This window comes from Crinia signifera, chromosome 2 (assembly GCF_055691185.1).
Source record: "Crinia signifera chromosome 2, ASM5569118v1, whole genome shotgun sequence".
NCBI classification, from domain to species: Eukaryota; Metazoa; Chordata; class Amphibia; order Anura; family Myobatrachidae; genus Crinia; species Crinia signifera.
In genome coordinates, this window is record NC_139218.1 from 195111486 (window position 1) to 195255664 (window position 144179).

General features: G+C 43.1%; 1 protein-coding gene and 1 pseudogene across 2 annotated transcripts; both read left to right on the forward strand.

The window, feature by feature from the left end:
• Window positions 1-9231: 9231 nt before the first annotated feature.
• Window positions 9232-104912, forward strand: LOC146060368 (protein argonaute-1). Of its 2 annotated transcripts, XM_083173505.1 has the most exons (20): window positions 9240-9368; window positions 47028-47140; window positions 53904-54087; window positions 56001-56121; window positions 56231-56412; window positions 56514-56650; window positions 69504-69638; window positions 69837-69924; window positions 70019-70166; window positions 84308-84427; window positions 88373-88495; window positions 88782-88915; window positions 91699-91883; window positions 93003-93162; window positions 94863-94953; window positions 96088-96282; window positions 96377-96511; window positions 96867-96968; window positions 101700-101899; window positions 101985-104912. In XM_083173505.1, the coding sequence occupies exons 4-20, from the start codon at window positions 56017-56019 to the stop codon at window positions 102091-102093; spliced, it is 2349 nt and encodes a 782-aa protein (XP_083029631.1). In that variant the 5' UTR covers window positions 9240-9368; window positions 47028-47140; window positions 53904-54087; window positions 56001-56016; the 3' UTR covers window positions 102094-104912. The 2 variants fall into 2 exon arrangements, with proteins under 2 accessions (XP_083029630.1, XP_083029631.1); XM_083173504.1 differs by lacking the exon at window positions 47028-47140 and having other exon boundaries at window positions 9232-9368.
• Window positions 80050-80166, forward strand: LOC146061117 (5S ribosomal RNA; annotated as a pseudogene).
• Window positions 104913-144179: the final 39267 nt, after the last annotated feature.

The window sequence follows — 144179 nt, forward strand, 5'->3', positions numbered from 1 at the left end:
GCTGTGGTTAACACCATGGTAAAAGCTAGGAAGTCAGTGTCTTCAGCAAACTATTATAGGGTCTGGAAGACCTATATTAGGTGGTGTGAAAGGCAGAAGTCGCATACATCGCGGTTTCGACTTTCAAAATTGTTGGAGTTTTTGCAGGATGGTTTTTCGTCTGGGTTAAGCCTTCAATCACTCAAGGTACAGATATCGGCCTTGTCGATTTATTTCCAGAAAAGGATAGCTTTGCTACCGGAGGTGCAAACCTTCCTGCAAGGGGTTTCACTATTGAAACCTCCCTACAAGCAACCAGTGGCTCCATGGGATTTATCGCTGGTACTGGAGTGTCTTCAAAAGACGCCGTTTGAGCCGCTGAGGTCGGCTGACCTTAAGTTCCTTACATGGAAGCTTGTATTTTTGTTGGCTGTTGCGTCAGCAAAGAGAGTATTAGAGTTGGGAGCGTTGTCATGCAAGTCTCCTTTTCTTATTTTTCATGATGACAGGGCTGTTCTTCGAACAGTACCCCAATTTTTGCCAAAAGTAGTCTCTGCTTTTCATCTAAATCAGGAGATAGTTCTGCCTGTGTTTCAACCCCCAGAGGGTTCAAGGAAAAGGGACAAATTGAGGAATTTGGATGTTGTGCGCGCCTTGCGCATTTATGTGGACAGGGTGAAGGGTGTCAGGAAGACTGACACTTTGCTAGTCTTGTATGATGTGCACAAGATTGGTTGGCCTGCCTCTAAGCAGACCATTGCTAGGTGGTTGCGTTCTGTTATTGCCTTTGCATATACTAAGGTTGGTAGGCCTGTGCCGGCCAGGATTAATGCGCATACCACCAGGTCGGTCGCCACCTCTTGGGCGGTTCGACATGGGGCCACAGCTGAGCAGGTTTGCAGGGCCGCCACTTGGTCATCTGTTCACACTTTTGCCAAATTCTATAGGTTCCATGAGTTCGCGTCAGAGGACGCATCAATCGGGCGAGCAGTGATGAGAGCTGCAGACCTGAGCGTACCCACCCAAAGGACCGGCTCTGGGACGTCCCAGTGTTGAGCTGTGTCACCAGGACCATTGAAAGAGAAAAAGGAATTTTTGTAAGAACTTACCGTTCTAATCCCTTTCTCTGATATGGTCCTGGTGACACAGCGATCCCTCCCTTACGCTCAGTAAGTATGCCAGTGTTCATGATGTTTCATGTTATATATGGTTGAAAAGTTATTTTGAAATTGTGCATATAATATGTGCAGGCGTTTGTACTGAGTTAAGGTATTCCAGTGGCTTTGAAAGATTGAACTGAGGAGTCTGGGATGCAGAAGGGAGGAGCCTACCCTCCAAAAGCTTTAGGATAGGTGCCTGGCTCTTACGGACCCTTCTACATCCCAATGTTGATCTGTGTCACCAGGTCCATATCAGAGAAAGGGATTTGAACGGTAAGTTCTTACAAAAATCCCTTTATCTGCTGCATACTGGGTTGATTGCTGCACATGAGGCCTGTGAATTATATCTATGCAATTTTTCATAATCTATTATAATCCTGTTATTCTTAATTTCTCCTTCAATGTTATTCTTTGAATCGGTAGATAATCACAATACCCCTGTAGTGTTCACTCTAGGATTTTGTGTGGGGCGGGGGCTGGACCGGGCCCACTGACGTCATAAAAAGGGGCAGGCCCAGCCTCCGCCATCATTAAAGGGGGCGGGCCCGGCCACCACCGTCACTAAAGTTGCTCTGCTGCCGGGGAAGAGCCGGGCATCGCGGTCTACGGCGGCGCTGGGCTTCCCTGTGCACACCGTCGGGGCAGGCTCCAGGCTGTTTTAGCGGGGCGCTGCTAGAGGGGCAGGGCGCATTTTGCCCTTTAAAAATCGGGCAGGGCGCAGTGCCCCGCTAAAACAGCCTAGCGGGAACACTACTACTGTGTTGTAACTGTGTGATGTAATCTTTAATTGCAGATATGTAAGCTGTACATTGAATATAGCATGTCTGCACGACAATTGTTTTATTTGTTTGTATGTTATTCCTAAAAACAATAAAAAACTACTTAAGTAAAAAATTATAATAAAGTAACCCCAGTTGTGTTGAACTACTGACAATAAGAGTAATGTTGACCACATTTGCATGAGATTCCCCTTACTGTATTGGTATGCCACATCACTCCCGTTTTTTTTTTAGTCCCGGCATAGGTGTCAGATGTAAGCTACATTATGGGGGTTATTCAGGTTCACTCGGAAAGGCACAATCGCTCTCTAATGGACAATGCAGAGAGTATGAGTTGGGTGTTTTATTGTTTCTGTTTAGGGCAAATACTGGCTGCTTTATTTTTACACTGCAATATAGATATCAGTTTGAAGACCAAACCCCACTCAAATCTAATGGGCTAGAGCTGCAGAAGACATCACTGTGTTTTCTTAACTCATCTAACAGTCCATGATAACTACAATTTGCCCAGGCTCACTTAAGTTTCACACTTGAAGACTTGAAAATGTTGGCTGGTATAATAACTTGCTATTTCTACTGCACCATTCAGCTGGTAGTGCAGTCTTACCACATAATTAGTAGTTGGGGGCCAGAGGTAGACACAAATGAGGGTATACCTGATTATATAGTGATACCACCAGGTAGTCTTTCTGGGTCAGATACTCCTTTGGTATACAATACCTACAGCTGCTGCTACTTACTGTCCTATTTCAGTTATGCTGTTAATACCGCTTCCGTACAACTGTCCTATTCCACTTATGTCTTTAAAAATTTCAGAACATACTATACAACAAGGTATAAGCTATTAAAACCTAGGTTGAACTAGATGGACATAAGTCTTTATTCAGCCTTATCTACTATGTAACTATGTTGTTTAAACCGCTGCCGTACAAACCCATTTTGAAAAAAGCCCACTTGTATTTGGGCAAAATGCGTAATGTTGCCCTCTTTTTTAATATTTAATTATTTGACCTGGGGAATGGTTAACATTTTTATGTGCAATGATCCATGATTGGAGCATCATGGGAGAGAAGATACTGCTTGTGTAGCACCAATTGCAAGCCAAGTCTTGGGATGCATCTCTTGCTCATACTTGCCTACCTGCCCCTCTCCATGTGGGAGAAAATGCTCTGCTCCTGGACTTCCCTGGTAATGTATGATTGCCATCACATGTGGTGAAACACCTTTACCTAGCTCCCCACAGGTGATGGAAATCATACATTACTAGGGAAGTCCAGAAACAGCATTTTCTCCCGGAGGGTCAGGTAGTAGAGTGTGCTCTTACAGCAGCTGGGGCCCCAGCATCAGTGGGCTATAGTGTCACCAGTCTAGGATGCTAAAACAAAGCCGTAATCCCATATTGTATAAGCTACGATTGGTGCAGGCAGACTGCCTGGATCGCACACAGATAGAGTGGTAAGTAAGCTCACATTATTGTGTCTGGAATGTACCTGCACCGTTAACTGTATACATAATTTCTGGGTTGAAGAAAAATGGGATTATTGCAATATTATATACGTATATAAAATATTTGTTATGGGTATACTCGCTGAGTCCTGGTATTGTTTTACCATATTGGTGTTAATAACTAACATTAGTGTTTATCCATATTCTAGTATATTGTTTCCTCCCAATGACCACCAACAATATCCTGACAGTCCCCTGGCCATTTTCAACATGCATGCATTACCCACCCTAACAAGATGTTATGTAGGTGTCCATAGTCCTTAGCATGACCATCTATTACCCACATAAACGGCTGTCCACAAGTGACTAGGAAGCACTTTTCTGACTAAGGTGTATGCACACAATTGAGTCAGGCCATGGTGACTGTGCAATCAAATAGTTTGAGTGCAGAGCTTCAAAGATAGTGGAACGTTTAAACCACTTCATCTATTTAAGGTGCTTTCATCAGCATACATGCCATGGCACCAATGTTGCGAAGGGCTGGTACTGCATTGATAGAAAAAGATGCTTTTATCTATGGCATCTGTAATACTACTTTCGGACTGCAAATGCCGTGTCGCACACGGGATTAGGACACGGGTCCCATCCCCAGAGCAACACGGCATTGCGGTCTGAAAGTTCCGACAGCGACACGGCATATTGCCGAGTCGGTGACGTCACATGGGGCAGGAGGAGAGGAGGCAGTACTTGGAGCTGACAGTGCTGCCTCCTCCATACTGTGAATGGGACACGGGTTGCTCTACCCAGGCACCCGTTCACACTGCACTTGACACGGCTCATAGCCGTGTTCAACCCTGGTCAATACCAGGGTTGAACACCCGTGTTGCTCGACCCATGGTGCCCTTTTCAGACCGCACCTTGACCCGTGTTGGGCCGCAAGAACACGACAATAACCCGGGTCTAGAGTGCGGTCTGAAAGCGGTATAAGAGGTATCTAGTATAAGTTGTGCACATCTTAGAAATAGTGCAATGTAAATCACGCATGTAGACATACAGTTTTGTGACTAGGCCTACATATGGGCACTAGTTTCACAGCCAGCTGTAAATGTGCCTTTAGATGTTACCTATGTTCTTAACAAAACCTACTTCCATTCTATAGGCTCAGTATGTTGGCACAGTTTGCAAATAAGAGCACCTTTCATCTGACCTGGCTACAGCAAAAATCACTGTCCTCATTGCAGCAAATCACTTTTTCTGTGCCATGATGAAGTACTATATGGGGCAAAACACAACAGCACTTTTGGAGATTGGTGACTTGAAGGGTTTGATTAAACCTTTCTACCAGGCCCTCTGTTTGTGGGTGGAACCCTTCAATAACTGGCACAAATCCTTCATAAGCTTGGAAACTGGGTAACTGAGGGGTAGATTTATTAAGCTTAGTGAAGTGATAGTATCTGATTTTTATTACCGGCCAATCAGCTCCTACCTATCATTTTTCAAACCAAGCCTGTCACTTCACAGTTAGGAATGCGAAGGGGAGGGGAGTGGGGATATAGTTCTGCACAAGATTGGTTTATGATTGTAGGTGAGGTGTCCCCAATATTAAATTGCCGTGTTGTGATTGCAATTAATGCATAACTGGGGGTGCTGCCAAAGACAATAATAGTCAATACAAGGAGCAAAAAAAGAAAAGGATTGTCTTTGTTGCTGGCGCACTGAAGAGAATGAATTATTTGTATTTAAAATTTAACTTTTAATAATATCAATAAAAGAAAGCCATTCGAGGTGAAATAAGGATTACATACATGACTGACAAAAACATTGAACAATAATTAAAAAGATGCACGTGCTGTGTGTGTGTCAATTTACTGATATGTTGTATAATGTATTATACAACATATCAGTAAATTGACACACACACAGCACGTGCATCTTTTTAATTATTGTTCAATGTTTTTGTCAGTCATGTATGTAATCCTTATTTCACCTCGAATGGCTTTCTTTTATTGATATTATTAAAAGTTAAATTTTAAATACAAATAATTCATTCTCTTCAGTGCGCCAGCAACAAAGACAATCCTTTTCTTTTTTTGCTCCTCATTTCACAGTTAGGAGCTGATTGGTTGGTGATAAAAACCAGACACTTTATCACTTCACCGAGCTTAATAAATCTGCCCCTTAGTCCATTAAGACCTATTTCGGGTTTCCCAAGTGGGTGTACAGGGTTAGTAGCTCTCTGGCAATAGTGCCAGATTTCATATTACGCAGGGTTATATCCTCCAGGTATTTGGTGGCAGGTACTTATATGTTAGTTGGGCGTCCACTATCCATGTCGGCATGGAGTTTATGTTACATAGTGTGGCGAGACACCGAGCCCGAAGGGTGGCGAGTGCAAGGAGACGTGTAAAACGAAGCAAATAGCTTAGTGGGCGCCCAACTACCTGGTGGCAGCCCAACTACCTGGTGGCATTATCTACCACCACTAGTTTGTATTGGTGCTCTAAAGCAGATATTTCCAAGTGGGCATTTCTGACAATAGCTCTTCATTGAGGCATAGATGAATGGCCAAAATAACCTTAACTGTATGGGTTTGAGAATTTTCTCCTCCCCTAAATGACAACTCAACAAATGCGTATGTGCAGCTTCTACTACCAACAGCTCAAGTTTTCGGGAAACTAACTGGTCTACTTTTTTCCCTGTAAAATAAAAAATGATTTGCTATAGCATGTTACTAATACAAAAAAATGCACACCCTCTGATGGCAGAGCAGCAATCAGCCTACCATATAGTCATAATGCGATTACATGTAAATGGAGATTAAGTTGCAAGTTGTACAGAAAATTGACAACTTGATCGCCAGGGGGAGAAATGTAATACCTATTCATGGTTGATTTATGTAAAATAGAATTGTACAAATTATAATATTGTAGTACTGTGTATGGACCCTAATATTCATACAACAATGTTTATGCTTCTATGGGGACGACAGTAGATAATCCTTAGTGTATATCCCTCATAGAGGGAATAAATTATAACAAGAACTTTTCATGGAAAAAGACTAATATGTTATAATGCCTTCAGGGCAGTGGAAACTTTCATAGAAAAGGAGAATATAGCTATAGGGGAACACCCCTTCCAATCAGCGGAGTGGACTGCTCAGGCAGTCTGTCCCATGTTAAAGCAGTGTGGATTGTACCAAGTGCCCTGCACTAGAGAGGGGGAATCTTTCCTCCGATTTTGTGAACAGCCGAGCTTTTGTGAATAAAGTTGGGGGACTCGCGACCTGCGCAAACCTCGTGTTTGCCCGCTAAAACGGAGAGTATAAAAAAAAAAAGAGAGGACTGAGCGAGGCGGCGGGAAGAGCCTCAGGAAATTGTTGTCAGGCGGGTGAGCGCTGGACGGTGTGCACGGAGGCTAGTGACAGCGCGGCACCAGAATTAAACTCACCAGAAATTGTGAGCCATTCATCCCCGGCGGAGGGTCAGTGGGTGATTCTTGAGGAGCGCGGCAGTATTGGACATCCCTGAAGTCCAGACGGGCGGCCCTTGAGAGCGGAGGCGGTCCGCGGGTTTGGCTGTGACGCAGTGGTGGAGGCTGGCTTTGGGCGGAGTCGAAGACCCGGGCTGGCGTAGTAAGGGGTGGTGAGTTCAGCTCCAGACCTCCTGTCATATAGAGAGGGGGGAGAGGCATCCCTAATTAACTACACGGAGACTGCGCAGTTTAGACAATTTGGCAATACCGTGAGACGGAGATAGTAGGACTAGGAGATCAGAAGCAAAGTAGCTGCAGTTGTACTCCCTTCTACTCCAACTCAGGTCACCCTGAGTAGTACTTTAAACTTCATTCTGCATGATATATATATATATATATATATATATATATATATATCCGAGTGAAGCAATTGAAGCACACGTTACATAAAAATTGCGCTGCAGGCTTTTTCTTTAGTGAACTGTCAGAATTGAATCTAGCAATATATATTACACTGTGAATCTGCAAGCTGTGTAGAGAGAAAGTTGTCAGATATTACAATCCGATAGTGCTGCCACTGAGAGAGAGAGAAAGAAAAACAGCTAAACTATTATTTTATTGGCAGTGGTAACAGCCTTATACAGAGACTCAATTATTTCCAGGAAACATACACAGTAATACTTTGTACAGTGGAGTAATTTACAGTTTTATCTCCAGTGGGCTCAGATTATTCAGCAGAGAGACTGAGTTACCAATTAAAGCATCTGTCAAGTGGATACAAAAGTTCACTCTAGAAAAGTTACTGTATCATCTTGAACTTCACATGGTTGATTACAAATACTTCCCTGAAGTTTCAACTTGTTATTAGCTAACACCTCACCTTGCAGTACTCAGGTGGGAACGTTAGTAGTTAAGGAAGTTCAGGAGATCATCATCACCTTGGTACTCTACAAAATAAACAAAAGCGCTTATGTTTTTTTTTTTCTTTGACTAAATAGTGTACACTGGCTAAAACCCATATTATTGCACAAAAATAATTTAAGGTTTCTTACTATAAGCTTTTTATTGTTGATTAAAAAGTGTGTGCAAACGTTTAAAGTTAAATTTATCTGGTGTATGTAATACAATGTGTTATTGGTTGTAGCCAACTAAGGTAAGATTGTATTATCTTTGAATTTAAAGGATGCATCCAAAACGTCGGACTGAGATTGAATACAATTCTTCAGTTCCAGTAAAATAAAACTTTGTCTTGGTGATTTATGCTTTTATTTCACCTATTTGTGCTTAGTGAAAATAACTAATTACATCTTCATAATTTTATTGGTATGTAAATAACTTTATAAGTTATTGGATAATTCAAAAGGTGTTTCACCAAGCTCACCCTATCGAAATTGTATATATTTATATATTTCTATCTTAATACCACCAAAGCTTGGGGGGAATGGTATGACACCCAGACAGTCGGAATCCCGACTGCACAGCGGGAGTAGCGCAATGAAGCCCCTTGCGGGCTTGGTGGTGAGCTGCGCTCGCCACCTATTTTATTCTCCCTCTATGGGGGTCCTGGACCCCCACAAGGCAGTAGTCGGGATGCTGGCGTCGGAGTAATGACTGTCGGAGAGACGTCCGGCACCCAGCTTGGGGTGGAGGCACTTATAATCAGGGCTATTTTTCAGTAGGCTCCAGCAGGAACTGAGGCCCTTATTCTAGTTCACGCTTTCTGACAAAATATTTCTTAGATGGACAAAACCATGTGCACTGCAGGTGAGGCAGGTGTAAAACCCCACCCAAATCTAATTATATCTTCACAAGTAACACCCGCCTCACCTGCAGTGCACATGGTTTTGTCCATCTAAGAAATATTTTGTCAGAAAGAGTGAACTAGAATAAGGGCCTAAGTACCTGCTGGAGCCTACTGAAAAATAGCCCTGCTTATAATTACATAAACATATTCAGTGCGGAAGACATCATTACAGCTGGATGGATGAAGCAGCGAGGGGGGCCTGTTCCTTTGCAGGCCCTCTTTCATATGTTCAGGTGATACAAAATATTTTAAGTTACACGGGGGAAAGCCGCAACAATGTATTGTTAAATATGCACACTGTGGTTTTGGGGCTGACGTGCGAGCAATGTGACTGAGGGGACCCCGAAAACTGTTTGGTTCCTCTGGTTTTATGCCTCAGCATTACGTCCAGTTGCCGTTTACTGTTATCCAGGGAATTAATAAATAGCTGGTGTAGCGAGGAGGGCGGCCCGGGAGCAGGAGATGTATTACAATAACTGAGCGGCCCGTGCAATGTATGTGTACATGCGCCTTTTAAATAAAGTTGTTTGCGAACAAAATCCCTGCTAAGCCATGTGATTGGCTGGGCGGTAGGGACTCAGGTGCGCAGGCGCGGGCATGCTGGAGGCTTAGGGAAGGGAACAGAGGCAGCAGCTGCGGCGGAGCAGCGGGGGGACCGGGCTGCCACCTTGTACGCCGGGGCTGGGAGCAGCTGGGTGCATGGGATGGAAGCGGGACCTTCTGCACCAGGTGAGCCATGGCCCGGGCGCTGTGCTGGCGGCGGGGAGAACAGTCTGTGACAAGCTGCAACTAATGCTCGCAGGGTGTCCCCCTGACATCCTACCATCGGGGGGTAGTTGCGGACGCGGGACGTGGCGGATGCCCGGCAGCGCAACACCGCGGCATGTTCTGTCTGCCAGCGGCAGAAACTTGTGAGAGGCACATCAGGGAAGTTGCCGGTGTCAGTGCCGGGACGGTGCTGCGTATAACGGAGACCTGGGACCGGTGACCCAGCGGGCTGCTCTGGTAGCGTGAGCAGCAGGTGCAGGCATACAGGGTTGTTGTTGTTGGGTTTAGAAGTAGCTGTCAGAGCTCAGCTCCTGGCTGGGACTTGGGTGTCTGGGTTAATGAGGATTCTGGCTGATAATTTAATCTCAAATTAAGACCAGTGGAAAATTTGCCCACAGCTGATCAGTTTCAAAATAGCATGTATTAAGTGCATTCTGTAAAAATAAAGAGAACTGACTATTTGTTAAGGGCAAGCTGTCTACTGGTCCACTGCTTCACTTTACCCTGCCTGATGCATCAACCCTTAATACCCTATTCCTTCTACGATTACAGTAATGTTAACAAATATGCCACCAGTGTTTAATATAAGTTAACTGCCTGCTTAGGTCCGGAGGTGCTTCCCTCCTCTGCAGTGAGTGTTATAGACCAGGGACGAGGAACCTTCGGCCCTGCAACTGTTGTTGAACTACACATCCCAGCATGCCCTGCAACAGTTGTAGCATGGTCACATACCAAAACTGTAACAAGGCATACTGGGATGTATAGTTCCACAACAGCTGGAGGGTCAAAGGGTCCCCATCCCTGTTGTATACCTAATGCCCATCCGTGATGGCCATCTGCATAGTACTTGTATCCTTCTGTGGAATCAGTACAGTCTAGGGGAGTGATTTAATTATTTATGCTCCTGATCAACTGTAACATCTAAAGAAAACTAATGGGCGTCCCACTCTCCCAGCGCCTGCCTTTCCTGCGCTCCTCCTGCCCAGCACCTGCCTTACCTGCAACTTTTGTGACTCAGGATAATTTTGTAATAGAGTAGTTTGTGTTAAGTTTTGTTGGCTTCATAACCAAGCTCTCTGCAAGTGTTGCATCTGTCTGTGTGTAATGTTTATGGTATTCAATTCTAAATATTGTCATGTAGTCATCCTGCCAATGATGGCTAGCATTTAAAATAAAATATAGAAACTGGTTTCATCGTAGTTTGCAGAATTTCAAATTTTTTTTCCTCAAAAGTTGAGGTCTCCTACATCTTGAATTACAAGTGTGTCCATCAGTAGTCATGACACGATAGACACACACAGCAATGGTGTAAAATCCCCGAAATGGGGGAACTCACTACAAGACTGGTTAATGCTTCAAAGTATCATGCAACGTTTTGGGGTGCTAACCCCTATCGTCAGGTAACAGGATGCTAAAACTATGGCTGGTATCCATTATGTTGTGAACTTTTCTCCAGGGGAAAAAACAAAACTATATATATGACTGGTAATAATTATAGAGCTATTAAAACTGTCATGTTATCCCGGGATAACACATGGGATCTGGTACCATATGTTAATGTTGCAACGGTGGCATTCTATTGCGCATTATGCCCCTGATGCCTGGGGTATACAAATCACAAAACCTAATAAAGTTCCACATATTAGGGTTAATTGTTAGCCCCAGCTGAAGCAATTAGATGTAGTGAATTACTTCATTTAATTGGATACTAGCCTATGGGCCAGATTCAATTGTTCACATGCCGGCAGCCACAAGAGGGAGTCCAAATGATTGAAATGTGGCTCTGTTCGAGTGCGTTTGGCTGCCAGCGCCTTAATTTCAGCTTGAACCTCCTGGACAGGTGAGCTGAACTGAAATGCACAAGAAGTCACCCACAAATAGTTATTTTTGTGTTGAGCCCATTATGGGGCCTACACACGTAGCGATATACATTTTCTGAGCGATTTTCCTTAATTTAACTGAATCGCTCAGAAAATGGCCCTACATCACTGTGTGTGTAGGGGTGATAGCGATGTGTGGCATTATCTCCCAGCAAGTAATAGCCAGTATGGTGGCTATTAATCAGTGTGGGCCAGTGTTCTCGCCCTGGCAGATCACTCGGCACACAGCACTCTGCAATCTAGGAACGTTCATCTACATATATCGCTACATTTGTAGGCTCCATTAGTTCGGTCTGGTTTAGCCACTATGCGCGCCTAAGCACTAATGGGCACATTATGCGCAATAGAAACAGCCATTTTAATATCGCCTTGATCTCCCGTCAATTAGTATGTGAGATCAGGCGCATTAGAAATCTTGCATCTGGCCCTATATGTTCATACCTTAGCATTGATCTGTCCCCTTTAATTTCAGGAGTTAATTAGGTGGTTAGAGCCTGACATATCTTGCCTTCCATCAAGCAAACTGTGTTGATGCAGAACAGTCACTTTCCAAAGATGTTGAGTTCAGGCCAAATGCCTCTATTACTGTATAAGAGGAGCAGGATTAGGTTTGTAGTATACTGTGAATGTGTCTGATTTAGGGATGCTGTACTGAATAACATGCTTAATCCACAACACTTTACGAATAGTTGAATGTTCCTAAATACACAATGAAATTGAGGGTGGCAATCATTCTATGTAAGTAGCGATCTCTATTGTCTTTTATTCATAGATAATATAAGTTTTCTATTTGAATGAAGTTTTATTACTAGATTAAACTGTACTATAACTATAACCAAATTGAAAAGTAGCTCATGACATCAGAATAAATTCTGATTAAACTACTGCATGCTTAAATTTAATTTGCATGTTACTATCTTAGTCATAGTTGCCTATCCTCCTGCATTCTGCAGGAGACTACCTGAAATATTTATTATCTATTAACAGTTTCTTATATAGCGCACACAGGTTCCGCAGCGCTTTACAGAGAATATTTGAACATTCACATCAGTCCCTGCCCCAGTAGAGCTTACAATCTATATTCCCTACCACATGTACACACACAGATGTTATAGGGTTAATTTGTTGGAAACCAATTAGCCTATCAGTATATTTTTGGATTGTGGGAGGAAACCCACACACGTATGGGGAGAATATACAAACTCCGCACAGTTAGAGCAATGGTGGGAATCAAACCCATGACCTCAGTGCTTGTTAGGCAGTAATGGTAACTAGTGTTCATTCTAGCACCCGCCATATTTGAAAACCCATGCAGTTCCTCTTCCCTGCCTGGGGTGGCACTGTCTGCTGTAGTGCTTCTAGCACATTGTGGTCTGTATTTCAGCACTGATATGCTAACCAGACCTGTGCTAGAAACACCACAGCAGACAGCGACACCCCAGGCAGGGAAGAGGAACTGCATGGGTTTTCAAAGATGGCGGGTGCTAGAATGAACACTACTAACCATTACACCATCCGTACTAATAGCAGCAATCTCCTTCATTTCACCTAGCCCACATTACACTCTTACATTTTTGGGGAAAAAAGGAATCAGAGAAAGATACATTTACATTGAATCATCGGTGTAATCTCCCAGCACTTTACCAAGTATAGTATCTCCTACTAACTGCTTTGGGACTCATCTACATTTGGATAGAAGTCATTTTAAAAATATTCCACTCAGATATAGCAGTACACCCCCACGCTTCTAGATGCCTCGTTGACCAGCTCTTTTCACAATTTCTCCATATATGGAATTAGACACGTCCTTTGGGTGGAGCATGACACGCCCCCTCAATGTGGCGCTGTGCAAAATTCGATTACCAATTATAATCTCCCTGAAACTAATTTTCAAAAGTAGGCAAGTATGATCTTAGTAAGTCTTGGGCTGGCATTCAATTAGCCCTGAAGAAACATTGAGTGTGAAAAAAAACCTGATGTTTTTACCAACTTTTTGGAACGTTCTTTGGTCTATCGATTTTGACACCCGAAAGAGAGAATGTATTTTGCTAGAAAAATATATACACAAAGTGTATCGGGTACAAATAGATAAAAAAAAAAATTGTATGGATGTGTGTATATAGATATATAGAAAAATTAATGAAAATTAAACTATGAATTAATATAATTATAAAAAATGCCACAGTTTTAATTAATATCAAGCTGCTCCCACAAGAATTATCCAATTCAACAATGAAAACAGATTTGTAATTTAAGAGAGCACACTGAGTTGATTAAACAATTAACATGAAATAAAAACCAATTCAAATACTCAGCATCGTCCACAGTTAACCTTATAAATTGATCACTTTTTTATTTGTCTCTTACCCCCTTTAGCACAGTCTCCTTTAGATGGGGAGCCACTTAAGTCCAATTACTTTGAGCGGAGCCCAATAGAGGAGATATATATTTATTTGGGGATCCCTATGGGAAGGACAATCTCATTTAATTGAATTCCACAGTTTTAAGGGGTGTAGTGACGTGGGCGAGGCATAAAGCTGTAATGGGGGTGGTAGTTGGAAACTAGTGGTCCGCTTCAACCGGCGTGGCTCAGTTGGGATATGAGCCGGTGCCGGGAGCAGATCCTCACACCCGCACATCTCGCCGGCCTCTCCCAAGAGCAGGGAGAGGAGTCACACTCACCAGGCCTGATGTATGCACAACGAGAATTGGACATATGGGGGTGGGGGGGGGGGGTCTTGAAATGCACACCCTATTAATATACATATATCATGAGATGCCATCACGCTGGGACCTATAGTCCCAGAGAATCGGACATAAGTGGCTCCCCTTCCAAAGGAGACTGTGCTAAAGGGGGTTAGAGCCAAATAAAAAAGTGGATCAATTTATAGCCATGTACACACACATTGATTTGCTTTTGATTCGATGTTAGAATAGATTTTCTATTAGATCTGGCATTAGATCTTTCCATTCGATTTGGCATTAGATCTGTACATTTTGCATTAGATATCGAATTCGATATACATTCTATGGTGCATTTTACACATTCGATTTACTAGATGGAATTCGATATTTCCTTGGCTGCACAGTAGATTTTTCTGTTCCAATTTTGTAAAAATGGGAGCGCGCATCGAATTGAATGTAGATCAAAAGTGACACAAAAACCATTAGATTTCGTTTAGAATTCGATTCAATTTTTCTTTTATAAGCAAAATCGAATCGAAAATCGGGAAAAATCGATGCGTGTGTACAGGGCTTATAAGGTTAACTGTCGACGATGCTGAGTATTTGAATTGTTTTTATATTTATTACTATTTTATTTTTTATATTTATAATTAAATCTTTTGTGTGGTCATGCATGTGTAATGTTCTATTTACATTAAATAATTTTTTAATCAACTCAGTGCGCTCTCTTAAAATACAAATCTATTTTTGCTAGAAGACACAGGTTCAGTGAAACCTGTGCGTTTTTCACTTAAACGGCACAGTTTTCGGGATTTGGCTTCGGAGGATGCAGGTGAACAAAATCCTTGATACATCAAAGACTAGCAGAAATGATATAACATTCATAAAACAAATTGTATTTTCCTCTTTTTTTATTGGGACACATGATTTACACTGATTCTGGGTATTGTGGCTATTAGAGACATGGTGCAATGAAAATCATGACTGGGACATAGCTATACCAGGATATACATTTATTTAGGAAGGACAGAATGGGAAGAATCAGAGGAGGGGTTGCAATATATGTGAAAAAAGCATAAAGACTACCTTAATACAAAGTATTGAAGAAAAAACTGAGGCCCTTTGGGTGACCATAGAAACAGGGGAGAAGGTGATTCTTCATATAGGGGTGATCTACAGACCACCAGTTCAGGAAAAGGAACTTGACAAGAGCCTATTGCATGACATCAATAAAATGGCATTAAAAGGAGAGGTGATAATCATGGGAGACTAATCCACCTGATGTAAACTGGGAGCTGCCTGTTACAAGTTCCACCAGAAGTAGGGACATTATGAATTCCTTGCAAGGAGCATCCCTACAGGATCGAGGGAGCCCACTCGTAAGGAAGCAATATTAGACTTATTACTTATAAATGGTGACAGAATATCTTATGTAAATGTGGGTGAAAACCTGGGATCCAGTGACCATCAAGCAGTATGGTTCAAAAAGACAGAGACTGACTCATCGCACACAAAAACAAAGGTGTTAGATTTTAGGAAGGCTGATTTTGTAGAGATGGGAAACTCTGTAAGGTATTCTTTGGCAGAGTGGAGGAACTTGGAAGGAGTGCAGGAGAAGTGGGAAAAATTTAAAAGTGCAATACTGAAAGCAACAGAACTTTGTGTCAAAAGAGTTTAGGAAAAACACAAGGAAAAGGAAGCCATTGTGGTTTGCGAATAATGTAGCAAATATTGTGAAAGCAGAAAAGTTGGCCTTTAAGAAATTTAAGCAGATGCAGAATAATAAGGACAAAGAGGTGTATCTTGTTAGACAGAAGAAGGCTAAGAAGGTAATCAGATGTGCAAAAGCACAGGCTGAAGAGAAAATGGCCCAGTCAGTGGGTAAAGGGGGGGACGACCTTTTTTTTAGGTATATAAGTGAAAGGAGAAAATTAAAAAGTGGAATAATAAGACTAAAAACAGAAAGTGGAAGTCTTCTTGAGGGGGACAATGTAATAGCAGAGCATATTAATAATTATTTATTCTCAGTATTCACTGCTGAAAGAGAGGGGAAGAGGCCACAGTTAATTTGCAAGTATAGTCAGAAAACTGAGGGAGAAACAAGTACATTTACAGAGGAGAAAGTCCTCACAGAACTCTCAGAACTGAAAGTGGATAAATCAATGGGGCCAGATGGGATACATCCAAGGATACTAAAAGAGCTTAAAGGAGAGCTGGTAAATCCAATAACAGAATTATTGAACCAGTCACTAGCTACTGGAGTAATCCCAGAGGACTGGAAAACACCAAATGTAGTCCCACTGCACAAAAGTTGAAGGAAGGAAGAGGTAAGCAACTATCGACCAGTGAGCTTTACATCAGTAGTAGGGAAATTGATGGAAACACTCTTAAAACAAAGAGTTATAGAATATCTCAAAACCAGCAATTTACCGGATCCGAAACAGCATGGGTTTACTGGGGGAAGATAGTGTCAAACAAATCTTATTGAATTTTTTGACTGGGTGACTAAAGTAATAGATCAAGGTGGGGCTGTAGATGTAGCTTATCTGGACTTTAGTAAGGCTTTTGACACTGTCCCACATCGCAGACTGTTAAATAAACTTGAAAGCTTGGGATTGGATTTTAAGATAGTTGAATGGATAAGAGTGTGGTTGCAGGAGGGAAAGGTTACAAGTGGGGTACCCCAGGGATCTGTACTTGGACCACTGCTTTTTAATATCTTTATTGGTGATATTGCAAATGGAATTGAGGGTAAAATATGCCTTTTTGCAGATGACACAAAGGTATGCAACAGGGTAGACACACCAGGAGGGGTAAAACAAATGATTGATGATCTAGGTAGATTAGAGGAATGGTCAAGAGCAGGGGTAGCCAACTCCAGTCCTCGAGAGCTACCAACAGGTCACGTTTCCCAGGTCACTCAGCAGGTGCACTCATTACTCACTAACACATTTTAAAAGATCCACAGGTGGAGCTAATTACTTCACTTGTGATTCTGTGAGGAGACCTGGAAACCGTTAACTGTTGGTAGCTCTCGAGGACTGGAGTTGGCTACCCCTGGTCAAGAGCATGGCAACTACAGTTTAATGCCAAAAAATGAAAAATCATGCACTTGGGTCTCAAAAATCCAAAGACTAAATATAGTATAAATGGCACTGTAATGGAAACTACTGAGGAATAGAGGGATCTAGGTGTCACTATTTCAGGGGACTTAAAGGCAGGTAGGCAATGTAACAAAGCAATAAAGAAGTCAAGTCAGATGCTTGGTTGCATAGGGAGAGGCATCAGCAGTAGAAAGAAAGTAATAATGCCACTGTATAGGTCATTGGTATGACCTCATCTAGAATACTGTGTTAAGTTCTGGAGGCCATTTCTCCTGTAGGCTATAAATACATTAGAGACTGTACAAAGAAGGGCAACGAAAATGGTGCATGGCCTACATCACAAAACGTACCAGGAAAGACTAAAATATCTTAATATGTATACTTTTGAGCAGAGAAGGGAAAGGGGGGACATGATAGAAACTTTCAAATATATCAAGGGCTTTAACAAGGTACAGGTGGGAGACATTCTTCACAGGAAGGGGAGCACGAGGACATGCACTGAAAACTAGAGAGGAAGATTCAGGGGAAATTTGAGGAAGAATTACTTGACAGAAAGAGTAGTAGATAAGTGGAATAGCCTCCCATCAGAGGTGGTAGAGGCAAATACAGTAGTACAATTTAAACATGCTTGGAATAGGCCTATTGATATCCTTACAAAAAAATAAGGATCAAATATGGTTTAAATTAACATGTTTAAAAAGGGGACAGACTAAATGGGCCAAGTGATTCTTATCTGCCATCCAATTCTATGTTTACGTGGTTGATTAAAACCAGGGGAAATGCAGGCTTGAATTCAGCCATCCACAGAAACTGTGGTAATTGTAGGTGTCCCAAATTAAAAGGATGTTCTAACAAATCCAGCTATAATACAAATTGCTTTTGGTTACTGTACAATACACTGTTCTGATGTCTAATTCACCTCTTGCATGTTGTGAAAATGTATCTTATTTGTTTAGATGCCTAAAGTGTTCTGACTTTTTCAAAAGTCTGATGGTAAGTGTACAGCATTTTACATGATCTGACTTTGCTGTTTATTGGGCTGTTGCTCACAAACTGAAATATTTGTGCTCTAGACCAGTGGTTCCCAAACTCTGTGCCATGGCTCCCTGGGGTACCTGTGGACTCTTGCAGGGGTGCCACGGGTTGGTGGTCCAGGACCGATTCAAACTATTTATGATCAATTATTTATGGATAAAACAATTGCTGGTGGCTGCCAATCATAAAATTACACCTCCAAGGCTAAAATGCCAGCTCCAGCAGTCAGACATGCCTGAGTGGAGCTACATTTGAATAGCTTTGTTGGGTGACCTCTAGAGGCCGCGGGTGAGATTTGCATATGGCCCAAAGTAAATCAGTGCAGGGTTTCAAAATTACCATTTCAGATTTCATTTAAACTTGGTATACTTTTTGTAGCAGATGATCTCAAAATAAAACTTTGGGGATTTATTATTGTTTTTTACTAAATTTTAGAATTTATTTTTTTATTTGTATTCGGAACATATTTCTGTTTATATATCAATATCCATAAAAAGAGGTTTAAAATGAGACCAATTGCACATACTGTCTGCATGTCGCAGCAGATTCCACAAACCAGGGTTTATCTGGTTGTAGTAGGTTTGTCTAGTGTACCTAGGGGAGAACAGGCTGTGCCATCGGGAGAGGGCAGCCGTTTTTTTTTAGGCAGGGGGACGGGGCCACTGCTGAGTTGATAAAAAGGGCGGAGCTACAATAAGATGACACATTTTGGGGGCATGGCCAGTGTGAACATGTCCTCAAGGCCATGCCCCCTGCCATGCAATGTCAGTATTGCAGGCATTGAACAATGGGGGGGGGGGGGGTGGGCTACAATGACTTGAACGTGTCATTCGATCCCACCAACAGCAGGGTTACAGGAGACAGGTAGAAATCCAGAAGGCTTGCATCCCTTTCCAGGGGGGGGGGTTCTTATTTCCAGGACCCACCTGGCCATTTGGGGAGGTTAGGTAACCCTGAAAATAATGTTGCCTTCCTGTCTGCTTGAACCAGTTTGGTCATTCTCATTTGACATTTCTCATTAACAAGGCTTTTGCAGTAAAGATTGTTGCATGTGAAAACCCCAGGATGTCAGTTTGTCAGATACTCAGATTGTGCAGGCTGGCACTCATTGGTGCCATCCCATTGTCATACTCTGTATGATAATAATTTGTATCAATGCTGTGTTTGGTCTGACTAACGTTACCTCTTTACCATGTTTGTATGCACTTAAGCATTTGGTTGCTGTCACTTTATATGTACATTAGAAGGTTTTTGTGACTGACCTCTTGATTTCAACCCCTTTTCTAAGCGATCTGACATGATCGCTTAAAAAAAGAGAACGAACCGCTCTGTGTGTATGCCCTGCAGCGATGGCGATGCACTGTCCCACTCATCTCTGGCACCTGCAGAGAAAGCCAGTGCTTGCCCCAGTTTTCCCTAGATCGCAGGGCTTTGCCTATTAAAAATAGACAAAGCACTGCTCAGCACAAAGCATTGCGGATGTGTGCTGTGTGATTGTGCTTAAGCAAATGTGCCGGGTCCCCCATGGGTACAGGGCTTAACACTACATGTATAAGTGTAAGGTGTTAATACTAGTTTTATGGATGTACAGCAGGGGTGGCCAACCGGTCAGAGGTAAAGAGCCGAAAAATATCGGTAGTCAAGCTAAAGAGCCGGCATCATGCGCGCGCCGAAGGCGCATGCGCCAAAAAAAAGGGGCGTTGTTTATTTTGACCCCTTGGGTGGGTGTGATACAAATATGCCCCCAATAGTGCCAGATACACATATGCCCCCCACGGTGCCAGGTATGCACCACACAGTGCCGGGTATGCCCCTATGGTGCCAGAAAGCTGCTATGCCCCCACAGTGCCACAAACTGCTATGCCCCCACAGTGCAAATTTCCCAGCAGCAGCACTCACCGTTGTTGCTGCTGCTGCCAGGCGGGAAGAGGACAGTCTGGTGTCCCCCTGCAGTCCTCCTGTCATGTCACTGATGGGGGGAGAGCACAGCACACCACGCGTCTCCTTCCCCTTCACTTCCCTGTGACTGGGCTGTCCACCAATCAAAGCTCGCTGGACGGCTCCTGATTGGCTGCTGGCCCGAGAGCTCTGATTGGCGGACGGCCCAGTCACAAGGATGCACAGTAAGGGGTAGGAGTGATGCGTGCTCTCCTCCCCTCAGAAGGAGAAGGGATTCAGGGAACCGGCAGCAGGGGGGACTGGGACAGACAGTGGACGGCTGGCAGCAGTGGGAGCAGGAGCCTCACTTTACAAGGGGGAGAGCTGCATGAGGCTCAAGAGCCACGGGTTGGCCACCACTGATGTACAGCACTATCTTTTTTCTTTTTTTTTTCCTGCCCGCAAATTGGTCTGGCAGTTCATCAGGATTCTACCATATTTGCTCCAGTGGTCTGCTTGAAGTTTGAAAGACCCAGTGAAATGACTAAATCCTGAATGGTTTGTTGCATCTAAGAAACACTGTTCTACTGCTCCAGCACAAGGTGGTTTAAACTAAATTTGTCAAACGTTATATTTTGTGGGTGTTGCATCTATGGAGATGATGATTATATCAGGTTGAATACCAAACGGTGGATACTCATCAATAGATACATTTGAGGAACAATACCTGTGAATAGATGGGTGTGTTGCTGGACCTTTATTTAGGTCTCTGTCAACAAATATTTATTAGTGTTTACTGTATATGTCATGTTGCAATACACATAAAGCTGGCCAACTCAAAACTCTTTTTGTTCAGGCCAGTTCTACAGTAAATATTAACATGCATTCAATCTGAATTTTAACATTGCCATAACAATGTGCTTTTTTTAAAAATTCAGATTCACTATTAGCTGCACATAGCATTTAAAGGCAAGTACTCTTCAAGCAATACAGTATATAACATTTTAGACATTCAGGGGGGTATCCAAGTAAGTGTGTTGAAACACAGGTGGTTTTATTTATTTTTTTCGTTTTTTTTTTTTTTTTAAATAAAATAAATAAATGATTTTTCCCAGATGAGATAGATAGATAGATATATCTATAACACACACACACACACGTTCATTTTAATGTGTGTTTTTGCTATAGCAGCACCACCCAAAAAAAAACACTTTATTGGGATTTTTTTTATGTCTGAGGCAGGTAAAGCAAAATTCCTTTTGCAGGCTAATTGGGGCTAGTAGCATAGTCTGATAGCCCCTGGTGAAGAAATTACTACTTGTGATCAATGATTGCTGGTAATTGGATATTCCTCTTGAGCCGGGTATACATCACAATGTGACGATGGAATATTAATTTGCTAGGCCATAGAACACTGCATGAATCTATGTAGGGTTACTCTATATATTGTGTGTATTAATGGACATTTGAAAATACATTTAAAAGGGGTGTGAAGAGAGAGATGTCCACATAGTGTAAACAATATGTTCTCACTGAATACAATAATGATTTTCTAGAAATAATATATACATACTAGACGTTGGGTAGCCAACTCCAGTCCCCGAGAGCTACCAACAGTTAATGTTTTCCAGATCTCCTCACAGTATCACAAGTGACGTAATTAGCTCCACCTGTGGATCTTTTAAAATGTGTCGGTGAGTAATGAGTGCACCTGTGCAGCAGCTAGGTTGTCTGGAAAATGTGAACTGTTGGTAGCTCTCGAGGACCGGAGTTGGCTACCACTGTACTAGACTATATGGCCAAACATTTCATTTGAATGTAACACCATGTGTGTATTGAATATTCTGTTTGAAAGCCATGAGCACTAATTTGGTACTGTATTGGTTACTTATTTTGCTTAACAGTCTCCTATTATTTTGGTATGGCTTAGTAGTAGAGTTTGGAACATGGGTGAGGATTCATTTTTGTTTACTCACTATAGCATTAGTATAGGTATACGAGAGTATAATGCCTGGCTTGTAGTCAGCATTCCAAGTTGTTCCAAATGTGTTGGCTGAGATTGAAATCAGGGCTCTGTGCACACACCAGTTTGTTGTACTAGGCTAGTCAAACCGTTTTATTGTTGGACCCTGCTTTGTGTATGAGGGTTTGTATGTGCTGGTTGGCCATAAAACCCAAAGGTTGGCACACCGCTTTGGTTCAGACTTCCAGAAGCACTTTGGAACTCTAGTGTTGCAATGGAGGACAGACAGACAGATTTTATTTTTCGGCAAATTTTTTCACTTTGGGAGCCCGTTCAAATTTTTCTTATTTTTTTGCGCCCGATCTGTTGGTTGGGGGCTACAGTCATTTTTTTCATGTTATGCCCGAACTGGCTGGATGGGTTTAGCAGTATAAAGCAGCTAAACCCGACCAAACTAATGGACGTCACATGAAACGTGCTATTCAGGTGCTGTAATTGACTCCACACCCTTCAGCTCACCACTTCTGAGTGCTGTGAGCTGAAATGCTGGCACAACAGCTATATGTCCTGAACAGAGCAACAGTTGAATTGCCCCGCCGGCACCCTGAACTGACAGCCAACGGTGAAATTGAATTCTCCCTGGTTTCCATCACTTTTTTTTTTGTTGAGTGGTTTTATTTCACAATAACCACATACATAGTTGACCTTTTTACATTTAAAGTTCTAGCGGTAGGAGTTTGACAACTGAATTTGTTTGAAGGAAGGCACTGCAATTCAGGACGGCTCATCCTGTTTCTATTTGTGGTTTACAAGTCTGCATCTTACCTTGATGTTATGCATTGGTTAGCAATAGGTGTGGATGTAATGACTATACACCCCTAGAAAAATAAGTTACAAAACCATTTACTAAAGAATAAGTCTATATATGAAAATATATAATAAACTGTTTGATGGCGGATAAACCCCATTCACTTTGGAGAGATTCCGCACATTATGGCTAAGGCATCATAACTGTAATCTCTTCTATGGTGATTAAGGTAGGGAAACTTTATTTGTTTTATGGATGTCCCATCATTGAAGTTAATTTGCCCTCTTAGTTTATACCAACAGAAGCTGAAATGTTGTAACGAGGCACTTTGGGAGACTATCCCCCCCCCCCCCCCACGCACACACACGCGCACACTTTCACATCCGTGCATTCCACAGGAGAGCTTACTAAATGACCTTCTATGCAATTATAGATACATAATGGTGTGTCATTGCTCACAGTCCAAGCTGTGAGGCAATTCTCTAGTTTGGGAGGAACATCCTTAGTAGTGTCTCAATTCTTCATGCACTCAGATCTCAATTGATTGGCTGCTCCTGTAAGCATGGATATCCTGCATCCAATAGGTGTGTAAATCAGCAAAGAACAGGAGAACTCCTTAGTGCTTGTAGCCGTTAAATACAGTTTTATTAAAAATGTGTACAAAGCACGCAATTGGTCAGAGATGGTGTACCGTGACAAGCGGTTGATGTCCCCGCTAAAAAAATAGCATAAACCAATGGTGTGACCATACAGCAAACTGGCTGGAACTCAGGGGCAGATTTATTAAGCTTGGAGAAGAGATAAACTGGAGATAAGGCAAAAGGAGATAAAGCACCAGCCAATCAGCTGTGTTTGAAAATGACAGTTGGGAGTTGATTGGCTGGTGCTTTATCTCCTTTTGCCTTATCTCCACTTTATCTCCAGTTTATCTCTTCTCCAAGCTTAATAAATCTGCCCCTCTGTCTCTACACTGTCTGCTGTTCAAATGTTAGGCCACGGCTCTGCATTTCATCATGTGGACTGGGGGTACACCTTTCCCTTTAAGAACATCTTGACGGCCTCTGGAAGTTTACTTTCTTTATTTGCGACTCTTCTACACATTGTTATTTTCTAACATTCTTTCTTATGTAGCACAGAATTGTATACACATCATTGAAGTAATCTTCACAGAAAAAGAGGATGGACACATTCATCCTATCACGCACCATTAGAAGCACCAGCAACACAAAGGAGTGTATAAAAATGTTTAATACTTTCTCTTTTCACATTAACTTTTCAACTTTGTTCACATTTTTTTTTTCTCACATAGTGGATATGAGTCCTAATGCTCCATATTTCATTGTATGTATAAGCTTTGGGGTGACAGGTGATACAAATAGGAGTAATAGGGATTCCACACAAGCTGCTCTTGCACAAAGTTTAGGAATTCACCGCTCTTTTCTGTGATCTCTAAAACAATTGCATGCTTTGTTCACATTTGTAATAAAACTTTATTTAATGGATATAAGCGCTATAGATTCCACATTCGTAGAGGAAAAGACCCTAGCCTATGTGAAGAAGACCAAGAAATGAGCTGTGAACCATTGAGTTTACAACATCGATGGTGAAACAATCAATGCTTGGTAGCATGAGATTGATTGCTAACCTTCGCTATTTTCCATTCCTGTCAGTGTAAATGAACCCTAGATTGTCTGTGTATGCATGTACATGTGGTAGGGAATATAGATTGTAAGCTCCACTGGGGCAGGGACTGATGTGAATGTTCATCTATACTCTATAAAGCGCTGCGGAATATGTGTGCGCTATATAACAAACTGTTAATAAATAAATTAATAAATATATATATAATAGAAACAAAGAAGAAGAGTGCACCATAAGCAAAATATAGCATCACTTTACTGCACAAAATATGCTCACATACATCAAGGTTTTAAAACATCAGTTTGCCAGCATGGAATCCAAAGACAACACTGCAATCAAATATAGAAGGTTAGTACACATCGTCTCAATACAGGAGCCAAATTCAGAATGCCTGCCGTCCATGTCAGCCCAGCCGGATAGTAGATGACGTCACCACATCCTCTCAGGTTAGGCCACGTCCAATGTGTTTCGTCACAGTGTCAGGACTTCGTCACCGCTTGACGAAGTCCCGTCATTTTTGTGTATAATCTATATAGAGAGCCTAACAGTTTGACTATAGAGAATAGCTAGATATAGAAGCCAACATCTGTAAAGAGAGGGAATACTGCAAACCAGCATGGTTAAAATATAAGCCCCATAGTAGAGCTGAAGGAGTTATAGCCCTAAACGTGAAATTGTTGTGGCAGCAGAATAGCCCCAAAGCCTTAACTCAGTGCTGCAAGACCACAAGAAAAAACAGAGTAACGGGTGTAATACCTGCATATGAGTTGTATGCTGGTTTTCTTTAACTGTGTAGACTAGGAGGAGCCTGCTACAAAAAAGTAAGTGTTTGGTGAGATGGGCACTAGCAAGATATAAAAAGGGTTCACACTAGAGCGATGTTGGGCCGATATGCCATTTTGTAGCAACATATCACCTTTCATAGTTGCATACAATATGGTCTATAAACCTGACGAGATCACTAGCCTCCTGTTGTATGCTAATGACGGACAGAACATAATCATTATTTCCTTCATTAAATCGCTCCAGGGTGTGTACACAATCTGGGCTGACCTAGCTTAAGAGAAGTAAGATGTGCACATTTTTCTCTTCATTATTCCTCATATAATTTGTGTTATTACCAAACAATGTAATGGAGAAGCTGTGTAATGGGCCCCATACATCAGCAATCACAATTTATGGATTTCCAGATACAGGGATTTTTTGGCCAGATAAATGGATTTTACAATCTATCTGACTTTGCCCACACATTACAGATTTATTTCAGTGATCGGCAGATTTTTCCATCTAAAGATTGCATCTTCATATCTGGAAATTGCCCCAATCGATTGTCATTTCAGCTGTTCATAATGTAAATAGATGAAGAAGACAAATTGGGAATGCCCACACACATAAAAAAGATCTGCAGATAATACCAGATTATTAAGCATGTTTAAAAACCTGATTAAGCAATCGATTGGCGATTTTGATTGGGATTGCCAAAAGGGGGAGCCCACACATCTAAAATTAATTGTGGCAATTATCTCCATATCTGAAAATTGTCACAATTAATTGCTGATGTATGGGGCCCTTAAATACAAATAATATTTTTTGGAACACAGCTGGCCTGACCCAACTGTAACATCACCATGTTATTTAATTTGTGTCCACAGCAGCGAATCAAAACTTAGCTGTAAAAAACAAATGTGCAGGGTGGCCTATTGGACACGCTTGCCTGGGCAGATGAATCAGAAGAGAGGAGGGAAACTGTAGATGGTATGGAATGCCTGTGTATGCAAAGTGACTAATTACAATATACCGCTTCTCCCATGAAATTTGATGCTTACTCCCTGTTTCAATATATAGGCATATACTTGTGTTTCTTTTATATTTATATAATGATTGTAATGTTCTATATCCATAGTATGCAGGGGTTTTTGTAAGGAGGAACCATGTTTTCGCTGACATGCCCACTTTTTGCACGGCGGAACATTGAATTAGCGCTTTACAAAGCCTTTGGTACTGTAACGTGCAGTGCGACACTTTGCTGAATTAGATGCATGTGCAATAAGAAACTACGTGTACATCAGCAATCCATCTGCCTCCCTATCAGGCCCCTTTTGTGTGTTATTCTTTTTATACCACTTTATCTATGTATGCATTGCTCATCAGATAATTTTGTATGAAATATATTTTAATATTTAATAGTTTTGTGCTTTTTATTTTTATAAATGTGAAATGTAATGCTGATCTTACAATGCTGGAATCTGGGGGGTCTGTTTTTTGGTTTCAGATACCTTTCGGAATACTTTTACAGCAATGTAGATAATTTTATGTTATTTAGGTTCACTTTAAAATACAGTGCTTATAAGGATTTGCTTGAATTCCTTTAAAGCTGCATATTAGAATGTTACTTGTTTACATAAATCAATTTCTAAATATACACAATGAATTAAGTTCTTCCTGCTGCCTTGGTTTGTGTATTACGTAAAAAAAAAAAAAGTTTGCTTTATCTTTTTGTTCTTTGGCTCCATGATTATACATTGAATAGATTCTTCATCTGACCATGCAGTAGTAATAGGTGAATCAATTGTTACCAGTGCTATGATTTATATGCCAAGCTCCCTCTTGGTTCACCCCAATGACTCTTCATTTCTTTTCTGTGTCATTAACCCTCCCCCCTCAACCTAGCTGACAGATGGACAGCCTCTCCAGCAGGAGGCCATGTGGAAAAGCCCAGGCTTTGTGCTTTGTTTCACACATTTTTAAGTCCATTGCCCGCAGAGCTTACAATTACTATTTTTCTCTATCAAAATATTTTTTTTAGATGAATGTGCCTGATTGTATAGTTTGAGTTTTTCTGTATTTCCTCCCATTCCAATTGCTAATTAACTCATAAAACACCTTTTTGTATGGGTGTTTTTAGTTGAAATATGTATAACCTTTTTTAATCTCTCTTTATGACCATCATCCTGTATGCCCTGTTAGTCTTTGATTCGGTGTTTAAACAAAACACTTCCCCAGTTGAAGTTTGGTGATGTTTTAAAACCTTTAATATGGGTTTGTTTGGCAGTAATAGGGTTAACCACCAACATTAAAGGACCAGGTCTTGTTTTAACACTACATCTTTATTTTCACCCTGCCAAAAACAATGTCCCATAAAGCTAATTTGCATGATAAAGTGAAGCCTTTGAGGCCTTGCAGTTTCAAAATGAGGGGGAAATAATGTGTCTCTGCTATGGTTGATCATCTTTCTCATGGCAACAGCCCCCCTTTCTGCCTTCAATCCCCTTTACACACGCTCATTTCAGATAGTCAGCTTCTGTTTTATTCTGTCCTGCATCCAATACAGTGATGGATAAAAAGGCAGATTTGAGAATTTGGGGTTAGATCAGCGACTTTGTTGTGGCTAGTATCTTTCTATTTAGTGTCATTTTGTTTCTCTTCTCATTGTTCCCCTAGGGCTAAATGGCAATTACCAGAACAACGTATTCACATTTTGATAAAATGTTAGAGATATAAACTTTAAGCTTTAAATTACATGCATCGTAAATTGATGCATATAAAAGAAAAGTGTTATCAAAGTGTAAAAAGTCATCCACAGCATTAAAAGATCATACAGATACATACACAGGCTGATATTCAATTTGCCCTGAGGAAACATCAGCAATTTTTCCTGATTTTGTTTATTTACTGGACCTTTACATTCCAGCATATATTTGCTATGTAACCCTCAGAACTATTGTTTAACAAGTGTTTTTAATCGCCCTAATTCCAAATCTGTTCAGTCTGTTAAGTATTGCTCAAATATGGAAATATATCCCCTACATCCAGTTACTTTTACTTTTAACTGCCTCTAGTCCTAGACACTCAAGCCCTGTACACACAGGCCGGTAGCCAGAAATCGCCCATGTGCTTCCCGGCGGCTAGATCGCCCATACACACACAGCGATGTGTGAATGGATGATCTGTGCTATGGTTAGAACAGGGGGCAATCTGACTGACTAGATCTTGACTAGAGCTACACATAGTGATGAGCGTTCCGAGCTATGTTATTTCACTCTGCACACAGCGCTGCAACTTTGATGTGCTGCTCAGCGATCTGTCAGGGCCAGTGTCCTCCATGAATACACTGGCGTTGACCCAGGCGATTAACTAGATTTATCTAGTGCGCTGGATACTTATCGCTGATGCGATATCACCACACATCGCTATGCCCTTTCACACGGAGTAATGTAGGGGTATCTTCTAAGCAAGCTAGTGAGATCGCTTATAAAATACCCCTTAATCGCTACATGTGTAGGCCCCATTAGAAATCTGGCTAAAATCTACCCTTGACTAGATCTAGACAGATTGCTTACGATAACATCTCCCCTTTAAAGGTATTTCATAGATTTTCTCAGGGCGAATATGTCCTTAAAGACATAAGATGACTCAAACAATATTTTAATTAATTTGGTACTTATGTAGTATCTGGGCTGCCGATTTTGTGATTGTATGCCTTACCTTAAGGCATACAATCAGATGCGATGCGATGCGATGCGATTCAATGCGATTTTGCATAGGATTCAATGTTAAGAAGGTCCTGTTCATTTCCCCACTATCCAAGTGGGCATAGAGTTGATTTTATATAGTGTGGCGAGCGCAGCGAGCCACCGAGTCCCCGTGAGGGGACGCATATTTCTTAAAAAGTATTCTGTGTCCCCTCGCGGGGCTCGCTACGCTCGCCACGCTTTGGGCTCGGTGGCTCGCTACGCTCGCCACAGGTTTATATCCAACTCCATGCCCACTTGGATAGTGGGGAAAGGAAAAGGACCCCTTTTTTCCATTGAATTCTATGTTAAAATGGACTCAGACCATTTTAACATTGAATCCTATGGAAAAATCTTGACCATCGCATCGCATACGATTTGGTCGCATGCGATGCGATGCGATCAGATCCGATTTCTAAATCGGACGCCCAGATACTACATAAGTACCATTAATTTAAAGCCAATTTTTTTACTCATTGCATTACTTCTCGCTACAGAGATTTTAATTGTTGCAGTATAACACGGTAAATTTGCAAATTTGATAAAATTAGCTAATTTGGTGTGTAACGCATCCTTCCAGATTTAGCCACATTTTCCCACAATTTAAGGTTTAAGAAATGTATTTAAGAATCTTTTTTTGGTCCTTCTCTTATCCTTAATGACGACAGTTTCTGAGTGTCATGTGGGAAGATATAACCATCTCCGCATTTAGCCAATTGTTTCTGCAGTCAGCAGATTTTTTCTCTAAATTCTGAGAACAAACTATTAAGTGACATGGATTTCATCCTATTCCTAAGGGAAATTTAAATAACTTAAAAAGGTCATGTAGTTTGTAGTTGAGATTAGTGACAACTTGGCAGAGAAGGCTGTTCTTGCTCACAATAATTCTGAATCTGCATTGATTTCCTTAGGACAGAATGAATTTGCTACACATTGCTCTACTATAACAAATTAGTTAAAATAACCAATAGAACATTTTAAGAACATCTAAAAACGGGAGTGGTGTAGGGATCCACAAGTTATGTTCTCCCTCTATGGGGGTCGTGGACCCCCACAAGGGAGAATAGCCCCTGTGGGAGTACTGGCAGTCGGGATAACGACATTGGGATACTGACTGTCTGGATCCACATTGTCGGACCTTCATCCAGCACCCTCTAAAAATGGATATTGTTACATTAACTTGCTTAAGCATATTGCTGACGTTCATCACTAGTTTAGGAATAACTTTGATACCTGGTTCATTCACTGACTTTTAGATTTTGAACTAGGACACGTGCATAGTCTTATCATTTCCAGATCAAATTTATATATGCTGTATGGACAAAGGTATTCAGATGCCTGCCCATTACAAAAACGGAGACTGTTATGACATTGTATTCCAATATATATATATACCTTACTATTGATTCAGTCTGCAAAAGGCAGCTATAACAGCTTCCACTCTTCTTAGAAGGCTTTCCAAAAGATTTTGGAATGGTTCTACAGGAAATCATGCCCATTCATTCTTTAGAGTATTTATGAGGTCAGGCGCTGATGTTGATTGGAAAAGCCTGGCTAACAATCTCCGTTACAGTTCACCAAAAAAGTTACTTGATGGGTTAAGGTCTGATCTCTGGGGTGGACTAGTCAAGTTCTTCCACAACAAAATCAAACCATGGCTTTATAGTCCTTTTTATTTATTTTTTGTGCAGTGGGGCACATTCCTGTTGAAATAGAGAAATGCCTTCCCTAAACAGTTGCCACAAAGTTGGACTCATATAAATGTCTTGGTATGCTGAATCATTAGGATTGCCCTTCATTGGAGGTAAGGGGCCTAGCCCAAACAGAAAAACAGCCGCATATAGGGCAGTATTCAATGAGAAAAGTTCTCCGTGTTTTGTGGAGAATTTGTGCTTTGTTCGCCTTGGACGGAGCATTTTGCTCTCCAAAAGTGAACCACCCTATTCAATGTGAAATATTCTCCGTCTTTCTAAGTGATTTTCGCCGTCTCTCTCCATGTAGAAATTCTCCATCTTTTGATGGAGAGCTGGAAAGTGAACTTTTAAACTAAAAGGTTTTTTTTTTTAATTTTGGTGTAAAAAAATCAGGTTTTTTTTGTGAAGGGGCATGTTATTTTTATTCATGTGCTTATAGCACATGAATATATATTTAATTTAAAAAAAAAAAAATTTTTTTTTTTTTTTTACACAGTGCAGCCAGCAGGGGGCGCCGGAGCGCTCGAACCGCTCATTAGATATTCATATATTCGCTGCACCCGATCGTTAATATGCACGAACGGATGCAGTGAATACTGGGTCCCCCGCTGGCTATAGGGGGGTGCAGCCTGGGTCCTGGAGAGCCCCCCTCCCCTCCACAGTCCTCTGGAGCAGCCAGGGAGACTTTAATCTCTCTGGTTGCTTCCGGCTCCCTGAAAGCTCCCTGCCGCGGACGCTCGTCCGCTGCAGGGGTTAAGACTCGCCGCGAGTGGCGGCGAGTCTTAACCACATTGAATACAGGGAGCAGGAGTGGCAGCGAGCCCTCCGGAACACGGAGAGTGCATAAAGAGTGAAATAAAACGCTCTCCATGCACGGAGAACTATGACATTGAATACTGCCCATAAAGGTATCTTTTCCTGTGTTATCTTCATAAAAATACTTTTATTCCGTATGCACAGCAAAACTTTAAAAACATCCAAAAACTTTTTGAACAACATAAAAGGAAATAGATGGTGATAATGCGAAGTCAACACCCCCAACTGGTGATCCAGAAGGTGGGGACTATATTATACACTCACCAGATCCTGATTGTAGTTCTACAGCAAATGCACACTTAGGACCTTATTCTGTTTGGTACTTTGGGATGCGCGTTCTTTCGCAAATGACCGAACGCCACGCACGGCGAACATTCTAAGCACACACGCCCACAGGTCGTCCGCATCCGTTCGGACGGACTCGCTAAGAAGAGGGAGTGTCTTCAGACTGCATCTAAACGTGCGTGTGCGGTGGGAACTCTCAGCAGGGTTTTACTGCGTCCGAACGAATATATTTTTTTCTTCCACATGTGTGCTGTTTCAGATTAATGTAATAGTCAGATGTGCATTTATCTTTGGTTAACAGAGTTATGTCCATTGCTTGCGGTGTAAATGTGGGTCAGATACCAACAATCCAGTCGTGTTTGCAGCATATATTCTAGTATTTTGTAATGGGCCATTTAGCCAGCAATGCTTCCAATTGAACCTGTGAAAAGAGTGTAATTAATCACTAATGACTAGAGGAGTGGATTGTATTGTGGTCAGCTGCGAGTGTTTAAGGTGCAGCCATACTAATTGGGCAATCCGAATGCCTAGCGCATGAACCAGTGCTCTCCGAGAACTGAAACTTGCTTATGGACTCCGCAGATTTCTGCCATGTTGGTTCGCTTGCACTCGGTGTCCGGTCCGAAAGCACGCCTACCACTGTTCGTGTACGCCCAGATTTACGCCCAGTTTTGCCCACTTTGAAACCATGCCCTTGTGTACGCCCACATGATGCCCATATTTCCCGAGAGAGTTCGTTGCACATTTGTAGACGGTATTGGTGAGAACGAGTGCGAAGACACTGCGTTGCACATGCGCATTGCATTGCCTACACATGTGCAGGTAGCTAAAAAGCGCCCTCCGAAAGAATGAGGAACGGACCGCACTAAACAGAATAAGGCCCTTAGTTCTGAGTCGACATGTTTCGAGACAGGTAGTCTCTTCATCAGGGCTCAGATCACTGTGTGCAGAATCTCCCTTTATACCGGAGCCTCCTCCCACTTCCGAGTATAAAGGGAGATTCTGCACACAGTGATCTGAGCCCTGATGAAGAGACTACCTGTCCTTGCAGTGCCTGCTTTGCCTCTCCGTCCTCTGGCTCACACAAGGAGGTGGAGATACAGTGAATGGGGGACATACAGTGAAGGAGTGTCAGGCTGGGGGACATACAGTGAATGGAGGCAGTGATGACCATTCAGAGAAGGGGGGGGGGGCAGGCTGAGTCACATAGTGAATGGGAATCATACAATGAAGGAGGGTTAGGCTTGGGGACATACAGTGAATGGAGGCAGCGATGGACATTCAGAGAAGGGGGCAAGGTAGGGGACAGATTGAATTGGTGCAGAGTGGGGAACATACAGTGAATAGGGGTATAAAGTGAAGGAGGGGCAGGCTGGGGGACATACAGAGAAGGATGGTGAAACGGGAATATAATGTAAAGGGGTCAGGGTGGGGGACATACAGTGAATGGGGGCAGGCTGGAGGAAATACAGAGAAGGGGGGGCAGGCAGGGGGATATAAAGTGAAGGAGGCAGGCTGGGGGACCATTCTGATGTGATAAATGATTCAAAGAATGTCAGGCTAAATGGCAGGCCCGCACATATTTTCACCTCACCAAATCTGGCCCTCATCGCAAAAAGTTTTGACACCCCTGCCTAAATGAATCTACAACATAAGAGTGGTGTTAGCTTGTCAAGTGGAATGAGCGTTGATATGGCTAAAGGTGGCCACACACACTGTGTGTTTTGGGCTTTCGATGCACACTCCTGTGCACATTGCAAAGTACAAAAAGTCTGTACAGCAAGTAATTTTTTTGACTAGATCGCATCGCATCTAGCTCAAAACCCGTCATTCCACATCAAATCAACACCGACCATGACCATCACTGATTTCAATGAAATTTTCTGTGCTTGTTCGGTCTGAAGATTAACTAATTTACACCAACTTTCAACATCATAGGTTGGATATTTTTGGAGATGGAGCCATTTAAAAAAAATGAACAAAATAAGCAAATTTAATGACGCCTGGGGTCTTCTCATTTTCCTGTAACTTCAGTTCTAATTAAGACCGATATAAAATTAGTGTCATTCTGTAGCTTATGACTAGATCTTTTCACTTCAATTTTAATTTTGTATGGTATTACTAAAATAGTTTAATAACCTCTGACCATGACCTTTGACCTCAATCTTTTTTTTTTTTTATATAGATTTTTTTTTTATTTTTTTTAATGAGTTCTCCCACGTTTCATTTAAACATGTACCAAATTTTATTTTGGGACTTCCATGGGATAACAATAATTTACTGACCAGCAGACAGCTAAATTATACTAAATTCTCACTTGCAGACAGTGTATGCAGACAGTTTCTCTTTTTGTAATGGTGTACACACGTCCTGTTGTAGTCATTGGGCCTACCATTATTAGTATATCTAAACGATGAACTAGAAGGTCTGGTTTCCCTGGGTATTCGAGTTACACAGGGACAGTTAAACATTGTCCCCCAACAAACGGCCGCTGCTCCAGCGATTCAGCACCCCGCAAGTCAGTAGGCACTTACTCGGGCAAACGCAGTAAGTGTTTGCCCGAGTAAGTGCCTACTGACTTGCGGGGTGCTGAACTTAGGCACTCCATGCTCGAGCAAACGCAGGATTTTTAGAGTTATTTTTTTTATATATGTGACATCTGCCTGGGGGGGGGGGGGGGGGGGTGCTGAGCTGGAGGGGGATATGAGTCACTCCCCTCCAGCACAGCCCCCCTTCATAGGCAGACATGTCCCATGTGCATGTAAGTGAACCCAACCCCAAGTACCCCCCACGCAGTTGTCACAGTGAGTCTGCCCTAGTAATGCAGACATAAGTCACAAATAGAACCCCACAACACCCCTCCCCCCCCCCTTCCCTGAAAAGCATGCCAGGGACACAGGCACAGTGAACACATAGAACTGCTGTCCCCTCAGCCCCCACTCACTTTAGAAAGGCTGGCCACGGCACTGCTCCTCGGTCTCTCTCTCTCCCCTCTCAGGCTATAAGTTTCACTTTCAATATCAGCCTGAGAGGTGCTCCCCCTGCCTGCCAGCGGCTGCATCTTCAGCTCACAGCAGCCGCAGCAGCAAGGAGCAGAGAGACAGGGGACAGGGCTCTACAGTGCCACTTGAACTTTCCGGCGCCTGGAGCATAAGCGCCACTGGAACCACCCTCCCTACGCCCCTGGTCAAGAACACATGCTACCCACCACTCAGCATCATCATACACACAAGTGACAAATCCTTTAATGTCTTTAAATTCTACTTCATCCTCCAGTAAACAAGCACGTTCCACTTTCGAAGATGTAGATGTAATTTTTTTAAGGAGAAGCATCCTATCATTGCAAAGATCCTTTATTTCTCAGATGGAGCTGCCTCTCAGTATAAAAATCAAAACTATTTAACCCCTTCCTGACAGAGCTAGTTTTTGCGTTCCTGACAGAGCCATTTTTTTCAAATCTGACATGTCTCACTTAAGTGGGGATAACTTTTTTTTGCTTTTACTTATCCCAGTGATTTTGAGATTGTTTTCTCGTGACACATTGTACTTCAAGTTAGTGGTAAATTTTCGTCAATACAGTCTGTGTTTTTTTGTGAAAAATACCAAAATATCGTGAAAAAATGGAAAATTTAGCGATTTGCAAAATGTTAAATTTTCTGCTTGTGAGACAAATAATCTTACCACTCAAAATAGTGAATAACTAACATAGACCATATGTCTACTTTATGTTGACATCATTATTTCAACTTCCTTTTAATTTTTTGGGACACTAGGAGGCTTACAATATGAATAGCAAATTCTCAAATTTTCAAGAAAATTTCAAACACTGATTTTTTTAGGGACCAGTTCAGTTCTGATGTGACTTTGAGGGACTTGTATGTGAGACACCCCCATAAATGATGCCATTTCAAAAAACTGCACCCCTCACAGTATTCAAAACAGCATTTTGGAAGTTTGTTAACCCTTTAGGTGTTTCACAGGAATTAAAACAAAGTGTAGGTGAAATTTCAAAATTTCTTTTTTTTTGCAGATTTGCAATTTTAATACATTTTTCTAAGGAACACAGTACATTTTACTAGAGAAATGTGACTAAAAATTGATTCCCCCAATTCTTTTGTTTTCATAAATATCCTATATGTGGCCCTAGTGTGCACGGTGACCAAACCACAGGCTTCATAATAGGAGCACCTACTTGATTTTGGAGCCTCCTTTTTATGAGATTATTTTTTAGGCACCATGTAGGTTTCTAGGCACCATAAGATGCTAAAAGTTAGGAACCCCCCCACAAGTGACCCCATTTTGCAAACTACACCCCTCAGGGAATTCATCTAGGGGTATAGTGTACATTTCAAACCCCCAGGGGTTTCACCAATTGTGGTACAACTGGGCAGTGAAAATGAAAAATTATTTTTTTTACACAAAAATGCAGTTCTGGCTCCAAATTTGTCATTTTCAGAAGGTATGAAGGAGACAAAGCACCCCAAAATCTGTGCCCCAATTTCTCCCGAGTACGGCAATGCCTCACATGTGACCAAAAAATACCAGTTGGGTGCATGGCAGGACTCAGAAGGGAAGGAGTGATTTTTGGATTTTGCAGCTCAGATTCTGGTGGAATTTTGGTGGGTGCTATGTCGCATTAGCAAGACCCCCCAAGCACCAATACAGTGGAACCCCCCCACAAGTCACCCCATTTTGAAAACTACACCCCTCAGGGAATTCATCTAGGGGTATAGTGTACATTTCAAACCCCCAGGGGTTTCACCAATTTTGATACAAGTGGGCAGTGAAAATGAAAAATTACATTTTTTTACACAAAAATGCAGTTCTGGCTCACAATTTTTCATTTTCAGAAGGTATGAAGGAGAAAAAGCACCCCAAAATCTGTGCCCCAATTTCTCCCGAGTACGGCAATGCCTCACATGTGACCAAAAAATACCAGTTGGGTGCATGGCAGGACTCAGAAGGGAAGGAGTGATTTTTGGATTTTGCAGCTCAGATTCTGGTGGAATTTTGGTGGGTGCTATGGCGCATTAGCAAGACCCCCCAAGCACCAATACAGTTGAACCCCCCCACAAGTCACCCCATTTTGAAAACTACACCCCTCAGGGAATTCATCTAGGGGTATAGTGTACATTTCAAACCCCCAGGGGTTTCACCAATTTTGATACAAGTGGGCAGTGAAAATGAAAAATTACATTTTTTACACAAAAATGCAGTTCTGGCTCCAAATTTGTCATTTTCAGAAGGTATGAAGGAGACAAAGCACCCCAAAATCTGTGCCCCAATTTCTCCCGAGTACGGCAATGCCTCACATGTGACCAAAAAATACCAGTTGGGTGCATGGCAGGACTCAGAAGGGAAGGAGTGATTTTTGGATTTTGCAGCACAGATTCTGGTGGAATGAATGGTGGGTGCTATGTTGCACCAATACAGTGGAACCCCCCCACAAGTCACCCCATTTTGAAAACTACACCCCTCAGGGAATTCATCTAGGGGTATAGTGTACATTTCAAACCCCCAGGGGTTTCACCAATTTTGATACAAGTGGGCAGTGAAAATGAAAAATTACATTTTTTTACACAAAAATGCAGTTCTGGCTCACAATTTTTCATTTTCAGAAGGTATGAAGGAGAAAAAGCACCCCAAAATCTGTGCCCCAATTTCTCCCGAGTACGGCAATGCCTCACATGTGACCAAAAAATACCAGTTGGGTGCATGGCAGGACTCAGAAGGGAAGGAGTGATTTTTGGATTTTGCAGCTCAGATTCTGGTGGAATTTTGGTGGGTGCTATGGCGCATTAGCAAGACCCCCCAAGCACCAATACAGTGGAACCCCCCCACAAGTCACCCCATTTTGAAAACTACACCCCTCAGGGAATTCATCTAGGGGTATAGTGTACATTTCAAACCCCCAGGGGTTTCACCAATTTTGATACAAGTGGGCAGTGAACATGACAAATTACATTTTTTACACAAAAATGCAGTTCTGGCTCCAAATTTGTCATTTTCAGAAGGTATGAAGGAGACAAAGCACCCCAAAATCTGTGCCCCAATTTCTCCCGAGTACGGCAATGCCTCATGTGTGACCAAAAAATACCAGTTGGGTGCATGGCAGGACTCAGAAGGGAAGGAGTGATTTTTGGATTTTGCAGCTCAGATTCTGGTGGAATTTTGGTGGGTGCTATGTCGCATTAGCAAGACCCCCCAAGCACCAATACAGTGGAACCCCCCCACAAGTCACCCCATTTTGCAAACTACACCCCTCAGGGAATTCATCTAGGGGTATAGTGTACATTTCAAACCCCCAGGGGTTTCACCAATTTTGATACAAGTGGGCAGTGAACATGAAAAATTACATTTTTTACACAAAAATGCAGTTCTGGCTCAAAATTTTTCATTTTCAGAAGGTATGAAGGAGAAAAAGCACCCCAAAATCTGTGCCCCAATTTCTCCCGAGTACGGCAATGCCTCACATGTGACCCAAAAATACCAGTTGGGTGCATGGCAGGATTCAGAAGGGAAGGAGTGATTTTTGGATTTTGCAGCACAGATTCTGGTGGAATGAATGGTGGGTGCTATGTTGCACCAATACAGTGGAACCCCCCCACAAGTCACCTCATTTTGCAAACTACACCCCTCAGGGAATTCATCTAGGGGTATAGTGTACATTTCAAACCCCCAGGGGTTTCACCAATTTTGATACAAGTGGGCAGTGAAAATGAAAAATTACATTTTTTTACACAAAAATGCAGTTCTGGCTCAAAATTTTTCATTTTCACAAGGAATGAAGGAGACAAAGCACCCCAAAATCTGTGCCCCAATTTCTCCCGAGTACGGCAATGCCTCATGTGTGACCAAAAAGTGGCAGGACTCAGAAGGGAAGGAGTGATATTTGGATTTTGCAGCACAAATTCTGGTGGAATGATGGTGGGTGCTATGTCGCATTAGCAAGACCCCCCAAGCACCAATACAGTGGAACCCCCCACAAGTGACCCCATTTTGCAAACTACACCCCTCAGGGAATTCATCTAGGGGTATAATGTACATTTCAAACCCCCAGGGGTTTCACCAATTTTGATACAACTGGGCAAAATTACATTTTTTTACACAAAAATGCAGTTCTGGCTCAAAATTTTTCATTTTCACAAGGTTTGAAGGAGAAAAAGCACCCCAAAATATATGCCCCAATTTCTCCCGAGTATGGCAATGCCTCATATGTGACCAAAAAATACCAGTTGGGTGCATGGCAGGACTCAGAAGGGAAGGAGTGATTTTTGGATTTTGCGGCTCAGATTCAGGTGGAATGAATGGTGGGTGCTATGTGGCATTAGCAAGACCCCCGATGCACGGTGAATTGATGGACCTAATAATCCATAGATGTGTGGTATATTTTAAAACACTCCTTTATGCAAAGGCCGGGTTTGTCAGGGCAAGTTTCACAGTGGAAAATAGTTTCCTTTCTTATTCCCCTTTTATAACAAACTTTGCACCTTTTTTGTGTCCTGCCCTTTTTTGCAGTGGAGGGGATTTCGTTGGGAAAATGCTGCCCTGGTACAATACGGGGGCCAGTACTAGAAGTACTGGGGCCCTCTGCCTGCTGGTTCCCAAATATCAGGCCCTTTATGACTTCCTCTTGAAAGTGCATAAATGTCCCCCTCTGGCCGGTAGAACGGAATAGCACGTAAGCGTTATACAGTGCCATCTGGATGATATACACGGCCAGCTTCTTGTACCAGATTTTTGTTTTCCGCAGGGCACTGTACGGCTTCAGTACCTGATCTGAAAGATCCACTCCGCCCATGTACCTATTGTAATCCAGGATACAATTAGGTTTTGAGGTGTGGGTACTGGTACCTCGTACAGGGATGGAGGTGGTACTGTCTCCGTGAATTGTTGTCAGTATAAGGACATCCCTCTTGTCCTTATATTTGACCAACAACATATTTTCAGTGCATATTCCCCTGCTTTCACCCCTTCTCATTACTTGGGCAATGTGCGTTTTTGGGAGGCCTCTTTGGTTCTTGCGCACAGTACCGCAAGCTGCTGTACCTCTTGAACCAAGGGCCTTAAACAGGGGGATGCTAGTGTAAAAGTTATCCACATAGAGGTGATAACCTTTATCCAGGAAGGGGTGCACTAAATCCCAGACAATTTTTCCACTAACACCTACGAGGGAGGGGGGGCATTCTGGCGGTTCAATACTTGAATCCTTCCCTTCATATACCCTAAACCTGTGGGTGTACCCTGAGGTGCTTTCACACAGTTTATACAATTTTATGCCATACCTTGCCCTCTTATTGGGAAGGTACTGGCGGAATTTAACCCTTCCTTTAAAATGTAAAAGGGACTCGTCCACACAAATGAATTGTTGGGGGATGTACATCTCCTCAAATTTGGCGCTGAAATGATCAATGACCGGCCTGACTTTGAATAGCCGGTCAAAGGTGGGATCATCTCTGGGTGGGCACTGTGCATTATCGCTGTAATGCAGAAATTTAAGGATCATCTCAAAACGAGTCCGGGTCATGACCATACGGTAAAATGGGGTGCTGTACAGAACATCTGTACTCCAATATTGCCTAATTTCTGGCTTTTTTACTATGCCCATATGAAACACCAGACCCCAAAACGCCATCATCTCTACTGCATCTACAGGGGTCCACCTAGCAAATGATGACGTGGGGTTTTGAGCAATAAACTGCTGGGCATATAAATTAGTTTGGTCCACCATTAAATTTATAAAATCATCAGAGAAAAATAATTTGAAGAAGTCAATTTCTCTGAGACCTGTGGAATCAAATTGGATTCCTGGGATGGCCAAAAACTCAGGAACCTGGGGCTCAAAATTGGCTGGTGGTGGGATCCATACGGGATCAATCATTGGGGGGGGGGTCTCAGCTGCTCTACGGGGGCGTCTTTGAGGGGGTCCCTCATCACTAGAGGAGGAAGATGAGGTTAACACAAATCCTTCAAATTCCCCGCTTGCATCACTGTCTGTGTCACTGTCAGAGGCAAGCATGGCATATGCCTCCTCCGCTGAGTACATTCTTCTGGATGACTGGGATGACATTTGGGATGACCTTTGGGATGCCATTTTTATTTTTGTGTTTGTGGTTGTGAAATGTTTCAACACGTGTATAGTGTAGGGGGGGTACAAACTTTATTTCAACCAGGTAGTGTGTATGTAGTGCAGAAAAAAAAAAAAAAAAAAAAAAAAAGGTCCTGCACCAAAAATTGAGCACAGATGTTAGTCAGTAACGACCGTCACTGAACAGCGCTCAAAGGCAACAGGAATTTATTAAAAAAAAAAAAAAAAAAAAAAGGTCCTGCACCAAAAATTGAGCACAGATGTTAGTCAGTAACGACCGTCACTGAACAGCGCTCAAAGGCAACAGGAATTTATTAAAAAAAAAAAAAAAAAAAAAATCAACCCTGTGCCGAAAAAGCTGATCAGTGATGTACGTCACTGATCAGCGCACAGTGGCCACAGGACACCCACAAAATCACAGTGTGTGTAAAAATACCCACAGCACCCTCAAAAAAAAAAAAAAAGGTGAGGGGCAGCAGGTGCACAACCTTTGGTGCAACTGGCAGGTATATATTTCCTGCAGACACAAAATATAGCACTCTATCACTCTCTGTCACTCTCTCTCTCTATCTCTCACTATCTATCACTCTATGACACTGCAGCACTGACAGGAATTTAAAAAACAAACCCCTGCACCCCCAAAAAAGTTGCTGATCACCTCAGATATAGTGATCAGCACAAAAGGCGGGGGCAGCAGACACAAAATTTAGCACTCTCTATCACTCTCTCTCTCTATCTCTCACTATCTATCACTCTATGACACTGCAGCACTGACAGGAATTTACAAACCCCTGCACCCCCAAAAAAGTTGCTGATCACCTCAGATATAGTGATCAGCACAAAAGGCGGGGGCAGCAGACACAAAATTTAGCACTCTCTATCACTCTCTCTCTCTATCTCTCTATCTCTCACTATCTATCACTCTATGACACTGCAGCAAACCCCTGCACCCCCAAAAAAGTTGCTGATCACCTCAGATATAGTGATCAGCACAAAAGGGGGGGCAGCAGTCAGTTATATAAAAAATATATATCACAATCTGTCACTATCTCTCTATCTCTCTCTCTCTATCTCTCTCTCTATCTATAACTCTTACACTGCAGCAAAATATAGCACTCTCTGTCACTAGGCCTCTCTATCTCTCTCTATCTCTCTCTATCTCTCTCTATCTCTCTCTATCTCTCTCTCTCTAGCTAACTGCAGCAGCACAACACAGCACAACACAGCACAACACAAGTAGCAAGATCCAGGCAGTGATCAGGTAAGTATTTTGCACGGTTTGCACGGATCAGGTCAGTATACTGCGGCAGCCAGGCACGGTGACCACACTGCACGCAATTCCAGACCGGAATGGCGTCTGCAGTGCAGTCACCGTTAGTTTAAACCCCCCTCCATGGCTGTGATTGGTCCGTCGGTCCGACGAACCAATCACGGCCTTTGGGGGCGGGCGGGGTGAGGTGGGGTGACACCAGTGTCACCCTTACACCCCACGGTGATTGGTGCTGTACTTTACAGCACCAATCACCTCCGATCCCGTGTCACCGGCGAACGTTATTCGCCGGTGACACAGAAAACGCTGTAATTGGCTGTTCACACTGAACAGCCAATCACAGTGATCGGCGACGGGGGGGCGGCATCGCAGCCCCCCCCGGGCACGCAGGGACATGTCTGCTGTCAGGGACAGCAGACATTGTCCCTCTGTCACTGCGTCTCTAGACGCAGTGACAGTTTTCAGCCATGACGTATATATACGTCATGTGTCGGGAAGTACTTCCCGACCATGACGTATATATACGTCAAATGTCGGGAAGGGGTTAATTAATCTTTGCTGTCACGAGCAAGACTTCTGTAATTCCAGCCGAGTGGCACTTTTCAGCCACCTCCCATGGAAAAGGGACATATGATGGAGTAGGTGGCAGAATGCTGCAGCTGTCTTTTTCAAGTACGCCAGTTCAGCTGACCATGAGGCAGAAGAGAAGTTCATGGAAGCTCGATTTGAGCAATCCTGCACAATTGCTGGAACCCAGAAACTACATTCTTTTATTTACTCTGTAAACTAAAGTTTATTCCTACTCTACATCTTAGACTGTGGAACGGGGGACACCCACATCATTCAATGGTCGCCGTTGCTCATAGCAACCTTAGATCTGTGTGCACATTATGAGGACATAAGGGCCGGCAGCTGACATCCAGTGCTTGCCTAGCGTTCTCATGGGAATGCCCAAGAAACGCTGGTCTTCCAATATGCTAATGGGGCGCCCCATTCCTCCCCTGCTCTCCACTCGCAAGGATGGGTGCATGTACGCTGTGAATAGTTTGTTCGCTGTGGCAGCACGCACCCAGCACATGCGCTGAAATGTGCATGCGCAAACAACAAACCTCGGTCCCATGCAAATTAACGTGGCTCTGCGAATGGACCAGAATAAGGTCCTAGACGTATCAGAAGGTTGTCCGGTGAGCTATTGCAGTGTAAAAAATGCACAATAGCATATAAAATGTGCTTGCAGAAATGTAAAATGTAAATGTTTGCATATGCAAATAGGGGCAGGCACCTAGCTTCCGGGGCAGACGGCTGACATCACCGGACAACCTCAACTTTACATCAGACGGCTGCGGGAAGGCATATACTGCCCAATGTAGCCAACTTGGCACCTCAAAATATCCCATAGTACAGCCATGCTGAATAATCCGGTCTGTCCGACTGATTATTTTCATTTCGATGGCTCGCGCACATGCTACCATTATCTGGGCTATCTGTTTTATGTTGGTTGGATGGATGGGTTAAATTATTGTATGTATGCCCAGCAATAGTAATGAGCTTTAGTAAATGAACTGAACATGAGTGGCATCTGTGCCATGTTACTTTCTACCTTCTGCAGAAGTGAGGGAATACATTTTTTTGAAAAACACCCTTACACCAGGGGTATGGCGTTATTTGTCAGCTTGTGGGTTCCAAGGAAATAAGCACTTTCATATTTAAATCTCCTCCCACCACATGTTGTGAAAATAGAGCACAAGATGCATAGAACTTATTTGTTTATTTAACCCTTTAAGTGTAAAATCTCTGAGAGGTGTGCAAAATTTCCACTAACCATCCCGGCGTTGCTCATATTTGTGATCTAAATTAAAATAAATGTGTAAAAAAAAAAAAAAAAAAAGTGACCATTCTCAAGGCAGCAACATCTAGAGACAGCACATCCAACAGGTGTGGGTTAGGTAACAGGGATTGCTTGCCAATTCACACACCTATTTTGACAATTTCACTTGACACTCAAAGGGTTAAAACACAATTTACAATAACTACTAGATACGAGCTACCGACTATAGAGAAAATTGGATTTTGTTTCTACATATGGTTAACGATAATGTCAGCCTGTAAGCTAACCATAAATGCCCAACATTTACTGTAGATGCATCATGCTTCCCAGAATCTGAGCTTACAGATCATCTACCTCCAAGTGGTGGTACCTTCACCTTTTTCTTTTTTAGGTGTCACATCACAGATAACATCAGAAATATTGGACAGGGGGAGACCCAGGTACCATACCAGCAAGGTGAAGAAGAGGAAGGAGATGATGGATAATGTGTTGTCTTCATATCCAGTTTCACCTGATGAATACCTTCCAGTATTTACTCATAGTAAATGTTATTTGACAGAACACCTTCATTGTTGTGTTTTTTGGGGGAAATATGTACAACATGGTCCAACATTTTAAACTATGGCAAAATAAAAATGTTTTGATTTAAACCTTGTTAAATCTTCATGTTTGCTGAGAAGGAATTTCTGAATGTCACTCCCCATATACCTTTGGGGGGGATAGTTATTTTGTTGTTGTTTTATACTGATTAGGTAGAGACATTCAAGAACAATTTGTTCCCAATTTGTTAAAAACAACTCCCATTGATATTGCACTTACCTACTCTCCTGGATACTGTGGGGGACTCTTGATTTTTGGGGAAGTCCCCTGCACCACTCCTGCATTCTGCCAACTTCCTAGGGGCCTTATGGCACAAGTTATTTAGCTTTGCCTCTTTGCAAATGTCCCAGATAAGACTAGGCCCCAGCAAGCTTATCAGCATTAACTGGAAATCTCCCGGTGACACGAGTACAAGTGGTAATTTACCACTGATAATTAGATACCCCCTAATCTACTCATTTTAGAAATTTCAATGACTCCCTTTTAAAAAAAAATACAAGATAGATTAGCTAGCCAACTAGGATATAACACCTCATAGCATTCTAGAAAATGAAAATGAGAGCTGGAATCTGATTTATTGCTAGAAAGTTTGAATCTATCTCCACTCCATTGCCACCATCAAGATGTGCAATATTAAACACGTGTGGAATCGAATGTATTCTGTATAGGACTTCATAAGGTTAGATAGTAATTAGCACTTTGCATATACACATTTATGTCATTCGTTCATCCAGTATTCAGTAGTAGTAAGGAAGTAGATAAGCTGCACACTGCCTGTATATTCTCTAATAAAGATTTATTTTACAGCACTATACTGAGGATATTTGTACATTTACATCAGTCTGTGACCTGTTGAAGCTTAGTCCAAGTTCTTTACAAAAGCTTTGAGGCTGCCAATCGCTAATTAGGAGTCAAATTCAGGAAATAATCATGTAGCCCTCTGCCCCACATCTTAAGAGAATATGCCATAAAAAAACAGCATTATTGCAAATTCATCTAGGTTTGTGTCCGCATGCAATGCCCTAAATAGTGTTACAATATTAAGGAGGTAAAAAGTTTTGGTACTTGTGTAGTTTCACGGCGCCAGCAGATGAACAGCTTTCCTGGCGATGATGCGGGAGCTTGCACCGCTCATTGCCGGGCCATACACACTGGGCGGCTTTGAGTTGAATGCCGATCAGATTTGCTGCTCTGAGCAGCTTTCAGCTCAAAGTTGCCCAATGTATATGGGCTTTAACACTAATTAAGAATAGTTATTTCTGAATAGGCTGTATATATCTTTAACATTTCAGTCCGAGTAATACAGGTTGAGTATCCTTTATCCAAAATGCTCGAGACCAGAGGAATTTTGGATAATGGATTATTCCGTATTTCAGAATATTTTTATATTTCAATGATGTATTTTGAAGTATCTTGCATTTATGTTGTATAACAACATCAAACACATGACATAAAAAGAATATATTTTATTTGTGCATAACACAAGGTTTCAAAAAAGGACACAAACTTTGTTTCATATCTCAGGCACTCACTTTGAATGCCAAGCAATCATTTTCTTGCACATGTTTTGTGCCAGTTCTACATCATATCCTCAGTAGTGCTGTGACAGATGTTCCTAGTAGCATTTAAAAAAAAAAAAAGTTTTCTTCACTTTCTGTAATGTATGGTTTTCGGAATAATTTGGATAAGGGATAATCAACCTGTACAACTAATTTTATAATGTCCTTATTTTCCAACTAAGGGAAATATTCAATCACCGGCGAGCCTCTCTCATCAGGGAGATGCCCGCCGGGCCCTATTCAATGCTGTCTTCCCCGACAGCATTGAGCAGGGTATCTCGGCCGAATGAGCACGACATCACTAGCATTCTGCCAAGAACGGCCGGGAAGTGACGAGCTGCCGGCTGCAGCTCGCCTCTTCCCGGCCGCAACTCATGGTCTGGCCCCCTTCTCGCTCCCCGGCAGGAGGGACAATGAATCCCGCCTGCATGTTCTAGGTGGAACTGACCGAGGCCGTGACCCTCACATTGAATACCCCCCTAAAAGTAGTACAGAACAAATAATTATATGCCCTAATTTCTTTAACAAATGTATTTTAAATTGGAGTTTGGCATGTGCAGCTATATTTCTGGTAAGTCTGATTCCTTATTATGAGTAAGGTATGAAAGACAGGAAAAATCTCTCAAGAAACATTTCCTGAAATTGGATGTCAGGTAAATATTTACACGAGTAAGTAGGTCATCAGAGGGAAATATTGGGAAGGAAGTCAACTACTGGCTCAAACTTTTTAGAATAATCTATGGCAGCACTTGGAGTAGTAGGGGATGGCTTTAATTGAGGATGGGGAGATTGCAATTATTTAGCATTCTTGATCCGTAAATAGAAGGGCTAATTTAATGTTGTAATTTATCCACAGCCTGTACAAATGTAATTTTTTTTTTTTTTACATGATACTACTGTATATGTGTGAGACTTGTAATCAAGGATATCCTGTGAGAGAGCCATCTAGTAAATGGCTCTTTCATCTCTCCACAGTAATATTCAAAATTTCCGGTAGTGGGAAAGTAACAACCGCATTTCAACCGCATTTCAGAGAGCTAGTAAGATCGCAGTAGTCAAGAATCTTTTCTCCGTAGACGTGTGAGCATGTAAGTTTGTTAGATGTATCCAGTCTGTTACGTATCACAAAATGGCTGCATCATTTTACTGGACGATATTAGGTAAGCACATTAGATTTAAGTTGTTTCAACTTCAAGAGGCTAATACAGGGGCTCCCAATCTTTTTTGAATCACGGCACCCTAAAGTACAAGAGTTTTTTTTTCACGGCACCCCTAGGCCAAAAAAAATGAAGAAAAAAATATATAAAATTAAGTGGATTGTGTTTATATGTGATCCTTAGGTTCAGATATATGGTCAAGGGTTCTGTTTGTACACACATTTTATGATTGGACATCACCAGAACTGGTTTTGTCCAATAATTGACCATAAATAATTTGAGTTGGTCTTGTATCACCAACACATGGCACCCCTGCAAGTGTCCCGAGGCACCCCAGGGAGCCACGGCACACAGTTTGGGAACCACTGGGCTAATACAAGGCCATTTGCCATTCCAAATGACATTTCTGGGACCTTTTATACCACATTATTTGTGTTTAGAGAAAGATGATCATTTCAAAGTGGTTTTGTTGCCCTGGGGTGTAGATAGAGGCCACTAGTTTTGGCCATGTTATCAACAAATGCTGAAACACTACCAGATTTGTGTAACTTTTGCAAAATCTAAGCTAAAGAATCTTTTGGTTTGGAAATGTATAGTAATATATCAGTGAATGCTGAGATTTTTATTTCAGCATAGCCCACCATAATGTCCTTTTTAAAATCAGCAAAGATTACAAATTTAGGGGGGGGGGGGGGGGGGATCAAATAAGTGATGAAACAGGGCAACCCTGTACTGTAGATCTCTGCATAATAAGATTCCTTTTAATTCCATTTTTATAAAATGGTGGTTTAGGGTTAGGAATAGAAGCCATTAAACAGGCTATGCTATTAAATGCCTTATGTATGTCTCTGTAGCATTATTTTAATTCCTTCTTGTTATGAAGCAGCCATAACAGCCCTGATTGGTTTAACTGAATAAAACAAAAGTGGTGATCAGTAATAAAAATGTCTAGTTATACCCTTGATTAATTTTTATCAAATTGACTATTAAGGATATTGGGTTATATAAGTCCTTATAGCAGTCACTAAATTGAGATAAGCCTCTAGATCAGGCATGTCCAAACTGTGGCCCTCCAGCTGTTGTGAAACTACACATCCCAGTATGCCTTGCCATAGTTTTAGCATTCCCCAATAGCAAAACAGTGGCAAGGCATGATGGGACTTGTAGTTTCACAACAGCTGGAGTGCCATAGTTTGGACATGCCTGCTCTAGATGTACCAGTCAAAGTTAGTCAGTGAACGCTGACTTTTTTTTTTTTTTTTCTAAAGCCACAAACAATTACAAGGCAAAAGCATGGTGAAGATGTATTTAGCCTGGTATAGTGATAAAGTGGAAGGTGATAACGCGCCAGCCAATCAACTCTAACTGTCATTTTTAAACACAGCTGATTGGCTGCTGCGTTATCACCTTCCACTTTATCACCGCTTTATCACTTTACCAGGCTAAATAAATCTGCCCCTATGTCTTGTAAATGATTGCTGCTTTAAAAATGTAATTGTTTGTCCAGTATCCTGCACCTCCGGGAAACTGACTTTATTACATCCAACTGACTATCTTAACGTGGGAGAATAAGTTTTGTGGGAATTTTAGTTGCTGTAATGAATGAATATCACTTCCATGGCCTGACATCATTGAGCTTGGGCAGTTGCAAAAGTGTCTACTAATTGATTGCTTTTTGCTTTGCAAATAATTATGCAAGGTATAATCAGACGATTGGTCATCATGTTTGTCATCAGTATCCTGTAGAGAAAAATATAGCAACAAACATCTATATCTATATCGGAGGCACTCCTGAGGCAAAGACAATAATGCTGGTAACCAAATGTAGAGTTGCTGGTGCCTTCCGACAGTAGGGCTCTCCTACACATGTACGGTTTCTGGCGGCGGCACTCAATCACATAAATAACCACACCGTTGGCAGTGGCTTGTATCTACAAGCCACTGCCTACGGTGTGGTTATTTATGTGATTGAGTGCCGCCGCCAGGAACTATATATATATAGATATAGATAGATAGAATTCCGATACATAGTTGAAAATATAGTCCCTCATGATCACTTTGACTCCTTACAGAATATCACTAGATCATACTACTGTTCCAAGTTCTCATCCACAAGGTATCCGGATGGCTCACAGACAATGTATCGCTAAACAGTCAATAGACCGAGATGATTTTTTTTACCATTTTGGGAGGAATTTTCAATGCTATACCTTCCAGATGGGCTTTAATTGGGAACTGTGTAGGTTAAGCACAGGAATAGCAAGGCACCTAGCCTGAAGCATGGAGACCAAAAGACCTGCACTGATTAAAGGTTCAAGTGCTCAGGTTTGGCATAAAAAAAAAAAAACATTAAAAACTCATGTCAACCTTTTTGTTTGTATTGTCCTTTTTTCACTGTTGACCTATTGACTGTCTACCTAGACATTGTGAGCAAATCCACACCCCATCCACAAAATAGTCTGGGAAGCTCCAAAATCAGTCATCTGATTGCAGTGATCACCTCACCAGAGGGGACATCGGGTGCATAAATGTTGACCAGTCGGTATTACTACATTGTTCCACACATCTACAGGTCAGAATTCAAATTGAGTACTGTGTAACACTGATCTCACTGGAACAATATCACCATTCCTCTTTATTTATAAATGTAGGAGGCTATAAAGCTTTCTGCAATCCATTTCTCCTAAGGCCAGTGCTGCATGAGCTCTGCCATGTTGTTTTGTTCAGCTGACTCTGGGTTCATTCAATCAGTGAGCAGTTTCTAGGCAAGATACTGGTTTGGGCCCTCCTCCTTCAAGCAATTCATAGCACTATATTTTTGTTCCTGATGGTTTGCGGCATTGGAAGAGTACCTCGGCACATGCACAGTCTACCAATAAAAGATCAGTTTCATGAATATTGGCACTGTGTACAAATCTGAATCAAGCTCTAGGTCTTTTGGTAGTAGACTAAATACATATGTCACATTTTAAGCAAACTGACTGCCCACATACCGTGAATGAAACCATTTTGTGTATCCAAACATTTGTCATCTTATCAAAGAATATGTCTTAACAGCATTGTCAGTAGGCTGCATTATCAGGGTTATTGGTTGCGGACCATGTATTTTTTGAAGTGGACAGGATCTAGGTGAATCGATACAAAGATATTTTAGATCAGTAAATCAAAGACCCACTTCTAACCCCAATCCTCACCCTAACCATAACCCCTAACACAAACTGCTAAATCCATGGCCTAACCATAGCTCCTAATGTGAATAACCTAAAACAGTTGTCCCAAACTGTGCCTAGGCACCATGAGGCGCCGCAAGGCTCTTTGTAGAGGATGCCTCGGGTTGGTGGTCCAAAATTAAATTATTTATGGGCAAAACGAGTGCTAGAATCACAACTGTGCAATACCACATAACTGACCCTAAGGATGACAGGTAGACACAGGTTTTTTTTTTTTTTTTTTAAATTTAGCAATAAATAACTTTATCATAGGGGTGGTGGGAATATAATCCCGATAGTCTAGGGTGCCATGATTCAAGTTTGGGAATCACTTCCATACCTAAAACCTTAAGCTACAGTTGCTCTAACCCTAAGTTTGTCCCTACTTAGTACTATAAAAGGGGAAACACACAAGTCTGATCTTAAATTGTGAGGGATTAAAAGGTCGCTGCAAGATGGCATCTGTTGTGTGGGCACAGAGCTAGTGGTGTTGAGGGTAAGAGTTCATGTACAGTAATGTGTATAATAGTGACTATGACATGATGAGTCATCCCCACAGATAATAACGGCTTATCTCCTGGGCTGCATGGCACAGGGCTTTCATTTGCATTTTCGCACTGCAAGTACTGGGTGCCTGGCTAATAAAACTGACATTATTGGGGTGCCAGGGTAATTTCTAGAGCCAGGCACTGACAACCCTGTTAAATTACCCTGCAATTGATAGATGATGTAAGCAGGCTGGCAGACAGCCCCCCGGGTTAAATATGGCTCTGTGTGCAGGTGAGGTGCAGTGTGAATGGGTAACTGTTCACAGCATGGAGGAGGCAGTGCTGTCCGCTCCAAGCCCGCCGCCGCCCCTGCGTGATGTCACCAACCTGGCAATAAGCCGGATCGGACGTGGACCTTTTAGACCCCAAATGCTGGGTTGCTTCTGGGATGGGCCATGAAAGCGGTCTTAAGCTGTGTACACACGGGGCGATAGGGGCTGAAATCGCTGGAAATATGGTCGCAGGCAACCATATTGCCAGTGATGGGAGTGTGCCCCTGCGATAAATCGACGGGTGCGCACTCCCGTTTTCAGCCCCATTCTAATCGCTGGTAGCAGGAGCTTGCTCCTGCGACCAGCTGATTACCTCTGCGGCTCCCCCGGCAGAGGTTCCCTTTCATCAGCGACCATCTCTGGTTGCTGATGAAAAGGAGAAACTGAGCAATATATGGCTCAGCCATATATTGCTAGCAATATATCTCCCCCGTGTGTACGGGGCTTTAGCCTGCTGATTGCCTGTTATAGCCAGCAGTTTTTGGAATGCAATATTATCCGCACAGTGCATATACTATATATCTAGTGTGTATTATTACGAACTACTTACACCTCCATATTCTTGACACATATCACCTACTACTATTTGTTCACAGTTCTTCAGCCTAGTATTTTATCTGTTCTTCCTAGAGCTCATTAACTATCCAGAATATAGAAGTGAATGAGGAGCAGATGCGCCATTAGACCACTTAACAACTTTCACTCCATTCATTCTGTACAGATGTGTCCTCATATCTAGCCTTAATATGCCACACACCAGGAGATTCCTGATGCAAGTGAGATGACAGGTCCTGCTAACACCAGGTGTTTTTCTTGCAGAAATGTGCATTGGAGCAAGTGCGATGAGGATGCTCAAGGAGACACTGCTGAATGATTTCATATACAGTACAACAGATATACAAGTGTTGCATATTAAATTAATCAGCATTTCTAATTTAATTTCTAATGCATCCTAGTTGCATTGTCTTGTGGCAGATGCAAATTCAGCAAATAAATGCAAATGCAATAAATAAATGCAAAAAAGCCAACGCTAGCAGAGTGTATCCAGAGAGGCTGTTTGGCTCAACTTCAACAAAGCTGTATGAGGAAACATCCTGCTTCATCAAACTCTTGTTGCAGTGCAAAGTTCTGTAAACATTAATAGATATATCTACAGATGGGGTAGCGTGTTCTCCATTCTCACTGCCTGATTCGTCGGAACTGACATCACAAGTGGGCGAGCGAACTTGTGATTAAACTGGCAATAAATAGGCCAATGTGTACCCACCTTAAGAATAAAGCAGCCAATATTTACCCTGCATAGAAACAAAATAACTCCCCCAAATGTAACGCTATCTGTACTTTACATTTGCCTCCACTGCAGTGCAACATGGTTTTGTCCATCTGCAACAATTGCAGCCTTGCTAAAGCTGGGTACACGCCTAAAGATTTATCTGTCCAATCTCTCTGGTGCAAACAAAAATCTGGAAATGTATATGAGCAAATAAAAATCAGCATTTGCTCCCAAATAGTGTAAATAGACAAAAAAACAATTACTTGCTTACATTTTTTATATCAGATTGATTAACCAATTTGTCTAACTGACCATTGTCTGTGTGGGAGCAGTTTTTTGATTGTCATTGGCTCCCATACGTTTCCAGGTTCCCACCAGTTAGCTAACAGATTTATCTGTCCAATCTATGTACCCAGCTTAAAAAGTCTGAATAAGGTCCTAAACCTGTCCAGTGTGTTAACCTGTCTCCTTGGATTCCCATGAGACAATTCATCTTCAGGATTCATTTGAATCCATGGGTGCCCAAAAGTTTTTGTTAAGCTCCGTACACACTGAGCGATTTGTCGCTCAGCGTCCAAATTGCTGAGTGTTGCGTTTTCATCAGCGACCAGCAATGCTCACTGATGAGAACTATACAATCTGGCACCTTAAGTGTGTTCCTTTCACACTTAAGGTGCCAGATGTTAGACCAGTGTTGACAGTATATGAAATATGTCCTGTGGGTTTAGTGGAAGGGTGGCTATGGCCACATATATGCTATGGCTCCCCCATTTATTAGTTATACATCTGCTGACCATTTATTCTTTACACATGCAGGTAATGAAAGACTCTATGGGGCCTATTCAGACCTGTTTATCAAAAGACCACGCATGCTCATGTGCAAGGTCAGTGATGGCTTGCCATTGCTGGCCATTCTCATGATGATTGACAGCCGGCTGAAGTTTGTTGGTGGCACCCCAGCACTTTCTGAGATTGTCGCCAAAAAAAGCAGGAGGCTGCCAGCTCTGGGGAGGGAGGGACACTGAAGTCAGCAGTGTCCCGAACTCCCCACAGCAATTGCAGCTCCAAGTACTGTAAATCTTGGCTTTCGCGGCCTGCTGCATGTGGGTGGGGGGATACATTGGATGGTGTGTGATTTACAAATGGATTTCTCCCTCTTCACACAGCGGCAAGCATTTGCGCTGCATTACAATGTGTCGAGGCAGTGGCTAACTGTTCCATGGGCTAAGAAAAGTTGCAGCCCAGCGGTCAGGTCTGAATAGGGCCCTATATGCAAGTCCTTCTAACATTTAACATTGAAGTTCATGCAAAATGCTGGTCTGCTAGAGCAGGTGTTGTATCCTGCAGTACAGCTGATCTTTCTTTTTTTTCTTTCCTCTCTCTCTATAACAGCCCAAAGTGGGTATGTTCCACCTCTACAGCAAGTGTTTCAAGCCCCGCGCCGCCCTGGGATTGGCACAGTCGGAAAGCCAATAAAACTTCTTGCCAATTACTTTGAAGTGGACATTCCTAAGATTGATGTCTACCACTATGAGGTGGACATAAAGCCAGACAAATGCCCCAGGCGTGTTAACAGGTGAGTGATAAGGACTTCACGGTTATAGTACTGGGGGCTGGGATCGCTGGCCGCTGGCATCGCTAATAGGGAGGCTCAGGGTTCCGGCAGCAGAGGTGCGGCCTGCACAGCATGACCTATGACCAAGTCCCACTGCGCAGGCCTCACGTTGGGGTCGGGAACAGACAGGCAGTCTCTGAGCGGGTGCCCAGAAGCTGCCCGGCATTGGACTGCACATGCACAGTATAATCCCGAAATCCTGGGATTGGATATTCCAATCCCGGGATTGAAATACATTGCATAACGTGAAACGTGTTAAGTCATTCATTAAATATACAGTATTTAATCAGTAATCAGTGTTATTACCTTATAGATGTGGCAGATGAAAAATATGCATGTGTGGAGTAGTGCGGTGAACTATGGTTGGGTTGTATTGCTATTATGTAATAGAATGCTGCAGGTGGATATGTTTCTAGGTACAGGAATGCCTTTGGGGCACTTATGTGTTTTTTAAATAGTATCTATTATTAATATGACCATTTTTAACTTTCAGTTTATGACCTTTTTTTTTTTTTTTTTTTTGTTCTGTACGATAAAGCTACAAGACGTTCTTTCTCCTCGTAAAAACTGTGTTTTTCTATCCATTTTGTGGGTATGGATCATAGGTTGATAGTGTCTAGGTCAACCTCAAAATTTAACAAGCACAAGGTCACCATGGGCAAAAGGTTGACACCAGCAAAATGTCAACACATGTATAGGTTGACATGAGTTTTTATTTTTTTGTGTCAATTTGTAGATTTTTTTTTATTGTAATGAGGCATTAAATTACAATTGCACACTGAAGGTAAACATAACCTATCAATCATTATATAAGTACAGTTGCATTAATGTTATGTATAGTTGTGCAATTTTCAAATAACATTACTGCAATCATAATAACAAATCATTTGCATATTGTAATCAGATATGACATCAAGTGATACAATAATTGGAGTTTCCTGTTTGTTTGTATTATTTCAGAGTCAGCGTTCCTATTGTTATACGCAAGAGTCCTGTTCCCGAGCCTGGGTAGCACCATTCCACAACCACCTTCTAGTCATTCAAATTAATTGGGGTCATTTTAATTTGTAGATTTGAGCACATGGACCCCCCAATTAGTGTACCTCTTTGCTCACCATGAGGCAGATGTATTAAGCTTTAACAAGAGATAAATGCAAGGGTGATAAGGAGAGATAAACGCCCAGCCAATCACCTGCTAACTGCCATGTTACAGGATGCAGTTACAATCCCGGCGGTCGGGATCCCGGCGTTCAGAATCCCGACGCCGGAATCCCGACCGCCGAAATGCCGAAACATTCTCCCTCCGTGGGTGTCCACGACACCCCTGGAGGGAGAATAAATTAGTGTGCCGAGCGTAGCGAGGCACCGGGCCCGCTGCGTGGCGAGCGCAGCGAGCCCGCAAGGGGGGGCAATCCACGTCCCCCCCTTGTCGGCATTTTGGCTGTCGGGATTCTGAACGCCGGGATCCCGACCGCCGGGATTCAATACTGAATCCCATGTTACAGCCTGTGTTTGAAAAAAGTCAGTAAGGAGCTGATTGGCTGGATGTTTTTCTCTCTTTATCACCCTTGCATTTATCTCTTGTTAAAGCTTAACACATCTGCCCCCATGTGTTGGACCAGGGGTCTCACCGCGCTCATCTCACTTTACCATCAATGTGGGCTATGACCGAAAACTGTGAAGTATGAAAAAACTCAGAAAAAAAATGAAAAGCTCATGTCAACCTTTTCATGTGTTGACCTATCGCCATGTCGACCTAATGCATGTTGACCAGTAGTGGTTGATTTTATTGACTGTTGACCTAATGCATGTCGACCCAATGGCCAGATCCCCCTCTCTGCCACTGATATGACTTCTGATATCTCATCTTCCAGGGAAGTTGTAGAATACATGGTTCAACACTTCAAGCCACAGATCTTTGGAGACAGAAAACCAGTGTATGATGGAAAGAAGAACATTTATACAGTTACAACGTTGCCTATTGGTCATGAAAGGGTAAAAAAATCTCACCTGGAAGGGTTGGGGTTGTACTAGTGAATGTGAATAAACGGACCTATGTATAGCAGTGCTTTCTTCTGGAATGAATGCCCTTTAATCTTCTCAGGTTGATTTTGAAGTGACAATCCCTGGTGAGGGAAAGGACAGAATTTTTAAAGTGTCCATTAAATGGATGGCAGTGGTGAGCTGGAGAATGTTACATGAAGCCTTGGGGAATGGCCGAATCCAACTTCCTCTGGAGTCTGTGCAAGCTTTGGATGTAGCAATGAGACACCTAGCCTCAATGAGGTGGGAGGCATGAACTTGGATGCTTGTGACTGTTACTAAATGCAAAGAGCAATATGCGTGAGTGTAGTATTTGTGAAACTGTTATATTGTTGCTTATGCAGGTATACCCCAGTGGGACGGTCTTTCTTCTCACCTCCAGAAGGGTATTATCACCCACTTGGTGGGGGCCGCGAGGTCTGGTTTGGGTTCCATCAATCTGTGCGCCCAGCCATGTGGAACATGATGCTTAACATTGATGGTGAGTTTTTCTTTGTATCTAGGTAACTTTACATCAATCCATACATTATTCAACTGCACATCAATACATTCACCACACAGGTTCAGTGATTCTAGTTGTAGCTCATGACCCAGAGCTTACTTCCTAACAATTGATTAACCCCTTCCTGACACAGCATGTTTTTGCCTTCCTGACAGAGCCCTTTTTTTCAAATCTGACATGTATCACTTAAGTGGGGATAACTTTTTTTTGCTTTTACTTATCCCAGTGATTTTGAGATTGTTTTTTCGTGACACATTGTACTTCAAGTTAGTGGTAAATTTTCGTCGATACAGTCTGTGTTTTTTTGTGAAAAATACCAAAATGTCGGAAAAAAATGGAAAATTTAACAATTTGCAAAATGTTAAATTTTCTGCTTGTGAGACAAATAATCATACCACTCAAAATAGTTAATAACTAACATAGACCATATGTCTACTTTATGTTTCAATCATTATTTCAACTTCCTTTTAATTTTTTTGGACACTAGGAGGCTTACAATATGAATAGCAAATTTTCAAATTTTCAAGAAAATTTCAAACACTGATTTTTTTAGGGACCAGTTCAGTTCTGATGTGACTTTGAGGGACTTGTATGTGAGACACCCCCATAAATGATGCCATTTCAAAAACTGCACCCCTCACAGTATTCAAAACAGCATTTTGGAAGTTTGTTAACCCTTTAGGTGTTTCACAGGAATTAAAACAAAGTGTAGGTGAAATTTCAAAATTTCATTTTTTTTGCAGATTTTCAATTTTAATACATTTTTCTAAGGAACACAGTAGATTTTACTAGAGAAATGTGACTAAAAATTGATTCCCCCAATTCTTTTGTTTTCATAAATATCCTATATGTGGCCCTAGTGTGCACGTTGACCAAACCACAGGCTTCATAATAGAAGGAGCACCTACTTGATTTTGGAGCCTCCTTTTTATGAGATTATTTTTTAGGCACCATGTAGGTTTCTAGGCACCATAAGATGCTAAAAGTTAGGAACCCCCCCACAAGTGACCCCATTTTGCAAACTACACCCCTCAGGGAATTCATCTAGGGGTATAGTGTACATTTCAAACCCCCAGGGGTTTCACCAATTGTGGTACAACAGGGCAGTGAAAATGAAAAATTAATTTTTTTACACAAAAATGCAGTTCTGGCTCCAAATTTGTCATTTTCACAAGGAATGAAGGAGACAAAGCACCCCAAAATCTGTGCCCCAATTTCTCCCGAGTACGACAATGCCTCACATGTGACCAAAAAATACCAGTTGGGTGCATGGCAGGACTCAGAAGGGAAGGAGTGATTTTTGGATTTTGCAGCTCAGATTCTGGTGGAATTTTGGTGGGTACTATGTCGCATTAGCAAGACCCCCAAAGCACCAATACAGTGGAACCCCCCCACAAGTGACCCCATTTTGCAAACTACACCCCTCAGGGAATTCATCTAGGGGTATAGTGTACATTTCAAACCCCCAGGGGTTTCACCAATTTTGATACAACTGGGCAGTGAAAATGAAAAGTTACATTTTTTTACACAAAAATGCAGTTCTGGCTCAAAATTTTTCATTTTCATAAGGTATGAAGGAGAAAAAGCACCCCAAAATCTGTGCCCCAATTTCTCCCCGAGTACGGCAATGCCTCACATGTGACCAAAAAATACCAGTTGGGTGCATGGCAGGACTCAGAAGGGAAGGAGTGATTTTTGGATTTTGCAGCTCAGATTCTGGTGGAATTTTGGTGGGTGCTATGTCGCATTAGCAAGACCCCCAAAGCACCAATACAGTGGAACCCCCCCACAAGTGACCCCATTTTGCAAACTACACCCCTCAGGGAATTCATCTAGGGGTATAGTGTACATTTCAAACCCCCAGGGGTTTCACCAATTTTGATACAACTGGGCAGTGAAAATGAAAAGTTACATTTTTTTACACAAAAATGCAGTTCTGGCTCAAAATTTTTCATTTTCATAAGGTATGAAGGAGAAAAAGCACCCCAAAATCTATGCCCCAATTTCTCCCGAGTACGGCAATGCCTCACATGTGACCAAAAAATACCAGTTGGGTGCATGGCAGGACTCAGAAGGGAAGGAGTGATTTTTGGATTTTGCAGCTCAGATTCTGGTGGAATTTTGGTGGGTGCTATGTCGCATTAGCAAGACCCCCAAAGCACCAATACAGTGGAACCCCCCACAAGTGACCCCATTTTGCAAACTACACCCCTCAGGGAATTCATCTAGGGGTATAGTGTACATTTCAAACCCCCAGGGGTTTCACCAATTTTGATACAACTGGGCAGTGAAAATGAAAAGTTACATTTTTTTACACAAAAATGCAGTTCTGGCTCAAAATTTTTCATTTTCATAAGGTATGAAGGAGAAAAAGCACCCCAAAATCTGTGCCCCAATTTCTCCCGAGTACGGCAATGCCTCACATGTGACCAAAAAATACCAGTTGGGTGCATGGCAGGACTCAGAAGGGAAGGAGTGATTTTTGGATTTTGCAGCTCAGATTCTGGTGGAATTTTGGTGGGTGCTATGTCGCATTAGCAAGACCCCCAAAGCACCAATACAGTGGAACCCCCCCACAAGTGACCCCATTTTGCAAACTACACCCCTCAGGGAATTCATCTAGGGGTATAGTGTACATTTCAAACCCCCAGGGGTTTCACCAATTGTGGTACAACTGGGCAGTGAAAATGAAAAGTAAAATTTTTTTACACAAAAATGCAGTTCTGGCTCAAAATTTTTCATTTTCATAAGGTATGAAGGAGAAAAAGCACCCCAAAATCTGTGCCCCAATTTCTCCCGAGTACGGCAATGCCTCACATGTGACCAAAAAATACCAGTTGGGTGCATGGCAGGACTCAGAAGGGAAGGAGTGATTTTTGGATTTTGCAGCTCAGATTCTGGTGGAATTTTGGTGGGTGCTATGTCGCATTAGCAAGACCCCCGAAGCACCAATACAGTGGAACCCCCCACAAGTGACCCCATTTTGCAAACTACACCCCTCAGGGAATTCATCTAGGGGTATAGTGTACATTTCAAACCCCCAGGGGTTTCACCAATTTTGATACAACTGGGCAGTGAAAATGAAAAGTTAAATTTTTTTACACAAAAATGCAGTTCTGGCTCAAAAATTTTCATTTTCATAAGGTATGAAGGAGAAAAAGCACCCCAAAATCTGTGCCCCAATTTCTCCCGAGTACGGCAATGCTTCATGTGTGACCAAAAAATGGCAGGACTCAGAAGGGAAGGAGTGATATTTGGATTTTGCAGCTCAGATTCTGGTGGAATTTTGGTGGGTGCTATGTCGCATTAGCAAGACCCCCGAAGCACCAATACAGTGGAACACCCCCACAAGTGACCCCATTTTGCAAACTACACCCCTCAGGGAATTCATCTAGGGGTATAGTGTACATTTCAAACCCCCAGGGGTTTCACCAATTTTGATACAACTGGGCAGTGAAAATGAAAAGTTAAATTTTTTTACACAAAAATGCAGTTCTGGCTCAAAATTTTTCATTTTCATAAGGTATGAAGGAGAAAAAGCACCCCAAAATCTGTGCCCCAATTTCTCCCGAGTACGGCAATGCTTCATGTGTGACCAAAAAATGGCAGGACTCAGAAGGGAAGGAGTGATATTTGGATTTTGCAGCTCAGATTCTGGTGGAATTTTGGTGGGTGCTATGTCGCATTAGCAAGACCCCCGAAGCACCAATACAGTGGAACCCCCCCACAAGTGACCCCATTTTGCAAACTACACCCCTCAGGGAATTCATCTAGGGGTACAGTGTACATTTCAAAGTTACATTTTTTTACACAAAAATGCAGTTCTGGCTCAAAATTTTTCATTTTCATAAGGTATGAAGGAGAAAAAGCACCCCAAAATCTGTGCCCCAATTTCTCCCGAGTACGGCAATGCCTCACATGTGACCAAAAAATACCAGTTGGGTGCATGGCAGGACTCAGAAGGGAAGGAGTGATTTTTGGATTTTGCGGCTCAGATTCTGGTGGAATGAATGGTGGGTGCTATGTGGCATTAGCAAGACCCCCGAAGCACGGTAAAATGATGAACCTAATAATCCATAGATGTGTGGTATATTTTAAAACACTCCTTTATACATAGGCCGGGTTTGTCGGGGCAAGTGTCACACTGGAAAATAGTTTGCTTTCTTATTCCCTTTTTATAGCAAACTTTGCACCTTTTTTGTGTCCTGCCCTTTTTTCCAGTGGAGGGGATTTCATCAGGAAAATGCTGCCCTGGTACAATACGGGGGCCAGTACTAGAAGTACTGGGGCCCTCTGCCTGCTGGTTCCCAAATATTAGGCCCTTTATGACTTCCTCTTGAAAGTGCATAAATGTCCCCCTCTGGCTGGTAGAACGGAATAGCACGTAAGCGTTATACAGTGCCATCTGGATGATATACACAGCCAGCTTCTTGTACCAGATTTTTGTTTTCCGCAGGGCACTGTACGGCTTCAGTACCTGATCTGAAAGATCCACTCCGCCCATGTACCTATTGTAATCCAGGATACAATTAGGTTTTGAGGTGAGGGTACTGGTACCTCGTACAGGGACGGAGGTGGTACTGTCTCCGTGAATTGTTGTCAGTATAAGGACATCCCTCTTGTCCTTATATTTGACCAACAACATATTTTCGGTGCATATTCCCCTGCTTTCACCCCTTCTCATTACTTGGGCAATGTGCGTTTTTGGGAGGCCTCTTTGGTTCTTGCGCACAGTACCGCAAGCTGCTGTACCTCTTGAACCAAGGGCCTTAAACAGGGGGATGCTGGTGTAAAAGTTATCCACATAGAGGTGATAACCTTTATCCAGGAAGGGGTGCACTAAATCCCAGACAATTTTTCCACTAACACCTACGAGGGAGGGGGGGCATTCTGGCGGTTCAATTCTTGAATCCTTCCCTTCATATACCCTAAACCTGTGGGTGTACCCTGAGGTGCTTTCACACAGCGTATACATTTTTATGCCATACCTTGCCCTCTTACTGGGAAGGTACTGGCGGAATTTAACCCTTCCTTTAAAATGTATAAGGGACTCGTCTTTGCAAATGAATTTATCTGGGATGTACATCTCTTCAAATTTGGCACTGAAGTGATCAATGACCGGCCTGACTTTGAATAGCCGGTCAAAGGTGGGATCATCTCTGGGTGGGCACTGTGCATTATCGTTGTAATGCAAAAATTTAACGATTAACTCAAAACGATTCCGGGTCATGGCCATACGGTAAAGTGGGGTGTTGTACAGAACATCTGTACTCCAATATTGCCTAATTTCTGGCTTTTTTACTATGCCCATATGAAACACCAGACCCCAAAACGTCATCATCTCTACTGCATCTACAGGGGTCCACCTAGCAAATGATGACGTGGGGTTTTGAGCAATAAACTGCTGGGCATATAAATTAGTTTGGTCCACCATTAAATTTATAAAATCATCAGAGAAAAATTATTTGAAAAAGTCAATTTCTCTGAGACCTGTTGAATCAAATTGGATTCCTGGGATGGCCAAAAACTCAGGAACCTGGGGCTCAAAATTGTCTGGTGGTGGGGTCCATACGAGATCAATTATTTGGGGGGGGGTCTCAGCTGCTCTACGGGGGCGTCTTTGAGGGGGTCCCTCATCACTAGAGGAGGAAGAGGAGCTTAAGATGAATCCTTCAAATTCCCCGCTTGCCTCACTGGCTGTGTCAGAGTCAGAGGCAAGCATGGCATATGCCTCCTCCGCTGAATACATTCTTCTGGATGACTGGGATGACATTTGGGATGACATTTGGGATGACATTTGGGATGCCATTTTTATTTTTGTGTTTCTGGTAGTGAAATGTTTCAACACGTGTATAGTGTAGGGGGGGTACAAACTTTATTTCAATGTAGTGTGTAGTGTGTATGTAGTGCAGAGAAAAAAAAAAAAAAAAAGGTCCTGCGCCAAAAATTGAGCACAGATGTTGGTCAGTAACGTCCGTCACTGAACAGCGCTCAAAGGCAACAGGAATTTGATCAAAAAAATTTGATCAAAAAAATTTGATCAAAAAAAATTTAAAAAAGACCCCACAGCACCCTCAAAAAAAAAAAAAAAAAAGGTGATCAGTGATGCGACACTGATTACCAGTGAGGGGCAGCAGGTGCACAACCTTTGGTGCAACTGACAGTGCAACTGGCAGGTATATATAAAAAAAAAACCCTGCACCCCCAAAAAGTTGCTGATCAGCACAGATATACTGATCAGCACAAAAGGGGGGGTAGCAGACACAAAATATAGCACTCTCTATCACTCTCTGTCACTATCTCTCTCTATCTATCTCTCTCTATCTATCTCTCTATCTCTCACTATCTATCACTCTATGACACTGCAGCAGCAGCACTGACAGTTATATATATAAAAAAAAACCCTGCAGCCCCAAAAAGGGGGGGTAGCAGACACAAAATATAGAACTCTCTATCATTATCTCTCTATCTCTCACTATCTCTCACTATCTATCACTCTATGACACTGCAGCAGCAGCACTGACAGTTATATATATTAAAAAAAAAACCTGCAGCCCCAAAAAGGGGGGGGGGGTAGCAGACACAAAATATAGCACTCTCTATCACTATCTCTCTATCTCTCTATCTCTCACTATCTATCACTATCTATCACTCTATGACACTGCAGCAGCAGCACTGACAGTTATATATGTAAAAAAAACCCTGCAGCCCCAAAAAGGGGGGGTAGCAGACACAAAATATAGCACTCTCTATCACTATCTCTCTATCTCTCACTATCTATCACTATCTATCACTCTATGACACTGCAGCAGCAGCACTGACAGTTATATATATATAAAAAAAACCTGCACCCCCAAAAAGGGGGGGTAGCAGACACAAAATATAGCACTCTCTGTCACTATCTCTCTATCTCTCTCTATCTCTCTCTATCTCTCTCTCTATCTCTCTCTATCTCTCTATCACACTGCAGCAGCAGCAGGAAGTCACAAGAAGTCAGATCCAGGAAGCATCCAGCACGCTACAAGCAGTGATCAGGTGATCAGGTAAGGTATTTGCAAGGATCAGGTAAGTATTTGCAAGGATCAGGTCAGTATCACGGCAGATAGGCACGGTGACCGCTCTGCACGCAATTCCAGACCGGAATGGCGTCTGCAGCGCAGTCACCGTTAGTTTAAATGTCGCGCCTTGGCTGTGATTGGTCCGTGGGTCCCACGGACCAATCACAGCCTTGGGGGCAGGTGGGGTGAGGTGTTGTCGTCACCGATGACCCCCTCATGCCCCCTGACGCCCGGCGGTGATTGACACCTGTGTTACCGAGCGTCTGATTCGCTGGTAACACAGGAAAACGCTGTGAATGGCTGTTCACACTGAACAGCCAATCACAGCGATCGCCGACGGGGGGGCGGCATTGCAGCCCCCCCTGGGCATGCAGGGACATGTCTGCTGTCAGGGACAGCAGACATCGTCCCTCTGTCACTGCGTCTCTAGACGCAGTGACAGTTTAAAGTCATGACGTACATTTATGCCATGTGTCGGGAAGTACATCCGACCATGACGTAAATGTACGTCAAATGTCGGGTAGGGGTTAATGTCACATTTATTATAACATTATATGTTTTAGTGCTAGCATATCGGGGGAAATTTACTTAAGGAAATTTGTAAAAAAAATAGGTGTATTTGTATCCAGAAATACACTTATTTTTGACATTTACTATCCCAAAATACGGCAATTCGTATTCGTATTGATGTGCTATCAATACGAATACGAATTGCCGTATTTTCGGGATAGTAAATGTCAAAAATAAGTGTATTTCTGGATAAAAATACACCTATTTTTTACAAATTTCCTTTAGTAAATTTCCCCCATCGTGTTGTGCTTTACAATTGGGAACAAAGCACTAAAACAGGGCTGAGAATTGACAGTGAAACAACAATGTCCTGCTTGTAAAATAATGGCGCCCATACACAGGTCCTATTTGGGCAGATTTCTCCTGATTCCGACGGATCGGGTTGATTTAGCAGCTAAAATTGGCCCAAATCAGAGGTGCTTGACATCAGATCGGATCCGATGCGCATTTTCATGCGTATTGGATTGGATCCTAGAGATCTGGACCCTGTGAGATGCACAAGCTTCTGAAGTAATCTGTAGGATTGCTTTTGAGCTGGGCGGGCTTAGCTGGGAATGCATGCGATATATCAAATGCAAATATATTGCATGCAAAAAAGACTGCATGCTCAAGGGGAGGAAGTCGCCCTAGTATATGCCCAGCTTTAGAATAAACACAAAAAGGCTACTCAGGTAGTGTAATAAGCAATATGCAGATCTGTCCCTGCTCATTGTGGCTATTTGCAGCTACTGCCACTGGTTTGCCATGAGGTGTGTTAATGGCTGTGTGCGGGAACGTGCCTGTGTACCTGCTTCCATAGGAATGCATGGTTCATACGCTACTGCAGACACACAATACAATAGTCAATCTGTAAAATTGCAAACGTGTGATATATTTAGACACACGATGCAAATCACAGATAGGACAAAATCTGGCGCGCAATAACCCGCGGTCAGTGACACTCTCAATAAAAGGCACCACAGGAAAATAAATTAGATTGAATTAAAATTTATAACAATATTGCTGCTCCTAAGAGTGATTCTGTATCACTCAAGATTAAAGCACAAGTATTTCTTAATAAGAAAAAGAGCGCAATTGTCATAAAAATCAATACATTTATTAATACAATAATAAAATATAAAAAAAAACCATAAATTTCTGAATAGAAATAGGTGAACACAATGACATCTGTGGGACACTTATGCAATTTCATACATTATTAATTCCAACAGTAGTTACATCCATAAATTGCAATACTATCAATATGCACATATATGGGGATTGGAATTTCCACTTGCGTATGAGTAAGCTCAGATTTGGAAAAGCATGGATATACAGAGTCCCAGTATAATAATAAGTAGCCAGCAGTACCAGGTGGTTGATGTTATTATCAGTACTTCAAAACAAATGGGAGTTGATGTTAACACTCCATGTCGACAGAAATTTTATCCAGGTTAATGTCACGGCACTATGGCCAAAAAATTGCTGGAGTAGAATATGTGCTCACCAATTGTTGAAACCCTCTGTCTCTGGAGGGAAGTTTCCAATCTCCAGGGGTTATAGGGGACTACACTGCGGCAGTTTTACAGGTTCTTACCCCGCTGTCGAGCTCCAGGACCTGAAGCGTTCACACACCTTGTGAGCGCTGTGTGTGGAGGGGCGTCTGAAGAAATTGCACAGGTGCAAGATCTGCTTTTAATCAGCCTCCAGACGGCAGCACCGCTGTTGCTTGTACACACTCGAGCTGGGAGCGGAGAAATAGCCGCACAAATACAGTGTTACCCTGGGTGGCAGGTGAACTGGTTGTAACGTTATCCAATGTATGCACAAAGTGTCCCACAATCGTCAAATGGATCACCAGGAGTCTTGACGCGCTTCTCCGGTATAAACCAGTTTCCTCAGAAGATCCCCCATTGGCACCGTATTTAAATGTGAGTCTGCCAATCAGATTCCTCCTTTAACTAGCACAGGTGACTTAATTAATTAGAGTCCAATTTCAATGTCATCATCCTTGTGCAACATATATTTTAAAAAGTATGTATATATATATATATGTGTGTGTATGTATGCATGTGTGTGTGTGTATATATATATATATATATATATATATATATATATATATATATATATATATATACACATACTTTTTAAAATATATATATAATTAATAAGAATTACAAACCAAATACATATGTGGTATCAAAAACACATGGATTTTTATGTTTGGGATGGCAAGTCATGTATTTGTAACTAATCCCAACAGGCTTCCACCTGAATTGATTCACTTCATTAATAATAGCTTTGTTCAATAAAAAAGAGAGAAAGTGGGAGAAGTCAAGTCTCTAGAGCTACAGCTTTTGATTAGGGATCTCTTGTCGCTCAAGCCGCAGACACTACGGACAGCCAGCACAGAGTCACAGGTTCAATCCCTGCACATTACATACAGAATCACACCGAAGAGAATTAATTGTATTATGCTATAAATTTAGTTTTAAACATTGTTATTGTTAGTTCTTCACACCTAAAACAGTAAAAAACAATAATGATATAGAATCTAGAAAGTCAGAGAGGATCTAAAGCTTATCTATTAAGGAATAGTCCCTTCATTTATTAGTTCCTTGGTTTTTAAACATTTATTAGTAATATAATATCTAAATAGATAATGTTTTTTCTAAAGCTGTCATGATCTGGTGAGAATTAAACCTGTCTCCATCCGTAGAACACCACGGCTGTCAAATCATGGAGCCATAGGTTCAAAACCCACCCGCAACATGAAAACAAACATTGGGAAGGAAACCTTTTTAAACCAAAATAACCCCTCAGCAAGTTTTATCCATAGTGATTTCCTCATATCTATATATACGCGAACAAAAGGAATTTTTACTCTTGATTTTCTTAAGACCATTATATCCAAAAGAAACTCAATACCCATTAGGACTCCCAACAACTCAAAGACCCACATTATTAAGTTTGATAGATTCGTTTAGCCCTAAAGGAAATAATGACCCCAACAAAAAAAATCCAGAATGCCTCTCTTTTACATAGATTATTAAATCTATCACCACCTCTCTCAGAGACAGGTATCTGTTCAATTGCCTGAAGTTTCAGCAGGCACTGTGCTGCGGCCGTGGGTAAAATGATGTCACACATGTTTATTTGTGGATTATTCTTTGTAACCCATGTATATTTTGGTAGAAAAATAAAGAAGGTACTTGTTTCCTAGCACGGTGCTCAGTACGCTTTTAGCATACTGGGCTATTCTCCTTACTGAAATCGCATCGGATCGCACAGCGTGTATAGTGCCATGCCATGCGATGTCCACATTAAGTGCACAGGAGTGCTTATACAATGAAATATCGGATGGCACCCTAGACAGTGGAGTTTAGAGTATAGTGGAGTATAGATATAGATACAGTGGAGTATAGATTGTAAACTCCCTGCCCCAGTGGAGTTTACAATCTATACTCCCTACCACATGTACACGCACACACAGACATTCTAGGGTTAATTTTTGTTTGGAGCCAATTAGCCTACCAGTATATTTTTGGATTGTGGGAGGAAACCGGAGCACCCGGAGGAAACCCACGCAAGTTCGAGGAGAATATACAAACTCCACACAGTTAGAGCCATGGTGGAAATTTAACCCATGACCTCAGCGCTGTGAGGCAGTAATGCTAACCATTACACCATCCGTACTGTATAAGCACCCATGCTATGACATATGATCCGATGTGCATATTAAGTGCACAACAGTTAAATATTGCATTTGATCGCACGGCACCATGCAGTGGGTGGGATCCGCTACAATCGGATATGTCATTGTACAAGCACCCATGCTATGAGATGTGATGGGTGCTTACTATTGAAAGCACCTATGCCATTCTTTTGCGTCACCACCACTATCCATGCCACCCCGAAGCGTGGCGAGCGGCGGAATGGCTCGGTGGCGAGCTGTGCTCGCCACACTGTATAAAATCAACTCCATGCCAACTTGGATAGTGGGGCTATGAAAAGGTTGGAGGACGCGTTCTGCTGCGCTCGCCACGCTTTGGGATGGCGTGGATAGTGGTGGTGTTTTAGGAACACATTCACACCTGCAATATCATACATCTGACACAGTAATGACGACATGTGTTAACGAATAACTGTAATTTACTTAATAAATTAGAATGAAAAAGCATAATGAATTAATCACATTAATTACAATAAATAATGATAATAATAACAATGAATCAACTTACAACCTCACAACATTAATGGCTAAAAATCATGAAAGAAAATATATGAAAAAAAAGTCAATCTGCTTTAGGTAGGAGCGGAAGTGCTCGAAGGATGCGGTCAAATGGATAATCATCACCCAAAGTCTTCAGCCACATAAACTCCTGTAAATATGATTGGAGATGGTGGCGTGCTGTGCCTCTTTGGCGCTTATTGCGCCATTTGCATGCGCCCCAAAGTCTCTCCACATTCTGCGTATGAACCCCCTTGTCCGGGTCAATGAAGTTAAACCTGTGGTTCATTTGGGCATGCTGATAACCAGCCAGTTGCAACTGTTCTGTGCTATATGAAGCGAATCAAGGTGACAAAGAATATGCGGCACCCTGGAAACCAATGGGCTGCTCTGAGGCTCACCTTGAGACAACATGCTTTCACATGGCACCGCCACATACATTCCTTAACTGACAGCCGCACAGGGTGCACGTTACTGCAAGTTTGCGTCAGCGGAAGCAGATCATTTTGCTCGAAGAACTGGATAGCCTCCTCCTCTGTCTGAGGCAAGGTGAACATGTTCACTGGTACAGCCATTTCTGATATTTGTCCTGCAGGTCTGAGGGATGCTGCCATTCCTGTCAGAAATTCACCTCAGAATGATTCTGACAGGATCTGACAGGGGGCGGGAATGACAGGGAGCGAGAACGGGACCGGTACTGAAATCGCATCGCATGCCACTATAATGTGACATGCGATGCAATTTCAGTACAGTACCATACGTAAGGAAATTGGGCGCCGTGCTGGGAAACAAGTACCATAAAGAATATTTGGATTGATGACAAAAAAATGGGGTATTCGATTCACCTTCATCTTCATAAGATAACACTTGTTGTACTGTAAATGACTGGCATTGCATAGCTGTAAGTGCATATTTATACACTAATAGTAGCAAGCTAGGACACTGCATGTAAAGCCTCCGGTTCCTGTCTAATTTTCCCTTCCTTTGCTTTCAGTGTCCGCAACGGCTTTCTATAAGGCTCAGCCAGTCATAGAGTTCATGTGTGAGGTTCTGGATATACGAAACATTGACGAGCAGCCCAAACCTCTTACAGACTCTCAGAGAGTGCGCTTCACTAAGGAGATCAAAGGTACATTGCTCTTGTAAATTTTAAGCACATGAGCACATGAAAATCAATAGAAACAACAAACCAAATGAAAAGAATACAGAAACATAAAAAATACAAAACTGTTCATAAAGTTTAAAGATACATAGAAGCACTTGCAGTGTATAATGAAAGCAACAATGATATTTGGTGCCATGTCTTTCCTGTGTTTGTTATGGTCAGGTTTGAAAGTTGAAGTCACGCACTGTGGGCAGATGAAAAGGAAATACAGAGTTTGCAATGTTACCCGTAGGCCTGCAAGTCACCAGACGTAAGTAAGCAGAGAGGCTCTTGAAGTGTGCTATTGAAAGCAAGGGCCAAGTATAAAATTGTACCTATTGTAATGTCTTAAATGTCTTTCCTAGGTTCCCACTGCAATTGGAGAGTGGTCAGACTGTTGAGTGCACAGTGGCTCAATATTTTAAGCAGAAATATAACTTACAGCTAAAATACCCTCACCTTCCCTGCCTGCAGGTGGGACAGGAGCAGAAGCACACATATCTACCTCTTGAGGTAAGAACTGTAACACTTTTATTTTCTGCATAGACATAATATACTAAATGCAGTGTAATATGTGTGCAGGGAGCTTGAGCTCTGTGCATGTTTATCCTGGACTTAACAGACAAATGCAAGTTGATATGTGTGTGTTATTATGGTGTGCTTGGTCCAGTCAACTTAACTTAGGGGTAAATGTAATCGCTGAAACCTGCAGGCATCGGCGGGTTTCCAGCAAGTCTGTCCGATATTTTTAAGTAAACATTCATTTAAAAGGCAAAACTATGTTAATTGTCAGTACATAGAACTGTCAGGTGATCTGTTAACCATGACGACTGTGAACAGGACATCCAGACACCTTTAAGGTTAGGAAATTAAGTTTCATATCCTGAGAAGGAATTGATTCTTTACAGTAAGGGCAGGTAAGATATGGAATACTCTGCCCGACAAGGTCTTAGACAATTATTTAGAAGAAAAAAGCATCCAGGGTTTTAAACATTAAATCCAAATTTTCTATCATAGCATGGTGGTCACTGGGAACAATCATAGGCGAATCTAGGATTATGGTAATGGCTGGTCCCAGATCTAGACATAAAAGCAGGGGGACCTTTGCGCGGCGCAGCCGCGCATAAAAAGGGGGTGTGGTCTCATGGGAAGGAGGCGTGGCATCACAAAAAGAGGTGTGGTATTTCACTTTAGACCATACACAGTAATGCCCATTACACATTTTCGCAAACTACGTAATACCCATTACACATAAAGCCACACGCCGTAATGCCAATTACACATAAGGCCACACACCTTAATGCCCATTACACATTGTGCCACACATCATGGTGCCCATTACATACTATATAACAAACCGTAATGCCCGTTACATATTTGCCACATAAGTGCTGCTTACCTACGTGCTCATTGCTAGGGGGTTCTTGCTTGATGGCACCATAGTACCCATTACACATGATGCCACACTCCATAGTACCCATTACACATGATGCCGCACAACATAGTACCCATTACACATGATGCTGCACACATAATGCCCCTTACACATGATGCTGCACACATAATGCCCCTTACACATGATGCTGCATAACGTAATGCCCCTTACACATTAAGCCACACATTATGCGTAATGCCCCCACATACCGCCACTTGTAGCGTGCCTTAAGCAATGCCCCCAAAAGTGCAACTTACTGTAAATTTTTATATGAGCCTTCGCTGCTGCTGCAGGGAGAGATGGAGAGCGGTGCAGCTGCTTCTATGGGGAGAGGAGCAGAGCGCAGCACAGAGCACGCTCCCACTGTTGTTGTGCGTGACGTCGGGGGAGCACGCCGGGCGCTGGCACCACATGATTAAAGGGGGGCGGGCTGAGGTGAAAGCGGGGAGAAGAATTGGAGCGGAAGCTGCGGGGGTGACAGTCATTGACAGCTGGGCTGTATGGGGGCAGGGGGCTGCCCGGCTGTATTCAGAGCACTGCAGGTCACGGCTGTTTGAAATAATACCCCTTTCATAACAGAAAATGCAGGGATTAACCCGGGAATATGGTCCCAGGATCATGCAGGGACATTCCCAGGCTGACCCCTTATACAGCAGCCTAGTCCATGCATTTCTGGTGTGAGGGGGAGAGAAAACCAATCCCCTCTCCCTACCCCCCTTTAACCAACCAGCTATATCTTCGGAACCAACTGACCCATTTACATGAGACCAGTATCATATTGAAGAACTTGAGTTGGCTTTGAATGATTTTGGTCCCGTGCAACTCGGCTGTTTGGTTCCAGAGAAATCTGCCCTCAAAGAACATAAACAGTCATGAAATTACATTTAAGAAATGAAAAAAAAAAAAAAAAACGGTTTAACCTCAATATCCCTGGAACCAATTAACCCATATGGATCCAGCCTGGTATCAGATTAAAGGCCCAGCGATTTGGGTTCGACTGAGATCAACCTCGAGCTTCAGTGAAGCCAAAGGGGGCAGCCGTTGAATTGGGTGGGGGTCGGAATTAGCGGGTCCCATGTTATCCTATAGGGAAAAAGTTCCAGCTTTGCCTGGCAGTATCTCTGGTTCCCAGGGGGCTAGAGACACGGGGCTGGGCTCGTTGGAAAGCCCCATCCCTCAGCTACAAAATAATCTAATGGGTGGTCCTGTGCACCCCGGACCACCCCCTAGATTCGCCTATGGGAACAATGGGTGTGGGGTGGAGCTTCAGCGATCAGACACCATCAGGCTCCTCCTCCCCCATACCCTGCCTCAGCGTGCAGACACATTCCATGGAAGGGACTTTTTTTGTTTATATCTTAAAATATATATATATATATATATATATATATATATATATAATATATATATATATATGGATTGGTGTCGGCACTCCACTCTTTTGGTAAATTTGACCTGGGTGCCTTCCTGTAAGCAGAAGCGTAGATATATTGAGGGGGTTGGCGGCACTCACAGCTTAGGTAAAGAAACTCACGGAGACAGCAATTTGCTTAACGTTTCAATTCGTGTTAAACGAATTTTCATCAGAAGTACTTCTGATGAAAATTCGTTTAACACGAATTGAAACGTTAAGCAAACTGCTGTCTCCATTAGTTTCTTTACCTACGCTGTGAGTGCCGCCAACCCCCTCAATATATATATATATATATATATATATATATATATATATATATATATATATATATATATATATATATATATAATATAGTAGAGGCTGGGTCTGGCACTCCTAGAAAGTAGGGTAACTGCAGCCGGTGCCTTCACAGTCCGGTAAAGACAAATATAGATGCAGTAGGTGCGGCACTCACGGCGTAATAAATAGGCAGTAGACAGTAGTTGTATCTCAACGTTTCAATTTCATTATAGAAATTTTCATCAGGATAAATATACAGTAGAAAAACATACCTTTATAGGAGACAAGTCACCACGTGAAATGCAGCCGCCTGACGCTTACACGCCCTTCAAGCGGCGTTTGATGACGTCATTACAGGGGACGGCATCAACCAACCAATCCCATGTATCATCACCATAGAAACACACATAAACAAAAATAATATTATTTATTTATTTATTTACACTCTAGCCACGCCCTTTGGGAGGAGCATGACATGGGGGACTTTGCTAAATTCTCTTATCAACTATAATTTCTCTGAAACTAGTTTTCAAAAGTAGGCAAGGATGCTTTATTCCCTGATATTTTATAAGGTGATATAAAGTATATGTTTTATATTTACAGTCCGTTCATGCGCTTATACACGAGTGCCCCAAAACAGAATCTCATTGTGTATTAGCTTAGGCTGATTTGTTGACCAGCTGAAGTACCCGGGGTTGCCCAGGTTTAAATTTACAAATTAATAAGTTACCAATGAGTTGGATGTCAGTGTCATCATTAAGAATAATTATCAGCTTAGCAGCTCTTCCAACACACCCGTGGGGTGGCTGCCCAGTGTCGTTTTTTTTGAGGGGTATCGCCAGTAGCCCTAATCCCCACATTTCTTTCCCGTTCACTCTGAGCAGATGTTATCACAGGCAAGGAGAAGTCCCAGCATCAGCAGCAGCAAGAATCGGATAGAGACCAGCAGTCGATCTCCAAGATGGCGGCGGACCGGGGCACACAGCAGATGTTAGTGGGGTGGCAGACGGGTGTACACGGCAATGTCTCAGCCCTCAAGATATTACAAATGGACTAAGGGGTAGATGCATGAAGCAGTGATGCACTTTATAACTTCTCCTCCCTTATCACTGCTTCATACATCTACCCCTGATTGTTCTTATGGCCTCTTGGTTCTTTAACGCCTGGATTTTTTTTCATGACTTTAGGTGTTTTTTTTGTCGCTGGTTTCTTGGGTGCTGCATTTATGAAGCTTTGCTTTTTGGTGAGCTTTAGCATTTGGATGGGCTTCTTTATTAGCTGACGAATCACAGGCTTCTTTTCTTTCTTCGCCGGCTTTGAGTCTTTTTTGCCGCGTTGTGTGTGTTTCTCAGCCTCGTGTTCTCTGTGATGGTGTTCTTTATGGTGTGCCTCATCATGTCCATGGTGGTAGCGCTCCCCTTCATGTTCCATGTGGTATGTTGATTCATGGTGTCCGGGGTGATGGTGCTCCATTCCTGCCTCAATATCTATATCTGTATCTATTTCTGCGCCTGCCACCATCTGCTTTATATCCTGGTATTTATTTTCCAGATATTCACGTGTACTTTGGTAACTGAAATATAACAATAATGAGAAGCAGTCAGTTGATAATAGTGCACACAGCACAACCCAAAGACATAAAATAGCCCAGTTTTCCCTATTATGCCCCAGATGAGGTGATACGGTAATTAGATGTGTCCAGGCAGCCATTTTGTGGGTTAAACCAACATGCATGTATCACTGGGTACCAATGACCTTCCTGAGGCACCTCATGGCCAATCCTCACAAGGCAATGGCTCCTACTCAGGTGTTAGGCTGCAACCTAATGAATATTGGTTACATCCAAAAAATGGCTTCCTCTGTCGTGTGTCTGGACCAAGTGATTCAAGTAAAGTAAGTATTTGAGGCCAGAAACCTCTGTAATGTAATATTATGTGTAGAGAATGTTAGTAACTTACTATGCCTGGATGTGCTTATACAGTGTATAAAGTCCATATAGCATCAGGATGCCTAAAATGATCTTTTCAATGAATAATCCCATTCCCAGTGCTGGTAATGCTGTTCAGGAAAGAGAGACAGACAAGATAAGCACGTGATACACGTTACATATGTATAGAGACAGTGACTATGGGACATTATTATAATTACAGAGATCATGCATATGGGTAAGGCTGGTCATGTGTGTACGGAGCCTACATGTTCTGTGATACCAGTGGCGTAACTATAAATTTTGCTCCCCCCTGCCAAAAAGTTTGGGGATGATGCGCACATGACTGCTGTCGGCCTATCACGCGTGGTTATCTATGGCCAGGCTAAGATGGCTGCCACTTGTGTAATGCACAAACTGGCCAACAATCCTGTCACAGGCCCATGTCCGAGACCGTAACATATAAATTCCTATACGTGCCACCTGTAGTGCTGTTCTGCCTGAGGGGGGCGTCTCTTAAGGCCCCCATACACTAGGGCGACTTGTCCTAGGGCGACTTGTCCTAAAGTCACCCCCGATTTCCCCTGAGCTTCCCCAGAAGCTCCCCCTTGATGTGCCATTATTACATGTGATAAATCGGATGCGATTTATCACATGTAAAAATCCGTGGAGCTGCAGGAGAGCTAGCGGTCCGTGGGAGCGGGGACCGGTCCGAGGGGGGGGGGGGAGTGGCAGGAGCAAGCTGGGAGTGGGGACTGGTCCGGGGAGCGTAAGGAGTAGGCTGGGAGTGGGGACCGGTCCGGGGGAGCGGCACGAGATGTAGCGGCAGGCAGGGAGCGGGGACCGCGGCGCAGATGTTGAGCAGAGAGACCGGGGGCATGGCAGGAGAATAGAAAGAAATCCAATTAAAAAGACTGAGTGGCCGCTGATTGGCTGGGAACTCAGCCAATCAGTGGCCGCCCAGTCTTTTGAATAGGATTTCTTTCTATTCTCCAGTCGCGCCCCCGGTCTATCTGCTCTGCATCTGCGCCGCGGTTCCCGCTCCCTGCCTGACGCTACATCTCGTGCCGCACCCCCGGACCGGTCCCCACTCCCAGCCTGCTCCTGCCACTCCCCCAGACGGCTGCACATGATTTATCTTATGTGCAGACCGTCCGACATCCGGATCTGATTCGATGCGCACGGGACCGCGCATCGGATCAGATCAGATGTCATACCCTACGCAATTTGGCCAATTTCACCTGATTTCTCGGCCCAATCCTCCAGAATCGGGTGAAATCGGGGCAAAATCGCGTAGTGTATGGGGGGCCTTTACACACCCTTCCATAACCATCTATTCAGGGATTATGTGCACTATAGGGGGCTAATAGTTACATTGCTGGCTGGAAATTACATTATCTTAATTTAGACTTTAGCATCAAACATTTGGTATAGGGCAAAAACCCAACAAGTACTGTACCGGATCTCCAGCTTATCTGGCCAACGGAACTCGTCTCTGTAGCACCTTTAAAATAAACAAATACATACAAATGTGACTTTCTTAATAAAGATACATATACATGTTATTATGCATTGTATTTATAGGTACTTGTTTAGTTTCACGGCGGCCGATATATTGGATGTGATATCGGATGATCCGATGCGATTTTTTTACCTGTTCATAACCCCACTATCCACTGCACATGGAGTCGATTTTCTATAGTGTGGATACTCAACCTGTACTACCACATAAAAAGTGCTCTGGAAATGGAGTTATAAGATTATGCTACCAGAACAGGTTATACCATGTGGGTGTGGGCAGTTAAACACTGTAATACATAGGGCTATCTCATCAGCTATAGGGCTCTCCTATGAGAAATACACTCATCTGTTATGAGAGAGTTGGCAACTCAGCTGGCAGCTTCTAGAGCACCAGTCCAAGCTGTAGTTGCACTGACCACACCTTCACAGCTGACTGCTTCTACAAATCTTCAGATTACTGAGCCTGCTGGCAGTGGCGTAACTAGATATTCGTAGGCCCCATAGCAGAAGTTTGTAAGGGCCCCCTATTTATCAACTTATGGTGATAAATGTATGTAAAACATATTACTTAGACAGTAAAGATGGCCCCCCTGCAGCTCTGGGCCCCATAGCAGCTCCACCCCTTGCACCTATGGTAGTTACGCCCTTGCCTGCTGGGGTACAGGGACTCTCGTCCTCTGTGCATGGTTTGGTGCATGTTCCTAACTCTTTACAGCACCTAATCGCTCCTTTTACCAGACGCAGAGGGAAACAAACCACTGCTGCATGCCCTTCTCTGGAAGAATCGGAATCTGAGGAAATGTCGAACGATGACTCAAACTCACCATCATCTGAAGTGTGTTCTTCCTCAATTCAGGATGAACACATGTCTCCAGAGTTGATGCTTTGATCAAAGCAGTCAGGATGAGACTTAAGATTAAAGATGTGGAACAACCCCCTGCTTCAAACCTAAGAAGAAGGATACTTCTGTATTTCCGTCCTCTACTCAGCTGGAGGGAGTCCAAACAGAAGCGTGGTCACCTCCACACAAAAAGTTCATTGTTTCCAAACATCTTATTTCATTTTATCAGTTTGAACAAGAGGAATGCAAGAAGTTGGAGATACCTCCATCTGTGGATGCCCATGTGGCGTGTTTGGTCAAATCCATCACATTACCTATCCCTAATGTGGTGTCAATTCAGGACCCAACAGATAAAAAATTGGACCAATTTTTGAAGTCCATCATCACTAATGCAGGAGTTGCTTTATGTCTAACTCTTGCTTCAGCCTGGGTGACAAAAGCTATTGGAAGCTGGGCAGATGAATTAGCGGAACATATTACCGCTGGTACCCATAGGTCTGAGCTTCTCTCCTTTGTGGATCAAATCAGGGAAGCATCTACTTATATGGGTGAGGCAGCTCTAGACTCTGCAGTCATCTCTTCAAAAGTTTTAGCGTCATCCAAGCACCCAAACAACCTGACAAACCTACGGCATGACAGGGTGAGTCCCCACCGGGATCCTCCACAGGTGGCCTTTTCCAATTTGCCAGCATTTGGTTGGAGATGACATCAGATTCCTGGGTAAGGGCCAGAATTCAACACTGGACAACCGGACCAGATAGAGAATGCAGAGGCCCTCAAGAAGTCAGTAGTGGCTCTCCTCCCAAAAGGAGTTATTGTGCAGGTTCCTCCTTCTCAGAGGGGTTCAGGGTTCTATTCAAACTTGTTTCTGGTCCAAAAGCCAGATGGATATCTTTGGCTCATATTCAGATTGAAGCAACTGAACCTCAGGGTTCCAAATTCAGGATGGAATCACTTTGCTCCATAATGCAAGCATTGGAACTGGGGGACTTCATGGTGTCCCTCGACATACAGGACGCTTACTTATATGTTCCCATTTGCAAAGATCACCAGAGGATCACCGCAAAGATCACCGCTGCTCCCCACTGTAAAAGGGCCCTATCCAAAGGCACCTAATGGATTCTGGAAAGAAAGAGGGGACAGGGGGGCGCCCAATAGTGCAATATCGTTTTATTTAAAAAAACAAAATTTTAAAACACACAAGTGGTCACTCTAGTGTGCAAAACTCGTACCGAGTATTACGTCTGGAGTGGGCTGGTTACCACTAGATTCAACAATTAATTCCACTGGCAAGATCAGCATACACAACTGTCACCGCTACAGAGTGGTTGGAACTCACGGGACCTCTGCAAGACAGGACGGAGGTAGTTGCCGGCGTCTCCGGCTGCTGCAGGATGGCGTTCGTTCGGCCGGTATCGTGTGCTGGCTGTCAGGGGCTTGGATCACGTCACGCTGGCTACGCCCCTACGCGTTTCGTCATAGACTTCGTCAGTGGGGTGGCCAACGTGACGTACAGGGGCTGTTCTTATTGAGCATTTGCTCCAATCGGCTTTCCATCATTACTATCAGTGCTGGTGCCGCCCTTCATTGAATGATTGTGCTAGTGGCGATCTTGGATTTAATGGATTGTTCCAACCACACTGTGCAAGTGTTACAATTTCAATCATAAGATACAAAATGTTTATATATTAAAAAGTTATATATTGCTATTTTTACTGATGTAGACGGCTTACGTCCAGTAGCTTTGGACGTAAGCCGTCTACATCAGTAAAAATAGCAATAATACGGCACAAAATACAGCAGAAAAGCAAAGTCCACACTAGGACAGCACCATAGTGAAAAGTTCCTTTCTGACATAATTTCTGTGACCTAATTTTAAATTAATTTTATTCGCTGTATGGAATTTATGCTAACTTTTTAATATATAAACATTTTGTATCTTATGATTGAAATTGTAACACTTGCACAGTGTGGTTGGAACAATCCATTAAATCCAAGATCGCCACTAGCACAATCATTCAATGAAGGGCGGCACCAGCACTGATAGTAATGCTGGAAAGCCGATTGGAGCAAATGCTCAATAAGAACAGCCCCTGTACGTCACGTTGGCCACCCCACTGAGGAAGTCTCTGACGAAACGCGTAGGGGCGTGGCCAGCGTGACGTGATCCAAGCCCCTGACAGCCAGCACACGTTACCGGCCGAACGAACGCCATCCTGCAGCAGCCGGAGACGCCGGCAACTACCTCCGCTTCTGCACTGTCTGCCATACTTACCGCAACCTGGGCTCTGACCCCAGTATACGGTCAGCGATCCTTTTGTGACTTACACTCAATATATGGGCATAAATCGCATCTTGCTAGAAGCGTTAATATTTTACCTGCAAACGCCGTCACCTGCTGTCATTTATCACCTTTCACTATTATTTAAATTGGCATGATTCAAATTTAACCAATTACTCCTAAATATAACATTTAACTAATACTAAATAGTGGGCGGCAGTACCATGCAAATTAGGAACCACTAAATAAGTACTTGCTATTACATCTGTTGCCAAATATCCATTACCCTAATTTAATAATTTAAATATTTAACCATTTAATGAGATCTTCTTTTCCTCTTATTTTTGTCGGTATATGCATGTGTTATACGTTATTGTGTATGCTGCTACTAATGATTCGGTGTCCATTGTGCACATACACTAATCCATGAATCATAAAGACCTTACTCACCCCTGCATGTGGTACAGTGCACAGTATTTCCCATTACTGGTACAGTAACTACAAACCCATAAAACTCCTGCAGTGGGTACATATACCTATTTTATCTGTGCATTATTCCCTCCTCTCATGTCTATTTCTACCTATTATCATCTCTCACCTGGACTCGTTCACTCTCTCATTCACCTGGGTGACACCGGGTGAAAAGCAGAAGTGACAACTGGCTCCTAGTAACATTTGAGGCTCTCTCATCTGTCGATATATACTGCCATACATCGCTGTGCCGCCTGATCCCATCCGAACTCAGCAGCTAAGCAGTGACTGGCTGGATCAGTACCTCTTGGGAGACCACCAGGGAATATCCAGTGCTGTATTAACATCCAGACAGCAGAAGTAGCGAATGCACACGAAGAGCATTCCCCCTTTCTTCTCATCTACAAACTCTGCTTCACCATCAGTAACCTAAACCTGTAACCCTTACAACCAGTGGCAGAACTCTGGGAGGCAATGGAGTCATCTGCCACCGGGCTCCTGCTCCCAAGGGGGCACCTCTCTACTCCCCTGGAAGTTAAGTCAGTTATTTAAAAGCCAATGATATTGCTTCTGTGGCTGAGTTCTGAAATATATATATATGTTATCTATTTATCTGAACAGAAATATATATTTTCTATAAGGTTATATAGGGTTGTATGTGTGCGTGTATATATCTTGCCTCCGGGCAACTGGAACGAACTTACGCCACTGCTTACAACGATATATGGGTTAAATTATTGTATGATATCAATTGAGGGTCCGTAGCAAGACTCAAACAAAACAATCAATGCACCTTGGTTGTGCATTCTATTATTATCTTGTATTATTCTGTCTTGCTCAAAAATTGCCTATTGCCTGGTAAATTCCCTGCAAATCATTTTCGCCTACTTGACGGACTTTGTATTACGACCCTTTTTTCTGCATTGTGTATTAACTATTATAATCGATTACCTCAGTTTAACTCACATGCTATTCTGCATATTAAATTGTCCTTTGTATCAAAATTGACGTGTGCATGTATGTATTTTAAGTGTTAATAAATAAAGGTTAGATTTTACGTCACCCATTTGTTCACAATCTTTTCACCTACTTACTATTTAAAGTGTGCCCCAAAAACCCGTTTTGTTCTCCCTGCGTCTTTCTGTAGACACTTATTCTAATTCGATCTTTTAAAATGTGTCAGTGATTAATGAGTGCAGCAGCTAGGTTGTCTGGAAAATGTGAACTGTTGGTAGCTCTTGAGGGCTAGGGTTGGCTACCACTGGTCTAGCGCAATGGTTCCCAACCCTGGTCCTCAAGTACCTCCAACAGTGCACGTTTTCCAGGTCACCCGGCAGGTTCACTCATTATTCAACAGAAAAAGAGAAATAGCAGCGCTAGAACAATTAAAACAATAAATTGGATGATCTTTACATAAAGAAATGTTTTACTTGGAAAATAACACAACATACAATATAAAAAAAAACAGCACACCTGAGTGTGTATATAAAAAACATTTATAAATGTAGAGTACCCCAATACCACAATGAGGAGAATATAGTGAAGAGTCCGGTCCTAGTATGCCCAGAATGAAGAAAAGAGATGAATATTTACCACTCCAGTCAGAAATTTGCGATAAATGAATTTGTAGGTGGAAAATGGCCAAATGTCCTTGTATCCTGGTGGTCGGCCCTAGTTGGCACAAATAACCGTACCACTGGAGATGTTAGGAGGACGATTGTTTGGTCACCTTTTGCATATGGAGAAATGAAGCAATGATCCTGGAGTGGAACTCCAGGATCATTGCTTCATTTCTCCATATGCAAAAGGTGACCAAACAATCGTCCTCCTAACATCTCCAGTGGTACGGTTATTTGTGCCAACTTGGGCCGACCACCAGGATACAAGGACATTTGGCCATTTTCCACCTACAAATTCATTTATCGCAAATTTCTGACTGGAGTGGTAAATATTCATCTCTTTTCTTCATTCTGGGCATACTAGGACCGGACTCTTCACTATATTCTCCTCATTGTGGTATTGGGGTACTCTACATTTATAAATGTTTTTTATATACACACTCAGGTGTGCTGTTTTTTTTATATTGTATGTTGTGTTATTTTCCAAGTAAAACATTTCTTTATGTAAAGATCATCCAATTTATTGTTTTAATTGTTCTAGCGCTGCTATTTCTCTTTTTCTGTTGTACTACATTCCTACAGGAGTAACTAACCTGTTTTCAGCAGCTGCTCAGAAGCCACTTGTGTCAAAGCGCCCCCCCCTCTAGATTTCACCCTTTCAGGGTGTCCTCTAGTCCCTTTCCTTGCTTTTTGGTTCACTCATTATTCAGGCACATTTGAAAAGATCCACAGGTGGAGCTAATTATAGCACGTGTGAGTCTGTGTGGAGACCTGCAAAACATACACTGTTGGGGGTACTTGAGGACTAGGGTTGGGAACCACTGGTCTAGCAGTCATTCAGGGGTGTGACCATGTAATTAGCAAGCAGCTGACATAAATGGGATGATCTCAGAGACTTGTATACCTGTAATCACCTGCTCTGAGGAACAAGTAGCTCTATCATTTGGAACATGGTAGTTTTGGTTTTATTGTGATAAACTGAATGCTTTTCTATATAAAAATGTTTGCATGATAGACATATTAAATGTGGTCGTCAGTGTCCCAGGCTCTCTATGGTTTTCAGTCCAAATAATTACAGTAGTTAACTTTGTGCATGATGTGATGAGATATCTTTCAGCTTTAAGGCACAACCTGTTTTTATATTGGTAAATTTTATTTCATGATTACTTTATTATTTGGGGCTTTTGACTTGTCCTATAGCCTCCGATCTGGAAAGAGTAGGGAAATCTGTGGATGTATTTTTGCTAAGTGCTGTGGGGCAGATGTATTAAGCCTTAACAAGAGATAAATGCAAGGGTGATAAGGAGAGATAAACGTCCAGCCAATCAGCTCCTTACTGACTTTTTCAGAAACAGCCTGTAACATGGCAGTAAGCAGGTGATTGGCTGTCTCTCCTTATCACCTTTGCATTTATCTCTTAAATACATCTGCCCCTTTGTTTGTTATAAGTGTCTATTCATTTGGGTTCAGAATGATTTCCCAACAATCAAAATACAGACCACCATTGACTGACAGTCAGAATACCGACACGTTCATAATACCAACTTTTATTGTACCGACATGGTCAAAATGCCAACCTTTGAAATATCATCCGGTCAAAAAGTCAGCATGATTTTTTTTTTTTGGTGTCTGTCAATATGGACAACATACAGTATTTGTGTACCGCATCCCCTTGCATAATCTAACTATGCCAACTTGGATGGTGACGTAAGAGCAAGCTGTTTTCTAAGGAAAAAATCATGAGAAACTCATGTCGACTTTTGGACTTTTCAACATGTTAAATGTCAGCATTTTGACTGTTGACCAATGGTGGTCGGTATTTTGTAATATGACTGCATACCATTCATTTATTTATTAGCTTGCATAACCCCATCTAGTTCCAGGCAGTATGATAGAAAAAAATAAACCATTACTTTAATTTAAGGTTTAATTAGCCAGTCTTATTGACTTGCAAATATTGGATAAACTGTTAATATTGATAGGTAATGGTAACAGAATGTTTGAGATTGATTTGTACTTTTATAGTGCTGCTTATGATTCTTCACCAATGAAAGACCAGACTGACTTCCTGGCATGTGATCTGCAGTGTAGTGTACAGTACGTGGAATATGCAAACGGAACTGTACATCCACCCTTCCATAGCAGTTGTAGTAGAAAGGTTACCAGCTCTCAGAGTTTGATTTTTGTGGAGCACAATGGAAGTGGTTAGTATTTAGGGTATAAAGTCTGGTCTCGGATCTTTGTTTGGAAACTGCTGTTACTTTGTTAAGTATGCATTACTTGAACAATAACACAGTTAATAATTGGGGACCAAAGTCCAATGGCTTGTGTGTGATATCCTATAAGCAGAGGTAACAGCACTGCTAATGTCTTTGTACTACATAGTGTTCATTCTAGCACCTGCCAACTTTGAGAACCCATGCAGTTCCTCTTCCCTGTCTGGGGTGTCGCTGTTTGTTGTAGTGCTTCTAGCACAGTGTGGTCTGTATATCAGCACTGATATGCAAACCAGAATTTGTGGTACTTGTGTATTATCGCGGCGCCCACGAAATTGGCTGAAAATCGTCCGCAAATCGCATGCAAAAATGCATTGTTACTGTTCAAACTGGTGGCAGTTTGCACATTTCTGCTCACCACGCCTGGGGTAGCGAGTTTAAATTGTAAGGACACCCATCGGCAGAAACAATTGAATCCTGCCAGTGGGCATGGGTGCGAGGACAGGTGAAAACAATTGAATACCGCCTTATGTGTTTTCGGCACACCTGTATAATTTCTGGCTCTCTACTGAAGAATACAAAAGCGCAATTTTTTTTATCAGGCTTCTGATTAGACTGTCACAGTAAATATTAATATACTTTTATTACAGGTCTGTAATATTGTAGCTGGCCAGCGATGCATCAAGAAACTGACTGACAATCAGACCTCCACCATGATCAAAGCAACAGCCCGGTCTGCTCCAGACAGGCAGGAGGAGATCAGCAGGCTGGTCAGTGACTTTGCATGTTATTTTTCAGAAGATAAAAAAGTCCAACTGTGATTTGGCTGTAATGCTTCACTTTGCTTTAGGCATGTATCAGACTATATTAGTGATTCTATGCTGCTGTTAGCATGGTTTTCTTTAGCACTGCTGCATAGTGAAGAACAGAGGTAGTAATCAGAATATATAAGGGGTGTCTGTAAGCTGTTTCTTCTTAATATGTCAATGGAGTAGCAATTCAATTTACACTTAAAATGCACCTCATTAGCTGTCATTACAAATATTTATTAATACGACCATTTCCATAGCAATTCAAACCCAAATTCAAACCCTCCTGGTATCTTCTGCAAATGATAGAGGGTCTCAGCTGCAGCGTGGTGGGGAAGTGAGCGATTGCCCAAAGCAATCAATTAGTTTATACGCAGTGGCGTAACTAAGGAGGTTGCAGGGGATGCAATTGCTATGGAGCCCGGCCGCTGGGGGGGCCCGAGATCCCAGCAAACAATCCCCTGCACCCTTCTGAATGTTTCCCCTTTCATTCTTTAAGGAGATGGTGCGCCGCGATGCTGCACTATGTTAGGGTCCGTCCGGCAGTTACAGGTACTTCCTGAGAGGGAAGCGGGGTAGGGCCGGGTCACTGGCTGCGTAGAGCGCTACTAGAGAGGGCGCTGCAGCTTACTTTTCTAATTGCCGGGCGCTCGCTGAGATTGTGTTACCAGCGGGTGCCCGGCGGTTTCATCATCCTGCAATGTAGCAGGATGCGCTTGAGAAGTCAGCCAGGCAGTGCTCCTCCCCAGCAGTCAACACAGTGGAGGATGGACAGTGACTGTCGGCACAACTCCTCCCGATGCAAGGCTGACAGGATGGCTCCCACACACAGACAGGTAAAAGAATGGGGGTGGGGGCAGATGCTGCTACTTTCCCCTCATCCTCACTACCGGGCTGCCTGTGACCCCCCCCCCCTCCCCCAGACAAGTGTCAGGCCCGCCTCTTTGCTTGCTTCCTTCTATGTGTGTCTGACCCCCCCCCCCCAAGTGACTGCAGGCACTTACCATGCTCTCTTGTGTGTGCCTGCGACCTCCCCACCTGACGGTGACAGCCTGCCCCCCTGCTCCAATCTGTGTGTGCCTGCGAACCCTCCCCCTTGCTGGAGACAATCTGCCCCCTTCTGTGTGTCCCCCTCTTTCTACCACCTGTACTTAAGTACAATCCACATGTGCTTAAAAACAATCCCACCTGTACTTAGGGCCACTACTACAGTTTATTTGGTCCTGCTTACTGTACATGAGGCCACTTTCATTGTTTTTTGTCCCAGGCCACTTTAAGTTCACAATCTGCTGGATACATGTATTGCCCATCTATGCTCCTTACCTCTATCTATACCCTGTCTGTCCGCCCAATTAATCTATGCACCCTTATGGCGCTCTGTCTGTCATTACCCTTCCCCAGTCAGTCTGTCAGTGTAATTCTATGTCCATTCTACCTGTCCTGTTAGTGTCTCTCCTGCTCACTCTTCCTCCTTCATTTTGGGGGAGATTCTCTAAGAATCTCCGCCCCCCTTCGCCGCCCATCGCATATTTAATTATCGCATATGCTGTAACATATGCGATAATTAAGGCAAAGGACAGCTCTTGCGTTAAGAGCTGTCCTTTGCGGTGAGAGTCGCCAGGTCCCGGCGGCTCTCCCCTCCCTCCCACACCCGGCGCTGCTGCTGCGCCGGGCTCTCCTCCTCCCTGCACCAGGAAGAGGATCAGTGCAGGGAGGAGGTCACAGGTCCGGGCAGCACTGCGCTGTGCTGCCCGGACACAGGTGAGGGGGGAGGGGTCGGCGGAGGGTTGCGATAGAAGCCCATTGGCTTCTATGGGGCATCGCCAGATTTTTCTGGCGATGCCCCCCCCCCGCCGCGGTAACCCGGGGTTTTTACCGCATTTTTAGCTTAGAGAATCTCCCCCTTTCTCCCTCTCTTTCCCTCACACACACTCTCTCTCCCATGCTCTCTGACACTCTCTCTCCCTCTCCTTGACACTCACTCTCTATCACTCTTAATGACACACAATCTCTCCTGACAGTCTTTCTCCCTGACATTCTCTCTCTTGTTCCCTTCTATACACTGTCTTTCACTAATGCACACACCCATTTTCCCTGTTGCTCCTCCCACTCTCTCTCTCTCTGACACCATCTACAGTATCTATAATTCCATCTATCTTCTTCATATGCCTTTCCCTCTAACTCCCTGACACCCTCTCTGTCTCTCTCCCTCCTTTATTTCATTCCCTTTTTTCCAGAAAGCAGTCTCTCCCTGACACCCTCTTTGTCTATCACTCTTCTGTACCCGTAAGGGGCATTGTAGTGACAATGACAGGGGGGCCCTATCAGGATTTTGCTATGGGGCCCACAAGGTCCTAGTTACGCCTCTGATTATACGTATCATTTGTATAGCACCTTCTAGAAGATAGTAGTTAGAATCTGGTTGCTATAGGCCACATCTCCACTTCTAAAAACCCACACTTTAGTAAATTTAAACCGAATTCCACAAAATGGGACTTCTATAGATGCGCTCTGGCAGGTGTTAGGGGTCGATCTTATTCTGTGCGAGGTGCCATTCTAACGGCGCTTAAACGCTGGCATTGGCACCCGTTTTAACCTGATTTTGCATATCTTTGCATGCCCGAATTTGCTAAAAATTGCTTGCAACCCTATGGGGCAGCGATCACTTCTTGGCGAATTCTATCCACCGTAAAGTGCGTCCGATGTCGTGATGATGATTCGCACTCATGAATCATCTGTGGCTAATAGTGCATAATCATGGAACTCGATCCTATGTGACAGCCATAGATAGAAATATATTCTCATGTAGGGTATGGATAATTAGGTCACCAGCATTATGGTCGACAAGCATTAGGTCAACATGCATTTAGGTCGACATGGGTAAGGTTGATAGGGTCATTAGGTCGACATGGGTAAGGTCGATATTGAAAAAGTCAACTTTTTCTTTTTACCGGAATGTCAACACAGTCAACTTAAACACTAAGACGTAGCACCGCGTCCCCTCGCATGGCTCGCTGTGATTGCCATGCTTCGGGCACGGGGCAGCGCTACGCTTGGCACATTATTTTATTCTCTCACCATGCCCTAGTGGATGGTAGGGCATGACATACCGCCTGTTGGCACATGTCGTGTTGACATGGACACAGTAACGTAGCACACTTTTTTATTCTCCCGCCAAGCCCTAGTGGATGGTAGGGCATGTAATGCTGCCTGTTGGCACATGTCGTGTCGTCAGGGACACTGAAACGTGTTTGGGCAAGGTGTGTCGCTGCGCCCGGCACACTATTTTATTCTCCTACCACACCCTAGTGGATGGTAGGGCCAGGGCCGGCGCCACCTCTAGGCAGCCTTAGGCATTTGCCTGGGGCGCTGGCCACTGGAGGGCGGCACTTGTGAGCAGGTCAGCGGTGTGGAGCAAGGTGAGTGGAGTCCGCTCCAGGCTCATCCACCCCCCCCCCCCCCCCCATAAATCCAGTTAAGGCCCCACCAGCACCGCTCACACGCACCACCGCTGACATGCTGCCCCCGCCTGCCTGTGGACCGTGCACCTGAGCAAGTCACCTGAACTACCGCTGACTTGCTGCGGCGCCCGCACCCCCTCCCCTCCCGTCCATGGCCATGCATCATGCTGCCCGCCCGTGGACCATGCGCTGTACGCCGGGGCGCTGAGGTGCCTTGCACCGGCGCTGGGTAGGGCATGAAATACCACTTGTTGCCACATTTTTGCTCAAAAAACAATAAAAAAAACTGTCGACCTAATGACCCCGTCGACCTTCCTGCATGTCGACCATCATGCTGACCTTCCTGCATGTCGGCCACCATATCTCCTCATGTAGTATAATTACATTTCTGTAGCATGTTGTATACTTTTTTTGTTCCAACCTTTATATCTCTCTCTGTTATTAGATGAAAAATGCAAGCTACAATCTGGACCCATACATCCAAGAGTTTGGAATCAAAGTGAAAGATGACATGACAGAGGTCACAGGAAGGGTCCTCCCAGCACCAATATTGCAGTATGGAGGCAGAGTAAGTTTACAGTACATGGCTATGGAAAGACTTGTCTGAAGTTATGGAAGGTTATATGATGTGTTATTCCTGTATGTTTCACAAATGCACAATAGAGCATGTTTTTGAATAATTTACATTGAAGCATGGGAGAAAATGCACCTTCTTCTTATTCACCATGGTATTCATGAGGTGAGTTTAACGGCAGAAGACGTCCACATTATGTAGCATGGCATTGTAATCCTGTCTTTCTGAGCAGTGTCAGTGACTGTCAATGAATAGTTTCTTAATGATTAATTTTTTTTAGAACAGAGCGATTGCAACGCCAAACCAAGGTGTGTGGGACATGAGAGGAAAGCAGTTCTACAATGGCATTGAGATAAAAGTCTGGGCCATTGCCTGCTTCGCTCCACAGAAGCAATGCAGGGAGGAAGTGCTAAAGTGAGTGCTGCATCAGCTACAACTGTCAATAGTTTTATATATTTATATAATTTTTGTGCCCGTTTGTGTGTCTCTGAAACACTGCCATCTGTTGGCAGTGAGTAAAACTACATCCTTATGGCTAACACATGCACAAACACAGAGGCAATCCCAAGGTAGTAGACTAGCTTTCGAAGCATTTTCTTCGAGCGGGCTTAACTTTTTTTTTTTTTTTTTTTTAGATATATGTATATATACATAGGATTTTTTATTTCTTTCAGATTTTACAATATTTGGTTGTAATACCACGATGACTGGGTAAAGCAATAGCTGTAAACAATGAATATACTACAGAGATTATTATATGCATCTTTTGCACTTTCCCAGTTCATTTATGGTACTGTGGCAATCTGCCAGCAAAGAGAAAAAATGTTCTTCTGACAGTGCAGAGACAGACCTCCAGGGGCCAATTAGCTGCATATATATGGAAATGTCTGCTATTGGATATCTATTGCTTTATGCTAATATCATCTAAAACCTAGACCCTTCTTGTAAAATCTTAGCCAAAGCTTTAAGTATCATATTTCAAATATGGGATCACACAGCAGGTATAGTTTTACTGTGTCCATAGCAAACATGGTTATAAGTAGATTCGGGGAGATTCTCTAAAACGCTCCGCCCCCCTTCGCCGCCCATCACAATTATAATTATTGCATATGTTCTAACATATGCGATAATTATAGCAAAGGACAGCTCTTGCGTTAAGAGCTGTCCTTTGCGGTGAGAGTCGCCGGGTCCCAGCAGGTCCCGGCGGCTCCCCCCTCCCTCCCACACCCGGCGCTGCTGTGCCGTGCTCTCCTCCTCCCTGCACCCAGAAGAGGATCAGTGCAGGGAGGAGGTCACAGGTCCGGGCAGCACAGCTCTGTGCTGCCCGGACACAGGTGAGGGGGGAGGGGGCGATGCAGGGTGGCGGTGGGATGCGGTAGAAGCCCATTGGCTTCTATGGGGCATCGCCAGATTTCCCCCCCCCCCCCCCCCCATCCAGACAATGGGGGAGATTCTCGTTATCTGGGTTTTTACCGCATTTTGGGATGCTGTAAGGGGATGCTTACAGCATCCCAAAATGCGGTAAAAACCCAGATAACGAGAATCTGACCCTAAAAATACAACATCCCAGGCTCCATTTTCATGATTACTTACTTAAAGTAATTCGATTTGAATGTCTGATATATCGATGCACCATCGGCCAGTGTGTATGAGTGATACATTTGTGAACGGCGTTGTTCAGATATATTGCGTTGGCTCTACAACCTCAGCCATTGCTGGATATATCAGTGCATCCTGCTGTGTGTAAGAGCGATCCACCTGCCCGTACAGCCGCGCCAGGAACTGCCGGTGATGTTCAGCTCAGTGGCATGCGCCCGCCCACTTGTGATGTTTGTGTCGACAGATCGGGAAGGGGGAATGTCCGATCCATCTCTAGATATATCTACAGATCAATTGATCTTTAGATATATCTATAAAGGTGCATACACACTGGACAATGTATGCACTGAAAGACATTGATGACCAATTTCGCTTAAAATTCCCTAGTGTCCTGGATGAAAGATGTGGTGCATATACACTGAACGATTACACGAAAGATCTAGCTACAGTCAATAGTTTTTTTTTTTTTTTAAAGATATACAAATTTAGCTGCCTGCACAGTAAATGAACAACCGGCGGGTACACGCATCATCGGTCGTAGCATACACTCTGAAAAGATATTTTGACTGATATCATTCAAAAGGGCCAAAATAAATGATATCTGTCAAAAAAATTTGACAGTGTGTGTACACCTATTAGATTGTACCCATCATTAGAAACAAGTGGTATTGTGTTGGCCAGTCTCTCTTGTAGCAGAACCTTCAAGTGATATCTTTTATTCGGATCTTTATTCAGAGTTTGATGTTAATATAAGTTGGTGTTGTGTTTTGTGTGGTGGTGTTGTTGGTGTTGTGTTTTGTGTGTTGGTGTTGTGTGTTGTTTTTTTTAACTTGCACTTGTGACTATACAACTTGTGACGAAATTTAATAGAATGAGAGATTCAGAAAGTGAGCGATTTTGGTAAGAAATCTCCAGTTTTTTTAGAACGGCAATCATTTACACTGCAGAATCAAACTGGTTTTGCAGTGATGATTGCCGCTTTAAAAACACTGGAGGTTTCTTACCAAAATCGCTCACTTTCTGAATGTCTAATCCTATTAAATTTCCCCCACTATGTACAGTACATGATAAATGTGTTCGGTTGTCTGCCCTGTGACCTGATTATCAGTAGAAATATTCAGCTCCATACATTAAACAGTATAATTACTTATCTACTTATCTACTTATACTAAGAGGGCTCACTGGATTCTTTGTACACCTCTCTCCTTTTTATGCCCATTAATTACCTCACACTGCCAAATTTCCCATCTTCCCCATTTACCCACAGGTAGTTGAATTTTAAACTGCTAATACTGTAATTGATGTATTGTCACAACAGATTCTAAAAATAATTCTAAAGATTATTTAATAACCTAGCACAGATATTATGTTTTGCTGATTTAGTCAGATATTTCCCATGATTAGTCAAGCTTGTACTTGGCAGATCCTTGTTTCTGTATGCTTGCTTTGGTAACATGGTAATATTCAATTAATGCCTAATATTAAATTAGCTGCCCGTATATCTTATTCTTCTAAATGTTTCATTTATTATTTTTTTTCTACAGCTATTTAATTTACAAAATGATATTCTTAATTCTTTGGTTATTCATTCCTTCCAGGAATTTTACTGACCAGCTGAGGAAGATCTCTAAGGACGCTGGGATGCCCATCCAGGGTCAGCCATGCTTTTGTAAATACGCACAGGGTGCAGACAGCGTGGAGCCTATGTTCAGACACCTCAAAAACACATATTCTGGACTGCAGCTCATTATCGTCATATTGCCAGGAAAAACGCCAGTGTATGGTGAGACATCTGACCAATTTCTGTTCTGTCCCCCTTCTTACACAGCTATTCTCACCTAAAATATTTTCCCCAGTCAACACCAAAGAACTTCCCGACTTAATTTCATGCATCAAAGGGGTAGTATCCGAATTGAGTTCACCTGTCGTGTTTTTTTCCACTCCTGTTATTTACGGCCACTGCTCACCACCTATTTTGAAAAGTAAAACTCTTGGAGGGAAGACCAATGTAATACATTGCAGGCTGAAAAACATGTCATCTTGGTTTTTTTTTTTAACATTTGGACCATAACATATGCACAGACTAACAACAATTTATTTAAGAAATTGGTGCAGTTTTTTTGATCTAAGAGATATTATAGATTTATAATTTGTGTAATCATAGAGAAGAATTCTTAAAGCGGGATAGAATCAATAGGTCGACAACAATTGGGTCGACGTGACTGAAGGTTGTCAACCATTAGGTCGACGTGACTGAAGGTCGACAGTCAAAAGGTCAACATGGGGTCTTTCATGCGAGGGAACGCGGTGCACTTTTTTAGTGTCCGTGTCGACATTCGGGTAAAATGTTTTTTTTTTTTTTTTTTAACCCATGTCGACCTAACGTGTGTTTTGACCTAATGACCCTGTCAACATAACCCCATGTTGACCTTCTTGCATGTCAACCTAGTGGTGTAGCCCTAATGCTTGTTGACCTAGTTGCTGTCTAGTGGTTTGTACTCATGGAAATTTGCTATATAATAAAAGGCTAATGCTGCTCCTTACCTCTATGGGGGGGGGGGGGGATTCAGATGTTTTGTGTATTGCTAGGTGGTGCCCTATGGAGCAATTCAAGTGTTGCTCCATTCAGGAGTGCACCGTTGATGGCGTTGACATTATATTCTGTCATTTTGAATGGCTGGTAACTAGTAATGAAATAAATCTGTGTAACTGTTTTTGACCATAAAACATTTATTTATATTTTAGATATGTATTTGTTTATACAGGAAGATCAGAAAGTTATTGTACACACAACTTCTATAAAATGTTGACGCTTTTATGTCAAAGTACAGTAGATGTGTCCAAAGTTGAAAAGTTTGGAGTGTGTTAAAGCATTTCATAAATATAATTACTTTGTTTCTAGCGGAAGTGAAACGTGTTGGTGACACTCTACTTGGCATGGCCACCCAGTGTGTCCAGGTTAAGAATGTGGTGAAGACCTCCCCACAGACCCTCAGCAACTTGTGCCTGAAGATTAATGTAAAGTTGGGTGGGATCAACAACATCTTAGTGCCACATCAGCGGTAATCCTAATTTATTTTTCTATACCAATGGTAAAAAAAAATGAATTGTTTGGCGGGATCACTTTTTTTCCCCACTAAGTGGCCCATTTACTATTACCTATTTGTGGCTAATTCGCCCTGAATGTAAGATGGAGGGACGGCATCAGAAACTTCCGATCCTTCCTGCCCCCGACAGCCGCAAGCCCCATAGGTTTCTATGGGGCATGCGATGCTGCCCAATGTATCAATATCAGAGAGCATCGCATTAGGTCCTTGGGGGACAGCCATTCTGAGGTGGAGGTAGCCTACGGCAGTGGTTCCCAAACTGTGTGCCGCGGCTCCCCAGGGTGCCTCGGGACACATGCAGGGGTGCCGCGGGTTGGTGGTCCAGGACCAACTCAAATTATTAATGGTTAATTATTTATGAGCAAAACCAGTGCTGGTGGCTGCCAATCATAGAATGTGTACAAACAGAAGCAAATCCTACCCTTTACCACATAACTGCCGCTAAGAATCACATATAAACCCAATCTACTTAATTTTTTTGGGACCCAGGGGTGCCGTGAAAAAATTTCTGATTCTCTAGGGTGCCGTGAATCAAAAAAGATTGGGAACCCCTGGCCTACGGGCTACAGAACACACTGCCCCACTGGCAGTGCACTCAGTGGGGTCAGCGTGGTGGTCAGCACTGACTGCGAATGTGCATATCCCACAGCACCAGGCGAAGCAGACTGCAGGGACATACATTGGCCCAAAAGGATTGCATATTGCAGTGCAATGCTGGGCGGCAGATCCCACCTAGATAGCATTGCGTATGCGATCCAATAGTAAATGGGCCACTAAATAATAATTTAACATTTTGTGGGAAATTTAATAAGATGAGAGCTTCAGAAAGTGAGATATTTGGTAAGAAATCTGCAGTTTTTTAAAGCCGCAATCATTTACACCGCAAAAACCAGTTGGATTTTGCAGTGTAAATGATTGCCGCTTTAAAAAAACTGGAGATTTCTTACCAAATCGCTCACTTTCTGATTCTCTCATCCTATTAAAATTTTTACCCAGTGGGTTTTCATTTTCAAAGGTTAAGTGTTGTCAGTTGATAAGAAGAGTGAAGGGTGGGAGAAGGGCTGTACAGGAACTTAGCTTGGAGAACAATAATGGACTACTTTATGATATTAGCTAGTGCTCTTCTACATATGTTGACACCTAGTGCTCTCATAAGTTACATGGAAAGTAATTCCACTGTCTCTACACAGTGGTGAAAATGAGACGTGCGCCCAAGAGAAAATCTAAGCAGACGCAAACGGATGAATGTTCTCTGAAATAGGGGCACATGCTCAAATCTATACCAATCATGGATAAAACATTAATGTTTAATATACAATACTAAAATATCTTGGCACTTTAGGAATTCATGTCACAAAAAGGTGTGTGTGTGTGTGTGTGTGTGTAGATGCATATATGAAAATTTTTATATGGGTGAGAATTTCTTTATACTGTATCAACATTTTGTCAGATAGGAGAAAACAAATATTTTCTGCTAGGTGTTATTTTTAACTGCAAGTGATCCCTTGGGCTGAAATACTATTTTTAGTAGCAGCACAGTTTATCAAGGTTCTGTGGTAATTTTTTGACAGCTAGTCCTGGATTCTACATTTGCACCAAAACTTATTACATAACCAGGATAATAACCAGGATATTGTTTCCTTGCCTCATAACAGCTCTGCGGTCTTCCAGCAACCAGTTATCTTTCTCGGAGCAGACGTGACGCACCCGCCTGCTGGTGATGGCAAGAAACCCTCTATCACTGCGGTGAGAAATTAGACTTAGGGAGGTATTCAATGTCAGGGGTACATTGAATCCTGACCGCTGAGCTCCAGTCGAGCGAAGCAAGTCGAGCGAAGCAAGAACGGGACAGGGGCACGGCTGTCGAGCTTGCTCGACAGCCGTGCCCCTGTCCCGTTCTTGCTTCGCTCGACTGGAGCTCAGCGGTCAGGATTCAATGTCCCAGCCGCCGAGCGGCGAGAAAGGGCCGCGAGGCTGAGGATGGAAATAGGAGGGAGCTCGCCGATTTCCGGCTTTTCTTGGCAGAACGAGCCCGACAGCTTGTGATGTCGGGCTAGTTCTGCGGAGAACCCCTGTTCAATGCTGTCGGGGAAGACAGCATTGAATAGGGCCCCGCAGCCCTCTCCCCCATCGGGAGATGGCTGTGGGAGCACGCCTAACATTGAATACCCCCCTAAATAGGCAGCTTTTGACATGGTTTAGACAGTCACTTTGGATTGAAGCTTAATGAGTATTAGAACTTAAACATAGATTAGAACTTGAATTTAAAAGCTTCGCTCTAAGCCCAATATCCCACAAAGTCATGCCCTTTTTAAATAGTCTGTATTACATATAGGGCCAGATTCTGGTTCATTCGCTCCCCTGCGCGCTCGCACAGGGGAGCGATATATATTGCGCATACGCTGGGTGGAAGCTGGCACAGAGAACTAATAGTTTACTGTCCCGTTCGCGCCCACCAGTACGGGGGTGGGGCGGTAGCGAGGGGAGACGCCCATGGGAACGTCCAGCATTTCATGGGTGTTCCCATAAAAAGGCTGGGCGTTCCCCTGGAAAATAGGCAGTGACGCAACTGCTGGGGGCGGGCAGCTGACATCACCGGATGTCAGCTTCCCACCTTGTTCCTGTACAAGGAACACACAAAGCAAAGACACCTGAGAGTGTCTTAGTTTTGCATGTACATTCCAAATAATTCAAAGGCCACCGACCATGGAATGATTTGGCCCCTGCAAGCAAAGCTGTAAATAGATGTTTATTATTAAGATTCTTGAGCTTAAGCGAGTTGCTGTAGTAAATTTTGCATTGAGTCACTTAAGATGAACTAAAATAAATCTGCATTTATTATGAGGTGCTGACACCTTGACCCTCTTCTCCTTTTTGTAGGTTGTAGGCAGTATGGATGCCCATCCGAGCAGATACTGTGCCACAGTCAGAGTGCAACGCCCGAGGCAAGAGATTATTGAGGACCTTTCCTATATGGTGAGGGAGCTCCTCATCCAGTTCTATAAATCTACGCGATTCAAACCCACCAGGATCATCTTTTATCGAGATGGAGTGCCAGAAGGGCAACTGCCACAGGTAATTTTAAATGGACCGGTTTAAAAAAAACTTTTTTTTTTTTTTTGGGTTGAGAAATGAACCCATGTGATGGCTGTATTGTCTACCACATCAGATACTGCATTATGAGCTGCTGGCTATCCGGGACGCATGTATTAAACTGGAGAAGGACTACCAGCCTGGTATCACTTACATTGTGGTACAGAAACGTCACCACACACGCCTCTTCTGTGCTGACCGTAGTGAAAGGGTAAGCGATGGCCTGCGTTTTATATAAGATGATGATTTTTTTTAAATGCAGGAGTTGATACATTTATTATGCTTTAATGGCTTACTGTACATAATTGTAGCCTATAGGTGTCACTGCTACCATTCCAGAAAATATTTCCCTGGCTTGTTATAACAGGTTCATGAATGCAGAATCATTATTAATCAGAAAATATTTGAACAAGTTTGAGGCTCACGTTAAATGATTCGTCATCCAGACGGTGATGATGACTTTAATTTTAACACATAATTTCTATATAGCCTATGCGAGCTTCTTGTGGGTTTTTTTTTTTTTTTAAATGATGTGATTTTTATTTATTTGTTGCCATATTTTACAGATTGGAAAAAGCGGTAACATTCCAGCGGGAACAACTGTTGACACCAACATCACACATCCATTTGAGTTTGATTTTTATCTGTGCAGTCATGCAGGTATCCAGGTAATATGCAGCAAATTATCTATAGGGACATGTTCTCCACAAGCAGACATTGAAGGTGAATGCAGCACTTTACATGTTGGGAAATTTTTGAAGGTAGCGACAAACATTAGGGAAATGTATCAAGCCTTTTAAAGATTGGAGAAGTTTCCCCATAGACTTTCAAGCTGATTGGTTGGTTGTTATTCTATAAAACCAGAGAACTCTGGCCCTGATAGATCAGTCAACACACAGCGGTGGCACATTGCTGTGTACTGAGCGATCATGCAAAGCGATCTAGCAATGCTCAGCGGGTTGCTGTGTGTGTGTGGGGCCCATAAGATAGCTCACTGACTGCAACTCATAGGGCTATTAAGTTTCACCCACTGTATAAAAACATGAACACTATGAGATATTGGGACGTTTATATGACTGCATTCGGGATGGATGCTACTGCACCTGCATTATAGCATTTCTGCACGAGCAGTGATATCCCTAAAACCTGGACTGTTGGCGTCCCTTTAAGGCTGTGCTAATGCTAATTTAAGTCTTCTTGTGCACTGGAAAGTGCAAGCCATGAGACCCCCGCTTTCATTGCTTATGCATGATGTCATTCTGCTGGTAGTTCTAAACGGCACAACATGAGGACCACCAATGACCTCTGCATCAGCTCATGACCATTACAATGTCTCTGGTGAAACATGGCCTCTGTGGAAGCAGCTGTGCGCCAGAGAACACAGTCCCTTTCGCTGACATGACCACAAGGCGTGTTCGCTCTTTATGACACAACTCAGGAACATCTATTGCTTTTTGTCACGATCTCCAATGATGGAAAGGATCAGCTCTCCTTATCGGCACCCCACAGGGCTGAGCATGCGCTTTAAAAAAAAAAAAAATGGTACTTGTTTCCTAGCACGGCCACAACGATCATGATCGTGGGCATCGTGAGTAAAAATCGCGATTTCCCCATAGGGAACAATGTTAAATGCCTCAATTTACCCGCGATGCCCCCGATTTCCCATAGGAAACAATGTTAAATGGCTCAATTTACCCAAATCATCATAGGGAACAATGGTAAATGGGCCAGAAACCCCCCAAAACACCCCTGAACAGTGAAATGTCCCCCCAAAAGTAGTTTACGCCACCCCACGATCAACGCGAACCCGAAGCGTGGCGAGCGCAGCGGTACGCGTCCTCCGACCTTTTCATACCCCCACTATCCACGTCGGCGTGGAGTTGAGAATAGAATAGTGTGGCGAGCGCACGCGGATACCTGTGAAGCCCGCGAAGGGACGCGTTTACCTGTGAAGGTATCCGCGTCCCCTCGCGGGGCTCGCCACGCTTAGGGCTCGGTGGCTCGCTGCGCTCGCCACACTATTCTCAACTCCACGCCGACGTGGATAGTGGGGGTATGAAAAGGTTGGAGGACGTGTACCGCCGCCCCTCACGGCCTCGCTGCGCTTGCCACGCTTTGGGTTCGCGTTGATCATGGGGTGGCGTAAACTACTTTTGTGGGGACATTTCACTGTTCAGGGTTTTTTTTGGGGGTTTCTGGCCCATTTACCATTGTTCCCTATGATGATTTGGTGAAATTGAGGCATTTAACATTGTTTCCTATGGGAAATCGGGGGCATCGCGGGTAAATTGAGGCATTTAACATTGTTTCCTATGGGAAATCGGGGGCATCGCGTCTGGACCATTTAAGCCTTTTTTAGCCGCATACGACGCGACCGACGTGATTTTTACTTTTTTCAATGCATTTCAATGGGAAATTGTGGCCGTGCTAGGAAACAAGTACCAAAAAAATCCTGCTCTCCCCCCTGGCCGGCTCTCTGGGCATGCGCAAGATCTCGCTTTTATTTTGCAACATCTCCAGCGCAGCCTGGAGCCAGCAGCAGGGCGAGCGTAGTCCCTGCAGTGGGGATAGGACACCTCTAACCCTGAGCTGGCAAAGCGACCAGGGCAACTTTAAAGATTAGTCAGCTGTTAATACATCGCCCCGCCCGCTAATTACTAGGGGGGATTGCAAGGGAAAGCCCTGCCAAGCATTACTCGGAGGGCTGTCCCTATCACACGTGCACTATGTGCACTGATAATGCATATCAAAACACGTATCCCCCCCCCAGTTAACTAGTACTTAACGCTAGTTCATACATCTGCACCTAGATCTCCATTTGTTCTTCACGTTGAGATTTTGTTGCCACAAAGAATCAGAATTAACATTGGAGGAGGAATTCAATAATTTTCAACCAGCGCTTCTGGGCCGATTCATTGTTGTGTTGGTATTTACATAGAAACATGTTCTGTTTTGTTTTTTCCCCTTGCGTTTTTTTGTCTTTCAGCTCTGTTGATCGCATTTGTTAATAACACTTAGGACCCCATTTATTAAGGATTGCATATACAATGCGATCTGAGTGGAATATTACTGCCCAGGATCCCCTTGTAATGTGTGATCTTATTGCGGGGAACTTGCACATTCAGAAAAAGGGCTCCGAAAGCAGCCCGTCCCTGTAATGCATTGAGCCGGGTGCCGGGGGGTCTGCCCACCCCCCATAGTAACCTACTGTATGAGGGATGCAGCTGCAAACTCTGCAGGAAGGATTGCAGCATGGATCGGAGATTCCTGCTGCGGTCCCCCCTAATACTTTCAGGTGATACTTAATATTTGTGGCTAACCTGTTTTCAGTGATTTAGCCACACATATTAAATGATAAATTGGCCCCTTAAGTATTAAGTGTATGATGATAATACACTTCCCTTTTAGAATTGAAGCTCTCACGAGCATGACCCTCTTCCCTCATGTGCTTTGATGGCACCATATCCTGCGGTGTTCTGTCACACAGATACTCATGTCAGTGATGTTTCATGATGCAGCTATGGTTATGTACTGTACCTTGTACTTGTTCTCTGTTGTATTTAACTGTAAGTCACTGTTTTTTTTTCTTGCTTTTTCTTCTGTGTACTCTGTAAATAAGCTCCGCTGATCTCTTGTGGCCCCATATAAAGGATCATCTAAAATCTGTAATATTTATAGGTTTGTTAGCAGATGGGTAGGGAAGATGTGAATAATTATTTTCTGAATAGTTATAGATTTGGGATATATCATGAAAATGCTTTTCCCTTCCTGTGCAGTCAGCTGTGTCAGTCTCCTAACTGGTAAAAAAGTATGACACGTCGAATATGGCACCTGGCTGCCTGTCAGGTGCATCTCACCATAGTAAGCCATGATCTCTAATGGCCGGTTTTCTGGAAAGAAGGGTTTCACAAAATGTTTGGCAATTTCATTTTTAGTTGTTATTTTTTAACTCTAATCTGAAGAATGACCCCTTACAAAGTGACAACCACTTCGACTTTTGGAGAAAGTGAGACATTTGGGGAGAAGTTTCCCTTTTTTTTTTTATTGTGAACGGAAATTATTTACACCGGTTGAATTTGCCATGCAATTAATTGCCGCATTAATAAAATAGGAAAACTCTCCCAAAATCTCTCACTTTCTGATCTCACTCCCTATTACATTTGGCCCTAGGAGTCTCTTGTCTTCCCACCATATCATGGCCTTAATATAGAAAGCAGGTCCTCTCCTATTATTGAGGTTCAGAAGTTAGGAATTGTAGTGGAATCTCCCTCTGTAAAGGTAGGCAAGGGTAAGAGTGCTTTCATTATACTGTCCCAATGTGTATTGTCTATATGATAATTGGAAGAGTGTGTGTCTGTCACATTGTGGAGCCAGCAAATTTGGCAACAAGGTACCTCTGGAACTGTTGGTGTGCATCCCTAAGCTGTTTTTGGGAAATTTTACTTAGAAATTTAAAAAACACCAATGTTCAATTTTGATTTGATGATCTGGGAAACATATGTTGAAGGAACAACACACCTGATTTCATTGCAGTCATTGAGTATGACATTATGGTATAGACTTTAAACAATTAGGAATAATTTGGAATATACTTATATCACACACACTTACACATTGTACACACACTCACACATACAGTACACCACATACGCACACTACACACACACATATACGTAGCGCACCTCACACACTTATACATTGGACAGATACACATAACACACCACACACACAGTACAACATATATCCACAAACACTACAACACACACACACAAACACTGTACAACACACAGAAGACACAAAAAAATAAATGCATCATAGAGTAGGTGCTAAATCTCTGCGAGTCAGGAGCAGTGTGTTTCAAACAACACCACCCCTGATTTCTTTGCTGTCATTGAGTATCAATGCAAACACATTCTAACATTATGGTGGAGGTTTTAACAAATTACAATCATGGGCCTTCGGCACAGCATAAGACAAAATTTTACAGCTACATTTTCCTGTTACAGCTCTTCTAATAATGTTACGTGTATTGTGTACCCAGGAAAACATTTCTGTACTCTGTTTCCAAGCCACAAAAAAAATAAAAGAGAATGTCCCCCTTCCCTTGTCTACAGCAGAATGTGGGATTATCTCCCAGACATGTATGGCTCTCTTATGTAGGAACTAAGGCTATAATTTCACTTCAGTGTTTAAAAAAGTTCCATTTGCGAACAAATGCTGATGGGCACATAGAACAGTTATTAAGATGGGTGCAGTCGCTAACAATAATAAACCCTTGGAGAATGAAAGGACGTCGCTGTTCCTGGATATTTCAGTAATAGAAATAGATACAAATGTAATAAGATCACTGTGACCGATTATGATTAACTATTTGGGGCAATTTCTTTTCCGCTCTGCAGGGTACCAGCCGTCCATCCCATTACTATGTTCTTTGGGATGATAACCGGTTCACAGCAGATGAGCTCCAGATCCTCACTTACCAGCTCTGTCACACGTATGTGCGCTGTACCCGCTCTGTGTCCATTCCCGCACCTGCGTATTATGCTCGGCTGGTTGCATTCCGTGCACGATACCACCTGGTGGATAAGGAACATGACAGGTTTGTGTTTCACATATTAGATGTCTGGTGTTTGGGCTATTTACCCCTTAGGATTGCTAAATGCTGTATTTCATGTTTCTTACAGTGGGGAAGGCAGTCACATATCTGGGCAAAGTAATGGAAGGGATCCACAGGCATTAGCAAAGGCAGTGCAAGTTCATCAAGATACATTGCGCACCATGTATTTTGCCTGACGATGCAAAGTTTTCCTGGTGGATTGTATGTGTGACTTATTAGCCCCGCGCTGTACCTCATTGGCTCACAAGAGACCTGTTCCTGGGAGCTTCAGTCTTGCAGACATGTGTACCTCAAAACCGACAAACCAAGTGACGTCCGGGACCAATTTAGGAATCACATCAGACAATGATTACATGTTGTGGAAATATAGGAGAACACCATTACAGCAAGTCTCTCCTGATTGCCACTGCAAATTCCTTGATGACTTGAAATGCAGTACTGCAAGCAACTCTACACTCCAGTGGGAAATATTGGATGTGCTCTGCAAAAAAATTTGCGTAAATGAGACCAACAGTTTTGAGCCTTAAAAGAAAAGAAAAAAGGAAAATGTTATTACCGTTTTAAATAACCTATATTTAACGAGGTAACCTATTAGCATGAAAATATCTCATTTGTCAGTGTTTCTACAGAAGACGTTCTAGCACTTGGAACGTAACCAGCACCGTTCTACCGCTTCAGTTTGGAAGGACTTGGTTTACGCTTATAATTAGCAGTCATCCACAGCATCTGACCTTGTTGTGGATTCTCTCCCTCCGTAGGGGTAAATGGAGCGGTGTGCCCTGGGGTTAGAATGTGCAAAACATGACCTGAAAGATATGCCATATTTATAAAGGAGAGGTGGTGCCTATTGGGCATGACCAACATGCCACCGTCAGAGGAGCACCCACCTCTCCAGTTTTTCCCTGTAATTCTATTGTGCCATATGATCTTACAATGAGGCAGAATGGAGCTGGGTTACACAAAGCAATAGGGTGTTTATCCAATGATGACCTGACTCCTGCGTGCCTTCTATTTCTCAAAACAGTTTGCCACATTTACAAATGCACTTGACAAATCTGGAAACTGTTAAATAACTGGTTCCAGTTGGTAGCAGTAAAACAAAATTGTGCTAAGTGCCTTGAACCATTAAAGTGCTAGAAAAGAGGTAAATATCCTTTCTTCTCCAGCTCTACAGAGTGTACATAGAGGCACTACAAGCACCAGCCAGGGCTGCACCCATCAGTCTTTGTGCAATTGCAACAAGATGATGGTTGCTAATGTGTAAAGGGAGTATATGCTGCTTCCTTTTGCTCATTCACTTAGGTTCCCTCAACTGTGTAGTCCTTGAGCCTCTTCAGGATTCCAAAATATTTGTATTGGCAAGAGCTTCGTAACTTACCTTTAAACTGCACATTAATGTACGATGCTATTAGCAGGCGCTGACGCTGGTTAAACTCCTGTGAAAGAGAGGACCTTTTTATGGCATAATTCTCACTACATGAAATGGGATCATCCCAATATAACCATCTTATACCCCTTTCAGACATATGGCAAAATCCCGGGACTAGCGTATGTCTGAATGGCTCTACCCGGGACTTTAGTCGTCTAAAATCCTGGGTCCTGCGCACCTGCAATGGACCCGGGATTTTTAAAAACCCGGGATTGAACCGGTTCTAAAATCCCGGGTAGAATGTCTACATGGGGTATAAGTAAGGTTTTCAGTTGCTGAAAGAAATGAGGTCACCATACTAATGAGCCTTTACTAGTATCAGATCACCTGTGTGGTCTCATATCAGACAGCAGAAAATATGTTGCGGTGGCAGAATGGTGATTGGTGAAGCAGAGTATAACACACTTAGGGGCAGATGTATTAAGCCTTAACAAGAGATAAATGCAAGGGTGATAAGGAGAGATAAACGTCCAGCCAATCACCCGCCAACTGTCATGTTACAGGCTGTGTTTGAAAAAAGTCAGTAAGGAGTTGATTGGCTGGATGTTTATCTCTCCTCATCACACTTGAATTTATCTCTTGTTAAGGCTTAATACATCTGCCCCTTAATAGGTTACCATTCCTCACACTTGGGGGGGACTGGGTAGCAATGACTCCCTATACCAAGTTGCTGCGTTTTATACACTAATAATGTGATTCATACGTGCCCCAGATACAGAATGCAGGTCACATTTAGAATATTTTTGTACCAATGGACTCCTCATTTAAATCTGCTTGCCCTCAGGCCACCTTTCTGTTTTAAATGGTGCCAGGTTTCACTGCCAGATAGAATTGGTTCAGTTACATGTTATTCTAACACACTTAATATCAATGATGGTGAAAATGTGTCCAGGGCACAGAGGCTCATATATACAAGCCAAAAGCCTCTGCTTGCCTGATATTATAGTGGAAACTAGGTCAGTTTGTGAGATATAATTGAATAATGTTTTAGGTAACCTAGCACTGTCTCATGGTTTATTTTTTTAAAAGCTGTTTGTGTGTTTTATGGTGTATACGTTAACAATAGCACAATAGTTAAACCCCTCAGTGACATGAGATGGTTAAAAATGGGATTTCATACAAAGGTGCTCTGGGATTGCGGTGCCAAACGGTCCCTGCACAGTCTGTATGGAAATCAGGTGCTGTAGATTTTATAATGTTTGGATAACAAATATACTTTTGTGTTATAATCCCTGTTTAGATACATTTGTAAAAGCCTATTTTATGAACACAACATTGTTACTGTAAGAAACTATGTATGTTTAGCACTATTTATTCCTGTTTTATTATTTCAGTCATTTATTCCAATATCTGGCTTTGAATCTACTGGACATGTTTTATAAACCTACTGTAATCTGTTCTATAGGTGGAGAGGTTTTCAGTTCCATCCCTGTAGCTTCGTGAAATATATCCCATTGTTTTTTTTATATATTGACATTTTAAAATTGGGCTTCTTGGCGGCTATGCAAATAATAATGGTTACAGACTAAAACACCACTATTAAATGGCATTTTACTGAGCATCAAAGATACTTTTCCTATTGATACATTTCTTGCAAAGCTTGCGCAAGCTGCTAGTTCATAGGGGATGCATACAATATCCAGGCAGTCAAAAGACCGACCCCGACATCCCGGTACAGAGAATCCTGACGGGCTCAGTAACTAACCTATCCCTTTCTTTCTTCACCCCCCATGCGCTCACCTCTAATGCCTAACCCCACCCCTCCCTGCAGCCTAAATATCTGGGATGCCAGCTGTTGCGATTTCTGGGTTGCGATCTTGAATTTTGTTTGGAGTTTCATGCTAGTGTTCTGATGGCAGTCAAGATGCTGGAATCTGTATACTGAATACCGGCATCCTCACTGCTGGGATGCTCATTGCACCCCAGCAAATAACATTTTATCATGCTCTTAATTTGTTTTTATATAAACTAAACCCTACAGTATTGATCTGATGTATGTGGCAGCATCTACAAGGGGTAAAGTCAGCATATTTTTATGGGTAGCGTTGGGCGGAACAGGGCAATCCTTGTTAAAGGTAACTTTGCACCTTAAATTGTGCTGATAAGGAGATTTTGGAACGAGACTCTGTGCAGCAAGTGGTGCTTTGTCTGGCGGCTGTGCAGCCCATCTACTCCTAAATTATTTTTTACACATGCTTGGCGGTGGCAGTGATTGGTCCTTGTGTTACTTTCAGTGAGGGGCCTTTGATCAGTTCCAGGAAATTATTTTTGTTTTTTGTAAAATTGTATTTAAAGGTTCAATTGTAGCAGAGTAATAATAATATCTGTACAACTGAAACACCTCAAAATATAGACCTTATTTTCCAAAAAATAAATAAAGTTTGTAAATGTTGTCGGTACTTGAGGAAGTGATTTGTCAAATGGCAGGACCTTAAACCTAAATGTGATCTATAATGCCATCTGAATTTCTTTCCTGGAAAAGGTTGCGGTTCCCAAAAGTATAATAGGGGCCTGGGCTTGTGTGGGCTAGGTAGAAAAGGAGGTGTTTGGGTATAGTTGTCATATTTCTTTCAAGGTCTTGAATGACCCAGTATTGCTTTCATTAGCCAAACTTGTGATGCACAGATCAATTCAAATCAATGGAAGAGGAATGTACAACTCTTCTATTGTCCTGTTATAGTGCAGTTGTTTGTGTTGCAGATTATTTTGCTAAAGGTGACCTCACAGTGGGAGGTCTTTAGGTATTTTCAATTAGCAGCATAAAAATGTGACTGTTTTTTTACTCCAAATGGAAAATTAGGTTGCTGAATAATATCCTTAAGATGTGGACAGAAAATATCCTTACGATACCAATCTGTTACAGGCAACTCTTATACTTTTTTTTTTGAGCATGGAGCATACATCGTTGGGGATTTTGAGCATACACACTAACCAATATTATAAATATTATCAAAGGGCAAAATGAGCGATATTATTTAAAATGTGTCTAGGGCTTACCACTTCAGTTTGTGATCTGTTCATCTTAAGGTGCAAGACATTGATGACCAATTTCCCTTGAACTCTGTCCTGGACTAAAGATGTAGACGAAAGATCTAGCTACAGTTTATAGGCTTTTTTTTTAAAGATATCCAAATTGAGCTGCATGCACAGTTGACTAACAACCTTGATGAACAACTAGCGGGTATGCGCATCATCATTTGTCGTTTGTCACATACACACTGAAAGATATTTTGACCAATTTCGTTCAGAAGGGCCAAAATTAACAAAAATGGTCAAAATTGTACAGTGTGTAGCACCTTAACTGCATTCCTTTTTTTTTTTTTACAGTGTAATGCTCCTGGGAGCATGGTGATGTTATCCCTTTGACCTATTTACCGATTTTTGAAATAAAAATAAAAAACTTGACTGTTTTTTGGATAAAGTGGCGAGTGCCTGTGTCTCTATCTTAGAGAAACCACTTTTTGTCTATTGGAGTTCGCAGTACACTCTGCACCCCTTCACAGGACACCCCACCGTTGGCTTTTGCCTCCCCCAGTGAGAGTGCGGTCTACAACTACAACATATATATATATATATATATATATATATATATATATATATATATATATATATATATATACACCAAGATCTGCAACATGTTTATATCAAGCATAAGTTACATCCATGGTTTTTTTTCTTTTTAAACAAATTTCTTTAATCTAAAAATACTATTTACTATTCAGTTTGAATATAAAGTCAAATACATCCCAAAGAACATGATTATGTACAATATCTACTTTAGTGGCGAACCCACAATCTGTATAATCAGGATAGCCAGAGAGGGAGGTGGCCATTATAGTGCCTGTAAGATGAATAAGACTACATATCTATTTCCATACTGAGGACCATTTGGAACTGTACACCCAGATGTGAGAACATTCCCTCAGCCTCACAAAGTCTCCAACACAAGCGGGATTTAGGAGGAAAATTGGGACGTATGCAATGTTCTTCTTAAAGCTAGGGCCAAAACGAAATTTCGCCTGACCTGTTTTGGAGGAGACGCATGGCAGGAAGGAGCATACTTAGATTCACACAATGCATTTTAGCTGGATGCCGCAGAACAGGATTATGCTAGTGTAACGGCCTGATTTCAAGTGTGAACACCTACATTAAAATACGTGTTCTACTTCAAATCCAGTCGTACTGTCACACTGGATAAAGTGGATGTGGCAGGATTTTTGAAGAAGAGAGAACATTTTTTTTATTACATAAAAAAAATAGTTATTTTATCGTGCTTCAATATCCTTCTGACCTGTATATTTGTTAAAAACATTCTGAGTGATGTTTAGCCATTTACATAATTTTATAAGACCATTATTTTCTGCATTGAATTCAGCTGCATCTGATTTTACAGTAGATATATATTTTTATCTTTTCATTTTTTTATTTTTTCATTTTTGCAGTGGGAATACCAAACGAAGAACCTAATTTCTAATCCAGTAGTTTAACATTCTGAATAGCAATGATGTATTTGTTTATAATCATGTACTAGAAGTGGCCGCAAGCTTACACATTAAGGGGGAAATTCAGTAATTTACCACAGGCTTATTGATGTCCGTGACTATTCAATTAGCCCTGAAGTCAGCCCACAGCACTGCACTTAGGGATTTTTTTTTTGGGGGGGGGGGGTATCTGAACAGAAGAAATAAAAATTAACGGGTGCTGCGACCCTGTTAAAGTGGTCCAGGGAAAGGGGGGCTGAGATAATTAGCCTCAGGTGATGGAGCCTCAGGCTTTGCACCTTGCTAAAACCATGTTACACTGCAGGTGGGGGCCGGGGCAGATATGGTTGACAATCATTAGGTCGACTGCTATTGGTTCAACATTAAAACGGTCGATGTGAGTTTTTTTTTTTTTTTTTTTCACTTTATTTGTGTGTCGACCGCCTAGAAGTGTACAGCGTATCCTGTACTCTCCATGCTATTTATTATAGTCTCCCTCTATAACCACTGGGATGGTAAAGTATGAACAAGTCAGTTTAAAAAAAAAAAAAATCCTGAAATTTAGTGGTCAACCTAATGATTGTCAACCTTTTCACTGTCAACAATGGGACCACGTACCATAAAATGTGCAGAGCAATTTAGGTTGGAGTGTGCCCATGCTCATTCCTGTATTGCAGTGTAAAAATAAAGCTACTTTGCTCCCAACACGAAATCAGGCCCTTTAGCTCTACTATTTTATAGAAAACCTAATTAGCGTGACATTTGTATGGCCTTTTAGTGGAATATTTGATTGATTTTTAAGAGAAATAGTGGGCTCACACAATACAATATCGTCTACGATTTTCCCTTGAACTCCCAGGTGAACTATATACTTCATACACACTGAACGACTATATCATTCAGTTAAGTCACCCGGCCCCCTGCTGAACATGCAGTTGTTGATGATCTAGTCAAATTGGCCTGCTTGTATGTGACAGGTGGTCTATAACAAACCACGGGAGAGCTCTTCATTAACAATATTGAGTGCACATGCTAGGACAGGCATGTCCAATCTATTATCCTCCAGCTGTTATGACATCCCATCATGGGATCAGCATGCCTTGCCACAGTTTTGCTATTAGGGAATGCTAAAACTATGGCAAGGCATGCTGGGATGTGTAGTTCACAACAACTGGAGGGCCACAGTTTGGCCATGCCTGTGCTAGACTACTGTATATGACAAACTATCTCGTTTAGAAGGCCCAGAATGAGCAATATAGTTTGTAATATTGCATAGTGTGTAATCGCCTTAATTGTCTGGAAAGTCAATGATACAGTAGCTATTGACAGAAACAGGCCTTAAAGTAGTTTAGTTTCGGACAGCAAATGCCAATGAGACCAGGATTTCAGTCACATGCTGATCTTACCCACCTATTAGCAGTGGTGAATAACTGCTGCTTTTAGGATATGCCCCTTTGCTTTTAGGATATGCTCCTTTGAGTTAATTACATATGTGATGTTGTTCTGCTGTACGTTATATATACTTTACCTACTGCTGCTTTGTACTGATGGTTTCATTCTTAATCATTCCTGTGCTTCTGAAATATATTCAAAATGAGCTGCCTTTCATGATGCAAAAAAATACATGTGGTCTAGAACAGTGCTTTATTTTACTAAGCCATCTGGGATGTTCTATAATACAAGCCACAGCTGTAAAGAAGCCTTAATTTCTTTTTTTAACAATTAATTTGACAGGGCCTTAAATGAGTTAAAATAGAACCTATATTTTCGGAGAGCTCTATAGAAACCAGTCCTTTATAGCAGTAGTAGCCCAATGTTGATCAATACAGACCAAACAAAATGATCCCGAAAAACAGCCAAAGTACAGTGTACAACTTACTGCCATTTATTTTTTTCCCTGTATTCCGTTCCAGCAGTGTCTCTATGCAAGAGTCATTTTTCTGAGATCTGTATGCACTGCATTTTCTGAATGACGTATAGTAATGTAAACAATATAGCATCTGTCAGGTTAGTCTGGAAATTGGACAGTGCCTAGAATGCAAACCATACATAAATTGGTAATCCCATTGGTTTGACCAGAGAAGTCCTATAACTGTTAGTTTATTTAGAAGACACTATCTAAAGGTGCGTACACACGGGGGCGATATTGTGTAATATGGCGGGAAATACGGTCGCTGAGTGACTATATTGCCTGCGATGGGAGTGTGCACCGGCGATATATTGCCCTGTGCGCGCTCCCGTTTTTACCCCTGTAGTGATCGCTGGTCGGAGGAACATGCTCCTGTGACCAGCTGATTACCACCCCCGGGCTCCCCCCGGCAGTTTCTTTTTCATCAGCGACCATCTCTGGTCGCTGATGAACAGGAGACACAGAGCAATATATTGCTCAGCAATATATTGCTAGCAATATATCTCCCCCATGTGTACGCACCTTTTAGTCTTACATTTTTACTGGTGAAGCATCATGACAGTGTAATGCCTACAGGTTTGGCTCATGCTAGGGATGAGGAATATCAGAGTATCAGAATATTTCCACGGCACACCTAGGTGTACAAAAATAAATATAAAAGTAAGTAGATTGTGTTTTATATGTGATCGTTCGGTTATGTGGTAAAGGGCAGGATTTGCTTCTGTTTGTACACATATATTTTATGATTGGCAGCCACCAGAACTGGTTTTGTCCATAAATAATTGATCATAAATAATTTGAATTGGTCCTGGACCATCAACCCGTGGCACCCCAGGGAGCCACGGCACACCGTTTGGGAACCACTGTACTAGACAGAAATTGTACATTTGAAAGTTGCCGAATGAATGGAACTAGGGTAATGTCTAGTCCCAGAGGTGGGAGCGGAAACATTTGAGGCCGAATTGCACATGCAAAATATTCCGTAACTTATGGCGATGTGAATTTAAAAAAAATTGCGGTTTCCTGACTTTATACATATAATATTTTTTTATAGGTTGAGAGAATTATTGTAATTTAGCACTTTTTAACTTGTATATATTAAAGGAGCAATAACATCTGGTGCAGGGAATCCCATTTTGTAATATTGTGTTTAAACATACGCTAGTAAAGACCCTCATTCCATAATGTGGAAAATGTACTCAGAAACTTATTTGTACAATAGGAGTGTACAGTACTTTGCTGTATTTCCTTATTTGTTTAATGCAGGCATGGGGAACCTTCGGCCCTCCAGCTGTTGTTGAACTAAACCTCCCAGCATGCCCTTCTACAGTTTTGCCAAGTAGCCCATACTTGCCTACTTTTGAAAACTAGTTTCAGGGAGATTATAGTTGGTAGTAGAATTTTGGTACTTATGTATTATCTGGGCGCCCGATTTTTTTCATTGCATGCCACTATTTAAGGCATTTGATGCGATTTTTCATTGTAAAGACCCGATTTTTAATTGTATAGTCAACCATGGGTGATTTCATACTCCCACTATCCAACTATGCATGGAGTTGATTTCATATAGTGTGGCGAGCGCACACGGTTGACTTTACATGTATTCTGCGTCCCCTCGCGGGGCGCGCTGCGCTCGCCACGCTTCGGGCTCTGTGGCTCGCTGCGCTCGCCCGAATTGTATGCCACTATATTGCATGCGATGCGATGAAAAAAATCAGGCGCCCAGATATTACATGAGTACCAGAATTTTGCACAGCACCCCATTGAGTGGGCGTGTCATGCTCCACCCAAAGGGCGTGTCTAGTTCCATACATGGAGAGAATGTGAAAAGAGATTGTAAACGTGGCACCTAGAAGCGTGGGTGTATACTGCTACATCTGAGAGGAACATTTAAAAATGATTTACATGCAAATGTAGATGAGCCCCAAAGCAGTTAGTACGAGCTACTCTACTTTCTAATGTGCTGGGAAATGGTATTGATGATTCAATGTAAATATATCTCTCATTCCTTTTTCCCCAAAAAATGTAACCGTGTAATGTGGACTAGGTGAAATGAGGGAGATTGGTAGACTAATGAGGGAGAGAGGGAGATTGCTGCTACTTCAGGGAGTCTCCTGCAGAATGCAGGAGGGTAGGCAACTATGAAGTAGCCATGCTAAAACTGTTGCAGAGCATGCTGGGAGGTGTAGTTCAGCAACAGCTGGAGGGCCGAAGGTTCCCCATCCCTGGTTTAATGTGATCCGCACTACTTCCTTCCACTCAGACAAGGCACATGACCTGCAAAACAAACAGAGGTTATTTCAGCATGGCTTGCTAAACAGAGAATTCACAAATTGATTATCAAAAACCTATGTGCGAGGGGAATTTGTGCCAAAATATGCATATGTATCACAAGCTAATCCTTTTGCAGTTTGACTGACAGGAAGCCTGCGTTTAGGGGATGTAAACTGACATTTTCTGGGTGTGGCCGGAAAAACACAGGCGTGCCCTGAGGCATTGTTTAAGAGGGTCTGTGACATCAGAGATGACCACTTCCACTTGTATTTTTTGTCTCAGACGCAGATTGGTGGAAGCCTCAGACCTACTCACATTTGTACAGATTGCAAAAACTCTCGATGGTTCAGGAATTGTGTGTGGGTTTGTGATAAGCGATTCATTCGCAATTTAGCAAGGGGTGTCTTCTATCACTATCTGGGTGCCGGCTTTCTCCTTGCAGTGCACTGCAAATTCTCACATTAGTGATCCATGCTAAATTAGCCCCTCAGTGTGAAGTACATGTGCATTCAGAAGCAAAGAGCAGTGCTTCTATTTAGCCGGCATTATGACCCTGAAGCCACATTATCTTACCTTCATTGGAAGTTTTCTTTACTAATATGGGAGTTCTATTGAAGATGGGATGTTGCCCATAGCAACTCCTCTTATTTTCTAGAAGGTGCTAAATAAGTAGATTTAGAAAATCTGGTTGCTATGGGCAACAACTCATCTTAAGTAGAGCTCCATCTTGGTAAATAAACCCATTGTATTTTCTGTACCTTTAATGCAGCCCAATCGCTAATTTGTAATTATTAAATTTTATCTAAAACTTCTGTCCTTGAACTTTTCCATTTTTTTTTAAATTGACTAACATAGTTCAGTTGCTTTTTAAAGGGTGGCTGAACAGATCAACCCAGAGACCTAGCTAGAACTTTGCAGGCCCCATAGCAACATTTTGAAGTGGGCCACAGTGCATATGCTTCTAGACAGACACCCCTCTGCGGCATTTGTTAATTTTATTATTTTTTGAACCATGTAGTTCACATTGTGTCATAAAGTTTAATGAAAGCTCTACAAAGTACCCCCAATACACATTATGCCATAGTCTCCCCATACTATATTGCCTCCATTTCTTATTCTGCAACAAAAGTGCCCCATCTTATTCCAGAACAATATGATGTCCGCCAGTTCATCACATTACAATGAGCAGGTCCAGGTGCATAACTAGATGTATTGTAGGTCCTCAAAGTTTTTTGCAAGGGCCCATATGTACCACCCAATGGTGTTAAATGTATATGACACATGTAACTGTGGCATACAAGGTGGGCCCCTCTTTGCTTTGAAAACCATACTGCACTCACTGCACATTTGTAGCTAAACCCTTGACTCAACCTTATGGTCTGATTATAACCTCACATTTCACTACAGCTCTGTTTTAAAAGCAAACGGGGTCTTCCAACATTTTTAGGATAATATCCCAACACACAGAGGGCGGGATTCTCTAAGCTAAAAATGCGGTAAAAACCCAGTTATCTGGGTTTTTACCGCATTTTGGGATGCTGTAAGCATCCCCCGCCGGGTTACCGTGGCGGGGGGCATCGCCAGAGAAATCTGGCGATGCCCCATAGAAGCCAATGGTCTTCTATCGCAACCCTCCGCCGCCCCGCGCCGACCCCCCGCCGCCCCGCATCGCCCCCTCCCCCCTCACCTGTGTCCGGGCAGCACAGCGCAGTGCTGCCCGGACCTGTGACCTCCTCCCTGCACTGATCCTATTCCGGGTGCAGGGAGGAGGAGAGCCCGGCGCAGCAGCGCCGGGTGTGAGGGAGGGGGGAGCCGCCAGGACCTGCTGGGACCCGGCGACTCTCACCGCAAAGGACAGCTCTTAACGCAAGAGCTGTCCTTTGCCTTAATTATCGCATATGTTACAGCATATGCGATAATTAAATATGCGATGGGCGGCGAAGGGGGGCGGAGATTCTTAGAGAATCTCCCCCACAGACTGGTCTAAAAGCTGAAAATGCTGTTACTTGAATTTTGTGACCACACTCATCCGGCATCTGATTTTGAATCCTCCAACCCATACAGTGAGGCTGTTTCATGGACCGGTCTTGTGTGGATTCACTCCCTGTGCATGCATTATAGCTGAGTGCATGCATGTACAGGTGACTTGGAGATGCAACTGTGTGTGTGTATATATGTATGTATCTATATCTAACTGGGTGGTAACGGTATGCTCATACATAGATTGCATAGGCGGATTTAATTACATTGTGTTTTGGCTACAGCATTATGTATGATATCAGATGGATTTGTTGTATCAGGTATAGCACTTAATGCAAATGCTGCTGATAATGATAATGGCTATGACCAAGTGTATGGATAAGGAGCGGTGTAGCATTCTTTACAACTCTGTATGTGGCAAATATCTGCACTTAGTTCCCCGCATTTGATGCAGGAACAAATATGGCACCTTTTATGCTTTGGCCACAGTACATTTCTTCACAACAAAATATAGAGCTGCTTTAAGGTAGCCATACACTACTGCCATTTCTCACAGCGGTGTATGGCCATCTGATCCCCCTTGAGCCGCCCAGAACCTCCTGGGCCGCAGTATCGCATGTGGTCCTCTTTTGCATGTGATGTATCGTATGCGACCCTGTTCCCCACCGCTGAGAGGTGTCCGAGGTTGGACCAGCAGGTAGGTCCAACCTCAGACTCTAATCCACTGTGCATGGACCATGCATCGGATTGGAACCGATGCTGATTTCTCGGGCCGGTCGGTCAGAATCTGATGAACTCGGCCCAAATCGCATAAGGTAATGGGGGGCCTTTAGTTGTAGAAGCACCTCACCTGCAAAATGGGTGCCTGAACTGAAGAGGGAAAGGCTGCCGCTGGGTATTTATGAACACTTCGGTTATATAAGGTACATTATTCAGCTCAGTAGTAAACAGCCTTTGGCATATAAAGATTTCAAGAACCCTTACCCGCTCTTCAATATTTTATTAACCTTTTTTTCTTTTTCATATGTGAATCTTTACAGCTTTCAGGTGATTTTTTTCGTTGAATAGGTTTAGGTTCCAATATTAGTTGAGACCATTTCTTACTTTTGCAGAAATTGTGCATATCTGTCAGCATTTAAGTAGGTTAAATAGGGACAAATAATACCTTTTTGTTATCTGTAAAATGAGGAGAGTTGGGAGGCATGTTTTCATGGCAAAAGAGATCAGACTCATGGAATCCTATATAAAGCTTAATCAGCTTAGATCAGCTGTGTCTTCCACTTTTAATGGTATGGAAACTGTTTAGGTCCTGCCCTTCTTCAGTAATTATTCATATTATCCATTTATATGATTCAAACTCCATTCCACATTTAACTGTCAAAACATGCTGCAATGTCGGCAAATCTATTACTTGGATCCAGTCTGGTTTGTCCTGGAATGTACAAGCCCCAAATTTAAAGCGGCAAACAGCCAGTGTTCTACTTTTAAAAGCAATTGCCCTTTTAAATGTCATGCTTAAACATAGAAAGTGGTCTAACCATGAAAGAAACCCCCACATGTTGCGATAGTGGTCTGCTTATAAATGCAACCTACCGCAAGGCACCATAAGACAGTGTAGCTGTGACTCGACAACACTTCATTCTAATATATAGAGTACTACTGTGACACTGAGGAGGACAAGGATGTCTGCTAGAAATTGGAAAAATTGTAAATGAAAGACTGAAAGCTGATTTGCACTTGTCTGCCAATATACATGCACCTTGTCCTTACTGTGGGCCAGATGCACTAAACTTCAAAAGTGATAAAATAGAGAGTGATAAACAACCGGCCAATCTGCTCCTGCCTGACACAGTCTGTGACATATCAGGCAGGAGCTGATTGGCTGGCTGTATATCGCTCTCCATTTAATCACTTTTAAAGCTTAGTGCATCTGGCCCTGTATCGGTAAATAAAAAACGGCCACAGTATTTTTTGTATGCATGATCCTATAGTAGTCCTATTACAGTGGCACTTCTAGGAGCAATTGATAGATGTTAGTTTTTTAAAACTTTAATGTTTATATTTTCCTACACTAAAATATAGTTTGTTTTGTGCCATATCTATATATGATTAGTTAGTGCCTATTGCGATGTGTATGTGTCTGTGCACTACAGGGAACAAAGTTCCTTCCATGATGCTGCATTATTAGTGGTGCTGGCAGCAGTTACAGAACCTGCATGTAGTATGGGCAGGGGCCGTGTTCAGTACTTAGCAAAGGATTATTTTGTGGTAAACTAATGTAAATGCAAAAATAGTTGTAACTGAACATACATGCTGGGAAGTATTAATGCAAGTGCTCAATTTTGCCCTGGTTTTGCTGCCTTGATAATGGGTTTTCATTGTAAATGTGAATGCGATAAAGTTGTATTGTCCTAAAACATTTAATTGAAGATGTGTATTTGCATCTTTTTGTTTGTTTTTATTGGGTTTGAGTTAAGCCCTGTACATACGAGGAAAAGCCAGCCTCTGTGCTGAGCGACGTGCTATGCACACATTGCTCAGCACACATTGCGGCACCCGTGATATGTGCTGTGTCATATGTGCCAAGCGGGGTTTTGCTTATTGGAAAACCCTGCGTTCTAGCAGGATAGACAGTGCACAATCTATCTCTGCGGGCGATAGCAATGCACAAGACTGTGCATCGTTGTTACCCAGGGCCATATACACGGAGCGATCTGTACTTCATTTGTAAGCGATCTGGTCAGATTACTTAGAAATGGGGTTAAAATTGGCCCATGTGTATGCCTCTTTAGAGTTTGGGTTTCCTGGCAGGACAAAAAGCTCATAGACCTATCACTACATTTCTGGACAGCAGTAATAAGATTTAAAATGGTATTTATACCAATAGGTAGCCCCTGATCTATTATCTCCAGGACAATCTAGTTATATTCATATACAAAATATATTGGTGCAAGTTGTATTGAGAAACTTCCCGTTTCTTTTGCATTGCTACAGTCTTGATAGTGTTTGGTGATTAAAAGAAAAAGTGATTCTGAAAAATTCCAGTCTTCAGGGGCAATTCAATTAAATGCAGTGTTGAATAGCACTGGGATTTATTGCATATTCAGTTGTCGGGAGATGGGTTTACTGCTTCTGTAGCCAGGTGTTCTGAGTGCCTGGCATGATGTAGATAACTCTGGCCCTTATTCTGGTTGGTGCGGTAATATCCGCGTGCGTTTGTGCCGCCGATGTTTTGTGTCTGCACATGTGCAGAGGCGTCTCTGCGCATGTGCGAGCGGGACGCACGGCCACATTCCGCATGAAATGTGTACACTACGAACAGGGGGTGGAGAGGGGCGTGAAGGGCTATTTGGGCTCATTACCATATGTTTACACCCCACGTTTCATGGGCGTTCCCATGCAAACGCTGGGCGTACGTATGGTAATGCGGCCGTGACGCACGTGTAGGGGGCGGACATATGACATTGCCGGATGTCAGCTGCCCGCCCAGATCCCTGCTTTTGCACGGAGAAATGCCCGTGTGGTCTGAGGTTGCGGGAGCTGCCTGGCCACTCGGTCCTGCATTCGATGGTCTGCGACCATCGAATGATGGGGGAGGTTCCCTGAGATGGAGGAGGTGTATTCATGAGCAATACACGTGCGGTCCGTTCGGACAGCTTCTTACCGCGTTCGGACGGACTTGGGTTTAGGACGCACGGTGCTGGCCGCATATTCGGATCCGGCCACACCGATCAGAATAAGGGCCTCTGTGTAACACTGTGGTACTAGTTCAGTTGGATTTCTTTGTGCACTTCATAAGGGGTAGAGCAGAAATACGCCATTTAATTGAATTGCCCTCGAAAAAGTATCAGATAGTTTTTTATAGGTTTTTGGGTGCTTTAAAAAAAATACATCCGTACCTACCATTTTCCCTGCAAAATTTATTATTTTCAGAATTGCTGTATTATGCTTTCAAAAAATGTTCATTCTAGTACTTTGAGAACATATATCTAAACTAACAATTGATCAAGTTTTGACGACGGAACAAAGAAGTGGGATAGGGGGTGGGATTTGCATTTCATTGATTTATAATGGTTGCCTATAATAGGTAATTGCCATAATGAACTTTGGTGTTGTAAGTTAACAGCAGGGGTAATGTTTTTTTTCCTCCCCCAAAATATCAAAGAGATGGAATGCCGATATTAGGGTAGGTGGAACATCAAAATGACTGAGGAGTAGCAATATCTGAAAACGTTCTCCAAGATGAAGTACCAAGAGGAGCCTAGAGGGGAAGAAGCAGTATATAAGGGCTTGTAAACATGGATAAAATGTTTTAAGCAGAATATGCATTATGCTATTTCCTCATGTTTTTGCATTCACTTTATGAAAAAACTTGCATGATGGATAAATCTGGTCCGATTTGGAACCCGCATGCCAAAAACTCAAATTGAAAAAACACAATTTTCAGGGACCTCCATTTTGCAGGCCTGTGTTTATCTGATTCATGTTAACTGATCACAATGCAAGAGTTTGGATACAAGTGGTGTAGCTTTAGTTTGGAGAACTTGCGGAATCTAGCAACTCCAAAGCTATGGTTGTGCTGAATTATACTCCACATATCGTACCCAATCAATGCACAATTAGGTCTTCCTTCAGCCCAAGAATTCAGTAATCGATACAAGCATTGCAACTTGTTATTTTGAATCACCAGCTAGAAATGTGTGTAGGAGCATTGAGAGCTGTACTTGTCAATTAAAGTTTTTTTTCTTTTTAGTTTATTTAGTTTTCGGTACTTATGTAGTATCTGGGCTGCCGATTTTGTGATTGTATGCCTTACCTTAAGGCATACAATCAGATGCGATGCGATTCGATGCGATTTTGCATAGGATTCAATGTTAAGAAGGTCCTGTTCATTTCCCCACTATCCAAGTGGGCATAGAGTTGATTTTATATAGCGCAGCGAGCCACCGAGCCCGAAGCGTGGCGAGCGGACGCATATTTCTTAAAAAGTATTCTGTGTCCCCTCGCGGGGCTCGCTATGCTCGCCACGCTTCGGGCTCGGTGGCTCGCTACGCTCGCCACAGGTTTATATCCATCTCCATGCCCACTTGGATAGTGGGGAAAGGAAAAGGACCCCTTTTTCCCATTGAATTCTATGTTAAAATGGACTCAGACCATTTTAACATTGAATCCTATGGAAAAATCTTGACCATCGCATACGATTTGGTCGCATGCGATGCGATCCGATTTCTAAATCGGACGCCCAGATACTACATAAGTACCTAGTTTTCAATATAGAAGCTTTTTCAAAGTTCATTCCTGACACTGTTTATGTACCACAAAATGCCACCTTGAGTAGTAGTAATAGTCAAAAATGACTGTCAGTAAGCAAATCCATATTTTTTGTTAGTAGGATCCACCCACATAACCATGTATTGGTCATGTGTGTTTTGCAAAAGGCAAAGCAGTCACCAGTTGTGCTTGTGATATCGGTCTAATGCAGGGCTGGGCAATTGCGGCCCTCCAGATGTTGATGAACTACACATCCCAGGATGCTTTGCATTAGTTTTGCTATGTGGCCATGCTGAAACTGATGCAAGGCATGCTGGGATGTGTAGTTCATCAACAACTGGAGGGCCGCAATTGCCCAGCCCTGGTCTAATGTATCTGTACTTTATGCACTCAATGAATAGCATTCTCTCACTTTTGCCTCATGATTCAGTTGAAGGTTTTGTACGGTGGCATGTATAATGGTGAAGGCAACACGTACCTAGATGTCAGCATCACCTCATTCAAACAGCTTGTTTCTTATTCTTTGATTCAATTACGTTTATTATGATGTTTTGTTTAGCTAGAACTTGTATGGACAAACATTGGTCAACCTGTTTGTAATGTTATGTTAGCACAGCAATAAGCATACCTTTGGTGTGATTAGCACTTCATATCTTTTTGTGATAGACCTTTTTTTATACCTCGTGATACCAACACATGTTGGGCTGTATGTAAATTTCACACATGGGCTACCTTTTTGTATGTTTTATCTGTGCATTCGCTTATTATGTGTTAAGGGGAAGAAATGTTTTATTTTGATCAACAAAATAAAGTTTATTTACCAGCGGTCATGCTGAAATTGAATCACAACAGCAGCACAATTTTTTTATTTTTTTATCTAGAACAGGGGTGGCCAGATTTTTGTGTCCCGGGATCTACTTTTAGTTCACATATTTAGCGGAGATCTACCAATGGGCCTGATTCGGAGGTGATCATATACTGATATTTAGTTTTGCTATTCCACATGCATGAAAGTACCGGAAACCCCTTACTGCAGACCCGTACATCTAACTGTACGATGGCGGGCACAGTTGCACATGGCATTGCTGCCAGTAGAGATGGTAACTGTATATTTCTGCAGATATGAATATATAAGAATCAGCAACTGCACATACATACACAAACATACATACATACATACATACATATGTTCGCTAGGCTGCTAACATACACAACCTACCGAACAGTCTGTATCACTGGAACCATTAACACTGCCCACCGTTATCACTCCTGAGCTGTCAGCAATCCACGTGGGATCATGCCTCTATTATATGCAATTCAGAGTTTAACATCTTCCAAATGTAACACGGAATTAATATCATTTTTCTTATTTATTTTTTTACTTTCGGTCAGTTGTGTACTTATTGTCTGTGATTGGAACCTCTGCAGTGTGAATCCTGTTCTACCCCTTTCACATCACAAAATGCAGTGTCGCACTGGGACTTTGAAACGGTTCAGTCCCTGGACAACCCTGCATTTTACTCTGTTCACATCCCCTCAGCGAACTGCCAATATTGCCGGTTCGCTGACCTCACCCAGGGGCGTGGCAGAGCATCATCGGGGGAGGTGGAGGAGGCAACGCTTAGTGCTGGCGCTGCTCCAAGCACTGCCTCCTCCATTGGTGTGAACGGGAAACGAGTCACTCGACCTTATTAACCTGTTCACACCGCAAAGCAACACGGCAACGAACCAGTAAGAACCCTTCTTTTTTACTGGTTCATATTGCCATGTTGCTACCGCTTTGCAAGACCCAGTAACCCCTTTCACATCGCACCACTTACCGGGTCGAACCGGCAAGAACCTGGTAATCACAGTAGGTGCGATGGGAAAGGGGTATAGGTTGCTTTTTATTTTACCCTTGTATGTCCTATTGTCATGTATTGCTAATTGCACATTTTAACCTACGTAGTGCGTCCAAGATGGTCGCCTCGTCTGGGACTCTCCTGTGTAGAAAGAGCCGTGACTGGTTATGCAATGATCTCTCCTAATCCCAATGTGCGTAGGAGGAATAATCCTTGGCATCGATAACACAAAATGTCTGTCACACCTTTGTATTTTATTCATTATTTCTGTATTCTCTGAAAACCTAAACTTCTGTAATACGTTCATGTTATCTGTAACGTGTCCTGTGCCGAATTGGAGAAAATATTGTAGAAATATAATTCTTCTTCTTCTTTTTCTTCTTCTTCCTTTGTTAAATTTTGTTTTTATTTATATTTATTATTATTATTATTATTATTTATCAGGAGTTAATAACCCATATATAATATAACCGACTTGCATTATTCACATACAACACATACAAATATAATGTTTCCCTACCAAACCTTGAGCACATATTAGTCGGAGGCATTGATTCATTACTCCATAAGCCCAGCCCATTTGTATGGTCAGCTCAGTGATCGGGGTGTAAACTTACTCCATAAGCCCCGCCCATTTGTATGGTTACCTCAGTGATCGGGGTATAAGCCTACTCCATAAGCCCCGCCCATTTGTATGGTCAGCTCAGTGATCGGGGTGTAAACTTACTCCATAAGCCCCTCCCATTTGTATGGTCACCTCAGTGATCAGGGTGTAAGCCTACTCCATACGCCCCTCCCATTTGTATGGTCACCTCAGTGATCAGGGTGTAAGCCTACTCCATACGCCTCTCCCATTTGTATGGTCACCTCAGTGACCAGGGTGTAAGCCTACTCCATACGCCCCTCCCATTTGTATGGTTACCTCAGAGATCAGGGTGTAAGCCTAATCCATTTACTTTCCATTACCACCTCTAATCTCATTTACCCACCAGCCCTCACTGCGACCTCCTGACCTTTTGGAGCATTTATTAATATAAATAAAGACAAATTCACACAAAATATATTTAATAAATAAATTCAAACTTTTATTTTAAGTAAAATGTATATATTATTTTTGCTCTGCATTATAAAATAGGGAATACTGGAACAGGATTGTTCCAGAACTCTTACACACTTGTCCTATAAGAGGAACAAGATGGTGGAGTCATCCATCAGCACTCAGGAGAGGAAAAACCCCCTGTGGGGGAAACCTCTGGGGACCCATGGCTGACGGACTGCCCGTCCCTCTAGGCATTAAGAGACTTTGCAGAGTTTGCCCAAACCACCCACCCACTAACCTTATATAACCCGTCATCCCTTCTGTCACCCCAAATCTGTATTTTAACTTTTTTCTCAGATGATGAAGAACGCACCGGGGGGCACGCGCATGTCCACAGTAATGGGGGAGAGAGACAAGGTAGGGGGGAGAGACAGACAAGGTAAAGGGGCGAGACAGACAAGGTAGGGGGCGAGAGAGACAAGGTAGGGGGAAAGAGACAAGGTAGCTAGCTACCCATTAGTATTAGGACTCCATGTAAGAATCAGCCAGAACCCCTTTAGGACTCGTCTCTGGTGCTATAAGGGGTTAGGGCTGCAATGATATATATAGGACAGCTCTAACTCTGTTTCCTATGTCCCCACCGGGTCTGATCTCTATACACATACACAGACGGCCGTCATGTATGTGCATTAGTCAGTAACCCATTGCCAACAGGCTGCTGGCAACACAGCAGAGGATACAGCGGAGGAGGGGACACCGCTGGTCCTCGCTGGAAAGATACTGTGTGTGATGGTAAATACCAGCGGCATATCCTGTGTATCACCCTGACACTAACACAATATGCTGCCAGTATTTAGTATCACTCTTACATGGAGCCCAAACTATGATAAAGCTATAACAACAGTATCAGATAATAACAAAGTAATGGCTAAAGCACAATATACATCTCTCACACTCCTGCACATTAATAAGTAGGGATCCGAATGGGGGACTTGATGCAGCATAGGACACCTTAGTGCCTTGCGACACGTCCTAACCGCTCCATACAGGGTTTATCCAGCGCCATCCAGACACCGCCCTTAGGTGTCCCAGTCACAGCCCTAGTGGCTGCTAGGTACGGTTCTGCCTCCCTAGGTGTGAGATTCTGTTTTTATCCAATACTGTCCTGTCGGTCAGGTGATCAGTCATATATTACAGTAGTCGCGCTTCGAGTCTGCCGCCGCATCGCACTAACCTGCCCTTATCTCTGTCCAGTCACTAACCTTATGTGAGTATGTCCTCCTGCTGGTGAGCTGCGCACTGCCCGGAGTTCTGTGAGGTGAATGAGTGAGACAGCCTCAGTACAGCCCTGATTATGACATCACTATGACCTCACAGACCCCACCTGATTGGCCAGTTTGTGGTTTGAGGCCCATTATGACATCACAGCTCCTTTGTCTTTTGCATGACTGACCTGAGGGAAATGTGATTTCACTTCTCACTTTAAATATTACATTCACATCAGAATCTAATATATTATTTGATGGCAGGATTTCCCTATAAATCTTTGGGAATGTGAGGTTTTATATGAACACAATTTTCACTGTAGTTACATTGTTTTCTAGCAGGGGTGGCCAGATTTTTGTGTCCCGGGATAATACCTCCCAACATAACCCATTCCAGGAGGGATAAGATGCTCTCTTTCTGGACATTCATGTCAGTGGCAGTTGCAGGGCTGCAGCACAGTCCACAATTCAGATAGGGGAGCCCCACCAACTGCCATCCTAAACACCACAGTCTGGACTCACTGGCAGGTGTGGCTCCCCTTTTTGAATTTGCGACATTGGTGCAGTCCCACCTCTGCAACTACCACTGGCAGCAAGTCCAGGAGCAGAGCATTTTGTCCCTCTTGGAATGGGTCATGTTGGGAGGTACTTTTAGTTCACATATTTAGCGGAGATCTACCATTGTCAATGGGCCTGATTCAGAGGTGGCCCATGTACTGATATTTTGTTTTGCTATTTTCCGCATGCATGAAAGTACCGGAAACTGCAGACCCGTAAATCTAACTGTACGATGGCAGGCACAGTTGCACATGGCATTGCTGCCAGTAGAGATGGTAACTGTATATTTCTGTAGATATAAATACATAAGAATCAAGAACTGCACAATCAGCGTGAATCTCAGCCAATCAGCGTGCGCCGTACGGCCAGTGTTTTCAAAACCGAAGCGCTTCCCGCGCCGCCGCATAGCGCTAGTTATTTCTTATTCACTGAAGGGACCCCCCACCGCCGCCAGCTTTATACTCAGCGCCGCAGGTATCCGTGCGGCAAGGACACCACTGCAGGCTCCTGTCAGAAGCCGGCATGGACCCCCTTTGCACGGGGGCGAGGGGCGAACTGCGGCCCTCCAGTCATACATTTACACACACATACATATACATACATACACAAACATACATACATACAGTACATACATATATATATATATATATATATATATATACATACATACATACATAGCATCCACCTCTGAACCAGGCTCACAGGCCCTATGCTTCCCACAATAGATTTTGTTTTGCTGATCGCTCTTACACACATAGGGCCACATTCTGCTTGCCTCGTTTGGACACCAATTCATTTGCATAGTGTATCTTAGCCCACTGCGCATGCGTACCATTCGCAAGGCGCATGTGTAGGTTTGGGCAACCGTGCACACTCGCGACCATATGAGTAGAAATACGCTAGCGAACAAACTCGTGCAGAGTAGTCCTAATGTGGGCATATGGATTGGCGCGGCCACAAATCTGGGCACAACTAGGCAGTAACCAGGGCGTATACTGGGGAGGTGACTACATGTGCTGGGCGGTGGCTTCGCTCCACTGTGAGAGCGCTCGGACTGTTTGAGCTTAAAATCATTCGCTCTGTAAAAGTAAGTCTCACGCCTCGCAGGCCAGCCGATTCTCTGCCCCACATTCGCACGGGCGATCAACACGGACAATTGCTAAAATACCTGCACACAATATACACCCATGCAGCATACAAGTTTCTCTACTATTAGTTATATAATCACATATATAAGAATGGTAGATGCTATATGTGATTGGATTACTAATAGTATTACTAATACTGGTCATAGTGACCTTCAAATGAAATTGGTTTCATATTGATAGATTTTATTTTGTATTTTAATTGCTCTGATACCTTTATGTTTATTTTTGGATTACATTTGATTTCTATTTTAGCACAGTCTGTCTTTTTCTCTCTTTGTGATCTTTCTATATGTGGTCCAAGTACCCGCATCTGACTGCTGCCTGAACAGAATATTTGTGATTGCTCATAATTTGTTACACCGTGGTCCGACACCCTTTTGGGGAATATGTAAAAGGGATATGTAGAAAGGATGGACTAGTGCTCTCCCTAAGTCTGACCCTTACGTGCTTCCGGTATGATGATGGTACTCCGTTGGACCCGTAAGGAGGACTCTCACACTTGCTCCCAAGCTCACCCTGAAACCCTGCCCGGCGGCCGCGGCGAACTTCCGGTTCCACGATCTCCGAATTCCGGCAGTCACGGACGCGCACTGAGCCAGCCGCAACTAACATCCAGCGACGGCCCTGCCGAACAGACAGTCAGACGGGCGGGACAGCGCCGCAACAACATCAGGCGGCATCCCGGCTGCTCCTAATCTGGCATACGGAGTACCATCATCATACCGGAAGCACGTAAGGGTCAGACTTAGGGAGAGCACTAGTCCATCCTTTCTACATATCCCTTTTACATATTCCCCAAAAGGGTGTAAACATTTACTACTAACCCAGTGGTTCTCAAACTGTGTGCCTAGGCTCCCTGGGGTGCCTCAGGACACTTGAAGGGGTGCCTTGGGTTGGTGGCCCATTAGCGCACGCAGGGGGGGTTTCTGAGTACCCAGAAACCCCCCCAGGAGTCTAAGGGTCCTAGGCTGAAAGCTGAGGGTCCCCTCTTTCCATGGGTACAAGAATTTTAAAAATCGGCCCTTGGGAACTGGAGATATCTGACTTCAAAGCAGTGGTCCCCATCCAAGCCTGTTAATTGCTCTTCCCAGTCAGATATTTCAGGTTCTGTCTGACTTAGAGTTTTTGTGGGGGTACATTCCTAAAGCTGCGATTCTCCCCCTTTGATGGACACTAGAAGCTTGTCTCTACTGTTCCCAGAACCAGAGATATCAGCCTTCCAGCAGCTGGTTACTGCTCCAGCTCCACACACCTGGTATGTAGTTTTATATACTCGTTGGCAGATTGCTCTGCCTCCTGAACTCCGATTCCCTAGTCCCCAATACCATTTGGTAGGTGGGATTCTGTAGTTTTTAATTCCATTAAAATCTAAGAAATCTATTTCCGGGAACTGGAGATATCTGCAGTCAAGCAAGCTGTCCTCCCACCAGACAATTATGAATAATAAGCCCACTCCACTATACACCCCTCCTCTGCATGTTAAACATCCTCTACCACCCTGGAAGTTATGTATCAGGGCCCCTTCATTCAGCCCAATGCCGTCTTCTCCCACCTCATCTCCCACCATCTGTGCAGTAAAGGGGCAATTAGTGGAAATTACTGATCCAGGTGTATATTACTGATCCAGATGTATGTGTGTGTGTGTGTGTGTGTGTGTGTGTGTGTGTGTGTGTGTGTGTGTGTATATAAATATATATATTTTTTTATTATTTATATACATTTGGTCTATCTATAATACTTTAACTGACCTGGCATATACTGTGTCCATCTCCGTGCTTTGCTCCGCCCCTCTGGAAACCCCCTTCTGAAAATCCTGCGTTTTCCACTGTGGCCCAAGATCAACTCATATTATTTATGGTCAATGTACCAGGCAAAACCAGTGCTAGTGGCTGCCAATCATAATATATGTGGACAAACAGAAGCAAATACTGTCCCTCACAGATAACTGTGACCTATAAACCCAATGCACTTCATTTAATATTTTTTTTCTGAATTTCTCCATAAGAAGCATTTGGCCTAGGGGTGCCTTGAAAATATTTTGATGCTCTAGGGCAGGGGTGGCCAGATTTTTGTGTCCCGGGATCTACTTTTAGTTCACATATTTAGCGGAGATCTACCAATGGGCCTGATTCGGAGGTGATCATATACTGATATTTAGTTTTGCTATTCCACATGCATGAAAGTACCGGAAACCCCTTACTGCAGACCCGTACATCTAACTGTACGATGGCGGGCACAGTTGCACATGGCATTGCTGCCAGTAGAGATGGTAACTGTATATTTCTGCAGATATGAATATATAAGAATCAGCAACTGCACATACATACACAAACATACATACATACATACATACATATGTTCGCTAGGCTGCTAACATACACAACCTACCGAACAGTCTGTATCACTGGAACCATTAACACTGCCCACAGTTATCACTCCTGAGCTGTCAGCAATCCACGTGGGATCATGCCTCTATTATATGCAATTCAGAGTTTAACATCTTCCAAATGTAACACGGAATTAATATCATTTTTCTTATTTATTTTTTTACTTTCGGTCAGTTGTGTACTTATTGTCTGTGATTGGAACCTCTGCAGTGTGAATCCTGTTCTACCCCTTTCACATCACAAAATGCAGTGTCGCACTGGGACTTTGAAACGGTTCAGTCCCTGGACAACCCTGCATTTTACTCTGTTCACATCCCCTCAGCGAACTGCCAATATTGCCGGTTCGCTGACCTCACCCAGGGGCGTGGCAGAGCATCATCGGGGGAGGTGGAGGAGGCAACGCTTAGTGCTGGCGCTGCTCCAAGCACTGCCTCCTCCATTGGTGTGAACGGGAAACGAGTCACTCGACCTTATTAACCTGTTCACACCGCAAAGCAACACGGCAACGAACCAGTAAGAACCCTTCTTTTTTACTGGTTCATATTGCCGTGTTGCTACCGCTTTGCAGGACCCAGTAACCCCTTTCACATCGCACCACTTACCGGGTCGAACCGGCAAGAAACCGGCATGAACCTGGTAATCACAGTAGGTGCGATGGGAAAGGGGTATAGGTTGCTTTTTATTTTACCCTTGTATGTCCTATTGTCATGTATTGCTAATTGCACATTTTAACCTACGTAGTGCGTCCAAGATGGCCGCCTCGTCTGGGACTCTCCTGTGTAGAAAGAGCTGTGACTGGTTATGCAATGATCTCTCCTAATCCCAATGTGCGTAGGAGGAATAATCCTTGGCATCGATAACACAAAATGTCTGTCACACCTTTGTATTTTATTCATTATTTCTGTATTCTCTGAAAACCTAAACTTCTGTAATACGTTCATGTTATCTGTAACGTGTCCTGTGCCGAATTGGAGAAAATATTGTAGAAATATAATTCTTCTTCTTCTTTTTCTTCTTCTTCCTTTGTTAAATCTTGTTTTTATTTGTATTTATTATTATTATTATTATTATTATTATTATTATTATTTATCAGGAGTTAATAACCCATATATCATATAACCGACTTGCATTATTCACATACAACACATACAAATATAATGTTTCCCTACCAAACCTTGAGCACATATTAGTCGGAGGCATTGATTCATTACTCCATAAGCCCAGCCCATTTGTATGGTCAGCTCAGTGATCGGGGTGTAAACTTACTCCATAAGCCCCGCCCATTTGTATGGTTACCTCAGTGATCGGGGTATAAGCCTACTCCATAAGCCCCACCCATTTGTATGGTCAGCTCAGTGATCGGGGTGTAAACTTACTCCATAAACCCCTCCCATTTGTATGGTCACCTCAGTGATCAGGGTGTAAGCCTACTCCATACGCCCCTCCCATTTGTATGGTCACCTCAGTGATCAGGGTGTAAGCCTACTCCATAAGCCCCTCCCATTTGTATGGTCACATCAGTGATCAGGGTGTAAGCCTACTCCATACGCCTCTCCCATTTGTATGGTCACCTCAGTGACCAGGGTGTAAGCCTACTCCATACGCCCCTCCCATTTGTATGGTTACCTCAGAGATCAGGGTGTAAGCCTAATCCATTTACTTTCCATTACCACCTCTAATCTCATTTACCCACCAGCCCTCACTGCGACCTTCTGACCTTTTGGAGCATTTATTAATATAAATAAAGACAAATTCACACAAAATATATTTAATAAATAAATTCAAACTTTTATTTTAAGTAAAATGTATATATTATTTTTGCTCTGCATTATAAAATAGGGAATACTGGAACAGGATTGTTCCAGAACTCTTACACACTTGTCCTATAAGAGGAACAAGATGGTGGAGTCATCCATCAGCACTCAGGAGAGGAAAAACCCCCTGTGGGGGAAACCTCTGGGGACCCATGGCTGACGGACTGCCCGTCCCTCTAGGCATTAAGAGACTTTGCAGAGTTTGCCCAAACCACCCACCCACTAACCTTATATAACCCGTCATCCCTTCTGTCACCCCAAATCTGTATTTTAACTTTTTTCTCAGATGATGAAGAACGCACCCGATGGTACCGGGGGGCACGCGCATGTCCACAGTAATGGGGGAGAGAGACAAGGTAGGGGGGAGAGACAGACAAGGTAAAGGGGCGAGACAGACAAGGTAGGGGGCGAGAGAGACAAGGTAGGGGGAAAGAGACAAGGTAGCTAGCTACCCATTAGTATTAGGACTCCATGTAAGAATCAGCCAGAACCCCTTTAGGACTCGTCTCTGGTGCTATAAGGGGTTAGGGCTGCAATGATATATATAGGACAGCTCTAACTCTGTTTCCTATGTCCCCACCGGGTCTGATCTCTATACACATACACAGACGGCCGTCATGTATGTGCATTAGTCAGTAACCCATTGCCAACAGGCTGCTGGCAACACAGCAGAGGATACAGCGGAGGAGGGGACACCGCTGGTCCTCGCTGGAAAGATACTGTGTGTGATGGTAAATACCAGCGGCATATCCTGTGTATCACCCTGACACTAACACAATATGCTGCCAGTATTTAGTATCACTCTTACATGGAGCCCAAACTATGATAAAGCTATAACAACAGTATCAGATAATAACAAAGTAATGGCTAAAGCACAATATACATCTCTCACACTCCTGCACATTAATAAGTAGGGATCCGAATGGGGGACTTGATGCAGCATAGGACACCTTAGTGCCTTGCGACACGTCCTAACCGCTCCATACAGGGTTTATCCAGCGCCATCCAGACACCGCCCTTAGGTGTCCCAGTCACAGCCCTAGTGGCTGCTAGGTACGGTTCTGCCTCCCTAGGTGTGAGATTCTGTTTTTATCCAATACTGTCCTGTCGGTCAGGTGATCAGTCATATATTACAGTAGTCGCGCTTCGAGTCTGCCGCCGCATCGCACTAACCTGCCCTTATCTCTGTCCAGTCACTAACCTTATGTGAGTATGTCCTCCTGCTGGTGAGCTGCGCACTGCCCGGAGTTCTGTGAGGTGAATGAGTGAGACAGCCTCAGTACAGCCCTGATTATGACATCACTATGACCTCACAGACCCCACCTGATTGGCCAGTTTGTGGTTTGAGGCCCATTATGACATCACAGCTCCTTTGTCTTTTGCATGACTGACCTGAGGGAAATGTGATTTCACTTCTCACTTTAAATATTACATTCACATCAGAATCTAATATATTATTTGATGGCAGGATTTCCCTATAAATCTTTGGGAATGTGAGGTTTTATATGAACACAATTTTCACTGTAGTTACATTGTTTTCTAGCAGGGGTGGCCAGATTTTTGTGTCCCGGGATAATACCTCCCAACATAACCCATTCCAGGAGGGATAAGATGCTCTCTTTCTGGACATTCATGTCAGTGGCAGTTGCAGGGCTGCAGCACAGTCCACAATTCAGATAGGGGAGCCCCACCAACTGCCACCCTAAACACCACAGTCTGGACTCACTGGCAGGTGTGGCTCCCCTTTTTGAATTTGCGACATTGGTGCAGTCCCACCTCTGCAACTACCACTGGCAGCAAGTCCAGGAGCAGAGCATTTTGTCCCTCTTGGAATGGGTCATGTTGGGAGGTACTTTTAGTTCACATATTTAGCGGAGATCTACCATTGTCAATGGGCCTGATTCAGAGGTGGCCCATGTACTGATATTTTGTTTTGCTATTTTCCGCATGCATGAAAGTACCGGAAACTGCAGACCCGTAAATCTAACTGTACGATGGCAGGCACAGTTGCACATGGCATTGCTGCCAGTAGAGATGGTAACTGTATATTTCTGTAGATATAAATACATAAGAATCAAGAACTGCACAATCAGCATGAATCTCAGCCAATCAGCGTGCGCCGTACGGCCAGTGTTTTCAAAACAGAAGCGCTTCCCGCGCCGCCGCATAGCGCTAGTTATTTCTTATTCACTGAAGGGACCCCCCACCGCCGCCAGCTTTATACTCAGCGCCGCAGGTATCCGTGCGGCAAGGACACCACTGCAGGCTCCTGTCAGAAGCCGGCATGGACCCCCTTTGCACGGGGGCGAGGGGCGAACTGCGGCCCTCCAGTGGCCGGCCCTGCAAACATACATTTACACACACATACATATACATACATACACAAACATACATACATACAGTACATACATATATATATATATATATATATATATATATATATATATATATATATATATATATATATACATACATACATACATACATAGCATCCACCTCTGAACCAGGCTCACAGGCCCTATGCTTCCCACAATAGATTTTGTTTTGCTGATCGCTCTTACACACATAGGGCCACATTCTGCTTGCCTCGTTTGGACACCAATTCATTTGCATAGTGTATCTTAGCCCACTGCGCATGCGTACCATTCGCAAGGCGCATGTGTAGGTTTGGGCAACCGTGCACACTCGCGACCATATGAGTAGAAATACGCTAGCGAACAAACTCGTGCAGAGTAGTCCTAATGTGGGCATATGGATTGGCGCGGCCACAAATCTGGGCACAACTAGGCGGTAACCAGGGCGTATACTGGGGAGGTGACTACATGTGCTGGGCGGTGGCTTCGCTCCACTGTGAGAGCGCTCGGACTGTTTGAGCTTAAAATCATTCGCTCTGTAAAAGTAAGTCTCACGCCTCGCAGGCCAGCCGATTCTCTGCCCCACATTCGCACGGGCGATCAACACGGACAATTGCTAAAATACCTGCACACAATATACACCCATGCAGCATACAAGTTTCTCTACTATTAGTTATATAATCACATATATAAGAATGGTAGATGCTATATGTGATTGGATTACTAATAGTATTACTAATACTGGCCATAGTGACCTTCAAATGAAATTGGTTTCATATTGATAGATTTTATTTTGTATTTTAATTGCTCTGATACCTTTGTTTATTTTTGGATTACATTTGATTTCTATTTTAGCACAGTCTGTCTTTTTCTCTCTTTGTGATCTTTCTATATGTGGTCCAAGTACCCGCATCTGACTGCTGCCTGAACAGAATATTTGTGATTGCTCATAATTTGTTACACCGTGGTCCGACACCCTTTTGGGGAATATGTAAAAGGGATATGTAGAAAGGATGGACTAGTGCTCTCCCTAAGTCTGACCCTTACGTGCTTCCGGTATGATGATGGTACTCCGTTGGACCCGTAAGGAGGACTCTCACACTTGCTCCCAAGCTCACCCTGAAACCCTGCCCGGCGGCCGCGGCGAACTTCCGGTTCCACGATCTCCGAATTCCGGCAGTCACGGACGCGCACTGAGCCAGCCGCAACTAACATCCAGCGACGGCCCTGCCGAACAGACAGTCAGACGGGCGGGACAGCGCCGCAACAACATCAGGCGGCATCCCGGCTGCTCCTAATCTGGCATACGGAGTACCATCATCATACCGGAAGCACGTAAGGGTCAGACTTAGGGAGAGCACTAGTCCATCCTTTCTACATATCCCTTTTACATATTCCCCAAAAGGGTGTAAACATTTACTACTAACCCAGTGGTTCTCAAACTGTGTGCCTAGGCTCCCTGGGGTGCCTCAGGACACTTGAAGGGGTGCCTTGGGTTGGTGGCCCATTAGCGCACGCAGGGGGGGTTTCTGAGTACCCAGAAACCCCCCCAGGAGTCTAAGGGTCCTAGGCTGAAAGCTGAGGGTCCCCTCTTTCCATGGGTACAAGAATTTTAAAAATCGGCCCTTGGGAACTGGAGATATCTGACTTCAAAGCAGTGGTCCCCATCCAAGCCTGTTAATTGCTCTTCCCAGTCAGATATTTCAGGTTCTGTCTGACTTAGAGTTTTTGTGGGGGTACATTCCAAAAGCTGCGATTCTCCCCCTTTGATGGACACTAGAAGCTTGTCTCTACTGTTCCCAGAACCAGAGATATCAGCCTTCCAGCAGCTGGTTACTGCTCCAGCTCCACACACCTGGTATGTAGTTTTATATACTCGTTGGCAGATTGCTCTGCCTCCTGAACTCCGATTCCCTAGTCCCCAATACAATTTGGTAGGTGGGATTCTCTAGTTTTTAATTCCATTAAAATCTAAGAAATCTATTTCCGGGAACTGGAGATATCTGCAGTCAAGCAAGCTGTCCTCCCACCAGACAATTATGAATAATAAGCCCACTCCACTATACACCCCTCCTCTGCATGTTAAACATCCTCTACCACCCTGGAAGTTATGTATCAGGGCCCCTTCATTCAGCCCAATGCCCTCTTCTCCCACCTCATCTCCCACCATCTGTGCAGTAAAGGGGCAATTAGTGGAAATTACTGATCCAGGTGTATATTACTGATCCAGATGTGTGTGTGTGTGTGTGTGTGTGTGTGTGTGTGTGTGTGTGTGTGTGTATATAAATATATATATTTTTTTATTATTTATATACATTTGGTCTATCTATAATACTTTAACTGACCTGGCATATACTGTGTCCATCTCCGTGCTTTGCTCCGCCCCTCTGGAAACCCCCTTCTGAAAATCCTGCGTTTTCCACTGTGGCCCAAGATCAACTCATATTATTTATGGTCAATGTACCAGGCAAAACCAGTGCTAGTGGCTGCCAATCATAATATATGTGGACAAACAGAAGCAAATACTGTCCCTCACAGATAACTGTGACCTATAAACCCAATGCACTTCATTTAATATTTTTTTTCTGAATTTCTCCATAAGAAGCATTTGGCCTAGGGGTGCCTTGAAAATATTTTGATGCTCTAGGGCAGGGGTGGCCAGATTTTTGTGTCCCGGGATCTACTTTTAGTTCACATATTTAGCGGAGATCTACCAATGGGCCTGATTCGGAGGTGATCATATACTGATATTTAGTTTTGCTATTCCACATGCATGAAAGTACCGGAAACCCCTTACTGCAGACCCGTACATCTAACTGTACGATGGCGGGCACAGTTGCACATGGCATTGCTGCCAGTAGAGATGGTAACTGTATATTTCTGCAGATATGAATATATAAGAATCAGCAACTGCACATACATACACAAACATACATACATACATACATACATACATATGTTCGCTAGGCTGCTAACATACACAACCTACCGAACAGTCTGTATCACTGGAACCATTAACACTGCCCACAGTTATCACTCCTGAGCTGTCAGCAATCCACGTGGGATCATGCCTCTATTATATGCAATTCAGAGTTTAACATCTTCCAAATGTAACACGGAATTAATATCATTTTTCTTATTTATTTTTTTACTTTCGGTCAGTTGTGTACTTATTGTCTGTGATTGGAACCTCTGCAGTGTGAATCCTGTTCTACCCCTTTCACATCACAAAATGCAGTGTCGCACTGGGACTTTGAAACGGTTCAGTCCCTGGACAACCCTGCATTTTACTCTGTTCACATCCCCTCAGCGAACTGCCAATATTGCCGATTCGCTGACCTCACCCAGGGGCGTGGCAGAGCATCATCGGGGGAGGTGGAGGAGGCAACGCTTAGTGCTGGCGCTGCTCCAAGCACTGCCTCCTCCATTGGTGTGAACGGGAAACGAGTCACTCGACCTTATTAACCTGTTCACACCGCAAAGCAACACGGCAACGAACCAGTAAGAACCCTTCTTTTTTACTGGTTCATATTGCCGTGTTGCTACCGCTTTGCAGGACCCAGTAACCCCTTTCACATCGCACCACTTACCGGGTCGAACCGGCAAGAAACCGGCATGAACCTGGTAATCACAGTAGGTGCGATGGGAAAGGGGTATAGGTTGCTTTTTATTTTACCCTTGTATGTCCTATTGTCATGTATTGCTAATTGCACATTTTAACCTACGTAGTGCGTCCAAGATGGCCGCCTCGTCTGGGACTCTCCTGTGTAGAAAGAGCTGTGACTGGTTATGCAATAATCTCTCCTAATCCCAATGTGCGTAGGAGGAATAATCCTTGGCATCGATAACACAAAATGTCTGTCACACCTTTGTATTTTATTCATTATTTCTGTATTCTCTGAAAACCTAAACTTCTGTAATACGTTCATGTTATCTGTAACGTGTCCTGTGCCGAATTGGAGAAAATATTGTAGAAATATAATTCTTCTTCTTCTTTTTCTTCTTCTTCCTTTGTTAAATCTTGTTTTTATTTGTATTTATTATTATTATTATTATTATTATTATTATTATTATTATTATTTATCAGGAGTTAATAACCCATATATCATATAACCGACTTGCATTATTCACATACAACACATACAAATATAATGTTTCCCTACCAAACCTTGAGCACACATTAGTCGGAGGCATTGATTCATTACTCCATAAGCCCAGCCCATTTGTATGGTCAGCTCAGTGATCGGGGTGTAAACTTACTCCATAAGCCCCGCCCATTTGTATGGTTACCTCAGTGATCGGGGTATAAGCCTACTCCATAAGCCCCGCCCATTTGTATGGTCAGCTCAGTGATCGGGGTGTAAACTTACTCCATAAACCCCTCCCATTTGTATGGTCACCTCAGTGATCAGGGTGTAAGCCTACTCCATACGCCCCTCCCATTTGTATGGTCACCTCAGTGATCAGGGTGTAAGCCTACTCCATAAGCCCCTCCCATTTGTATGGTCACATCAGTGATCAGGGTGTAAGCCTACTCCATACGCCTCTCCCATTTGTATGGTCACCTCAGTGACCAGGGTGTAAGCCTACTCCATACGCCCCTCCCATTTGTATGGTTACCTCAGAGATCAGGGTGTAAGCCTAATCCATTTACTTTCCATTACCACCTCTAATCTCATTTACCCACCAGCCCTCACTGCGACCTTCTGACCTTTTGGAGCATTTATTAATATAAATAAAGACAAATTCACACAAAATATATTTAATAAATAAATTCAAACTTTTATTTTAAGTAAAATGTATATATTATTTTTGCTCTGCATTATAAAATAGGGAATACTGGAACAGGATTGTTCCAGAACTCTTACACACTTGTCCTATAAGAGGAACAAGATGGTGGAGTCATCCATCAGCACTCAGGAGAGGAAAAACCCCCTGTGGGGGAAACCTCTGGGGACCCATGGCTGACGGACTGCCCGTCCCTCTAGGCATTAAGAGACTTTGCAGAGTTTGCCCAAACCACCCACCCACTAACCTTATATAACCCGTCATCCCTTCTGTCACCCCAAATCTGTATTTTAACTTTTTTCTCAGATGATGAAGAACGCACCCGATGGTACCGGGGGGCACGCGCATGTCCACAGTAATGGGGGAGAGAGACAAGGTAGGGGGGAGAGACAGACAAGGTAAAGGGGCGAGACAGACAAGGTAGGGGGCGAGAGAGACAAGGTAGGGGGAAAGAGACAAGGTAGCTAGCTACCCATTAGTATTAGGACTCCATGTAAGAATCAGCCAGAACCCCTTTAGGACTCGTCTCTGGTGCTATAAGGGGTTAGGGCTGCAATGATATATATAGGACAGCTCTAACTCTGTTTCCTATGTCCCCACCGGGTCTGATCTCTATACACATACACAGACGGCCGTCATGTATGTGCATTAGTCAGTAACCCATTGCCAACAGGCTGCTGGCAACACAGCAGAGGATACAGCGGAGGAGGGGACACCGCTGGTCCTCGCTGGAAAGATACTGTGTGTGATGGTAAATACCAGCGGCATATCCTGTGTATCACCCTGACACTAACACAATATGCTGCCAGTATTTAGTATCACTCTTACATGGAGCCCAAACTATGATAAAGCTATAACAACAGTATCAGATAATAACAAAGTAATGGCTAAAGCACAATATACATCTCTCACACTCCTGCACATTAATAAGTAGGGATCCGAATGGGGGACTTGATGCAGCATAGGACACCTTAGTGCCTTGCGACACGTCCTAACCGCTCCATACAGGGTTTATCCAGCGCCATTCAGACACCGCCCTTAGGTGTCCCAGTCACAGCCCTAGTGGCTGCTAGGTACGGTTCTGCCTCCCTAGGTGTGAGATTCTGTTTTTATCCAATACTGTCCTGTCGGTCAGGTGATCAGTCATATATTACAGTAGTCGCGCTTCGAGTCTGCCGCCGCATCGCACTAACCTGCCCTTATCTCTGTCCAGTCACTAACCTTATGTGAGTATGTCCTCCTGCTGGTGAGCTGCGCACTGCCCGGAGTTCTGTGAGGTGAATGAGTGAGACAGCCTCAGTACAGCCCTGATTATGACATCACTATGACCTCACAGACCCCACCTGATTGGCCAGTTTGTGGTTTGAGGCCCATTATGACATCACAGCTCCTTTGTCTTTTGCATGACTGACCTGAGGGAAATGTGATTTCACTTCTCACTTTAAATATTACATTCACATCAGAATCTAATATATTATTTGATGGCAGGATTTCCCTATAAATCTTTGGGAATGTGAGGTTTTATATGAACACAATTTTCACTGTAGTTACATTGTTTTCTAGCAGGGGTGGCCAGATTTTTGTGTCCCGGGATAATACCTCCCAACATAACCCATTCCAGGAGGGATAAGATGCTCTCTTTCTGGACATTCATGTCAGTGGCAGTTGCAGGGCTGCAGCACAGTCCACAATTCAGATAGGGGAGCCCCACCAACTGCCACCCTAAACACCACAGTCTGGACTCACTGGCAGGTGTGGCTCCCCTTTTTGAATTTGCGACATTGGTGCAGTCCCACCTCTGCAACTACCACTGGCAGCAAGTCCAGGAGCAGAGCATTTTGTCCCTCTTGGAATGGGTCATGTTGGGAGGTACTTTTAGTTCACATATTTAGCGGAGATCTACCATTGTCAATGGGCCTGATTCAGAGGTGGCCCATGTACTGATATTTTGTTTTGCTATTTTCCGCATGCATGAAAGTACCGGAAACTGCAGACCCGTAAATCTAACTGTACGATGGCAGGCACAGTTGCACATGGCATTGCTGCCAGTAGAGATGGTAACTGTATATTTCTGTAGATATAAATACATAAGAATCAAGAACTGCACAATCAGCGTGAATCTCAGCCAATCAGCGTGCGCCGTACGGCCAGTGTTTTCAAAACCGAAGCGCTTCCCGCGCCGCCGCATAGCGCTAGTTATTTCTTATTCACTGAAGGGACCCCCCACCGCCGCCAGCTTTATACTCAGCGCCGCAGGTATCCGCGCGGCAAGGACACCACTGCAGGCTCCTGTCAGAAGCCGGCATGGACCCCCTTTGCACGGGGGCGAGGGGCGAACTGCCGCCCTCCAGTGGCCAGCCCTGCAAACATACATTTACACACACATACATATACATACATACACAAACATACATACATACAGTACATACATACATATATATATACATATATATATACATACATACATACATAGCATCCACCTCTGAACCAGGCTCACAGGCCCTATGCTTCCCACAATAGATTTTGTTTTGCTGATCGCTCTTACACACATAGGGCCACATTCTGCTTGCCTCGCTCGGACACCAATTCATTTGCATAGTGTATCTTAGCCCACTGCGCATGCGTACCATTCGCAAGGCGCATGTGTAGGTTTGGGCAACCGTGCACACTCGCGACCATATGAGTAGAAATACGCTAGCGAACAAACTCGTGCAGAGTAGTCCTAATGTGGGCATATGGATTGGCGCGGCCACAAATCTGGGCACAACTAGGCGGTAACCAGGGCGTATACTGGGGTGGTGACTACATGTGCTGGGCGGTGGCTTCGCTCCACTGTGAGAGCGCTCGGACTGTTTGAGCTTACAATCATTTGCTCGGTAAAAGTAAGTCTCACGCCTCGCAGGCCAGCCGATTCTCTGCCCCACATTCGCACGGGCGATCAACACGGACAATTGCTAAAATACCTGCACACAATATACACCCATGCAGCATACAAGTTTCTCTACTATTAGTTATATAATCACATATATAAGAATGGTAGATGCTATATGTGATTGGATTACTAATAGTATTACTAATACTGGCCATAGTGACCTTCAAATGAAATTGGTTTCATATTGATAGATTTTATTTTGTATTTTAATTGCTCTGATACCTTTATGTTTATTTTTGGATTACATTTGATTTCTATTTTAGCACAGTCTGTCTTTTTCTCTCTTTGTGATCTTTCTATATGTGGTCCAAGTACCCGCATCTGACTGCTGCCTGAACAGAATATTTGTGATTGCTCATAATTTGTTACACCGTGGTCCGACACCCTTTTGGGGAATATGTAAAAGGGATATGTAGAAAGGATGGACTAGTGCTCTCCCTAAGTCTGACCCTTACGTGCTTCCGGTATGATGATGGTACTCCGTTGGACCCGTAAGGAGGACTCTCACACTTGCTCCCAAGCTCACCCTGAAACCCTGCCCGGCGGCCGCGGCGAACTTCCGGTTCCACGATCTCCGACTTCCGTCAGTCACGGACGCGCACTGAGCCAGCCGCAACTAACATCCAGCGACGGCCCTGCCGAACAGACAGTCAGACGGGCGGGACAGCACCGCAACAACATCAGGCGGCATCCCGGCTGCTCCTAATCTGGCATACGGAGTACCATCATCATACCGGAAGCACGTAAGGGTCAGACTTAGGGAGAGCACTAGTCCATCCTGTCTACATATCCCTTTTACATATTCCCCAAAAGGGTGTAAACATTTACTACTAACCACTTTTTCATTTACAGGTACCACTCAAAATAATTACCCCATTTTTTCAGAATTTTTTCTTTTAGCGCTTTTTACCATCCCCTAAGTATCTTGTTATAAAGAAGCCGCTTCAACCACATAGCGCAGTAACCACCCAAACAAAAACCGTGGTCCGACAGCGCACAGCCATTTTCTTCTGTTATAGAATCTATTAGTCAGTCAGCGACTGATAACCAGGACACAAGCACGGAACCACTCGGGTATTGTATCAACGGAGCAGGCAGCGGCTGTACTCCAGCAGCATCAGCCTGCAGCCACTGTACCACCCATATCAGACAATTACACCCCACACACTACATCCAGGAGTCGCTCAGGGTGTACTTGGTGCTGTGAGGAGGCTCTGTGCTGGTACAGAGCGGTAAGCCCAGCATATGTGGGTGTGGGGCCAGACTGATATATAGCAGCTGCAGAGGGCTCTTCACAGCACTCCGGTGATGTCATGACATCAGGGGCACTACCGGGAGCTGGCGTTCTGAAACGTCAGATGTTCAAGTTCACGTGTATTTTGTTAATTTGGCCGTAATCTACCAGCGGATGCCTCAAGATCTACTGGTAGATCAGGATCTACCTTTTGGCCAGGTCTGATCTAGAATAATGGCATATATTTTAAAGTTGTTTTGGGTTTTTAGTGTGACAGTACTGAAGGATGAATAATCTCTACAGTCCTTGCAAGAACTGAAACTGTTACTTGTAAATAATTGAAAACTGTTTATAAAAATTGTGTAAATTAAAGCATTCACTGCATTGCTATGTTTTGGTCTTTATTTGTATTTAATGAACTGTTTAGTGGGTTTTCTCATAGGCAGGATACATACTTGGCTGACCGATCTAAAAATCGGTAAGGGTTGTGCACAAACATTCTTGTACCTGCACACTTAGCAATCTGCCTGCCGACATATATATTGCTTGTCTATCTGTAAGTTACCTAGCGATAGTGAGGTGACTCATAGTTCAGCCACTGGGAAATGGAATAGTGGCTGTGTCAGGATTTAAAAGTGGTCATATTAAGTCTCTTGCCAAATAGAGAATAAGGTAGGTGTGTGTATATATAAATGACCAATGAGAGAGACCCTATTGAGGGACAAGAAAAATTTCACTTTAAGACCGCTACTGGGGTGTGGCTGGTCCAGTGCAAACGGGCCTTATTCTGTAACACTCACCACCCTGCGCATTTAGCTAATGTGCATATGCTGGGTGTGAGCGGGCATTGCGAACTGCTAGTTCCCCATCCGGTTCAGAACCACCAGTGTTGGCGTGGGGCGGCGGCGATGGGACATGCCCATGGGGAAGTCCAGCGTTTCATGGGTGTTCCCATGAATGCACTTTATTCCCATGGAAATTAGGCACGGCTGCCATGGGCAGGCAGCTGACATCTCCAGATGTCAGCTGTCTGCCCCATTCCCGTACAGGGAACACGCAAAGCTAAGCCACCAGAGAGTATATTAGTTTAGTGTGCACCTTCCAAATCATTTAATGGTTGGCAACCATTCAACGATTTGTCGCCCGCACCCAAAGCTACTAATGGATGTTTATGCAAAACATCCATTTGCAGCTGTGTGGGGAAGTCGCTGAGTGAGGGGGAGTCGGGCGGCTTTAAAATCACAGCGCTGCATGTGGACTACAGTAAGGTCCTAAATCTGTTAAGTACGTGATTTGTGCAAGTTAAGATATAGATTATTTCAGGACTTTTCATCCTATTCAAGCAGCTGGGAGTGTAATGTATGAGTAGTGTTTGGGTAGGTTACAAGTGTGTGTGTGTGTGTGTGTGTGTGTATATATAAACTGTCCTTGAAGGCAAAGCACGTCCCCAATACAAGCATAAAGTGTCAGGTGCCAGCTGTAGGCTGTGACCAGCCAAATACAAATACTCACGCTGCCGAAGCAGCCGCAGCAGCACACTGGAAGAAGTCACTTGAAGCAGGTGATAAACAGCTGTTTATCACCTGCTTCAAGTGACTTCTTCCAGTGTGCTGCTGCGGCTGCTTCGGCAGCGTGAGTATTTATATGTATATATATATATATATGTGTATATATATATGTGTGTATATATGTGTGTGTATGTGTGTATATATATATATATATATATATATATATATATATATATATATATATATATAAATCATTTTTTTATTTTTATTTATATGAAGATTCTGTGTTGTGTCCGCGGTGAATATACACAGTAAGTAAAACATATCATACAGTGAACTTAAGTCATATCTTTGGAACAACACGGAGCAATAACCCAACAAAGTAGATGGTGTGTATACACGAAACAAAGTTAGCTCAGTTTACCTTGATAGTTTACCGAGTAGTCTCGCCCTAAAATGTACCGAGACCTAAGAAATTCTGTAAAGATAGTGCTACAGGTGAACATGAGGAAGAATGGCCTTTTCCTGTAAGCACTTTCATAGTAAGGGGGGGGGATAGTTTGTGGGGGAACTGGGCAGAAGAGAATGTCACGTTAGAAGAGATGGTTTGCTTTGGGAAGGGGTGTTTTTCAATGTATGTTTAAAACTCCTGAGAGTGAAACACATTTCCTTGCCAAATCAGAATTTCTACCAGAGGATATGTGCAGAAGGTGAGAGTGTGGATACTGTGAGGTTATTTTACAAATATGTGAGTTCTTATGAAGATGGTCAACAAATCAGATTTTAGTGGATATTCAATCATTTTCGCCAATCAACAGACTTTTGACCATTTGATTCTATAGTTGGAACACTGAATTACTACTCTCGAATTACTGTTGGATCCGACGATAACCGTCCATGATTCTGACTGTTGGGACGTTCCAACAGTCGGAATCCTGTATTGAGAATTCACCTTTATCTATTATCTGCCAGTGTAGGTTTGTGGTGGAGGGCTGGCTCATGAAGAGCATCTAGAAATGAAAAGGATTAGCACCATTGATGAATAAATGATTAAGTGTAGAGGGGCTATAGAGGAGGAAATGTATGAGTTCTGTATGTTGAATGTGTTTCATTTGAGAGAATGCTGAGCATATAGGCAGAAAGAAACCTTAGAGAATACAGGTACATTTTGAGTGTCATCACAATGGCCCTATTGTAGACTGAGATCAGGATCAAACTACTATGGTCGGAGGTTTAGTTGCGTTTACAAAATGTATCAAGCAGTGGAAACCAAAGCTTTCTGGAGCTTATATTTGTTGCCTGTGAATGCCTTTGGGCTTCTTTTCACTTAATTCCTCAAGGGATTCAAAACTGCCCCACCCATTGTCCCCTGCGCAGATGAATGTGAATGCACAGAAGTCCTCATACTGCAAAGGACTGCTAAGTTATTAACAGAATTAGATGGTATTTCAAGAGGTGAGGGGTTTAGTAGAAAAAGGATAAATTCTTGGGCCAAACCTAATAGCTACACCAAGAGCGGATGGAGTTGGACATATATAGATTGTAAAAGAATGGTTATGTGGGAGGTGAACCCATGAGTGGACGGTTCTGATATAGAGGATTGATAGTGTCTAGATGAAAAATGATGTGTCACACGCAGCCGCGGCGGTGCGCGGCGGGCTTACTACTCACCCATTCGCGCCCGCCGTCGGCTAGCGTGTAGTGGTCTCCAGGTCAGCGGCAGCAGGCAGCGGCAGTCTGGTGGGCAGCAGGCAGCGTGGGACGCCGGCAAGTGTAGCGGTAAGTGCTGTAGGGGCGCCGGGAGGCCGGCGCCGCCATCTTGGTTAAGGGCAAATAGCAGATTGGTCATTGTCTGAGGTTTCCGCCCATACTGACCTGACAGCCAATGGCAGCCGCCCTCTAGGGATATAGGGGATCTGCCTAGGCCTGTTCAGTGTCAGTACAAAGAGTCTCCAGAGGCGTTCACAGCTCCCAGCTGACTCCGGCTCTCTGACTCACCTCTCCTGACTTGGTGCCTTGCTTCAGTGCTCTGTGTTGGTCTCGATTCAGC

What these genes read in the sequence shown, in the direction of transcription:
- LOC146060368 (XM_083173504.1), top strand. Translation starts at nt 9,344, where the DNA reads ATGGAAGCGGGACCTTCTGCACCAG. An exon ending in AGCGGGACCTTCTGCACCAG is followed by an intron (nt 9,369 to 53,903) that starts GTGAGCCATGGC and finishes TCTCTATAACAG; the next exon opens with CCCAAAGTGGGTATGTTCCA. An exon ending in AGAAACCCTCTATCACTGCG is followed by an intron (nt 94,954 to 96,087) that starts GTGAGAAATTAG and finishes TCCTTTTTGTAG; the next exon opens with GTTGTAGGCAGTATGGATGC.